The following is a 140386-nucleotide window of genomic DNA, read 5'->3' as shown; positions in this document are numbered from 1 at the left end:
CAGTCTGTAATCATCAAGTGCTCCTAAAGATCTTAGGTCTTGTCCACACTAATATGTTTTTGTTTGAAAACACATTTGTCTCCGTTTTGGCCTTTCGTCCAAATTGATGCTGCACTTTTGTCAAAGAAAACAGCTTGTTTAGTCATGTGACGCATATTGTACCAAAAGATATTTGACCTTGGACCACAAAACAGTCATAAGTGTCAATTTTTTTAAATTGAGATTTTTACATCATCAGTACGAATAAATCAGCTTTCCATTGAGGTATGGTTTGTTAGGATAGGACAATATTTGGCTCAGATACAACTATTTGAAAATCTGGAATCAAAATATTGAGAAAATCGCCTTTAAATTTGTCCAAATTAAGTTATAAGCAATGCATATTACTAATGATAATACATTTTTGGTATGTTTATGGTAGGAAATTAAAAAAATATCTTCATGAAACATGATCTTTACTTAATATCCCAATGTTTTTTGGCATAAAAGAAAAATCGATAATTTTGACCCATACAAGGTTTTTTTTTTTTTGCTACTTATGACTGCTTTTGTGCTCCAGGGTCTCATATCTGTTCTCATATCAGGTATTGTGCCTGTTATGTGCTACTTTCACAGAGTTTCTCAAGATATGTTACTTTGTACACTCTTAATCTTACAGTCCTGCAATATGGCAGAAAGTTTACTCACAGTTGCCGTCCTGCGGCAAAACATTGCGTTTTAGACCAAACATATATTAGTGAGTGAGTGCGACCTGGACGCACTTTATTTTCATGAATAAAATGATCCAGCCAGAAGAATTGTGTTAAAACGTATCACTGTTCCGTCATCTCAGTGAGCTTTTTATGAGGTTTCACACGTGCAATAAGGCGAATTGAACATTATCCGACACTTTAGAAAACACTTGTGGACAGAGAGAGTTTTGAAACGAAAACGCCATTTTCAAATGTGTCCAGATTATAGACGTAGCCTTAATGAGCTGTCAGTTGTGTTTGATCAGGGTTGCAATTGAACTTTGCAGAAATGCAGATCTCAAGGAACAGGATTAGGCAGCACTGATCTAAAGCAGTGGTTCCCAACCACGTTCTTGAAGCCCCACCCAAAAATGCTGCACACTACAATAAAATACAATGCATTATACAGAGATGCAAAGAAAATACCACGTAAACGTTTCTAAAGATAGTCAAAAATGCAAAAGTTGCATTTGGTAAATACCTGTGTAAACCTTAAACGTTTCTAAACGATATGTTTTAAGTCAGTAATTATTTCAAAAGGGGACCGAATCCAACAAAGAGTTCCTACTGTTGAGGTATCCATCATTTAATATCTCCCACGATTTTGATTTCACAATTTTTTTTTTAACAAAACTGAGACATTATACATTCATATAACTTTTCTTTGTGAATCCTACTAAATAGAAATTTTAAAACAATTTCCCTAATTTGAATCCAAACATAATCTAAACAAATTTTAATACAATCTCGCGACCAACCCTCACATCACCGTTCGATATTTGAAGCAAAAACAGCTCGCGGTTTTGATCGTTACATAAAACATCCCTGTGAAGCTTGTGGTGCAGATGCACTCTCTGCCAGCAGGTGGTGGCGCTTATGAACAGCAACAATACAGCGTCCAAACGCAGACTCTGTAGTCCTATGCATTATGTAGCATCCTACACTAAAGTCAAAAGAGAGTTCATATTTCCTACTTCAGCGATTCAATAGAAGACCCCAAAGACCCAAAAAATAACTACCAATAAACAACCATAATAAGTAAGTAAGTAAAACATAACTGTTCTGTTCCATGGATATTAAGTTCCTACCAATAAAGAACCTTTATTTTTAAGAGTGTAAGTCAAACTTAGTACTATGTGGTGTTGCAGGGGTTAATCCATAGTGGCACTGTGCTTGTTTTAGTTGTGAGTGCACATCCAAAGTCCAATTACTTGTTAATGCCACCTGAAGCGAAAGAACATCACAGCCTTTTTGTCGACTGCCAGTGTCTTCCTGCAAATTGCACTGAAAGTCCAGCTGAATGCTATTGTGTTGTGTCTTTGTCACATTACTACAAATGTCCAGTTTGAACGCCCACCCACCAACTGACAGCACCCCCACTGCGAGTGAGAATGGGGCGTCTTTCACCTGCTGTTTACCAACAAAACAACACAGCGATACACAATCCCATTCATCATTTTGCCCTCTCCCATTTCACCCAGTGCTCTCTAACCTTCAGTGCTATTAACAAGTTACTGTTAATTATGTCTTTCCTCAATAAAGGTCACCTAATAAGTATTTTTCACACACTCATACCATTTTTTTTATGCAGTTGGCTTTTAAATATCCTGAGAAGAGCTTTGCACTACCAAATGCCTCTCATAGATTGCATTTTTGGTCCCAAAGGTCCAATTTCAGGCTATCTCTTAAAACCAATTTCTTCTAAATCTAAATATGAACTTCAAATTGGCATCCGATCATCTCAGAAAAGAGGATTGGGAATTAATTTAGGACCATGAATCAAAATGCATTGGTTATTCAACCATTTGGACAGTATCCAGCCAAGGCCATTTTAAAATTCACTGCAGCAGCACGGTGCTAAAAATAACTGGACTCCAGAGCATGGGGCGAATCGTGCCATTGTCACTGTGGACAGTTCTCCTGTTGAGAAAGTTCACCGTGTACACACAACATAACAGTATGCTAACCTTTTTCAACTGCTATCACAACATCCAGATGCATGTCCTTGGAAATTGCTGCTGTGCTAAGAACTCTTAAATGAATCCACATAACCTAGGTTCATATTTCCTTCATTTCCCTTGTATTCTCTGGCATGGCACTTAACCACGTTCCGCTCCAGTGCACATTAAATCCAACCTCGTCCCCTGTTAAGACAAGAAGTCTTCACCTTGTAGGCAGGAGTCAAGCCACAAGCTTTTCAACCTTGAGAGAGAAGAACTCTCTAGACTGAATCTGTGTGACAGTGAAAGTTATATATGTGAGAGTTTATATCAGGCCAAGCCAAGCCAAGTCAGACAGGCTTCAAGTCTTAATGATGAAGTAAACGAACTTTGATTTTAGTTTGACACGTTTTGCAGCAACATCCTAAAAGCAGTTCACAACTATTTCTAGCTATTTTTATAAAACATGTTCGGATAGCACACTTTTTCCATGCATACATACATAAGAGTTTATAGTGTAGTCTTATTTTTTCACTTGTTTTGGTCTTTTAAAAGTCTAAATACGTACGGACCCAGAGGACATTAATGTGAAGATAAACCTGAAAATAATGCATAAATAATGACTGTTTTCAGACAGTGCTCCCCTTGTTTATTATTGGTTGGACAAGCACATTCTCTTCCCCAAACATTGATGCAAAAGAGCAGTGGTTTGATAGAGCCACACTTCAGAGGATATCCACCTACAAAAGGCTTACTTATAGCTGTCTCTGCATATTAAGATTACAAGAGAGAGTATTTTGACACTAAAAGTTGCATTAGCTTTAAGCTTACACACACACACACAAACAAAATAAAAATAAAATGTCAATGCTGAAAAATGAAAGGGAACTTAGATGTTCTGATTTGATCAAAGGTGGTACTTCGCCTCAAAGGATTGACAAGCATTGATTCACAACAGCTAAAACATTCCTACCTTTCAACACGATTAACCTTCAGCTAATAGAGAACAAAAGAGTCCTGGAACAAATTAACTGTCCATCTGTCTAAAGAAAGTCTGTTTCTTTCTTTCTTATTTGTTGCAGCAGAGTGTGTGTGGGAGGGTGGCTGGATTTGTAGACGATCTGGTGCGTTTGTAAAGGGGTCTGGATAACTTACCATCATTCATAAGCATAAATAAAAGTATAAATAATCGTAAGCAGTCATTTAATAGATGTCTTTATCCACAGCATACTAATCATTGTTACAGTCCCATGGGACAAACAAGAATTCTGACTTTTACTTACCTTTATGTCATTCCATATCTTTTGTGCTAGAGTACAGTACATCCAAAATACAATATCAGTGCACTGCCATAAAGCTGTAGTATGGCTTCAGAAGACTGAGAATATAGTGTAAGGAGCATTTTTGGAGCTTAACTTAAACATTTCTCTCAATGGGGAATATGGCTATGCATTGGCAACAACACTCCTTGAATGGGTTTTTCAGGGGATGAAATTGAAAAATGTGGACTTGCAAGAATCAATTGCCCACCATGAATCTAATCAAACTTGCATTTTACCACAGAAAGCACAGCAAACGCTGCATGACAGAAGAAATCAAACTGGCACCATACTAATACTCATGTCTGCTCGGGAGCTTTAATGCAAGATAAAAAACAATCATGGTCAAAAAACATATTAATCTTGGCAAAATACAATGCATAAAGTAATGATATGAACATGATGACACATTAAGCACAGCAGGTTGCTATGCAGGACAGCTTCTCCCTAAATAGGCGCAAACTGTGTCCTTTACCCCCAAACATTGAGGCAAAAGAGCAGTACCCCTGAAACATAAATTTAAATAGGCGCAAACTGTGTCCTTTACTGTCTTATCATGCCTTTGACTTTATCATCTGTTAGCCTTAATGACTGCTGTGGTGCCTGCTGTGCCGGAAGGTGAACAATGGGGTGAACCCCTGTGACATTCACTGCAAAGGTCTCACAAAATCTGGGTCATAATCCCAGAGCCATTGGTGCTTCTGGTAATTAGGTGTTTAGGTGAGATTGTAGAAGAATTTAAACGCGCTTCACAGCAGCCTACATCATCTTCTTCTTGTTGCTTAATGGCGGATTGCAGACTTATAAGTGCATTACCGCCACCTATCTCTCAAATGGACCATTGTCTATCTACAGTCTCAATTAGGAATGGTCCATTTGAGAGATAGGTGGCGGTAATGCATTTATAAGTCTGCAATCCGCCATTAAGCAAGAAGAAGAAGATGATGCCTCACGCACTTGCTGCTGGGAAGCGCATTCACAAGAGTTCTAACAGTTCGGACATTGCGTGAATCAAAGGTTAAAAAAAAACGATATAAATACTGTTCAGTTTCTTGCACAGACCGATCGTTTTGTGTCTTTATGCATCAATGTATCGTCACCAGCTGCAGGGTTTAATTTGGATTTGTCTGTGAATGTTTTTTCACTCTCATAGATTTTGTTACCATTGCCATGCATTATACGGCTGAGAGACTGCAACGACTGAAGTTAAAAATCATAATTTGTGTTCTACTGAAGAAACAAATTCACCTACATTTTGGATGCTCTGGGGGTAAGCAGATAAACATCAAATTTTAATTTTTGGGTGAACTATTTCTTTAATGATTAAAATTACATTTTACCACAGTAAAGACAGCAAATCATGGTCAAAAACGTTTTAACCTTGATAAAATCCAATGCATGATCAAGTACATCCAACCACCAAACTAGAGACGGGTTAATTTTAACTTATCTGCTTCTCTCTGGTGACTGTTTTGCTGGGATTAGCATTTGCCAGAACTAGCATAGCCAACAAAACTACCAATGCTCATTGAGTTTTATCAGAAAGACCATGCTGGTAGATATGTTTTAGCAGCCAAGTTTTACAGGTGATTAACATGGTTGATCCAGTTGTTAAAACACCAAACTATCATAAGCCAACCTAAACCCCAAAGGAATGGTGGTCTGAGCTGGTCTTTCTGTGGGGTAAATTACCTTCTTATAGTTGTAAGCCCCTAATCAAACTTGTCCCCAACATTGCATGTAAGGTTAAACCCTTAAACTTGGTTCTTGCTAACAGCTTGAGTCAGTCAGACTTCCGCAATTCAGTGGAACATCTTCAAAGGAGTTTGGCCACAAATTTATTTCTCTGCATCTTATTCTATCAGCATAAATTCAGGACAGCCTCACATCCACACATTTATGTGGGAGGTTATCATCCGTAGGCAATGGGATGCTCAGAGGGAAGGTTCATGCTGATCTGATTCGATAGTGGCATGACTTGTTCCCAGCAGTTCCTTTTGATAGTTTTTGTAGAACTGTGTGCATATACACAATGCCTAATAATCTAAAACCAACATTCCCGCTCCCCAACTGTCATGACAATTTTCTGCTTTACTATTTGCTGCACAACTACAAAAGGAACATGCAAGAAAGATACATTAAACCAAATCTTTTCTTGAGCTATCACGAAGTCACTTCAAACACTGCTCTCTAAATGCTCGAGCCATTGATCATGTAAACAACCATGTCTGTGCCCTTGTTCACTTTACATAGACACCATATAGTGCTACAGCATCACCTGGTTAAGAGATTCTAGATTTTCAAATTCAAGGATCTGATGAGGATGCTTGTCATTGGGGTTTAATTAACTTGAGCTCCATACAGCATAAATGGAGTGCTCTCAAAGCCAACTGGAAAAAAAGCCATTTGCTAATTCACTGAAGCAAAAAGCAGACCAGAAGCGTAGCGACTGCTCCAGGGATATGATTTTTAGAGGTGTATGCAGAATAATACTGTGATTGCTAGATGTTTTGGGGCTTTTTAATTTAGACTATAATTATTGACCAATATGGTTGAATATCAAATGAAAGACCATCCTATTGTCTGTTCTGAGGGAAACAAAACCCTTGCCTTTGGACCTTGTTGAAGTTTTTCTAGAACCTTTGGGATATTATCCATGTTGCCCTCTGTGATATAAACAAATTCAGTAAAATTAATCTCAAAGAACTTGGGAGGCACACACTCGTAGCTAGAAATACGAAATTGGCCTCAGTTGGATAACTTGGTTAAATTAATAAAAAACATAATTTCTAAAGTCTCTTGACAACTTTGAAATTGAATGCACAGACTGAACGGTCCAAGATGAAAACTTGGCATGCACAAAACAAGAAAGTGTATTTTTGTGTTTTAGGATAAAACCCCACCAAAAAACACTGAAATTATTGATTTTTTTTTTTTTAAGTTATACAGTTATACTTGTAAAAAAGCCATTTTAATGATTTCATCATTGTTGACAATGACACTGTAACCATGAATCAAGAAAAAATCAAACAAAAACACAAATAATAAGAGATAATATGTCCCAAAATTAAAATTGTTTCATTACTTGCTCACTCTTATATCCTTCCAAAGCTGTGTGATGCTATTTCCTCCGTGAAACACAAAAAGAAGACATTGCAGAAAGTCCGGAGAGCTATTTTTTAATAAAAGGGATCAGGGCTGATCACTATAAATGACAAAAAAAGCACCATAAAAATGTCCACATGACACAGTTGCTACATTCTAATTCTTTCATATAAGAATTGATCGACATTTTCAAGATTTTCAGCTTATAGAAATGAGAATTAATGACTTGAGGAAAATAAGACGGACAATCTGCAAATATTTTCAAATGACAGAAATTTAATTTTCAATTGAATTATCAATTTAAAATGTGTTAATTTGATTACTGTAAACTATATCAATAACTTAATACACATTTCACAAAAATTCCACAAAATTTCCATTCAAAAACAGCCTTGTCCATAGCAGGTGATATATATTTTCAGAGTCTCTCTGTGAAGATCATGTATTTAATCGTAGAACACATTTGAGTCGTAATGCCGTCTCCCATAGATCACCTCTTCTCCGCTGAACCGTGTGAGTCAATGGAGTGGAATATACAACAGCCAATAAATAAAGCTGATATGGGTGAAACCGTCAACTGAATATGTTCACATGAACACATGCTGCATCACTTTTTTTATACCACATATGTCCCAAAACATGCAACTCACATTAGCTAACAAGAGTGAAACAACTCCGGTCCTTTGTTACTGCAAGACAAGAGATACAAATAACAACAGCACTGTTTATATCCATCAGTTAAAAGTCAATGGTTTATGCAGTTCCTCATGTCAGGCAGTTTCATCAAAGAAGAACAAAACATGCTACTCCATCAAGAAATGGCACGGATTTCCATTGTGGAATTTGCTTGGGTGGAAATGCTTCGCTTTCTTGCTTTGGTGCTTTTATTTCATTCTTCAGTATTCGGTGTGGAAGTGTTAAATCCCTTCTGTTGCCGTCAGATTGTCACTGGCAGGAAGGGCTTTCCTCGTGTGGTCGAACAGACTGACGCTTTGGGCACAAAATCTTGGCGAAGGCCCGGCGAAAGCTGCTATGGCAAAGTGGGTAGAGGAAAGGGTTGATGGCCGAGTTGAGCCAAAGGAGCCAAAAAGTGACTTCGTACCAATGATGTTCCACACAGCTACCGCTGCAGGCCGCCCGTATGATCATAAGGAGAGTGTACGGTGCCCAACACACCCCAAAAACACACACTATAACTGCCAAGGACTTGGCAATCTTCTTATCTCTCGAGAGACGCGCGTGTCCTCCGCTTCTGCAAGGGGCGCGTTGATTTGATGCTTCCTGCGCTCGTATAATGCGCGTCCTTACCCAACCGCTGAACAACCCTCGCTTTTTAATGGTGGTCTTCATTGTCAAAGACACGGAGTGGGTGCTGCTGGGATCGCCGCTGGACGACGGCGAAACCTCTTCGTCGTCTTCGATCGCGTCCGAAACGGCCGGCGGCCCGCTAGACGACACCTTGCGCGTTTTGACGAAGAAGACGGACGAGTTCTGTCCGTCTATGACCCTCCAGCCGTCCTCCTTCTCGGCCTCCACGTGCGCCAAGCGGCTCCGGTTCCGCCGCTGGATGTTGAGATAGATGCTGAAGTTGAAGAAGGCCACGGAGATGAACGGAGAGAAGAACTCGAAGGTAGACGCGGAGAGCAGGAAGTACCAGGTGCAGTAGAACTCGGCGAAACATTCGTCCTCCGGAACGATGCTTTCTCCAACCATCAGTTCCCAGAAGATGATGGCCGGTCCGTAGAGGAGGAATGCCAAAACCCACACCGCCAACATCTTGACCACTGCCAGACGAGTGACGCCCTGCTGGGCCCGGTACCTCACCTGTGGAATAAGACGAAAGATTAAAGTCAAACGGGAGAGAGATACAGAAAATAGTCATAAATTGGCATGGGAGTGATCCCTGGCAGCTATCACACTCAATAAAGTCTATGCACAGTGTGACTGCCTCTTCTTCTTCTTCGTGATTTATTCAATTCACAGCCTAGGATTCTGAGCACAGTGAGTAAAAAGAATAAATCTCTGTACTGCAGAACTGATCGGTTTTACTGTGGGCTAACGATTTGGACAAATTCGATTAATGTGGCTATTATAAGTTAATCAGTGTGTCTGATTAATCTGATGACATGAAATTACAATTCACATTTAATAAAAGATCGAGACGAGTGACTGAATCACTTTACAACATGAATACCGTTTTTCCTACCCTGTTCAAATTGCGTCTGTAGCAACAACTTCCTCTGGCTCTGTTTCAAAACCTAGCAATCTGTCTTTCTGTCTACAGCCTTCATAAAAAGAGAACGGGATTTACACAAGTAGTCCCAGATTTATAACCCTGTAAATCAGAAAAAATCACATTTTTGAAATGGAACAGTTCACAGAACCTTCAGACAAAATATCTGCATACATGTTTTTATTGAGTATCATATTTGATACATCAGGCTCATATAGTATAGAGAATATGGAGGAAAAAACTGTTACATTTTGTTCAGAGGCCCAAACTGAGCAAAACTATGCAATTTGGTGCAGATGCTGATAGATGAAATTCTGAGAGCTTGTAATGTATATCAGTGATCTTTATAGCAGTATAGCAGATATTTACATAAAATTAAAATATCACTCGTCATAATATATCTTAGTAGGATGATATTTAACCCTTGTGCATCAATTTAAAAAAGTTACATAGGTCTATAGTGGACAAAAATGTAAAAAAAAAAAACTGGTTTGCCAGTACAGAGTTAAGTTTGGTCTTGTTTTAAAGAAGACCCATGGCAGATTATTGTTGATGTAAAAAAGTTAAAAAATTGAAACCAAAAAAAAGTTATAGAGGTTGAACTCTATACCTGCTAGAAAATCAAAGCCATAAATCTAAACAAGTTGTGTTCCAAATTTGAGGTTGATATCTCAAAAAAATTAGCTTTCAGTAAGATTTTGTTTGGGCGCAGTACCAAATTTTCCTCATTGGATGCCAGCAAAACTGTGGTGCACACAGTGGTTGGATTTGTGATTTGCATTAAAGTTTTTCTCTCTCAAATTTTACAAGAAAACACCATTTTTTAATGACACAAATACAAACCACACACCCACACAATTATAGCTGCATTATTTATCCAATTGGCTTTAAAATATGCAGAAGCAGAAAACAGGAATTAAGCGAGTATTTGCTTTATAGGCCAAACCTGAAAAAAATGGCACCATCTGGTAAAAAATAGTAAAACATTATATTTTAAAGCCTTGCCAACAGAATGAAAGCCTACTTACAAAAATTGCATCATTTTACAGTTAAATGGCACTGCGATTAAAAATAGCAGTTTTAATGGGTTTCAATGGAGACATTTTTGTCCTTAAGGTCCTGAGAGGAACAATTTTGTGTACCAAGTGCAAAACAGATTTATTAAAGGAAATGGAAGAAAAATACCCAAAAAAACAAAAAAAATACACAAAATTTAAAAAATTTAAAAAAACACAAACAAAACAATTAATATAATAAAAAAAATAAAAAGGACAAAATTGTCCAAAAGGTCACACAAGGGTTAAGTGCTGATCAAAACTTTTAATGCAATTCAAAACAATGATGATTGAGAGATGGACAAATAAACATTCCTCAAAACCTGATTTATCTAAAAAATGATGTCTGGATAATCAACGTGAAGCTGCTTCAGTCCAGTAAATGTTCATCTTAAATTATATCACTAACAATATCAAAGTTATTTTTACATTTACTTTATAAAAATCAGTGAAGATTTCACAGCAAGAAGCACTAGCTAAAAGTCAACGTTTGCACAATTATACCAAATGACCTTTTACTTGCTAAAAGGGTTTGAAATATCAATTAAGTTTTCCAAAGTTTCGATCATGTTGGTAATTTAGAGGCCTTTGAAATTAACTGTAAATCTTCTGAAATACAGCAGTGTATAATTGACAAGCATAATTGTCTCCGCTGACGGACAGTGCGACAATAAGACTGTCTTCGCCATCACACCTCGCTCTCTAAAGCCCCAAAACACTTTTCATTTCAGTAATTTAAAAATGACAATTGGAAAGATGACAACCAGAGAAAGCAATCATCTATTCTAGCCCTCAAGGGTGTTTTCTTGTTGTGAACTAATGCCATTTCAGATCTGATACTACAGCAAATAACAGTCTTTAGGGAGCGAGGAACATGACGGTAACAGTGCCTAAAGAAAAACATCACAGCGTTTCACACCTTCTGACACACTTGAACTGGATTCTGGGGAACTGGAGCTAGTTAATAAGTTTTGTTGACATGATGCACATTTCAGTTCCAGATTATATTTCACCCCCAAATCAACAGAATAAGTGCAAGAAAAAACAATAACACCCAAGTTAGAGCCTTCAAGAAATTATGATAACACTTTAGTTAGAGCCTTTATGTATAATTCATTATAGACATATGTATAATGTGCATTAAAATGCATTATATTTTTTCATGCTGAAATGCACAGTAATATTTGAAATTGGTTTTAATGATATATACTTTCTAAAAGTGTATTATAATGTGTTGTAAATGTGGTTACAGTTATTCATGAGGACATACAATATATTAAAAGGTGCGTCACAAGCCATATTTGATGCATTAAAAATACTTTTATAATGCATTATAAATAAAAGCTTTAAGTAAAGTGGTACCACAATTATATTTTGCCTACTTCAGATTCAAATAATCAATTAGATGTTGTTTAAACACATTTCCCACTAGTTATCATCGTCTGACTGTGTATTATTGTAATACTTTTACTGTAATACAGTACATACTTCCATAATGTATAAATACTTTATATTTAAATATTAATAATAAAAAAAAATCACATTACAGTAAAGAGAATACGTTTTTTTGTCAACAACAAAAAAAAAACACAAAAAAAAAACACCACAAAAGATCTATAAGAAAAATATATTCAAAAAATACAAAAATTTAATAAATAATAATCCATGAAGCCACGTAATAAACTGCTGAGATGTCATTGCATAATCTATTAAAAGTTACGCTTCAGATATTCAATCACAAGCAGCTAAATTACTTTTGAACACATCTGCAGACTCTCGTAAATTTGATATTGGAGCACATAATGTTTCTTGATACTATATTCTCAGCAGGAAATCAATATTTGCGTTTCATAATTTGCTCAAATGCTGTTCTGGAACGTCAAAAGGCGCTTGAAATAAGAGCTGAGAAATGGGCTTCAACGACGTCATTTATTGCTCACCGCATTCGTTTTTCACAGTAGGGCATCGTTGCCATGTTTTCTGAGCTTATTTTGCTCAACGGTTTCGGTGAATGTGAGGAGAGGTTATTTAAGGACCTCAAGAACCCAAATTCAGCATCGTTTCGCTGTTTGCAATGGAGATAAATGCACACACTGAATGGAAAAAAATACTGAACTTCCTTCCCCTTCCTTCCTTTTATGATTGCACCAGAAGAGCTGGTGTGCAGCCATGTGGTTTTTAAAGCTGACAGCCACTTCAGATCCAGCTACTTTAAAACTGTACAAGCAACTCGTGATTTAAAGTAATTAATCGATGGGCAGCTACTGCTTAAAAACCACAAACAAAAAGACAACTACATGAAAGCAATTCAAGTCCCTGGTATTTTTACAATATATATATCTTTCAGATGATAAAATGTAATCAGAGCAGTATTTATCTGGCTCAAAAACGAGAGAATTGAATGATTTAATCTCGATTAGAGTAACAGCATTAAACTTGGACAGATAAATGTACACTTAGATCCAAACGAAGCGATACACTATAACAACTTGCCAATGCTATATATGAGAGAGACAGAAGCACATAATAGCTGTCTGTAGTGTGCCATTCATAAACCTGAAATCAGTCAAGCGACTAGAACGACTAGAGACGGAAACTTAAAAAACACTTACGCAACAATACAGTGGTGCAGTGCAATACAAGACCAAAAAGAACTTCCTGTTCTTTTTACATTTGTTAGAAAAAGCCCCATCTTCTAATGAGCTGCCTTAGTGTTTTAAGGCATTGTACGTGCACTTCTTATGCAAAAGCTGTTCTAAAAGGCAAGAAGCATAATTATTCCAGCAGCAAACATTCCACAAAAGATTCTTTAGATTGATAAATTGTTCTTTGCTCTACAAAAAAAAAAAAAATGTTCTTTTAAGAACTGTTCACTGAAATGTTCTTTGGAGAACCTAAAGTGGGTCTTCTATGGCATTGCTGTGAAAACCTCCCTCTATTCTTTGAAGAGTATATATATTGTAAAACATTCCGAATTGGTCATTTATGAGGTACACTTCAGCTTGGATGTAGAAAGCAAGGCAGCTCAATTGGTTTTGGAGCAAAGCCCAAGTTTGGATTTTTAATAGCCCACTGTCTTAAGGTTGAAGTATGAATATAAATGGATGATGCTGTCCATGACTAACATAGCGCATATTTGCAGTTAATTGCACTGAAAAATTCATGACCATAGAGCAGTTGAACGCTGGATCCACAGCGGATGTGGGCTTCATCCGTCTGGTGGGCCGCTCTTATCTAAGATCTGTCACTGGGGCAGCAAGTCATTCGCTTATTATTCATCTGATTGCAATAACACTGTTTTCAGCGTCTTGTGGGTTTTGTGAACAACTCATTTGTTTCAGACAAAGGGAAACTTGCAGTGCATCATCTGAGGCACCAAGCGAAAACTTTGCATGTGTTTGTGCGAGACAACAATTGGAATATTTTATAAAAAAAAAAAAAAAAAAATTAATATTGCAATTACTTAGAAGTTTTGCTTTGTGTCTCAAATGATGCACTGCAAATTTCTCTTGGAAACAAATGAGATGTTTACAAAACAAAACAGTATTTTTGACATTTAAAAAAAATGGGACAAGACTGCGTTGAGAAAACAAACCCAATATGGTGGACGAAACAAGAAAAATGTCAACCTTTAATACATTTAATGCAATACTGAAGACTCCTGATAAAAATAGTTCAATCTAATCTAAAGTCTGGAGCTCGACAACCCGGCAGATCCCCATTCACTTTCAATTTCTGGAAAGCAGTAGCCAGTGCAGTAACCTTTTTCCTTTATGCTCCACTGAAAAAATAACATGCAGGTTTGCACTGACATTTACTGACTATTACTTTTTGTAGGCTAATTGGATGTTGATACTTACAGCTCGGGTAACGGACAGGAAGCGATCGTAGCTGATTAAGACGATATTGAAGACAGAAGCCGTGCACAATAAGTAGTCCATCACAAGCCACAGCTTGCAGAGTCCACGGCCAAGCATCCACCTCCCCGTCAAGATATAGGGCATATAGACCGGGATGCAAAAAGCTCCTGGAAAGACACACAACCACATTTTACTGTATTATACAGACCTTGACTGGTATAATAAGGCTTGTGTCAATGGACACACACTTCTCCAGGTCAGCATATAATAGGCCCTTCAGAGCACAAAATCAAAGGATCATGTCACGAAGGAGTCGCTTCACAATGTGACCGATAAACCTGAGCCATTATCAGCTGGACTGCTTTCTGAGCTCTCTACCTCCTTCTCTTGCTTTTCTGCACCTAGAAGCATCAAGAGAAAGCTTTTTCACAAAGGCGTACAAAACAGCAATCTCATCACTGCCTAATCTTTGAAGGACGCTGAGATTTCTCATCATCGCACTGTCAAATACACAGCCATGGCTCTATTATCTAGAGCTTTTGAGCTGGTTGGCATTTGAGAAGAAAAAGCAGCGCTCCTTTGGGCTCTTTATCTAAACTACAAGGGCACGTTTTCAGGTAGAGCGGCACCGCCTCTCTTTTTTCAAAGAACCTGTGAAAGCCACGAGCACTACGTCGGCTGAGCACTAATGCCTGTGAGCCGCAAATAAACACTCAAGCAGGCAGAGAGGGTTTGGTGAATAGACAGAGAGACCACGATAGGATGTCATCTCTTAATGCACTCTTAATCCAAGGCGATAATTTATGGTGCCTGTGGACCACTGAGCAGCAAACAACTAAAGGTCTCTGTCTCAGTACTGCAGATGGAAAAAACAATGTCTCAGGGAAACTAGACACATATATATATAAATAGTTCAGTCTGGAGCTTGACAACCTGGATCCCCATTCACTTCCAGTTTCTGGAAATTATAAAAATGGTTCACTGGGAAATTTGGATGTAATCATTGTAGGGTTAAATTGCCCAATACAATAGTGTTATAATGCACAAAATACAATTTAATAACAGCAAATAGGACAAACACTTATTTCACACAATATCTACAAAAAAACAAAAAAAAAAAAAAATGGACCAACAAACCAAATAACCAAAAAACAAACAAAATGAATCATATATAATAGAATAAGTTTGCATGACCGTTTCTGTGGATTTGAGAGGTTTGGCCTACTGGTTTTGTGTTTCTTGCAGGAAATAAACTTTTGCTGTTGTTGTTGTTGTTGTTGCTGTTGTTGTTGTTGGGAGTGGTCTAATCACGCTCCTGGTTTTCAAGATGAGGTCAAAGCAGACAAAACCGGAGAAATGTGGTTTACTTAATCATTCCCCCCGAATCCATTTCCTGCAAAGCAATAATGTGATAGCGACCGCAAGCCATCCGTAATCGAGATCATGAACAGACATAAGCTCTTAAAGTAAGCACAGCTACGATAATTTATGTTCAACAATTGACAACTAATGCACAAAAACCAGACCGATATATTGGCCGTTGTTGATCATTTTTGAGATTATCAACATTGAACAATATATGGATAATATAAATGTTATTTTACGTACATTTTGGGTATATATTATGCACAATCAATACAAAAATGCATTGCATATTTGATTTGCTGTTATTAAATTGCATTATGTATGTACACACCAGCCACACTGCAATCGCTCCGTTGCATATCCAATACATCTGTTTGATCGATCTGGCATTTCTCATCAGCTATACTTACGTGTTTTATCAAGTAAGGTGTAGCCTAATCTATCAAACTTTTCTTTGCACTGACTCTCATTTGGGTGTCTATCAGAGCCAATATTCCCACTGATCTCATCAGATGGGATTTACAGTATGCTTTGATCCTATAGATTAGATCAAATGGGTTCCCAATGCTCATACTCAAGTGATTTAATATTTTATATGCACATGCACAATTGCAATGCAATACACAAAAACATACGAAGCATGAGTAGGAGTTTAATAAAATGCACGTTTATACCTACCAACAAGGAAGTCGGATATAGCCAAATTAAGGAAGAAGTAATTGCATTGATTTCTGAGGCTCTTATCCACGACGAAGGCCAGAATAACCAGCGCGTTCCCGACCACCACCACGACCACCAGAATTATCATGAGGATCGCCAGAATGACCATCGTGTACCCGGGGAACGGAGCCCCATCCGAGCTGACGGTCGTGCTGTTGGCGCTAGAAGAATTGAAGCAGGTAACCATTGTCAGATCGAGGACATTTGGAGAACCAGCAACAGGTGTGAAGTCATCATGTGAACCTTTCCTCGCTGACGATGATGACAGGAGAGGTTTCGTCCCTTTAGGGTTGCGTTAACTTCAGCGCGCGGCAGAATAAGCCTCCCACTGGAGTCTCCAGACGCCTGCGGAGCGCGCGCATCTTTGAAGCGTCCAGTGCGATAACTGAAACACATGACATGTAATGACTCCTTCCTGATGGGAACTCCACGAAGCTGTCAACTCCTCGCACTGAGACTGAGCGCAGAGTTTCCAACAGAATAGCGCGTTCCCGTCAGGCGCGCACGTCACCTGTTGCGCACTCGCGCCTTATCGTTAAAAACCGCTCTGTCCTTTGACAGAAACGAGATGTACGCGGTCCACTTTGCAACTTATCTTTATAAAGATCTGATTTTTGCGTACAGTGCAATAAACATATGAATGACCCATGCATTGAGAAGCAACATAAATTTACTTAAGAAACAAAGACATTATGACTTGATTCAGATAATCTGTCTCGAATAGTATTTTTGGTTGCACTGGCAAATTTTTAAAGCGTAAATCCAGTTTGTTTTATCATCTCGTTTTAACGTTTTCAAGAGAAAATAACAGACACTCATTAATATGTTTACAGTGCCAATGATAATTCAGTATTTTTCTAGTTCACCCCCCCCCACATTTTTTTTAATCATTAATTCGTCATTGAAATCTATTCGTCTTTCTTCCACATAACAGATGATATTTTGAAAATAAATAAATAAAGTAAAAGTGTCAAGTGTTGTTTGAACCCCAGCATTCTACAAATTAATCTGCAGAACACAAAAGAAAATAAAGTGAGTCACTCCTGTGTTCTAAAAGATCTAGTTTTTGTGTTATACTAGAATCCTATGAGTAAATCCCCATTCAGATTCTTCAGGACTGGCTTTGAGTGATGACAGAAATTCCAACAGAAATCCTGTTCACATTTTTGACTTGTGTATTTGTGCTCTTGTACTGTTCAGTGGTTTCAGAACCATGGACAGCAGCTACTGCCATCCCCTTGAGGCAAAGCTTGGGCTGGTTAATTTCTTCAAAGCATTCCTTCCCTACTCAGTGGCTGTGCCTCAGCTACATACATTACATACTATGCATGATTTCCCAATTAAATAGAGAGTAAATTCCAATGTTGAAAAAAAATGTAAATGGTAATGCCTCAATCAGCCGCGTACATGACGTTAAAGGCATGACAAATAAACATCATAATTGCACTTTTAAATTGCACACCATGTACAGTACGCCTCCTCTTCCTAAACACGCTCACAAATTCTGTGTTCAAGGTTTAAAAAAAATCTTAATTACACTCGCTGTCAGACATGTGGTCTTCTTTTCCTGCGTGAGTCATTTCCCTACTGACACAAAAGACCAACTTTAGCCCTGTGAGTGCTCTCTCAGCTGTGCACCAGAGCAAGATGATAGCAGACACTTTGCCCCTGCGTTTCACACACACGTGCATGACATTGATACTGAAATAATGGTGCATCTGTGAAATCCAATTTAGCGCCACTGCATGGTGCAGCTCCTTTAACTTCCATTAGTTCCAGCAGTTGTGCAGTTAAATTCTGTCTAAAACCCTTTTAAACGTGTCATTCTACATAAATTATGAAGTGCTAATTAACCCCTGGGCTCTTAACCCGGGATTTCTTGCCTAGACCCCATAGTGATATCAATCACTTCCAAAGAGGATCGCTTGAGAGGCTGGGGAGCAATTCGATTAGCATAAGTGTGGTGTTAAAACGTGAAACAAATGCTATAAAAGCACAGTGGAATTCATTCCCGGAAGATCTCTCCACTAAACCTAGAAACTGGTTTAATGACTCAAAAGTCAACATGAAATCAAAACTGACGCTTTTTAATAGATGCATATTATTCTAAAGAATATAAACTTTAATTAAAACATAAGACCCATGTCCAACTTGTATCCTAACCCAAAGGGTTCAAAGCCTTCATAGTCTTGTTACAGGTTGCGGCGTTTTATGTTGCTAATGAGCAGGGATTTCAAGCATTTAAGCATTTAGACTAAAACCATAGAGGCAGGTGCCAGAAGAAGATAAGTGCCTTTTTTTAGCAATCAAGTTCTTTGTTGTATTTTTCTTGCATTGGAAGTAGAATTCCACGTATTCCAAAGGCCCAGAGCGAGAGCTGCAACTCATTTCAACGGGGATCTGCTCTATCACCTTCTAAAGAAGTAGGAGAGACTCTTACGAAACAAGCTTTCTTCTGCTCTCTTCTGATGTTTGATCTCCAGAGATGAAGAGGCCTGACCCTTATTTGAACAAACAACAATGGCCATCTCCCGAAGCCACTTGAGACGATAAAACAACATGAATTACCATTCTGCTCTGGTCTTCTTGCTCCTCAAGGCCTCAACGGAGGACAGCTAATGTGCTGATTTGATTTCTCCCACGATTAATATTATTCATTGATACTGTTGTCAGCCAGGATACAAAAGGCAAGGGTTCCTTATCCACTATGCAAATAAGGCAATTTCATGCAATGCTAATGGCTCTCTCTTGGTGTCTATGTTTGGAGGGATATTATCTGGTCAAGTCGAGTTGCGAAGTTCAATATTGCATTTACTCACACAGTGGGTCACATCAAATGGACAATTAGCATGGCGAGATCTGGCTTAAAATGTACCTAAACAAAAGCATGGTACGTTCTAATGAATTCTTTCCTGAGATTGTATTAGCCGTAATACGATAGAGTTGTGCTTTGGGCTGTTCTTTCTGTGGGGGAAATAAAAGACACTGTTTAGTTTGAGCACTGATAGGAAGCCAAACAATCTATGAGCAAGTTTTGTACAGTCAAATCAATAATTAGCATGTTGGAGATATGTTTTAGGCTGGCGGAACACAGCACTGCATGTTCAAGTGTACCATCCAACTATCTGTACCAAAGATAAACCGATTCTTTGGCAGAAATGAATCTTTGTGTATCCCAATAAAACGCCAAGAACTGTTTGGCCATCAAACTGGCAATTTGCATGTCACAGATTTGGCTTTAACTATTTAAAAAGTTCCAATGCACAGCATGGTATTGTCTGATGTATTGTGGAGTTATTTCTATCCAAACGTAGCACGATTCCTGGGCAAAACAGGCCCTGAGTGAGTTTTGTCCAGTCAAGATCAATGATTAGCTTGTTGGAGGTATGGTTTAGGCTGCCGGAACACAGCATCGCAAACAAATCAATTCTGAACTTTCTAGAATTTTTAACATAATCACAAAACCCATTTACATCACAACTAAAAAAAAAATTACATCCACACAAATCTCAAACTGTTACCAATATTTATATCCATGTATAGCTCAATTCCTCACCAGATGCCATCTACACTAATGTGATACTGTGGCCCAAAATAAGAGAGATCTGTTGGTTACATTTCAGATTTTTGTTCAGACTGATGGGCGGTCAAGTAGACAATTAGCATATTTGTTTGCTTAATCTAAAAACATCAATGCACAGCATTGCAATTTCTTATGTACTTATGTACAAAGTTATTTGCAGAGAAGCTTGATTCCTTGCCAGAAACCATATTAGCCAAGATTCGTCCTTTGGGAAAAGTCTTTTCACATTTGCTGCCATGATTCTGTAGACCAAATAAAAAACATCCATGTTTCAGGGCAAAGATGAGGTGCCAAACAGGCCCTGAGTAAGTTTTGCATGCAAGGCAGACTTATCCTTATAAGTAGAAAACATGTCACAGCAAAAGACCACCAAAGTGTTTAGCAATGCCCCTTGAGTTGAAGCAAGCAATTGAATCTGAAAGGGTAGGTGCTGACAGTCAAAAGGTGTGTTAATATTCATTGGAAGGAAATAGAGTGGGAACACAAGGAGAGAGAGAGAGAGAGGCAGGCATGAAAGAATAGTCCAGAGAACAGGGAATAGATGCATGCAGGGAGGATGAAAGTGAGAAGACTAGCACTGCAGAGAGAAAAGAGGCCAGAATGTCAAATACCCAATGGTATTTAATAAGGAAGACAGCAATGATATGTGTGTGCGCCTGTGAGCGGAACCAAGACAAGACGTCAAAAGCACTTAAGTTCCTTTTCTGGATGACTCATTCCCACAGAAGAATTCACCTGTTGCGAACCATTCTGAGCTCCACAGGTTGAGCAAAGACTTGAAATCATTCAGGGATGCTAGCAAACCAACGAGTTGCTTTCAAGACACGCCACCAAACTGTCACGCAAGTGCCTGCAATTCCAAACTTGTATTCAGACGGTTCTCCCGTGACCTAGCATCTGCTTATTAGAACATCGTGCGCCAAAATGATCAAGTTATTCTCACATGAGCTCATTAAGGACAATTAGCATGCGAGTCATAGCGCTGCAAACTCACCAGGTGGCAGTGGACTTTGGCCCCTGCGAAGTTTGAATGGTAAAAAATGGCATGCAATATTCAAAAGGTTAAGTATGAGTGAAAATGCATTATTGGAGAGCGATTCTCCAAGGGACTAAATAATGGACGTTTGACAATCAAACATGGAAATGACAATCTCATGCACTTTCAGGGTCTGTTTTAAGCTGACATTTGCCATAAAAAGTCTCCTCAAATGCACATTTTGGTATGATGCTCTTGGAAAAGCTCAAACTACTTTTGTCAGGCTTTATTAAATTACATTATTAGAGCATCATTTAATCGGGGAAAAAGGATTAAAGGTTGCTGATGAATGTCTGGGGTATTTATTACCCGTTTCGCACTCGTTTGTCCTTGTGACTTCAGGCAAGCCTCAAACCCTCATTTGCAAATCAATTTGTAATTCATAAAAATCTTTATTCATAAGACAAAGCACTTAGAGTGAAATAATGTGTAGTAACAATCCATTAAACTCAACTGCATACCCAAGATATTTCTGATATGTCTTTGAAGTTGTTTAACCCTCATCATAACATTGAATGCTTTGAAACCCTTTCAAATCACTATTACAGCATTTTCAGTTTATTTTATTTGTCAGCATTCCTAGTCGCCAGTCCGTCTTTATTCCAGTTCTCATCTGTCGCAGGAAGGTTTTTCACTTTGCCTTCTTGCCTTAGGTCTTTTGTTCTTCCCTCCAGCTTTGGATGTTTCCTCCTGAAAGGGAAGAATAAAAAAGGAAACATAAAAGACAAGTGATAAGACAAGGAAAGTTGAAACGAAGAAGTGTTCGGCTGTGCCATCAATAATGGCCTGAATTTGTGGAACATTCAAAATTTGAGACAAAAACCGAGATCAAGGGGAAAAAAGTATGAATGATTTGGAGCCGTGTGAGGCACTTTTTATGATGGATGGATGCACTTTTTTGGGCTTCAAAATCTCAACAGCCATTCACTCCCATTATAAAGCTCAGAAGAGCCAGGACACTTTTAAATATAACTCTGATTGGATTCGTCTGAAAAAAGAAAGTCATATACACCTAAGATGACTTGAGGGTGAGTAAATCATGGGCTAATTTTTATTTTTGAGTGAACTATCCCTTTAAACCTTTGTTGAGCTACATCACAAAGCGGAACAATATTTTTGCTATATTTAATTTTTATTTATTAGTAAATTATCTGATATTTCATTTATTTATCTTGTCATATGGGCATCAGATAAAAAAATGCCAGCGTAGATATCAAGTATCTCATTAGTTCTCATTGTTTCTGAAGCGAGTGTTGATGAATGCGAAGCCAACGTCTATTTGATTAAATATATATATATAATAAAAAAAAATAATGATATAATCAAACAATCATATTATGAATTTACTTGATTAAACTGAAGAGTCTGATATTAAAATTCGAGTGAGTTTCAGGTTAAGGAAAAACATTTCTTCACAAATGTAAAAAAGTCCATGAAAATAAACAATTCCCATCACTTCATAGTCCTGTGAACAACAGCTTTCAACGTGTACATTTGAGAACTTTATTGAAACCCAGTTTTTGCATTGCTAGCCATGCCTTAGCAATCGGAAAAGTTATAACTTCAATCGCATATTGCATATTTCCCTGATGCAATATAAAGCAACCGTGCCATAAATAATGTCACTGTCATTTTTACCACTTCACACGTCACTAGAAAGGCTTGTTAACATGCTTCTCACTGTTTTTATTATTTAGATTGTGTCTCTAAGGACCCAGTAGTGTCCAAATGAGTGCTTCGGCTTTAATTATTCCACACGTGACGTCCTCGCGCCCCGGCTACTCTGCACAGCGGTGGTCGTTATTATGCATTGTATGTTAATTACTCTTGAGCAGCAGTGGACAGAATGTGAACACAATGAGTCAGCCGGCTCAAACTGCGAAGATAACACTACATTCATCTTCACCCTGAAAGAACAGCGTGATGCATCTGAGCCTGAGACATGCACGGTGTCAGGAAATCCATACGAGCTGATGGCTCCAATCAGATGAATAAAACTACAAATACACCATTCGCTTTCTCAAGAATCTTGAAGATGCATTACTGCGTTCTGCACAAAGCCAATATGTGAACATACCGAACCTCAATATGTCTGCAATGCTAAATGGACTCGTCAGTGAGAAGGACTCTTGAGTTTCATACGGTTAGCATTGCATGGATCATCTCTTGACTAATGCATGTAGGTTCTGCGTTCACTTCGTTTTATAGTTCTGGAGTGGCATAACAAAGTAAAACTGTAATTAGCGAAATGCTCAAATTACAGTAATTACGACTTTTACAAAAGACCCACTAGTCTTAAATAGGCAGGTTGGCGTAATGGTCTCTTTAGTGGTGCGAGATATTCAAGTAAACAACTGTTGGGGCTGCAGAGTTCGCAAACAGACTCATTCGGTACATTATCAAAAGAGTTACAGAAAATCTTGAAGCGGAGGAAGAAAGCCGCTTTTAACGCCAGTCACCGTAACACTGTGTGCCACGACGGATACCAATTTCAAAACACGCCACAAACTATGATCTGAGAGCTTGAGCTCGCGCTCATGAATCATGACAGCTCCGGTCGCCGAGAGAGAGGACGGCACTGGTGTGATGAAAAAGCACATGCTGCTTTAATTGAGTCGAGCTTTCTGTAATGAATTCTAGCTAAATCTTATCACACGTGTGTAATTGTACGTCTGCGTATACGATGATGCGCCCCTATTATCCGGGTAACCATAGCAGCCCTGCAGCTGTGCACGAGGCCTAATTTTCACAGAAATGAAAGAAAACAACAAACGAATGAATCCTCGGAAGGAGTCGCATGCCGGCAAATCTCCTCACAACTTGTTTCTGTGTGACCTTATCACTGTGATTGTGGGATGAGTAAGTGGCGCACACTCGAGAGGAGAGTTTCTCTCCATAAAGATTCACAGACGTAACTTAAAAATGGAATATTGAACATTTAGTGCTCGAAACAGCAGCGAGACGAAGCTCTGAATGAACAAAACAAATGCAGGATGTAGCAGAACTATTCCCATTAAAAAAATAAAATAAAAAAAAAGACTAGAACTGAATGACTTTCATGATGTTTGGGTTTCTTAAAGATTTCTGAATGTTTGCATTAGTCTGCTGATGTGGACAGAATCGTTTAAAAAAATACTTTTAATAAATTCATATATCTTTGTTTCTCTATTAATAAATTAATTATTTTAATTCACATCAGTTTTTATTAATATTTATATTATTTATAATGTTTATATTTAGATATTTGTATATGTATTAAACTTTTACTTATGTAAATAAACATCAATTAACAATATAAACACACAATCTGTTGACATAATATTTAATAAACAAAAATTAAAATACACAAATATAAGCATTTTATTAACAGCATTTGTGTTAACATTTATTTTTGTTAACATTTATTTTAATATATATATATATATATATATATATATATTCATATATATATATATATATATATATATATATATATATTCATTTTTTATTTGTAATCACAATTTATTTGGATTACTTATAAATAGTAATTGTCTGTATGTATGTATGGTTGTATGTACTTTTTTTTACTAATACTCTTTTTTAATAATTTTTAAAAACATATTTGGTTCTACATATGTATATATTCTTATACATTTTATGTATTCATTTTTAATTAATTTAGATATCTGTATATGTATTAATCTTATTACTTATAATTACTTAAATATTAATTACCAAATAATAAATATATATATTACCATATATATAGATAGATAGATATATATATATATATATATATATATATACATACACATACATATATATATATATATATATAGATAGATAGATAGATAGATAGATAGAAATAAATGGATACAGATTCAAATGTTATATTTAAATAAATATAAAAATTTAAGCATTCTGTCCACATCAGCATCATATTTATTATTCATTTTTATAATTAATTATATATTTTTAAAGTAACATTTATTTAGATACATGTAATACATATTTAAAAATGCACATAAAAAAGCTATATTTAAATAAATATAAGCATTTTGTCCACATCAGCAGAACAAATGCAGACATTCAACAGCTTTTACCAAAACTAAGCATCATGTACACAGGTCACAGGTCTTCACTGAATATATGATATATAAACAGTTTAGGAAAAACAGTTCTTACTGAAGTGTCGGTGTAACCTCCTGGATGAGGATGTTTCTGCCGCAGCTGTTGATGTGTTTGAAGCGGTCGGGGCCCAGCGGGATCCCGCCGTACCATCGAGAGACCACCACCAGCACGTTACGCACATCCAGGATCTGCACAGAACCCAAAGAAAACAGATCTTAACATTTCTAAGGCAAACTGAGATTGCTGTTTGCCGCAGGATTATAATGTTGACGGCGTGCTGCTCACACAACCCGTCCAATATTGCATGACATTTTTCATCTCAATGTAAACCAATAGTCTTTGGCACAATTAGACGTCTGAAACATCGCATGAGATTCAATCCTGGCTTTGGCTGCGTTTATGAATTCATTTCAACAGTTAAACATTCAGTGACGCGTCACTGATTCACAAACGTTTCCTTCATGCCACATATTCCCCCAAGACACCGCACAGCCCACGAGTCGCTTCAAAGGCACAGAATAGACAAAATATGCTCTTCGTGAAGAATGACAGCTCTCAAGTGTCTTTACAGTCCTGGCTTGTTGCATATTTTCCCGCAGTACCACTGGGATGGAGCCGGAGGGGAGGGAAATCTCAGCCATCTGCACACGCCAACGCTATTAATAGCCTTTTAAACATGCCGTCACATTCACAAAACAGGAAAAAGTGGGATGAACTCCAATCGGCTAAATGAGCTCATGTGAACGACTGTTAGCTTTCATTCATGAACCCAAGAAAGAGGTCAACAAACGGGCCATATTCTAGATTCCTATAATAGCAGTTTTTCCAATCAAATCCATTTAACGTTTTAATGAGGCCATTAAGTTCATAGCCAAGGGTTACAAATTATGAAAGCATATCGATGAATCCATTTGTGCATAATGCAATAAAATACCAAAAATACCAAAGAAAAAAAAAGGCATTGCAAAAATGGAAATGAGGCGTTCATCAACTGAAGGCATGTCAAAACCATATACAGCACATTTGACATTTGAAGTAAGAACATTTGTGACCCTGGCCCACAAAACCAGTCTTAAGTGTCAATTTTTCAAAATCGAGGTTTATGCATCATCTGAAAGCTGAATAAATAATCTCTCCATTGATGTATGGTTTGTTAGGATAGAAAAATATTTGTCTGAGATACAACTATTTGAAAATCTGGAATCTGAAGGTGCAAAAAAATCTAAATATTGAGAAAATCATCTTTAAAGTTGTTCAAATGAAGTTCTTAGCGATTCATATTACTAATCAAAAATGAAGTTTTGATATATTTACGTTAGGAAACTTACAAAATATCTCCACGGAACATGATCTTTACTTAATATCCTAATGATTTTTGGCATAAAAGAAAAATAGATAATTTTGACCCATACAATGTATTTTTGGTTATTGCTACAAATATACCCCAGAGACTTAAGACTGGTTTTGTGCTCCAGGGACACATATAAGATGCTGTTTGTGTTCATCTGCTCTTTTTACATTGACTTTCTGAACTGCAGCTCAAACTATTTCAAATCCAAAAATCATTTCTCAGATTTTATTTCAAATCTAATCAGTTAAGCTACAAACTCCATCATTGAACTGCAGCTCAAACTATTTCAAATCTAATCAGTTAAGCTACAAACTCCATCATAAAAAGCACAATGTTTCCATCTAACATGTATTTTGAGCTGCAGCTCGTCATATTAATAGCGTTTCACTAGCTAGCAGTAAACCGGTTACCTCACATATGATCTAGATTTGTGTTGGATGTTATCTTTGGAATGGAAATATGGATATTTTATTTGTAAACATCATACTTTTTTCCACTTATAGTTCAGTAAATCTCATAAAACTAGTGAGTTAATCCAGTAGTAGTGCTGAAAAACCCTTAATATATCATCAGTGATCGCGTTTTAATGATCAAAATAGGCGCAATTTTAGTTATCGTTCATCTCCCTCAGAATGAAAACTTGGGTTGCAAGAAAAAACCTAAGGTCAACTTAAGGAACCTTAAGGCTGTCATTAATTATCCACCATTAATTATTTAAGTGTTCCCTTAAGTGTTGCTATAAAGTCCTTAGTAACCATTTCACCTTAATAAATTTAAGGGACCAAAACAGCTCCTTCTTAAATAATATTTCATCTACCAAATAACTATACAAAACTAACGACTCACGATTCATTTAAATGATACGCAATTATTGAGAGAGTATTGGTTTGACCAATTGGCTTTTCAAGACTCACGGTTTCTGATTCATTTAGTTTTCACATTCACTCAGATAATAATATTTCTGGAGTAACTTTGTAGCAAAACTGGAGGAGTTCATCATCTCAAGACGCTTCATAAATCACGAACCTCGTTTTAACCACAAACTAAATCACACTTAGAGAAGATCATTTGAAAAACAACATCACAGATGCTACGTTTCCTGATAAATTTAACGAATGTCACAGCGGACCGCAGGCTTATTTCCCGTCGAGGTTATTGACAGAAATGCTGTATGGGTTTATTGGTCGGGTCTAAATGAAAGTGGGTAGAGATTACAGTGTCATGTTGTATTTCACACCGGAGGGTGTTGATGCCGGCACTCTGAGGTCTTTAATCAGAGAACAGGAGATAAGAGCAAACATTATGGATGAATGACACATCGGCATGCAAATATCTGAGATAGCAAGAAAGGAATTGGGATCGGGAGAGGAGGAGGGATGATAATCCCAGCCGCATATCAACAAGATGCCTAAAGCGTGCCATTGACGTTTGATACGTGCAAAGCTTGCTTAACGCTTCAAGATCAGGTGCTTTAAACCACTGTTTAAAGACAATTATGCCTTCTGCTTTTTGAAAATAAAATCATTTACAAAATAAACCCCTTAAAAATGAGGAGCATCAATATTTTAATCTAATTAATCGCACATCAATTTAAGATGAGAAATTTCCTCCTAAAAGATCATTTTAAAGTCACTGTATTAGATGAATAAAGCTTTGAATAGACATTACAAAACAGTACCCTTAGAAATAAAAAAAATACTCAATATTGCATAAATGATAATAAATGGGTACTGATGTTTTTTAAATGCATTTTGAAATAAGAAATGATTTAAAAAAAAATGAAATCATTAAAACCGCAAGTCACTGTCTTAATGAGTGAGTCATTGAATCATTCATGCAGCTGATTCATTCCAACGGCTGTTGCATTCAGAAACGAAGCAAGAATATTTATGAAAGAATCACTGACTCACTCGCAGATTCGTTCAGTAATGAATCACTGCTGTGTGTCGTTTAGAGATGCACAACAGTTCTTCCTTTGGCTTTGACTGGAACGATTTTCCTTTGCAAAAATAAAAAAGACAACATCGACGACACTGTCTGAAACTTAACTCAATATTAACTTCAGTGTAGAAAAAAAGAGTTAACCGTAAGTGTTACTTTATATAGCTATTTCTATTTGGTTTAACTCATTAAAATTAGGTTAGTTGGTATAAATTAATGTATTTAGTTGATTCAGTGATGTTAAATAATATTTTTGATTTGAATAATTAATGCACAAATTAATGCATTAAATTGACAGCCCAAAAAATAAAATACATAATCAAATAATTAATAAAAAATATATATAGAGAGATAGATAGATAGATAGATAGATAGATATTATAGATATGTTATAGATAATAATAATAATAATAATAATATATATATATATATATATATATATATATATATATATATATATATATATATATATATATATATATATATATATATATATATATATATATATATATATGCATGTATTTTTTCCCCAGAGCAGTAGAGTTACGATTTGCTTTTTAGAGAAGCATGTTCATTCAGAAGTTCTCCAGAAGAAATTATGACAAAATATACCCAGCAGACAGAATATACAAACCTAACAGAACCCATGAACCAAATACATCATAATCACCCTCTCCTGAATATCATCCACCACCCAATATTTCCCACGAACACCTGACTCAAACGTGCATTTACCTGCAAAAGATGGAGCAGTCGGCCCCCCGCTGCGGTTTCTCCATCGTCCTCGCAGTCCCGCAGGAAAGAGTTTTCATCCTCACAGTAAATCCTGAGGAGAACACGAAGGCATTGTTAAGTAAATGTCAAAAACGAATCACAGCTCTTTGCCCGGCGGACCCTCAGGGGTCACTTTCACAGAAACAGCCCGCCGTGGAGGCAGAGACTTGCGCTCGCATTACGCCACGTTTGCGAAGCGTCTGGGGTTTTGTAGTCCAATTTTTTAGAGCAAAATTGGACGAGGATTTGGATGAGGCGTAATATCAGGCACAGGGAGGAGTGTGGGATACTGGGACGCCCCGCTGAGGCTTTTCCGTATTGAGAGCACGAGGTCCATCATTTGGGGAATAGTTGGGAATGAAAGACAGCAGCAGATGCTGGCAGCAGATGAGCACAGTGTTGACAGCCAAGAGACGCAGCGCTGCCCAAAGAGACCTTCCACCACATATGGCCCGCCGAGTGTGTCAGAGACGGGAATGACGGACATTTCAACGTGGTGTGAACAAAGTGGCCAATCGGTGTTAAATCACAAAGTTCACAGTTCAAAATTTTCATAAAAGGCGTGAAGTGTCGTGCCTAACAACGGCCCTTAGCTGTTATAAATTCACTGTAAACCACGGCTTCACGGTGTTTATTGCTTTAACTAATGTTGACTAAATGGTTTTGACATTGAATTCAACATTCAAGTCTGTAGTGCAAATAATGTGGGATGAGTTATATGCTAATGTTAGACAAGATTACGGTTTGTTCAAAAGTAGCATGCAGTTTGTTTGTATATTATTTTTTTTCATGTTTTAGAAAGAAGTCACTTGTGCTCATCCAGGCTGCATTTATTTGATGAAAAATACAGTAAAAATTGTAATATTGTGAAATATTTTTCCAATTTAAATAAGCTGTTTTCTATGTGAATATATTTTAAAATATAATTTATTCCTGTGACGTAAAGCTGTATTTTTTTTTAGCATCATTACTGCAGTCTTCAGTGTCACATGATCTTCAGAAATCATTCAGTGCTTCTCCCGAATGTTTTTGTGGAAACTGTGATGCATTGTATTTTTCAGCAATCTTTGATGAATGGAAAGTTCAAAAGAACAGCATTTATTTGAAATAGAAATCTTTTGTAACATTAGAAATGTCTTCACTGGCACCTTTGAATTTCTTTTAAAAAAGTACCTACCCCAAACTTTTTAATGGTTTTGTATCATAGTTTCCACAAAAATATTGTACAGCACAACGGTTTTCAACATTGATAATAATCAGAAATGTTTCTTGAGCATCATATTAGAATGATTTCTGAAGATCATGTGACACTGAAGACTGGCGTAATGATGCTGAAAATACAGCTGCACATCACAGAAATAAATTACAGTTTAACAGATACTCACATAGAAAACCGCTGTTTGAAATTGTAATAATATTTCACAGTATTACTAATTTTACAGTATTTTTGAACAAATAAATGCAGTCTTGGGGAGCAGAAGAGTCTTTAAAAACATTTATAAATTTAAAATATTCCAAACTTTTAACAGACAGTGTACTTTTTCACAAAGCAAATTAAGTTCAAGAAGTCTTCCGATCAAATCTCACTGCCGCAAGACATTAATAAAGAAGATTCCACTGTAATGACTGACAGCAGTCAATAAGTGATCATAACTGATCTGGTGAATTGTAATGAAAACATAAGCCTTCCTTTGAGGTTTTGTGGGGCTGTGAGGGTTGTGATTCGGCTCTTCTCATACGCCGGGGGCTTCAGGAACACGCTGAATGTCAATATCACCTGCGGTTTAATCTCAGCCACTCCACCCCTACTGTATGTCACTGATCATGTCCTGAAGAAACCCCGCTGCAGCGCTCGAGCACACACACACACACACACATAACAGTCTTCATCATGTCAATGCATAAATCTAAATGCATAAATAATTAGCTGTAAAAAAAAATAAAAACATTCCCTAGCCATTGCTGAATGCTGTACGGGGTTATTATAGTTAACTAAAATTAAAACCATTAAAAAAAAAAAAAAAAAGAATACTTGAAAAAAATGTTAACTGGATAAAATCAAATATAAAAAACGTAAACTTATTTTATTTCAGCTGGTTGTCAAGGCAGCATTTCTCATTTTCATTTAGTTTAACTTTAAGTACTAAAATAACTAAAATAAAAATAAAATAATTATTAATAAAAACAATTTGGACATATTTAAAACCAACAAAATATGCAACAAAACCATTAAAACTTCAGATGGAATTAAAATGAACATAGCAATTATTTAAATTTTTTAAATATTAATATTCAAAATATTAAACTACATAATAGTATCTCAGCGATATTAAAAAACACTCTGTAAATCTGATGTAAACTGAACTGTTGAATTTATCTTGTATTAAGATGTTTTTAGTCATAAAATCCTTTTCATGACAAGCAAAATTGCATAAGATATTAACATTTTCAGATAATTATGCTTATTTTTCTAAACATATTGGAATTCTCACACAATCTTTTAAAATAAAAAACACACACAATCAAATAACTTAAAAAAAAAACAAAATAAATATTACAATAAGGTAGAAATAAAACAAGTTATGTACAAAGGATTGAATGGAGTCTGTAAACTGGCATATTTTTTTTTCTTTTTTTTTTTTTACAAATATTACTAGTGTTTGCCTAACAAAGGCAAATCTTTGTAAATAATTAAAAACAGAAACCATGTATGCATAGATATTGTGAGTGGGACTTGCAATCATCTTGTTTTCATATAAATTATTCAGAACCCTATGAACCTGCAAGTAAATATATACATATACATGAAAATTGCCCAAAACATGGGAACATACGTGCATACCAAACCAGATACTGTTCTAACATATCTGCCATCCGAATAAAAATATATGTGAATAACTAAAACTGCTGGAAAGAGGCTGCAAGCAACAGAACATTTCACAGTGATGCAACACCGACTGCCAACACACGGACACGGACTTATTTCTCAGTCCCTGCTCGTCTTTAAAGGACTGCAGGGTGGTTTAAAAATCATCTGGAGAATGTATGTGTTAGATGGGTGTGTACGTAACATATTGACGTTAATAAAACACTCTTTCAAAAGACACGAGCAGACTTGAAGCGCAACTTATTATAACTGCGACGCCGACCAATTCCTGCCACAACAGGTCCGGCCGTAAACAACTCGTGGCTGAATCTAAGCATATGGTAGGACGATGAAATTTAGATTTAAATACAGCAACCTAAAACTCACAAACTTGAATTATATATAAATACAAGCTATAATACAGTTGAGGTCAAAAGTTTACATACACCTTGCAGAATCTGCAAAATGTCCATTTTTTTACCAAAATAACAGGGATCGTAAAAAATGCATAGTATGGACCTGAATAAGATATTTCACATTAAAGACGTTTACATATAGTCCACAAGAGAAAATAGTTGAATTTATAAAAACTCCGTTCAAACATTAACACAAACTTGATTCTTAATACTGTGTTGTTGTCTGGATGATCCACAGTTTTGTGATAGTTGTTCATGAGTGCCTTGTTTGTCCTGAACAGTTAAACTGCCTGCTGTTCTTCAGAAAAATCCTTTAGGCCCCACTAATTCTTTGGTTTTCCAGCATTTTTGTGTATTTGAACCATTTCCAGCAATGACTGTATTAGTTTGAGATCCATTTTTTCACACTGAGGACAACTGAGGGACTCAAACTCAACTATTACAGAAGGTTCAGACACTCACTGATGCTCCAGAAAGAAATAATGCATTAAGAGCCGGGGTGTGAAAACTTTTGAACAGAATGGAGATATGTGCATTTTTCTAATTTTGCTTAAATATTATATATTTTTTTCATTTAGTACTGCCCTTCAGAAGCTACAGAAGATAGTTACATGTTTCCCAGAAGACAAAAGTTACATTTACCCTGATCTTCAAATTCAAAAACTTAACACACCAAGCTCCCAACTCAACAATCATCCATCTTTAGAATCCTTCTGTAATAGTACCGTCTATAATAGTTGCGTTTGAGTCCCTCAGTGTAAAAAGATGGATCTCAAAATCATACAGTCATTGTTGGAAAGGGTTCAGATACATAAAAGATGCTGCAAAACCAAAGAATGAAGGATTTTAAAAACAACAGTATTTAGAATCAAGCTTGTGTAACAAAAAAATAAAAATCATCCAGGTAACAACAGTATTTAGAATCAAGCTTGTGTAAACTTTTGAACGGGGTCATTTTTATAAATTCAACTACTATTTTCTCTTGTGGACTATATGTAAACGTCTTTTATGTGAAATATCTTATTCAGGTCAGTACTAAATAATAAATGACATGCATTTTGTACAATCCCTCTTATTTGGGTAAAATAATTAACATTTTGCAGATTCTGCAAGGTGTATGTAAACTTTTGACCTCAACTGTATATTTATTCACATATGGGTGCAGTTGAAAGCATTTGATGAAAGGCTGTTAACTTGTTATTTTAATATTTTTATAATAATTAAAAAATTATTTATGTCCTACAAGCAAAAAGCTGATACACTGTTAAAAATTAAAAAAGTTAAAACAGCTGTAAATAAAAAGAATAGAAATTACTTTTTCAGTTTTTCTACTTCAAAATACCATGTTTAACTTAATGCATTAGTAGTTATTTTTACTGTGAAATTTACCAGCAATTTCTGAGTGAAAATCTCTTCTACACCAGTAGATGGTGTTTGTACTCAACTACTTGATCTCCAGCACTATAACTGGTTGGCCATTTGGTTTCTTTTCACCCAACCCACAGTGAAATCTGATCCAAAATCAAGCTACTCATGTATATTAAAAAACATGGATGAAGAGAGATTGATTGCAGAAAATGGGAAACATCAATTAGCACATTCAAATATACCTGGATGCAAAAATATAGCTGGAGCTATCTGGACAAATGTATATTAAAAATCATAGATCAAGGCAAACGCAATAACAAACTCAACAACAAAACTAACCACCCAGAAAATGTCACCCCCCCCCCCCATTTTTTAGAATAGGCATTAAAGTGCACTAAAACTTCAATTGTTTAGTATTTTATGAACACTTACCTAAGGTTTGGTCCTAAGGTTGGTCTCTTTTTAAAGAAGAAAATTTAGCAGATTTTGGCAAAAGTGGAATTTTTTCAAAAAATTAAAGTTTTAAAAAGTTTATAGAAGTTTAAATGTACTGTAAATAAATGCGCTATTAATTTTATTTTATTTTATTTATTATAATATTTTACATAACATGTTTTACTCTAAAATTGGTATAAAATTAAAGCCTTCTGTCTAAATAAGTTATGTTCCAAAATTTGAATTGATATGGAAAAAAAATTGAGGTTCCTGTGAGATTTTATTTAGGGCGTCATACCACAAACAGCCACCGGAGCAATCAAAACTCCTTTGAATTTTGTTTAATTAATTTTTCCCCTAGATTTCTCTCTCAATTTTACTTCAATACTCAAAATAACCCACCAAATATGGAATCCTGAGACTCAGACCTTTCCAATGATATGTTTGTTGCCAAGATTATAAAAAGTTTTTGATTCTAAAAGACTGTAATGCATTTTGTAATATGACACTTGACTCCGCCCACTAAGGGGGAGGAGACCGCCATAAGATTTTAAAATACCATTCCATTGTAACGCAATGTCTGATTTCAAAATGGTTTTCACAGGATGAATCTTGGGCTTCTAAGCTTTCAAATGATATATTTATGATGATTACTAAAAAGTTTTATAGAGAAAAAGGACAACAACAAAAAAAGAGCGCCAAGCGTCCCACAGGTGGGACGGTGACAGTTAAGGGGTAGTCTCATTAACAATAATTCAATTATATTGAAAAATTTAATTTTTTAAAAAATAATTAACTACAATCTTTCAAATTTATGTTCGCTAAAAATCTAATATTTTCCAGGAGAAACTTTTTTGAAATTGTCCATTAATGTTCCTTCTGATTAAAACAGCTGCCTAGTTTAATTTAAAGCAGGATACTCTAATACAGTGTTTACAGTCAAGGAAGACTTGAAGGCAAATCTTCTCTTTTCAATAAATATACATGGATAACTCTTGTGTGACCAATTCCACATCTCCGTCTGCAGAAGCATTTTTAGTTTTTATGTGCAAACAGTCCTGTTCTGATTGCCTGAGTTTGGCCTTCTGGTGTGAAGCAAAAATTGGAATATTGTTGCGTGTTATTAAGCCAAACCTGGGCTTTGTTTTACAGAATGCTCCCTGATCTAACGCTACACCAAACCGTGAGTTGAACAGAGAAAGGGAATTACATTTAATTCACCATAAACACTGTATGTCAACAACATTGCTTAGAAATGACTTGCATTGGACAGGTGCTTATGCAAGAAGCAACACATTCCTGATGCAATGCACTAGAAAACACACAGTGTTTACAGCTGCTTTGGGTTTTCATGGATTTACAGGCAATATCTGGCTTTGCTAAAAGAACCAGGCGAGAGCGAGGAGATATTGAGTGTAAATCTGCTTTGTACACAACACCAAGGACTTCAAATATTGCCGTAAGACCCTTGGGAAGGACTCTGCCAGTTGTTGACTTAATTGTAGCCAAAGAATGGCGGACAAATACAAGCGTCTTCTCGACTGCGATTTCATTCATGAGTCGAGAAAAACAGCAAGCTCAATTCTAATGAATATGTGAGGTGGCGCAATCCCCCAAAAGAAAAACCCGTCACGAATTGGAGCTCCCTATCAGCGCGATTCATCTGTTTTCTCTCCAGCTAATACTCTCGTCTGAACACCTGTGTCGGGCTGAGACTAATGACATATCTTTTGAATGCTGTGTGCAAATGTTGCCTTTTTATCACTGCTCATCTAAAGCAAATAGCAGGAACCACAAAGCAACGTCCTCTAAAACGTAAAACCCTGTTGATATTTCCTGGGAGGCCGCTTTAGGTTTTTTGTTGGGCTATTGTGAAAACGTCTTTGTGTGGAGCGGAAAGCTAATTAAATGTTTTGAGATCTATAGATTGTGGAGATGCCGAACAAACAGGCGCGTGTTCCCACCAGAGTCTGGCGTCTTCGTTTCATAGACAAACTCATTTACAAACTTCTGTCAGCACTAACCTTTTATGAAAATTAGAGCTCGGCCAAACTTTGAAGTTCCTGCTGATCACACAATATCAGAGATCAAAAAGCATCAAAATGGCCTCTGAGATCCCAACAGAACTACAAAGTGACTAAGAGATATGCCTGCCGATGCTTCCCCCCCCACCACCAACCCTTTCTCGTGGCCTTGTTTGTATGGAACAATTCGAAGAGTGCATCTAATGCACTCAGACAGACCCTCTCGGCTGTTTGGCTGAACTATACATATCCTATATGATATATTTTATATCAAGCTTGTCTAGCTAATTTCGGACTGATGAGGTTGTCCAGACCACATCAGGTGCTAAAACATTGTTGATTCTCAACCAAGAATCCATATGGCTCATAAGGGGGGGGGGGGGGAAACATCACAAACTAGACTTTTACATGTTCTCCCAACTGAAAAGAGTGATCTTCTGGTCTTAGATTTGGTTCGGGTTGAAAATCGTATAGCTGATCACTTAAAGGGATAGTTCAACCAAAAGTGAAAATTGCCCTGTGATTTACCCACCCTCAGACCGTCCTAGGTGTATATGACTTTCTTCTTTCAGACTTACACAATTGGAGTTATATTATTATTATTATTAAAAAATGTCTTGGCTCTTCCAAGCTTTACAATGGCAGTGAATGGCTGTTGAGATTTCGAAGCCCAAAAAAGTGCATCCATCCATCATAAAAAGTGCTCCACATGGGGAATAAAGTTGTAAATATGGATATTTTTCTTACACAAACACATCGCTTCACTTCAGATGGCGTTTATTAACCCCCCGGAACTGTGTGAGGCACTTTTAATGATGGATGGATGCACTTTTTTGGGCTTCAAAATCTCAACAGCCATTCACTGCCATTATAAAGCTTGGAAGAGCCAGGACACTTTTTAATAATAATAATATAACTCCAATTGTATTAGTCTGAAAGAAGAAGGTCATATACACCTAGGTTGGCTTGAGAGTGAGTAAATCATATTTTATCATTTAAATTTTTGGGTGAACTATCCCTTTAAGGCTGGAATACACAACATGATTTTTAAAATCTGAACGTTTAACGTTAATAATAGTTACAGAGGAAAAACCGGTCATCATACACTAAACAAACAATAAACAAACAATAACAAAACACAACCATACCCAAAACAACAAACAACAAAACAAACAGCTCAAAATCAACAACAATCATCACTCTAAATAAAAAGTAACCATGGAATCAGAGTCTGACGCTAAAAAAACTGCTCATCACACATTACGTGATTTTCTATGAAATCTGTCATCTCAAATCTGCAGTCTGGCTCTGACTTTTCTCAACTAGCACTGACTTGTCCAGACTGTAAATTGGGGCAAAAGTTGTGTAGAGTATTCCAGACTTTACTAAAGTTACGGCATGGATGAAGCTAGTTGCCAGCTGAATAACAACATCCATTCTGGAGGCCCCGAGAGGCAAAGAAGATAGAAAAAGCTAATCAGAAAAAGACGATGAAATTAAAAAAAGAAAAAATGAAGAAAAGAAAAGATAAGGGGAAAAAATATATTAATGCTCTTCCATCAGAATGGATTATAAAGAGTAAACACATCTACAGCAGATGATGTTAATCAAGCACTCGTCTGTCTGAAACATCTTCTACCATCTAATTTCACCAAAGAACTGTAATTTAATTCCTTACTTGTCTGGGGGATTTCAAACGAGTTTTTATAAAGCTCCTCATTTGCATTAGCTGTATTATACTGAAAATCATCTCAGATTCGTAACTGCAAATGCTTTAACCACACCTGTGCATGAAGACGCGGCATTAAAGAATAGAATAAGATTCAGCGCTCGCCACACAATGTGAACAAAACACAGTGTGACAGATTAACTCGATATTGAGGCATAATTACGCCTCGTGCCACTCCATTCAGCAAAAAGAGATTTCCAAGAACTTTTAGGTACTTGTCATATCTTTATTTTAAATGGGAACAGCTTCATACAATAAGTTATTCGTTGACTGATTTCCTCAAAATGTAAAAAAAAAAAATAAATAAAAGGGTTAGACAATAAAAATAATTGTTGTTTTGTGATCTAAATGCTCACATTTAGTAAGCAGAAAAGTTTGAATATTGGTAAAAAATATATTGACTAGCCCAGCTAAACAGCATTGAGGGATTGATCAGGAAACCAGTTTTAAATTATTTTTTTAATGCAAAAAGCACCTTTAAAGTTACTTTTTGGAAAAAAAGTGCTACATTCTCCACAATCTCCTTATTTATTTTTTTCAAAAAGGTTGCATTGTTACATTTGAATTAGATAATCACTGGTGTATGGTCAGGTGGGCAAATAAATTATGCTTATCTGACACCCTAATAATTGCATCGCGATATTTAAAACAAACAACCTAATAACTGCATAGCAACAGGCTTAAAACCACCCAGAACACCCTAGCAACTGCACAGGAACATGTAAAAAAACAACAACACACTATGCACTGCACAGCAACTTACTAAAAAGCATCTAGAAAGCCCTAGTAACTTTATAGCAACATGCAAAATAAAAACAAAAAAAAACAACACAACACCCTAGTAACTGCATAGCAACTCAATAATAAAACACCCTAGCAACTGCACAGTAACATGTAAAAAAACACCCTAGTAACCCCCCAGCAACGTCCTAGCATCCACCCAGAATTACAAAGTAATTCTACAAAATGTAAACACATCTAGTTCTATTTAACAGTTCAATAAACACTCCAGCACTTAATATCACCAGCTGTATGGGTTCATAAACCCACTGTGTGCTTCACAAATGCATTTGTTTTCATATAATGCTGGCGGAACGAATGAAGGACCCAAGGCAGAACACATAAATAGTCAGCGTTTGGCTTCAAACTGTCAATCACACAAAGAAAATTGGTTTATGTATGAACAAGTGGCGGAAATGTCAACGTCTTACTTAAGGGCAGAGTGTCATTCACGATGGCTGCTCTTCTGTCACGTAACATTCGCAATATCAGGCGCATTGTAACGTCCCCGGGCTGACGCACAATGCTGACACCTGTGCAGTCAGTTTCAGAAAAACGACTGCGACTGTCTCACACGAGTGTGGATGTGGAAGATAATAAAGTTTGGGGAAGAGAGGTTTATATGCAGCCTGTAATAATGCAGCAAGAGCTGTTGCGTCAGGGACAGGTGCGCGTGAGTCATACCCCATCCATCCAGCTGGGCACGGTGAGCGTCGCCGCTTCCATCACACGTCAAGTGTCTGTTTGCACCGGCACACGGGGGAGTGCGCAGGGAGGGATTCGACAAAGAGTTCCAGAAGTTAAAAAGAGCCGAGAGCGAGCACTGAGGGCACTAGAGCCCCGAGTGATTGGCGTTTCAAAAACAGTGTCAAGCGCTGATATGTGAAACAATGACAGCTGTTATTAACAGATTCCTTGATATCTTTGGCAAGAAAAATGGTTTAGTTGGCACACATAGTCTACTGTGTCTGATACAGGGAACAAGGGTAATGAGTCACACCTGTTTAGGAGTCACCACTGCGGATAAATGAGGCTGGAACGTGCTCCGTCTATCCGTGTTCAATCAGTGGCAACTCTTCATCTACAACAAAAACAAACAACAAAAGCAGTCTTTTGAATGACTGGCGAGCCACTAATGACTAATTAACTGGGATTGCTTTACACAAGATGTGCTTGTCAGCGGCACTTTGAAAGGAGTTTTAAAGTCAAAACTGACCCTATTACACTTTCTCAAAGCTCAAGTGCTTGCAAAACATCCCGCTTTTCATACTAAAAGGAGCCACGAACAATGGGTCTCATTTATTAAGCATGCATACACATAACTTGAAATCTGCACATGAACGTTTTTGCGAACAAATCATAATTCACCATTAACTTTCATACTAAAATGTATTCTGAATTTATGGAAAAACCACACGTGCACTGCAATCAAATGCAAAGAGTCCATTATATACAAAGATAATCCAATGCAATTATTAGTAATTGAGACCCAGTGTTTTTCATTAGGAGTTTCATTGGAGTGTGGAAATGAATGGCAGTATATTGGGACGTACCATCAGAAGCACTGGAGAAGAGCTGAGCTGATTGGTTGGCCAGTTTTAGCACGCTGTAGTCTGGAAGATCGTCCTCGTCGTATTCATGACCTTCTTCCTCTGTTGTCACCGTCTTCTCCATTTCTGGTCCATCTAAAAACACAGATACATGCACAGACCAATGAATAGTGGTGAAAACTAATAATTTAACAGACCATTGCACATTGCAATCAATCAACAAGTCTACAAAGGACACACAATGCAGTATGCAAATAAATAAAGAAAGGTCAGTTTCCTTAATCATCACATGTACCTGAATGCAAACAGTCCCTAACATCTCTTTTGACACCACACATAATCGCACTGCATCACCCCATAACATAATTTGAAGGATCAAAGGGCACTTCCACCAAGATTTCAAAGCAACTTAAATAAAGCATGGAAACATCCCAAAGAGCCTCATTCATGAAACACGAGTAGAATTTTTGTGCATGTTGACCTTAAATTGAATGCAACAATTCACACTCAAAAATAAAGGCTCTTTATTGGCATCTGTGGTTCAATGGAGAACTTTTAACATCCATGGAGCCTTTCCATTGGACTGAAGTTTCTTTATAGTTGAAAAAGGTTCTTTAGATTATTGATATGTTCTTCAAACTAAGAAAATTTAAGAACTGAAAAACCAAAATTCTCTAACTTAACCCATAATATTACATCAAAAAAAACACACAAAACACCAAAACCTAAGACTAAATTTTAAGAGTATATGAAAAAAGAGTTACATGCCAGTAAAACTGAAGACGACACATTCAGACTCAAATCATTAGCAGTCATTTTCCATGTCATTTGGAATCTTGAAACTAAATGAGAACTAAATGAAGTCGCAATCAGCCGTTCCAGCTGTTCTGAAGTACAGCATTAAGATTCAGAGACAAAAACAGCTTTCCCACACATTCGACCAAGGAATCTCCTTGACGTCCCCATTTCCATGGCCATAGAGGCTCAAAACCTATAAAAAAATCCCTTTTCAGATATCGCTAGGGATGATTTCATTTGTATGCCCTATCAGGTATACCAGGTCTTGGCATCAGGGGTGTCGGAACAATGGGAAAAGTGGGACGAAGACATTATGAATCTCATCAGCCTCTCTTCAGAAGCACGACATGGTTTTAAATGCCTAGTTGACGTTCACATGAGACACTTTTTGAAAGCCTAAACACTAAGTACAATGATTAGACCTAAAGCTCTGCGAATGAAAAAATAACTAAAACTTAGTTTCTTCTCATGTGTTGTTCACGTCCTATGTCCTCAAGAAGTTTGTTCAGCGCAAAAACTCTGTGCCAGATGTGGCTCGGATAATGAATATTAATTGCATTATGTGACGGTTGGCAGAGATTTCTGCTTGATCATAAAGCTGACGCTCTACATCAAACCAAATAAACCGCTTTAAAATATTTAGCTATATACCGAAATACAGGAAGGAGACCAGTTTGGGATTAAATGTCAACGTACAAATGTCAAAAACATCCTGAGATCGGAACGCATCAGTTTTCTGGGTTCCCAAGTACCTTGAAATTTCAGTGACTTTAGGGTTTTCAATGGCCATCCCAAAATTCCCTAATATGACTGTTTTCCAATAAGAAACGTTAGGAAGAACTTGGGTGGAATTGAGCCAAATTAAGCACATAACAATCAAAGCTTGTGTACTTGTGTTGATAAATTGACATACCCTGGTCAGTATGGTTAAGCACATTTTACAACCCTGCTGACCACAAAATTAACCATCTTTAAACAAACACGTGAGGGAAATCACCAGAAAATACCTCTGAAACCGCTGAGGTGCGCTTGGCTTTTCTTCCCCATTTAGTTCAGTAAATCGGAAGCAAATTATTTTGGGAATTTAATTATAGCTCGTCAAAAAATTAAACTGGTTCCAAAGCTTTAACGACCTTTGACTGCTTTCCATTTCTCCTCAACCGCCCCCACCTCTCAGTGTCAGACGTGAATATTCATGCCCTGCGGAAATATAAAAAAAAACCCCACAACCTTTTGATCTCTCTGAGGGGCCTTCACCGCACAACCTGCTGTAACTAGCATCTCATCTGCATAATTACTGTAAAAACAGAGCTGATGGTTGCCGAGTGCGAAGATAGGTGGCACTTTTTATGACAACGTCGAGTATTAGGCATGTAATCATTTAGTTGATGAGGGAAGACGCTAATTACCTTCCCTCTGAAGTTTAATATTAGATTAAGTTACTTTTTCCGAAGTGCACGAGAGCCGTGTATTGGGAGCCGAGTGTATTTAGGCCTGTTTGTTTACCAAAACGTGTGGGGGGAACAAATTAGCATCGCTAATGTAATATTCGCACCACAACAAAGAAACAACTGCACGCATACTGAGCACATCACAGCAAAACAATGGGGTTTCGGAATCGCACACGGAGTCGTCAAAGCCAAAACATTCATTTGAAAACAAAGGAAATCAAGTTCGAACGAAACAGATGTTCAAAACAGGTAATCAAGGGCTTGATTCAGCTTTGCCATTTGTGTCTTCAAAACACTGATGAATCATTCAAAAGACAGATTCTATGTAGGACACGAGCAACCTGTCAAAGTCGTGATCTCGAGTTAAACGAACGGTGTAGTAAACAACACAAGGTCGCTGTCATCAATTGCTTCCAATTTGCTTGACATGCTGAATGCAGGTTCTTTGACTAATCTTATTAAACAGGCCTATCCGCACACACTAGATACATCAGAACTTGAATTCATGGGACTTGATATCCTGCATTAAATCCCTGCCAAAAAACTCTTAAAAGTGGTTAGCTGAAGTCTAGTTAGTCATTTATGGTTTTAGAGGGATTTTAGGCACTGGTTACTCTGCAAGACAAGCTAACTCAACTTAAACATGGTGTGCATACTACAATCTGAACCATTTTGCCACCTGGGACAAATTTTGGAAACCACAGGCCAAATGTGAAGTCTTTGATCACTTTTCAAAGAGTCTTAGCCTTCAACGAAGTCTTGATGGTGGCATTGCCCTCCAGCGTAATGACTGCTACAACGGCCTAATGACGAACCAAAAGAGTGTAGAAAATAATGATACATGTGAATAACAAAAAACCCCTCATTATTTGGTAACATTATATCCTGTTTCTCCTTATGAAGTCGATCCAACTGTCCGAGAATACAAATGCCTTCAAAAACACAAAATGATGTATTTTGCATCCTTTTGCTGACAAATAAATGTGGATATCTGGGTGCAGGGGAAAGAGTACACACTGTTCATTTTCATTTACTACAGACATAGTAACAATACAAAGCTGGTTGGAAATTATCAAACTTATCTTTTAACCAACAACAACAATGAAATTGCACAGACAATGGTTTTAGACCAGCGTATACTGCTTTTATCCAGCGATTAAACTGCCTGAAGCCACACAGTTTCTGCCCTGATGGTTTCTAGTGAGCGCTTATGCAGTGGCTCACCGTCTGCACTGCACCTCGAGATTGATTTTGTCAGCGGGGATGTGGTTTGTATCCAGGTGTCCTGATAGGATTTCTCAGTGTGCAGAATGGTTACTAATGGGTGGAGGTCAGATCAGAAGGTCTGTTTAGGCCCACTAGCTCTGTGATTACATCCTGATTACAGTCGTTTAATTTTGTCATCTTGAACCGTTGACAGTAAAGCTGCCCTTCTTCTCAAGAAGAAGACATTGTGACGTCTACAAACATGCAATTTTGTTTCTATTAAAGGGGTCTAATGAAGCAAGATCTGATACGTTCGCCTGTAATTGAGTGTCCTTCGTTCTGCATCTTAACCACACTTACGAAGAACCTGTGGCAAGCGAGACTTAAAATAATTAATGGGACTTGGCTAATGAACAGGATGGCTAGTCACGCGCCCATTTCCATTTTGTCCCCTCCATTCAGTCGGAGCTCCATTTCCCTCTTGAGCGCACCATTCATGGAAACGCATCTGCATGTTAAAACCGTTGACATACATACATAATTTCAGTCGCAATTATCACAATCAGCGAAAGGCGTGGGAGAGCTGTCCTTCAAAAACAATAGCTTTTAAGGATTCGTACAGCAGTGTTTGGAAGTTAACGATCATCTGACCGTTATCCAGTGATCAGCCTAGAGTAAATTGCATACTACTCGTACTAGTATGGAACAACAAGCAACAAGTACCACTTAAAATTGATAACCAATTGATGTTATTTGTAGATTGCAAGAATTTTTGCATCTACATATCACTAGTGTGTAATTAGTTTCTATTGTAGCATGTTTCTGGTAGACAGAACTACAAATCAAAGACTTAAATGTTGCATTTACAGATTTTCTCCACCTTCTAAGAAGAGCCGAGAAAACGTGTCAAAACCCATCAGGGTCAATTCTTGGACTTGCACTGACCTCGTGGGGACTTTTAGAGCCCCGGTGGAAATGATTAACAGGTTCTGTCAAGGTAGCGCTAGTCTTTTCATTGATTACGTTTAGATCTCCCCAACGCCGAGGGAGAATCAGTGCACTTAAAAAAACCATCTACCTTCGACGCGGCAGGCTGCTGTGTTCATTTTATCCAAACAATTCGACTTTATCGAGATCGAAGGCATGGATCCAATATTTTGGCAAACATTATATTCAAAAGCAAGAGAGATTTGAGGCGGACAATAAGGTGAAAAGCGTTCAAGCGTTTTGCATCGTGTGACGATTCACATTAATTTCAATATGCAGGGGAAAAGTGTGAACGCAGAAACTTGCCATCCAGAGATTGGACTTGTGGGTACTGGATATTATCCTGTCAGGTGCGGAGGTCCTGTCAACCGACCACTCGGTATCTCAGGGTTATTTTTATAATGACTTCAGCACACTGAAGTGAACCTTCCTGTAGCTCAAACAGTGGAGTATGACGCTAACAATAACAAGGTTGTACGTTTGATTCCCAAGGAAAGCAAGAACTGATAAAATGTGTGCCTTGAATGCATTCGATAAAAGCATATGCCAAATGCAATTATAACTGTAAAAGTAACCGCAGGTTGGCACAGGTATTACCCACAACCACAGTTTACTAAGTTGTTCCAAACCGGTATGACTTTCTTTTGCGGAACACAACAGAAGCTGTTTTGAAGAATGTTGGAAACTGAATGACTTTGGACCCCATTGACTTTCATTGTATGTATGTATGTATGCAGAAAAAAAAACAACAACATTTTTCTAAAATATCTTCTTTTGTGATATGTGATAAATTGCTTGGGGCATTCCCATTTGAAAACTGATTTTGATAAAAGCGCAAGCTGTTTTGTAGAACGTTGGGAACCAAACAACTTTGGACCCCATTGGCTTTCATTGCATGGATGACATAAACGTTGCTGCAATTTTCCAAATATATTCTTTTGTGATAAGTGACAAATTGCTTAGGATATTCCCATTTGGAAGCTAACTTTGCTAAAAGGACCTTCTAGATGTTTTGTGGAACGAAACGACTTTGGACCCCATTGGCTTTCATTGCACGGATGACATAAACGTTGCTGTATTTTCCAAAATATCTTCTTCTTTGTGATAAATGATAAATTGCTTGGGATTTTCCCATTTGGAAATTCCCATTTTCAATAAAAGCGTCCAGCTAAATGAGTAAATGTTTTTTGAAATCCAATCCGAGCCATTTTTCTCTGCCACCATTCTCTGTTGACTCCATTTACAGCACGATTGTGCCCAGTTTTTATAACTTCCTTGGTTACTGAGCTACTGCTCTCCACCTACCAGTTTCGAACAATCAAAAGAGGCTGCTTTCCATGAGCTGAAGGGTCTATTACTTCTAGGTTAATGACAGGCCGTGTACCTGATTGCCAGCAGGCCCCGTGCACCTGTTTCAATAATACCTCATTAAACAACAGACTCAAATATGTCTCCTATTCTTTTCAAAGCGCTGATGAAACCACAGACTCAAACATTTGCTTGATTTCTCTACGTCGAGCACCTAAGCTTTTTTTTTCCATCTGCCTTTTCTTGGATTTGTCATGTGTAATTTCCATCTGCCGGTGGAACGCTGTGTTCCTTAAACTCCTGACTCTAATTCTGCCGCTTTACAGAGTTCACTTTATACAAAAAAGACAAAACCCACAAAAACAACACAACAAACCCTCAATTGGAACATTAACACAAATATACAAAAAAACACAACTTTAGTTGACCTCTGTCTTTAATGGGCAGATGCCTCGTACTGTCTGGAAAAACACAACTTTAGTTGACCTCTCCTGGCCTGGCTTTTAATTTTTGTAAGTGTTTGTACTTTCTACAGAATAAAAAGTTGAAAAGCTTCACTCAGCAAAGCAATTCTTCCAACATAACATGCATCTAAATCAATATTTGCTTTACCAGGCATGCAAGAACCACGTTAAAAATAAAGAAAGGTGAGGAAGATTAATGTATAATGACTTGTGTCATACAAATACATTTATGAACAGTCATGCGTATCCATAACATAAACCTATTTACAGTATACAGTCCTTAGATATGCATCAGTCTTGCATAATAAAGACATTTCAGACGAGTCTGCCCCCTACTGTACAACCTCATATCATAACAGAGTATGAAACTACAGTAAGTTATTACTTCAGAAACTCACTTTGAATACTGAGTGATCAATATTAAAAAGATATATAAACATCGGAGTTTACCAAAAGGAGTTTTTCTAATATAAAAGTAAATTATGCATATTCCCATATATATAAACTGCTTTCGATAAATGTTTTTTTAAATCCAATCCAAGCCATTTTTTTAAAGCATATCTAATTATTATTAAATTAATTTGATAATTAATAATATTATAGAAATACATATTATATATATAATTAGTATACATTTGTGTATTTGATTATTAATAATATAAAATAAAAGAACCATATTACGTTGAATGAATACCATGTTAATAATATTTAAATAATGTAAATAGTGTATTCAAATTACTACTATTAATGTTTATTTACCATTTAAATAATAAATCAACTATGATATTATTGCTGCTAAATTAAATTATTGATGTATTCTAAATAATTATATATTTGATCATTAATATTACAGACTAAAACATTATACCTAGGATGTATTTGATAATTAATTAAACAAAACGAACATTATATTGAATAAATATTTAATATTTAACATTTATTTTAATAATGTCTTCTATATATATATATATATATATATATATATATATATATATATATATATATATATACATACAGTAATACTTACTTTATAGTTTAAATGGTAACAATATTATTATTATTATTATTATTATTATTATCATTTATATGAATGTTTTATTTATTGCTATATCTATCGAACTGTGGCGATGGACATCGAAAGAACGCTAATGAGCCAAGCCCCACTGGCAGCCAATCAAAACACGGCATTTTAAAACGCCACCTATCAGCCACTAGCAGAGCGCTGCCTCATTAATTATTCATGACATGCCAGTGTTGTCCCACCTCACGCGGGCTGGCGGAGAAAAACACGCTGCGAAATAGTGAAGATCGTCACCATGGCGACAGCGATTTATCTCGAACATTATCTCGATAGTGAGTATACTTCATTAACGCTGGATTTAACGTCATTTAAAGCGTTCTGAAAGCTCCAGTTTGAGGATGTTTCGATGGATAATGTCAGATTAGCATTAGCGCCGCAGCTAACTAGCCAACAGGTTGATTAGCTTTATTTCGACCGCATGAAACTGCGTAGAATTTAATCTAATTTATCATTTCGTTTTGTTGTTTAGGTCACCATATATACCTGTACTGTAAATCCACAGCAAGGTGTAAATACAGGACAGAAAGTAGTTAGCCAGTATGCTAACAACATGCTAACTAGTAAACAAACTCATGTCTCCAGTGAGATTTTATGTGTGTGTGTGAAAATAATACATGTGTTTACTAAAAACAGACCGGTATCTGTGTGTTTTCTGCTCTGAGATAAATAGAGACTCGATCCAGAACTTTCCTCACGCAAGTAAACAGTATATTAAACCACAAATGTGTTGTTTTTATGACCCTAGGCATTGAAAACCTGCCCTGTGAGCTCCAGAGAAACTTCACACTCATGAGGGAACTCGACAACAGAGCGGAGGGTGAGGGGACACGCGGGCTGCGTCTCAAATCATAGTGTGCTGTCTACCTAGGGAGCGTTTCTGGGCATCACTGGAACATGGCCAAGAACACAGCATGGATGGATCTGCATTTACAGAGCATTGATGAATATCTGACTGTTTTTTTTCTTCCCCTTTTCTTGCAGAAAAGAAATGTGAAATCGATAAGCTTGCAGAAGAATACATTAAAAACGTCCGAAATCTGGCTCCGGATCAGAGAGTGGAGCACCTGCAAAAGATCCAGAACGGATTCAGCAAATGCAAAGAATACAGCGACGACAAAGTGCAGCTCGCCATGCAGACATACGAGATGGTCAGAAAATCATATTTAATAAAAAAAAAAATATATATATATATAAAAAATACTTTTTATTGCAAATATAATTTTCCATATTTTATACTCAGCTCTGAAATATTAAATTGCATAGAAATAGTTTTTTGTCAAAATTCATTCAATTTTTTTTATACTAAATCTAATTTTCTGTATTTATAATCAGCTCTAAAATATTTAAAATAAAAATTGCATATTTTGTCAAAACTGTCATAGAATTTTCTTTTTTTTATAATAAATCTAATTTTCTATATTTTAATCAACTCTAAAATATTGAATTGAGTAGAGAGAACTGTCAAGCATCACTAATTTTTATTTGTAAATAAATATGGTTTTCTAAATTGTATACTTGGCTCTGAAGTATTAAATCGCATAGAAATTTTTTTTTTTGTCAAAATTCATATAATTTTTTTTATACTAAATAATTTGCTGTATTTATAATCAGCTCTTAAATATTTAGTACAAACTGTCAAACATCATAATTTTTATTCTTAGTAAATATGATTTTCCATATTTATACTCAGCTCTGAAATATTGAATTGAGTAGAAATTGTTTTATTATCAAAAATCACTGAACATTTATTTGTAGTAAATATAATCTTCTATATTTTATACTCAGCTCTGAAATATTAAATTGCATTTTTGTCAAAATTCATAAAAAAATGTATACTAAATCTAATTTTCTGTATTTGTAATCAGCTCTAAAATATTTAGTAGAAACTGTCAAGCATCATATTTTTATTTTTAGTAAATATAATTTTCCATATTTTATACTTGGCTTTGAAATAATGAATTGAGTAGAAATAGTTTTTTGTCAAAATTCATATAATTTTTTTTATACTAAATAATTTGCTGTATTTATAATCAGCTCTAAAATATTTAGTACAAACTGTCAAACATCATAATCTTTATTTTTAGTAAATATAATTTTCCATATTTTATACTTGGCTCTGAAATATTGAATCACAGATTTTTTATAGTAAATATAATTTTCTTTATTTTATACGCTATAAATTATTTAATTGAGTAGAAATTATTTTATTGTCAAAAATCACAGAACTTTTTAATAATAAGTATAATTATGTATATTTTATATTCATTTGTAAAATATTTATTTGAGTAGAAACTGTTTTATGGTCAAAAATCTGATTTATTATAGTAAATATACATTTAGTGTTTTATACACAGGTCTAAAATATTGAGTAGATATGGTTTAATTATCAACAATCAGATGTTTTTTTGTAGTAAATATAACTTTCTGTATTTTATACTCAGCTCTAAAATATTTAATTGAATAGAATATGCATATATATATATATATATATATATATGTGTGTGATTTTTAGTTTAACTATTTTAAAGAGATAAAAATAAGAAAAATGAAATAAATTGACATTTATTTTGACATTAATAAAGAAATCAAAATGACATCAGACAAAAGTATTTCATACTCATAATAATCATAATAAAAATGTAAATTATACATAGAAATAAATAGTCGATCATTGCTCTTTTTGAATACTTTGATTAAACTAGTGTACATTTGTGCTGGGAATCTGCATTAATTTTGATTAAAATAACGTGAGCTTCCTCTCAAAAGTGGACAAACACATCCGAAGGCTGGATGCCGATCTCGCTCGCTTTGAGAATGAGCTGAAGGAGAAGTTGGACGTCAGCGGCTACGAAAGTCCAGAGAACAGAACGGCCAAGAGTAAGACAGAACGTGGCTTGATTAGGCCAAATATAACATATGTGATAGTCAACGTGATGTACGAGGAGAATAAAACCGAACTGCTGTCCTTCACAGAGCCGGGCCGAGGAAATCTGAAGGAGAAACGACGGTCGAAAGGAAGAGGACGCAAATCTTCAGACGACGACTCGCCGCGGAAGAAGAAAACGAAGAACAGGTGAGCGTCGCAATGCTTTAAAGACACAGTTCACCCACAAATGAAAACCTGCGGAATGTTTACTCCAAGATGGAAACGAGTTTGTTTCTTCATCAGATTTGGAGAAATGTAGCATTGCATCACTTGCTCGCCAATGCAGTGAATGGGTGCCGTCAGAATGAGAGTCTGATAAAAACATCACAAGTAATCCACAGCACTCCAGTCCATCAGTGAACATCTGGAGAAGACAAAAGATGAATTATGGACTTGTATTTTAGGAGTGGTGTGGATTATTCTGACGGCACCCATTCACTGCAGAGCATCCATTGCTGAGACACTGATGCAATGCTACATTTCCACAAACCTGATGAAGAAACAAACTCATCCTAATCTTGGATGACCTTTTTAATTCTTGGTAAACTGTTCCTTTAAAGGATATTTCACTCAAAAATGAAGTTACATTGACGTTGTTTTCTGTATTTCCACAGCCCTGAGTTCTCTGAATCCATCCTTCCAGTTCATCCGTCAGACGTCTTAGACATGCCTGTTGACCCCAACGAGCCCACGTACTGTCTGTGCCACCAAGTGTCATACGGAGAAATGATCGGATGTGACAACCCAGATGTGAGAAACGAACGCTTTAAACCGTGGATTAGCCTTTCCTCATAGTATATACTTAACAAAAATGCCTTTCTTAACAGTGTCCCATCGAGTGGTTTCACTTCGCCTGCGTTGATCTGACAACGAAACCCAAAGGGAAATGGTACGTGTGTGTTCGCCAGAAACCGTCAATATCTCTGTTTCCGACGTCAAAAAACAACGTCTCTTTTCTTTCGTCCAGGTTCTGTCCACGATGCACCCAGGACCGGAAGAAGAAATGAGCTGCACATCTGTTACGTTGAGAGATTACATTTCTATATGAATATATACGTATGCATATATATATATGTATTTTGTCTAGGTGGTGAAATATGATAATATATACTCCTTAATATGGCCGTGATGAAATATCCGAGGGTCGCGAGGAAACAAAGTTTTTATTTTTCAAAGTACTTGAAATGTTTCCATTTGTTTAAGTTTCATTCTGTGTTGTCAAAATGTCATTTTCAGACAATCTAGGATATATTGTATATGAGATATATATATTTTTTTTCTTTACTTACTGATTAGTATGTATTTTCATTTTTTATAAAGCTTCAAGCAACTATTATGTCATTGTGCTTTGCTCATTAAATGTTTTGCGAACTTTTAAAAAATGCTGAATTCGGCAGCCGCTCTTGCACTTAAAATATAACGCGACTACTTTTTTCCGCAACTATCAATTTGCAAAGCGAAACTTTGAAGTGCAAGTGATATGTTTTATTGTTACTAATTATATAATTTCAGGCGATAACCTAAAATCTCATGAAGCTCATAAAAGCCGTCGTTTATGTTAATTTCTTCCTGCGCAAATTCTGTTTTAATCTTCGCTGTGTTTTACGAAGAATATTTAGCAGAACTCGAGGTGGTTAACTACTGTGGAAGCTTGTTTCTAACGATTCTGATTTTTCTCGCAATTCTGACATTTTTCTTTGTAATTTTTTTTTTCACAACTTCAGGTTTAGATCTCACAGTTCTTAAAATGTCGCAATTATGCCTTTTTTTCATCAGTATTGCGAGAAACAAAGTCTGAATTGTGAGATAAAAAAAACGCAATTACTTTGTTTATTCCGTGGCAGAAAAAAAAACAACAGAATTGATGTTTTTCTTGGAACAGAAACGTAATTGACTTTGCATCTCTCGATTCTTTAGTTTATATCTCGTAATTGTGTTTTTTGTTTCCGCCATGGAATAAAAAATAAAAAAAGTAATTGCGGCTTTTTATCTTTTGACTTTATATCTCGCAATTCTGAGATCCTTTGTCACAATTGTGAGTTTATATCTCGCAGTTCTTTAGTTTTTTATTTAGTTTATAAAAAGTCACAATTACTTTATTCTGTGGCAAAAACAAAAAAAAATTGCGATCCTGAGTTTATATCTCATAATTGTCTTTTTTTCTGCTACGATATAAAAAGTAAAAAAAGATGATTGCGACTTTTTTAATCTCATAATTCTGAGTTTGTCTCACAATTCTGACTTTTTTTCTCGCAACTGCAAGTTTAAAACTTACAATTCTTTAGTTTATATTTCGTAACTGTTTTTTGTTTCCGCCATGGATTAAAAAATAAAAAAAAGTAATTACGGCTTTTTATCTTTTGACTTTATATCTCGCAATTCTGAGATCCTTTAGATCCTTTTCGCGCAATGCGAGTTTGATATCCAGTTCTTCTCGGAATTGTGAGGTTATATCTCGCAGTTCTTTCAGTTTTTATTTAGTTTATAAAAAAGCCACAACTACTTCAAAAACAAAAAAAAACAAAACAAAACCTAGCTAATTATTACACAATATTTCACAATCGTCTTTTTTTTTTGTTTCTGCTACGGTATAAAAAGTAAAAAAGATAATTGCAACTTTTCTTATCTCATAATTCTGAGTTTGTCTCACAATTCTGACTTTTTTTCTCGCAACTGCAAGTTTATAACTTACAATTCTTTAGTTTATATCTCGTAATTGTGTTTTTTGTATCCACCACGGAATTTAAAAAAAAATAAGTAATTGTGGCTTTTTATCTTTTGACTTTATATCCCGCGATTCTGAGATACTTTGTCGCAATTGCGTTTTTTTATATATTGCAATTCTTCTCAAAATTGTGAGGTTATATCTCGCAGTTCTTTCAGTTTTTATTTAGTTTATAAAAAGCCACAATTACTTTATTCTGTGGCAAAGCCGAAAAAATCTTGCGATTCTGAGTTTATATCTAATAATTGTCTTTATATCTCATAAACCAACGAGTTTATTTCTCATAATTGTCTATTTTTCTGCTAATATAAAAAGTAAAAAAAGATGATTGCGACTTTTTATCTCACAATTCTGACTTTTTTTCTCGCAACTGCAAGTTTATAGCTAACAGTTCTTTAGTTTAGTCTCGTAATTGTGTTTTTTGTATCCACCATGGAATAAAAAAAAAAAAGTAATTGCGTCTTTTTATCTTTTGACTTTATATCTCGCAATTCTGAAATTCTTTGTCGCAGTTGCGAGTTTTATATATTGCAATTCTTCTCGGAATAATTGCAATCTCAAAACCAACATTACAACATACAATACCTTAGATTATATATTAAATTATATAAAAAAAAAGTTTATAACTTACAGTTCTTTAGTTTATATCTTAGATTATATATTAATTTATTTTAATAAAAAGCAGCAATTACCTTTTTTTATTCTGTGGCACAAAAAAATAGAATTGCGAGATAAAATTATTTTGTTTATATCTCACAATTGTTTTTTTTTTTACTTCTGTCATGGAATAAAAAATAGTGTAATTGCGACTTTCTGTCTCGTAATTGAGTTAATATCTCACAATTTTTTTTTTTCTCAAAATTGCGAGTTTAAATCTCATAATTCTTTCGTTTCTATCTCACAGTTCTTCCTTTTTACTCAGAATTGTGAGATATAAACTCACAGTTGCAAGGAACAAAGTCTAAATTGTGAGATAAAAAGTCGCAGTTAACATTTTTATGTTTCATAAACCGCCGTGTTTCGTCTTGCTCCGGTTCTGAATGTTTTGAGCGTGTGGTTTCGGCAGTATCTGCTGTCTTTTCTCCAGCAGCTTTGATGCACTTTTAACTCGACCGGATTCTGCACTTATGGCCAGAACGCTTTCAGATTCAGTGCCGCTTTTATGGCTCTAAACCATCCGTCCGAGAATCAACCAAAGCGAGATAAAGCGGTGTTAACGCTGCTCTCGTGTCATTTTATCATTCTATATGTGATCCAAATATAAAACATGAAACATAACTTCTATCATATTGACGTGAGGTGAACACGCGTACCTGTATTTGTATCGTGTCATCAGTAGTGGGTAGAAGCCACAAGGTTGAAAGTGTGACAATCAAGTAGCGTTTTATTTTTTCATGTTTCAATATCCCTGAAAAATATGGACTCGATGTTCTGTACAGCTTTTCATAAAAACAAATAAATATTTACCATTAAAACTCATCTGTCGTTTGAAATGCATTCAGAAGTATTGTGTTTTAATAAAGCAGTGTCATTTTAGTACCATTGCTATATTAGCTCAGTATTTATTCATATTTTGGATGTATTTATTTATTTAGAATTTCCCTCTTCATTTTAATTTTTAAAGCTGTGGTTTTTTTATATATTTACTATCTTATTATTTGTTAATATTTTGAATTTTTTTTTTTTTTAGTTTTAGTTTTAAAGTTTTTGTCTTTTTGAATTGTCTACTCTCTTAGTATTTATTAATATTTTTAATTAAATTTATTTTTTATTTTAGTTGTAAAGTTTTAAAATAAGTAGTTTTTTAAATGCATCTTCTAATCTTTGTTTATTATAATTTTTAATATACATGCATGTTATTTTTTCGGTCTGAATCAGGAGAGATATTTTAATTTTAGTTTTAAAGTTTTAGTAATTTCTATTTGTTTTGTTAAAAACCTAAATTAAAAAAAAATTTTAAACCATTCCAAATTCAACTGCAACAACTAAAATAACAAAAATAAATTAATTTTACTGCATCAACTAAAATAATAAAAATAAATTTTAAGCATATATATGCAGTTAAATTACTTTAAATTTTTATTATTAAAAAATAAGTTTTGGTATGACTAAAAATAGCTATTTAAAAAATGCTAATATTTAAAGAACAAAGTGTAAAAAAAAATGTTTAGCCTTGGGGTTTACATTTTTTTATATTTATTAAATTAAATATTCGATTATTTTCAATATTATCCATGCTGTTTTATTTAAAAGAAGAAAGGATAAGACTTAAAATAAAAAATTAAATCACACGAGTACCATAGAAGACAACATGTAGCAGCAAATGCATAGATTTAATGTTCATCATCATCACACTTCAACAGAAGCCCCATGATGCACCAGTTCTCCACGTGTTTTTATTCTGAATCAGTCCGTTCCAGTGTTTCCGATCCTCTAAACCTCCTCATCGGACTGCCCTTCATCCCAGCTGCACGTCTCTCGCACGAACAGCTCGTCCATCTGGGCCTTCCTGCGCTCCAGCTCTTCATCGCTCACTTTATTCAGGTCCTCCTTGGAAAAATGTAGCATTGCATCACTTGCTCACCAACACGGTGAATGGGTGCCGTCAGAATGAAAGCATCAGAATAATCACAAATCCAGCATTAAGACGTAAAATACGAGTCTATGTCTATAATCCATAATAAAATACACTTCCTCCAGTGAAAAAGTGTTCTGGTGTGAATCAGGAGATAAATCTGCACATATCAAACAATGTATAAAAAACTCTAAACATAGTTAAAAACGTCTTAATGCTGGATTTGTTTCAGCTGTAGTTTTCTCCAGATGTTAATTGATGGACTGGAGTGCTGTGCAATAATTCTTTTGTCTTCTCCAGATGTGAACTGAGTGCTGTGGATTATTCTGATGTTTTCATTCTGACGGCACCCATTCACTAAGTTGGTGAGCAAGTGATGCAACGCTACATTTCTCCGAATCTGACGAAGAAAACTGAATGGTACTTTGTTTAAAAAAAAACTATTTTCCGTCCGTCATTAAATAAATTAATTTTATAAAAAATAAAAACTGAATGGTACTTTGTTTAAAAAAAGACTATTTTGTGTCCGTCTGTTATTACAGTATTTTATTTTATAATATATATATGTGTGTGTGTGTGTGTGTGTGCAATTTTGATAAATGCAATTATTATGCTACGATGATCCTAAAAATCACCTTAATATTATTAATGCAAAATATAATTTCTTATTTTAAAAAATCCCATTTATTATTGTTATTATTTTATAGAAATAATTAACCAGTGTCTTAAGACAATTATTGTTAATTTATTCTGACATTATTTCCATGAGAATTGATCGTAACGTAATAATAAAATATAATTTCTTGTTAATTTTTATTGTCATGATGATTAAATATAAAACTGCGGAAATGATTAAAAAAAAAGTTTATTATATTTCACCGTTAATATTCATTTAGTTATCTTCATCCTGATATATATATATATATATATATATATATATATATATATATATATATATATATATATATATATTTATTTATATATATATATATATAATTAAAATATATATGTGTGTGCGCAAGTATTCAATTCCAAACGATCAAATATATATAAAATATAAATCTTTAAAAAAGTTATAATCCTTCATATTAATGCATTAATGTTTATATAATAAATACAGTTAATAATATATACTTCTTAAAAGCACTATATGACTTACATTATATTAGTAACTATAAGTAACTTGTTAATAGCAAATTGAATTCGCCAGACTTTTATTTTGTCGGTCGTTTCCCCAGCATCCCGTCGCACCGGAAGCAGTCGCTGGCTGTTCGCTGCAAGCGAGGGCAGACAGAGACGCTGCTGGGCGCCTCCCCTTCCTCAAACCAGCACAAAAACCCCCCAAACGCAGCGCTAGCGGCGCAGAAACCTTCCTCCTCCCGGACACAGCGGCTGAAGTCTGCGGTGAGTTTCACAGGTGAGCCGCGACACAACCCGAGACCCCCGGCCGCGTCCCGAAACCTAGTGTGCTGCCTACCTAGACAGCAGCCGCGAGCGCTTGAGTGCTGTCCGTCACGCTGGCTGTGTAGGGCGCTCACTAGGGCTCGTCTGTGTGCTTGTAGCAGCTTTGAGCTTTCTCTGTGTGTGTAGAAGACCGAAACAACAGAAACGCGTCACTAAAATAATAATTAACCGCTGACCATTAATTAAGAGGAAATCTGTCCCTGGATTGTAATTAAAGAGTTAATTATTAGGGGTTGAAAATATATTCTGCGTAAATTAAGTGAAATAAACTATTATTTATTATTATCATAGTAGTTTTAAGGTCATTTTATTTTTAGGACAATTATTATTAATTTATTCTGACATTATTTTAAGATGATTAAGCATAAGATTGTTATGATGGTCGTAAAATCATCTGAATATCCTTTATGCAAAATATAATTATTTTTAAAAAATTCCCATTACTGTTAATTTATTATTTAATTGTAATAGTTTTTATTCTTTATTTTATGATAATTTTTATTACCTTATTCTGACACTTTTTCGCGATGATTAAGCATAAAAATCCTAAAAATCACCTTAATATTATTAATACAAAATATAATTTCTTATTTAAAAAAAATCACATTTATTATTGTTATTATTATTATTATTTTAAAGTAATAATTAACTAGTATCTTAGGACAATTATTGTTAATTTTTTCTGACATTATTTCCATGAGAATTGATCGTAACGTAATAATAAAATATAATTTCTTGCCAAATATAATTTCTTATTAATTTTTATTGTCATGATAAATATAAAACTGCGGAAAGTAAAAAAAAAATATATATATTTTTTTTACCATTAATGTTCATTCAGTTATCTTCATTCTGATTAAATATAAAATTGCAATTATGCAAAATATAAAGTTTTGGGTTTTATTTATTTTATTTATTTGTCATCATTCACTGAAACCCAAACTAAACTAAAACCATTAAAAAAAAATCTTGGTATAAAATAAATGTAAAAAAAACATATTTTGTATTTAACTGCAATGTTATACTTGATTATCACAATAATTATAATGTGCATAATTGCAGTTTCACACAGAATTATGATGAAGAGTAACTAAACTGAGGAGTAGAGTCGAGAGCCTGCTGCAGATGTGTTTGTGTTTGTTGCTGATGCTGTTCGTCTCCGTTCTGCTTCCCTTCTGCTCCTGCAGCTCTAACTCCTCCTTTTCTTTATCTCCTCCTGCAAACCCACTCCTCCTTTCTGTCCTTTCTCCTCGTCCCGGACCATGTGTGATAATGGGGATCTGGAGGACAAGCCGCCCGCGCCCCCCGTCAGGATGAGCAGCACCATCTTCAGCAGCGGGAAGGACACGCTGGCTGTCAATCACAGCTCCAAGCCCCTCCCCTCGGTGCCTGAGGAGCGCAAGCGCAACAAGATCATCTCCATCTTCTCCGGAGCCGAGAAGAGTACGTACACACTTACACACACACACACACACACACACACACACACACACACACACACACACTCACACACAAACACACACTCTCTCACACACACAAATTACACACTCACACACACACACACACACACACACACACACACACACACTCACGCGCTCACACACACACACACACACACTCACGCACTCACACACACACACACACTACACACACAACACACACCCCCCCACAAAAAAACACACACACTCACACTCTCACACACGCTCTCACACACACACACTCACACACACACACACACACACACACAAACTCTCACTCACACACACAGACACACACACTCAGACACACACAGCATCACACACACACACACACACACACTCACACACACACACACACACACACACACTCACACACACACACACACACACACACACACACACACACACACACAGACACACTGACACACACACTCACACACGCACACACACACACACACACACTCTCACAAACACAAACACACACACACTCTCACACACACACACACACACACACACACACACACACTCACTCACACTCACACACACACACACACACACACACACACACTTACACACACACTCACACTCACACAAACACAAACACACACACACACACACACACACTCACATAAACATACAATAACTAACAAACACTCTCACACACACACACACACACACACACACACACACACACACACACACACACTCACACACACACACACACACACACAAGCCGTCAGAAAGCAGCTGGTCAGCTCCGGCGAGAGCCGTATGAGAAAAGAACTCAGTCGCTAGAAAGTGACAAACTCGAGAATTCATCTGACGATGATCTGTGTGCAGACGTGTGTTTGAGACGCCGGAGTGTATAGTTATTGTTTTGTCATGTGTATCTTAATTTGTTTATTATTTTATTGGTTTTATGGACAGGGTTGTTAACTAAAACTAAAGTAAAAGTTACAAAATAATTTTCATTGCTTGAAATAAAATGAACATTAACTGAATTAAAATTCAAATAATACTATTTTAATATTTTGTAATTTCAAATAATATTTTATAGTATTATTTTAATTCAGCGAATTGCCAAAGTGACATTTTTGTTTAAAGCGAAGTACTAAATTTAAAAAATTTATATAAAATATATAGATGTATTTATAAAAAGTAATAAAAATGACAAATAGTGACTCCTTAATAAAATTTAAAACAAAATATACAAAATATAAAAAATATTAAATATTAATTAAATGTGAATAAAAGTATAATAGTATATTGATCATACTAAAATAACACTGATTTTATATTTATTATATTAAATATATTTGTTACTTGAAATAAAATAAAAAAAAAAATATATATCTGAAACAAAAAAAAAAATAAATGTAAAAATAAACAAATTAAAAAACATAATAAAAATTATTTTTTTAAATAACTGAATAAAATGCTATTAAAAGTAAAACGAAATATAAAAATAAAAAAATAGAAAAAAAAAAAAAAAATAAAAAAAATGAAAAAACCACAAAATATAAAAAACTTTAAATATAAACAATGACAAAGTATTTATATACAAATTTAAAACAGAATAAAAACAAAAAATACATACATTTCAAAAATAATAATATTTAAATGATGCTAAGATCAAATAATTTAAATGTGTCCTACACCAATGTTCATTTAGATTTAATTAGTTTAATTTATTTAGATTATTTTATTTACATTTATTTTAATACATGATTTATTTTTATTTTCTAAATTTTCCAATTATTAATCTTACAACAATTATTATTAATTTATTACTTTTTTTTTCAGATAATTAAGTATAAAACGGTCATGATGGTCCTAAAATCATCTGAATATCCTTTAATCAAAATACAATTAAACTAAAAAAATGACAATTAAGCATAAAACAGCTATAAAACAGCCAAAAAAAAAAAAAAAAAAAAAATCACTTTAATAACTTAAATACAAAATAAAACAGCTATATTGGTGCCAAAAAAAAAAATCACTTTAATATTTTAAATGCAAAATAATTAATAAGATTAATTTAGATTTTTTTTAAATATTATTTTAATATGTTATTTAATTTTTTACAAACATTTTCCACATAGTTGTTCCTGATTTTCACTGCTTTTTTTAAACAATTAATTTAGTTTTGCATTGATCCTCTAGCACTAAATAAACAGTTATGTGGCTATATAAAGTATTTTACATGCATTATTTCACAATCTATTTTTATTAATAATATTATGTATTTCTGAAAATGTAATTGTCGCACTGCAGGAGCTAAAATTAAAAAAAGATTAAAAATGCACCTAATGTGCACCTAAATGCATCGTCATTTGGACGTAAAGAGTTGATTCTGTGAAGAAGTTATTTGACGTTTCCTGTCGGAGCCCCGATGGTTTGGTTTTGACTGCTCTGTGTTTGGTGTGTGACTGATGCATCACCTCGTTTCACACTCGGCTGTCAGCGCCGCCTAATTAACTACAGACGACACCGGCATACTTAGATCACACCACCAACACACCATTAGCCTGTGTGTGTCGTGTGGCAGGCGGCCGAAGGAAGGACCGAGATAAAGAGCGTCCGGAGATCTCTCCGCCGTCAGACTTCGAGCACACCATTCACGTGGGGTTTGACGCCGTTACCGGAGAGTTCACCGTAAGACTGACTCCCTTATATTACTATCTAAGTATTTTTATTATATATGTATACATATTTATACACTACCGGTCAAAAGTAATGGAAACAGAACGATTTTTAAAGTTTTTTATAGGATCGTCAAAGCTGCATTTGTTTGATCAAAAATACAGGAAAAAATTTAATATTGTGAAATATTATTATTATGATGTTAAATAACGTTTTTCTATTTTGATTTACATTAAAATGTGTTTATCTTCAGTGTCACATGATTCTGTGATGTGCAGCTGTATTTTCAGCATCATTACTCCAGTCTTCAGTGTCACATGATCTTCAGAAATCATAATAATATGCTGATTTATTAGAATTGTGCTCATTTATATTTTTTTGGAACCTGTGATACTTTTTTTTCAGGATTCTTTGATGAATAAAAAGTTACAAATAAGAGTAAAAAATAATACTTTTATTCAGCGAGGATGTGTTAAATTGTTAAGAAGTGATAGCTAAGATTTATATTGTTAGAAAAGATTTATATTTTGAATAAATGCTGTTATTTTTAACTTTTTATTCATCAAAGAATCCTGAAAAAAGCATCACAGTTTCGAAACAATACTTGGTTGATACATTAATAATTCTAATAATAAATCATCATATTAGAATGATTTCTGAAGATCATGTGACTCTTTATACTGGAGTAATGATGATGGAAATTCAGCTTTGCATCACAGAAATAAATTATATTTTAAAGGATATTAAAATAGAAACCATTGTTTTATATCCTAATAACATTTTGCAAGATTACTGTTTTTTTCTGTATTTTTAATCAAATATATGCAGCCTTGAGATGCATATATTGTTGTTTTTTATTTATTTATTTTTTTGCTTTAATGCTGTGCAGTTTCATTCAGAAATTTTTACAGTTCTCAGGTATTTCAAATATTAAACTGAAAGGTTTTAATGTTTCATTCTATTTATTTATTTTATTGTAGTTTCTGTTATTATTTGCACTTTACCAATAAATATTTCAAATAATGTAACCCATATAAAAGCAATTAAAATGTTTAGGTTTCAGTGTGGAAAAAATGTTCGAATTGCTTTCAAATATTAAAACTGAAGGATTTTATATATTTTTACTGTAATGCTATAAGATGTTTTTATTGTATATTTTGTAGCTTATACTTCGATGTGCATGTTAACAATTAATATTTCAAATATAGTAACCAATATAAACGATCTAAAGTTACTAGAAAATATTACATTTTATTTCTGCTGGATATTAAACTGAAGGATTTTGTGTAGTTGTTATTGTAATGTCGTACTTTTTTACTGTAAATTGCACTTATGCACGTCTACAAATATTTAAAATAATGGAAACCTATTTTATTTTGAAAGTCCTGTGAAAAATCAAACCGAAAGATTTCACTTTGTTGTTACTGTAATGTTGTACGAAGTTTATTTGTATATCGCTTTTATTTTTAGTTCAATATTCTCTTTAAAACTGATGCATCATAAATAAATAAACAAATATAACATTACAGTATTTACTCGCATTCAGCAAACATTTAAAAGGAGATGTTTGTTATTTTACCAAATATCATAACTTACACAAAGTACAACATAAACATTATTAACAAATAAAATAATTATTTAATGTACAGCAGAAATATTATTCAGAAATTAAATTCCTCATTCATTCACGCTGCAAAAATGCTTTTCTTAGTTTGTCTTATTTCAAGTAAAAATATCTAAAGATGAATTTCTATATAAGAAAAATGACACAAGAAGTATATTCTTGTTTCCTGGGGAACAAATTTTTTTTTTATTTTGCATAAAACCAGTAAAATTATCAGACAATATTTGTTTGAGATGCAACTATTTATAAATCTGGAATCTGAGGGTGCAAAACAATCCAAATATTGAGAAAATCGCCTTTAAAGTTGTCCAAATTAAGTTCTTAGCAATGCATATTACTAAAATAAAATTAAGTTTTGATATATTTACAGTAGGAAATGTACTAAATATCTTCAAGGAACATGATCTTTACTTAATATCCTAATGATTTTTAGCATAAAAGAAAAATCTATTATTTTGACCCATACAATGTATCGTTGTCTATTGCTACAAATATCCCCCAGAGACTCAAGACTTGTTTCTCTGCTGTGTCTCAGGGGATGCCGGAGCAGTGGGCGCGGTTGCTGCAGACCTCCAACATCACCAAATCAGAGCAGAAGAAGAACCCGCAGGCCGTCCTCGACGTGCTCAAGTTCTACGACTCGACGGGAAACGGCCGGCAGAAGTACCTCAGCTTCTCCTCAGGTCTGCTGGACGACTCGCGCTTTCATGCTGACGTTAGCAGAACTGTCACGTACTGACCGCTTTTCTCCATTTGTTTGTGTGTATAGAGAAGGACGGATTAATCTCTGGTGAACAATCGGTATGTGTGAATAAATCATTTATATAGCACAATAAAACACTGTATAAATGCATCATTCATTCATTCATTCATTCATTCAAATCAGTGCTGTTTAAGTATTGTTACTATTACTATTACACTTGTACAATGAGTTTGTATTTTGGTATTTTCCAATTTCAATTCAAAGTTTTAGTAACTTTGTGCATTTTTTGATATTTTAATGAGTTATTTTACCCGATTATGATATTTTAATTTTTCTAAGTTTTATTAGTTTTGTTTTTGTTCTGTATAAAACTAAATTTAAAGTATAAATGTAGTTTTAGCAAAATAAAATAAATAAAAAAATATTATAAATATCTGTAATCAATTTAATAATAAAATTTTAATTTTTTAATTTTTTTTTAATTTTTATAATATTTAAATATTTTAAATAATTTAAATTTTTTAAACACGTCAGTGTAGGTTTTATTTTTTATTTTTATTCAACCTTTAGTTATTATTAATATTTTAATTAATTTTTAGCTTTTGTATTTTTTCATTTAAATTTTTTAAAATCATTTTAATAGTTTTTAATCATTTTGTTTTGTGTTTTTGTAATTGGTATTAGTTTTCGTTTTCGTTTTAAATTGTCTATATTAAAATGTAATAAATTCTATTTTAGATAAATTTTAGTTATTTTTTAAAAATGTTGCTGGCACAATAATTAAAAAAAAAAAGAGTTTACGTTTTATATTCATTTTAACAAAAATGACGACTAAACCAGTTCTAAAAAAAAATACACCTCTTCTCCTACCTCTAATAATAATTACACTGCTTTGCTTCCCTAAAACCAAAGCCTGTGAAAAAAACACCAGAGCCCTCGTCTCCGATCAAAACGGTGGATGATGATGAAGACGATGACGATGAGGAGACGCCTCCACCGGTTTTCACAACACCACCATAAAACACCAAAATCTTATTGTAGTAGTAAAGAAATAGTTCACCTAAAAATAAATATAGTGTATACAAAAAAAAAAAACTATTTGGTTATTTACAGTGTTAATTTGGTAAGTAGTAGTAAAAAAAAAAATTTGATTTATATATTACATTTTTGGAGTTTTTTTTTTTTATTTTTTTTGTAGTAGTAGTAAAAAAAAAAATTTGATTTATATATTACATTTTTGGAGTTTTTTTTTTTTTTTTTTCTAGTTGATCACTAGCATAGTAATGTGAATTTTGACACATTGCATCAAAAAAAGTTTGAGCTGCCAGTATTGAGATTTTTTTTTTTTTAAGGGGGGTTGTAGTTTTGGGTTGTCGCATATATTAAAAAAAAAAAATCGCAAAGTTAAAATGTCAATTAAAATCCATGTAAAAAAACAAAACTTTTGAACTGGTAGTATTGAGATACTATAGGTTTCATTATTTATTTATTTTTTACAAATCTTTAGTAATCTCGTTTTTTTTTTTTAATCTTTAGTAATTTTTGTTCTTTTAAAATGTGCATGTATTTTTTTTTTACAACTTCCGTTTTTGTTACTTTAGTACAACTAAACGAAAATTAGAAATGTTGCCTTGCCAAGTAGCTGAAATAAAAAAAAAAAAAATGTTTAAAAAAAAAAGGTGTATTTTATTTCAAGTAACAAAAATGCATTTTTATAGCTTTGGTTTCAGTTAACCATAATGACCCTGGTTATTTCAGGTATATACTCGACCGTCGGTCATCGACCCCATCCCTGCTCCAGTGACGTCTCCGGACAGCGAGGTCGCATCGAAGGCCACCGATCGACAGAGACCCAAAAAGGGCAAGATGACGGATGATGAGATCATGGACAAGCTCCGTACGTCACTCGCCGCGTAAGAAGTTCTTTGCACAGTTTCGCTGCTTTGTGAGATTCAAACCACACGTCCTCTCCTTCATATCCAACAGGAACCATAGTCAGCATTGGAGATCCAAAAAAGAAATATACGCGATACGAGAAGATCGGACAAGGGTAGGTCCCATAATTTTGCGCAACATATTATTCTTCCATTCATGGATGGAGATCAATAAATGCGTCTTTCCACAGAGCTTCGGGAACCGTGTTCACCGCCATCGACGTCGCTACTGGACAGGAGGTAATGCAAAGGAGCGAAACGGAGTCGTTGTTGTTTGTTCTTCCACAGTTTCGTCATCTCAACACGTTTCTGTCTCTCAGGTGGCCATCAAACAGATCAACCTGCAGAAGCAGCCCAAGAAAGAGCTAATCATCAACGAAATTCTCGTCATGAAGGAGCTGAAGAATCCCAACATTGTCAACTTCTTAGACAGGTAAATGCTTTTTAAGAAAGAACATTGCTTGTCAGTTTTGTGAGCTTGACCTTCTCTTTCAGGTCAGGAAGTTCCAAGTCAACCTTAATAATTGGATACTACTTAGCATTTTTAGGCGAATTTTGGGATATTGCATAAAAAATAAAACGCTGGATGGAAACGCCAAGATGGGCTTAAACTCTGTGTTAAACTTTTGAGATTGGATATTTTCTATCCTATAAGAAGACATGCACAGAAACAATGATGTAAACGCATTTACAGAATACATTCGCAAACAAAAATGTTTCGTGACGTTGCCTCAACAGATCGTGTGATTGGATAACTTCAATGACTAGCGCACAAATCTCATCGCACAATATCAAGAAGGTTGTTTTAGTCATTCTGAAATGTCCAAATGCAAGTAAACACAACAGCGTTTGTTATTGTGTTTCATCCGTAATTTAATTTTCGAATTTTTAATTTCGTAAGTAGTTGATTATGGTTAAAAAAGAGACTAAGTGGTTTGTGGCAACTTCCATTTTTATTATTGACACTTTGTACCAGTTTCCCAAGAAGTGACAAATTTGTTCTCTTAAACACATGGAATGGAAACGTTGCTTTATTTGCAAATGTTTTATACGATATTCCAATTTTTAGCACATGTTAACTTTGGTTGGAAAAATAGCTATTGATGACATGAAGGTTTACGAGTGTTAATTGTGCAAAGTTTTAAGCGATATTCCAATTTTCGTTAAATTCGTAACTTTGGTTAGAAACATAGCTAATGATGACATGAAGATTTAAGAGTGTTAATTGTGCAAAGTTTTAAGCGATATTCCAATTTTCGTTAAATTCGTAACTTTGGTTGGAAACATAGCTAATGATACCATGAAGGTTTACGAGTGTTAATCGTGCAAAGTGTATTCCAATTTTCGTTAAATTCGTAACTTTGGTTAGAAACATAGCTAATGATGACATGAAGATTTAAGAGTGTTAATTGTGCAAAGTTTTAAGCGATATTCCAATTTTCGTTAAATTCGTAACTTTGGTTGGAAACATAGCTAATGATACCATGAAGGTTTTAGGAGTGTTAATTGTGCAAAGTTTTTAAGCGATATTCCAATTTTCGTTAAATTCGTAACTTTGGTTGGAAACATAGCTAATGATACCATGAAGGTTTACGAGTGTTAATCGTGCAAAGTTTTAAGCAATATTCCAATTTTCGTTAAATTCGTAACTTTGGTTAGAAACATAGCTAATTATACCGTGAAGGTTTACAAGTGTTAATTGTGTGGATGTTTTATATCACAATTTTTTCGCCTAACTTAAATTTGGAACTGTACACGTTTAAAAGTGTTAACTGTGAAGTTGCTTTATGAGATATTCCAGTTTTCGCACAAGCTAAAATTGTAACTTTTGGTTGGAAACAAAAGCTAATGAAATTTGAGTCTTAACTGTGCAAATGTTTTACGCAATTTTCCAATTTTTCACATAACTTTAATTTTGAACTGGTTGGAAACATAGCTAATGATGCCATGAATGAGTGTTAATTGTGCAAATGTTTTATGTGATATTCCAGTTTTCGCACAAGATAAATTCGTAGTTTTGGATGGAAACATAGCTTATCGTGCCATTTAAGGTTAATGAGTGTTAATTGTGAAAATGATTCATGCAATATTCCAGTTTTTCACACAAGTTTAATTCATAGCTTTTAATGGAAACAGCTAATGATGCCATGAAGGTTTAAAAGTGTTTACTGTGCCTCTGCTACAGTTTTCTGGTAGGTGAGGAGCTGTTCGTCGTGATGGAGTACTTGGCCGGCGGTTCGCTCACAGATGTCGTAACCGAGACATGCATGGACGAGGCACAGATTGCCGCCGTGTGCCGAGAGGTTGGTTGAAGTCAAAACGTTATCCTGTCGAACTCATTGCTTGCTGAATTACCAGCTTTGGTTTGGGGTAGAAACTCTGACGAAAAATGCACAATTGAACTCTGTTCTATATCAGGCCTAGTATGTGTTAACAGGAAGTAACCCTGTCGCTTAACTAATAAACTTCCCCTTGTCTGTTATCTCACAGTGTTTGCAAGCGCTGGAGTTTTTGCACGCTAATCAGGTCATTCATCGAGACATCAAGAGTGACAATGTACTTCTGGGAATGGACGGTTCTGTCAAGCTCAGTACGTTCTTGCTTCTGCATGCAAATGCTCTGGTTTTTACGAGTGGAAACGGACTGAATAGTGAAGTTCAGTTAGATCGCAGCACAAAGATGTTGATCGTGACTAGACGCAAACTCTCTGAAAGGTGCTTTCACACCTGGTACTCTTGAGACGCAGAAAGCGTCATGTTTGGTTTGGTTTAGCTGCTCGTTCTAAACAGTTGAGTTCTTGTTAGCCAGAACTTGACGACTGTAAAGAAACTGCAAATAAACTGTTCGGATATTATTCAAGTAGACATTGGTTTTCACCCGAGCATTTAAAACACATTTAATTAGTATTTTGATGTACGCTGATAGCGTCTAGTGAACACTGGTTATCACAGCCAACATATTTTTTATCTCAACATTTCTTCAGAAGTATTGCACCCTGGACATGCTGTGAAAAAAAATTAGCCCACAATAAAAACTGATGATTGACTTTAGACAGGGTAGATGCCATATTTAATTAGACTCTATGGAAAACAAGGGCCTTATTCATGTGAAATGTCAAAACAAACTGTGTAAATCGATTATGAAACAATACTTTTGTATACTCTATCATTCAATTTACTTAACTGAACAATTTGGTGATGTTTCATAAATGGGGGCCCATTACGTCTTGGGTTACATTTAGTTTTTCATGTCCTCTGGAATGGTTTTAGAACGATGTATTTGTTTGCCTTTCGCCATCTTCTTGAACCACACCAAAGTACACAACCATATGTGACCCTGGAGCACAAAACCAGTCTTAAGTCTCTGGCGTATATTTGTAGCAATAGCGAACAATACATTGTATGGGTCAAAATGATTGATTTTTAATTTTTTTATATCAAAAGTCATTAGGATATTAAGTAAAGATCATGTTCCATTCAGATATTTTGCAAATTTCCTACTGTAAATATATTAAAACTTAATTTTTGATTAGTAATACGCATTGCTAAGAATTCATTTGAACAACTTTAAAGATGATTTTTTCTCAGTATTTAGATTTTTTTTTGCACCCTCAGATTCCAGATTTTCAAATAGTTGTATCTCAACCAAATATTGTCCTCCTAACAAACCATACATCAATGGAAAGCTCATTAATTCAGCTTTCAGATGATGTACAAATCTCAATTTTGAAAAATTGACACTTAAGACTTGTTTTGTTGTCCAGGGTCTCATATGACCCAGTGGTCTACAATTCTTACATTCTGATTGTTATTGGCGTTAAAAATGGCATGTAACAAGACTAAGGTGTATAAATTCCATAAAAGTTGTTAATGAAATAAAACAAACCAGGAAATGACTCTAAACCGTCTTTTTCATCTCCTACTCTGCAGCCGACTTTGGATTCTGTGCCCAGATCACTCCTGAACAGAGTAAGAGGAGCACCATGGTGGGAACGCCATATTGGATGGCTCCGGAAGTCGTGACGCGCAAAGCCTACGGACCCAAAGTCGACATCTGGTCCTTGGGCATCATGGCTATCGAGATGGTGGAGGGAGAACCGCCGTACCTCAATGAGAATCCACTGAGGGTACCACTTGGTTCTCCAAAAAGTTAGCGATGTGGTGACTTCCAGGCACTAAACTCCCGAACTCTTTCTCCCTCAGGCGCTCTACCTGATTGCCACCAACGGGACTCCAGAGTTGCAGAGCCCTGAAAAGTTGTCGCCCATCTTCCGAGACTTCTTGAGCCGCTGTCTGGAGATGGACGTGGAGAAGAGGGGTGGAAGCAAGGAGCTTTTGCAGGTAAACCAGCCTGGCGGCTAGTTCTAGCGATTAAGGAATAATAGCGTAACTTGTTCACTGATCAATCCTTCTTTCTCCTTCAGCATCCCTTCCTGAAGTTGGCCAAGCCTCTCTCGAGTCTCACTCCTCTGATTTTGGCCGCCAAGGACGCCATGAAGAACAACCGCTAGCTGTGGCCGCGAGCGCAGCGGACTGCTGAACACTCAAAATCTGTGCCAGGTGTTTTTATACCAGTGTGTCAACAACACATCAGTGTTGCCATTTGGGTCCTGCTTTTAAACCTGTATTGACTGCCGTGGTGTTGGGGGACATTAGATGTTCTCCTCGTCAGATTCTTGTGGGACTTTGTCTGTTTTTATGTATGAACTCTTCCATCCTTTGGCTTCTGTAGACCTCATCTGCTCCATAATTGGTGATCAGAATCAATTATGGTGATTTCAAATCAAGCTGGAGACCTTTTGTTAGTCTATCTGTAGCCAGAACCATGACTGAAAACTGTGTAGCCTACTCCTGTTCTTGACCCAAAGGGAAGAGCACCTTACCAACACACGCCAACTGCGAGCAGTGAATGAGTTTTGGTCACTTGTGCCTTTGTTGTTATTCCAGCAAACATCTTTATACTCTGTCTGAAGGGGCAGGTTTTTGCCATTGAACTTCCTCTAACCTGAGACGAAACTTTCATGTGATGAAATGTGTATATGACGTACTTCGAAGAAGCGTAGCATTTCAGTTGATGTAGTTAGCCAAAAGCAGGATGCGTAGATTAGGTAGATGTATGTTTGTGTACATGAACACTTTTCTTGTTGTTTTAGTAACTAACCGTTTATTACGAAGTGAATGCATTTGTCGAGATGACACGATGTAAGAACTGATAACTATTTTTATGCATTTCAGTCACTTGTTTTGCAAGAAGACGCCGGATTCCTGCAAATTCTGTGAACAATACAGTCATTGCAACATTGTCTCTTGTTCTTCATTAAAAGAGGACTTGAAACTTGAGATTAGAATAAACACTCTCTAGGGGGACTTTTATAGTCTGTTTAAACCTTCTCATGAGTCAATGGAGTCATTCCTGTTGTGTGGTGATATTTGAGCTCTTTAACTTGCATTACGACACATATTTGTTCATGTTTGCGTTTTACCATCAATACTGATTCCACTTGCTGGTGGTTGATATTATTAAGGTCCTTTTGTTAGTTGCAAACTCACTTAATTGTGATTTAAAAAAAAAAAAAAAAAAGATTTCCATGTTTGCAGATAGTTAAATATTTATAGTCAAATTTATAGAAATATTACAGGTACATGAAAAAGTACTGCTTAGTTCAAATGACACAATAATTAATTTTAATGCTAACAATCCATTCCATTATTCAATAGGGAAGGACTTCTATTACTGGTTTAACTGGGTCTGAATTTGTCACGTGTTAAGACGTGAGGAGTTTCATTGTTTTTATATCTTTTTTACACTTGCCAAAAAAAATACAAATAAGACACGTATTATTAAATACAACACTGTAATTTATTTTGTCATATAACTGTTTTTTTTTTTTTTATTTGATGTTAAGGTGATATAATTCAAAGAATAATGTTATAAATTTACATAATTAAAAAAAAATACAATTATGAAAAACTTTTGAGGATTTACGATGTTGATGACCGTTAAACGCGTCATCACAGTCTTGTGAAAAGGGTCCATTTCTTTCCCGCCACTAAAATTTCAAACCGTAACGTCGCGCAGTGAGGACCGCGAGAATCACCACAGGATGGCGAAGCTGTTAACTATCGATTATTTGTGTATAAAGATGTCCATTCTTATTTCGAATACACCCCTGAACGAAATTCTAACACGATTAAAGTTGTTTGGCGTCGAAATCAGCGTTTGGGTGGACACGAAGGATATCTGAAGATTATGAGCAGCTCCATCTTGTTGGTGAGTATCTCAAATGTTGTACATTTGGTCGAAAACTGAACTAAAGTAGGTTTTCTTATTAGTTTAAACGGGATCTGTTAAACAAAGGTTTTCTTCCATAAGCTTTTCAGCTCAATGTTTATAAAATCATTATTAATTCAATGTAGTCTCGAGCGATGATGCGAAGGCTAAGAGACGTGACGTCTGTTTATTATCATAAGTGTAACGATCTAGTACTTTCTCTTCTTGTAATAAAGACACGATTCTCTAATGTTCACTTAATGTAAATAATATTTATTTTTCGTATTCTTGTGACTCTACTCGCCAAATCAGATTTCATATCTACTTGTTTAGCACTAATTAAGATTGTTTTTAGTGAAGCGTGAACTCACAATTAAGGTAAGTTCTCAAATTAGGCTCACTTTTCTAAATTAAACGCATTTTTTTCTATGCATTTGCTCATGTGAACTGGTGAGGTTTTTAACTTGTGTCGGTATAATTTCAAGACTGTTAGGTTTGAAGCGCACTTTAATGACAAGACCAAACACCTTTCAACATAAACTTCATGTAAATTGTATTTCTTCGAGAAAAATAAAATGGTGTGCTTTTTATTTGTTAATTACAGCAGGTTTTCTCTGGTTATTGACAGTATTTACGGTCAACAACTTGAGCCGTCAACTCAAATCCTTGCTCTGTTTGTGAAAACTATTGATATTGAGTTAAAATAAAATCTGTTTTTTATTTTTTATTAAAGGTTTAATTATGTGCAATCAAAGTGAAAACTACCTTTTATCTGACAGAATAAGCATTAGAAGTATGGCATAAAAATGTTTGGTATTAAGCGCCACCTAGTGGTTGGTTCATAACAAAGCCTTCAGTCCAAAAAACGTTGCTCTCAAAAAATAACTTCACTTTTTCACTTTTAATAATTGTTTGTAGTTCTGGCGCTCTAGTGTTTAGAGTCTGTAGACTTTTTAGGCTGTACCAGTTGAGCTTTATAAGTCAGTTGTTCACTCATTTGTTCATGTATTTTTTTATTCTTCATATAGGAGCGGTAGACTGTTGGGACGTTGCGAGGTCTTTTGAAAGTGAGTATTTTTAGGGCAAGTCCACTTTATAAATGGTTGACGCTTTAAGTTTAATGCATTTAATGCAGTACTGATGTAAGTTAAGTGCGTTGTTTAATGCACTACGGATGGCTGTTACAATACAAAATGTGGCACGCCAGGGGTAGGGATATGTGAGCATTGGTGGTTCAGTGGTAGAATTCTCGCCTGCCACGCGGGAGGCCCGGGTTCGATTCCCGGCCAATGCAGCAGCTTCTTTTGAAGATCTTTTGCATACTTAAACATCAATGCTTGTATTATTAAGTGACTTACAAACAGGGTCCAACATTTTTTAGGTAAAATCTTCTGCTTGTTTGTTTATTCATTCACAAAACACATCACTGTAAGAGACTCTTTATTAACATCCCATTACATTTATGGTTATTTCATAAATTTGTTGTCCAACAACACATTTTACTAAATTGCATGGTTTACACTGTGCTAATTTCTTTGCTTGTTGGTTGTTATTTTCAGACCCTGCTTAGCACTTCGGCGTTAGAGATTCATCAGGAGACCAAAGTGGTAACATCAAGGTAAGATTTGAGTTTTTAAAAAGTGTTGTTGTTACGGTGACACTACAAAACCTGGGTCCCGTTCTTCGTACCTCGCTTAATACATCTGAGATGATTTGAAAGATGCCAGATCTTCTAATCGTGATAACTGATCTCTGGCTAATTTGCGTCTTACAATTAATCTAATTTTATCTGTGCGGCATGTGTGTAAGACCCGAATGCAATTATAAAGTAATTATTTTATAATTCGAATAAATCTTTCATTGAGTAAATCTCTTGTGCTCACCAAGGCTGCATTTATTTGATCCAAAGTACAGCAAAAACAGTAACTTTTTGAAATGATTTTTACTATTTAAAAATGTTTTCTATTTGAATAGAATTTTAAAATGTAATTTATTCCTGTTATTATTTATTCTGTGTAATTTTCAGCATCATTACTCCAGTGTCACATTATGCTTCAGAAATCATTCTAATATGCTGATTTGCTGATTATCAATATTTAAAACAGTTGAGTAGTTGTTATTATTTTTCAGAATTCTTTAATGAAAGAAGATCAGCATTTATCTGAAATAAAAAGCTTTTGTTACAGTATACACTATACCATTCAAAAGCTTGGAGTCAGTATAAGTTTAATAATTTTTTCGGGAAATTATAGAAATTAATACTTTTATTTAGCAAGGATGCTTAAAATTGATCAAAAGTAATGATAAATGCATTTATAATGTTACAAAAGATTTCTATTTCAATAAAATCAGATTATCGACCAAAATTAAGGAATATATCGTGATATTAATTTTGGCCATATCGTCCAGCCCTAATTTTAGAAATGATTATCCCTGGATTATTAGGGTACTCTTGTAATAAAGTAGCAGTGGCTGTGATAGATTTTAAATACCAGTTCCACTTAAAAAGATGTAATCTAATCCTGTTTACATGAAATAAGCTGCTCCTAAGCAGGTTTAAGTTTACCAGGATGAGCTTAGAAGAACTAAACATCAAGTCAAATCCAGCTAAGTGAGTTAGCGACGTACGAAGAACAGGCCCCTGTCTTGCCTCTTGTTTTTGATAATAAAAGCAGCTCTGAATCTGAATGGAGTGAACTGAGTGTAGCACCAAAACAGGGTGATAAAAGCTGTGTACTCACTCCTCGTTAGTATAGTGGTAAGTATCCCCGCCTGTCACGCGGGAGACCGGGGTTCGATTCCCCGACGGGGAGGACACTTGTTTTTTTCTCCATGTGCGTTCACTGGAAAAATCATTTATAGACTCCCATTTTAAGATCTAACGATCACGTGGGAATTACTTAATTGTTTTATTTTAAAATAAGAGAAAGCATCTTATTAGTAGATCGATATACTTAGCGAAAGGTAGAGAAGAGACGCAACTCTTCTAAACTAGACTTGTTTTCGTTGGATTTTGCATGTTTTGCATCTTTTTGATTTATCACTGACTTTGAAGTGAAATATCTACACATTTTTCCAGAACAGCTTGTGAATCAGTGGTTAAAGCAGCGCTGCTGTGTTGTTTTTGAAGACTGATTTTTGAGGCTGGGCACCAGGGCCGGTTAGCTCAGTTGGTTAGAGCGTGGTGCTAATAACGCCAAGGTCGCGGGTTCGATCCCCGTACGGGCCAATGTTTTGCTTCTGCAACTGTTTGATTTATATTTTAGCTTTTACATTTTCTGTATAATAATAAGAAGAAGAAAGAATTCAGCAGGTCGTGTGATTTTGCTGATTTAAAGCGTAGTTAATTTAAGTTCTTGGTTGTTACCAATAAATAATATATTAGCTAACATAAATAATAATATTTTTTTTGCAGAATTCAAAAATATTCCTCAATGTTGGTTGATAAAAAAATATAGTTTACAAAAAGGCCTCATTTGTTATTGCATAAGTTAATGCAGTCTTTGTTAATCTAAAAACAATCAAAATTTTAATGTTTGTTCACAGCACTTTAGCTAATGTTAGCAGATACAACTTGTGATTTTAAAAATGTATTAGTAAATCTTGAAATTAAGAAGATTAATAAATCATGCACAAGTCCTGTTTATTGTTAGTTAACATTAGTGTGCAGATGTCGTTAGCTAATGTTTACAAATGTGATCGTATTGTAAAGTGTTACTGAATTTTCAGTCATTTATTCTCCGCCAAACTGATATTAACTAATATAATTTTTATAACTGAAAAGGAGAAGAAGATAATTTGAAAACTTGATATTTTTGGGTGAACTAACTCTTTATTATTGCCACTGGATAGTGAATTTCAATTACTAATATTAATGTTATTAATATGCTTAATTTTATTTTTATTTTAAATAAATTTAATATTTTTTTTATATTATAGTTATAATATAATGTTATAAATCATTTGATGATTTTAATTATTTTAGCTTTTATAGAATTTTTTTTAAATAATTTAATTTTTTTGTCATTTTTATTAGTATTACTGCTATAGTTTTTATTAATGTTTTGAATTATTTTATTTTTATATTTTCCAGTTTAATTTTAATTTTAGTTAGTTTCAACAAGGTTAGTTTTCTATCCTTTTTATTTTTATGTTACTGTACAGGCAGAGCAGCTCTGTTTATAGAAATATATATTTATTAGAATACAAGATAACAGAGATCAAAAACAACAATAAAGGCAACTATTTTACTATTTTGTGGCAGGGCCAGTAATAATTTGAAAAATAAGTAGAAAAAATCCCTTACCCTTACTATTATTGTTTTTATTAATGTTTTGAACATTTTATTTTTATATTCCATTTTCATTTTAATTTTGTAGATTAAATATGTTTCTTGTTAATTATATTAGTTTTAAAAGTCTTTTTTATGAATTAAGGTTTAGTTACTTTAGTGCTTAAACTGAACAAAAATGAGAAATAAAATAACTAACTAAAAATAAAATAATACAATAATATTAATATAATAATAATATAAAATAATTACATTTCAAAATAATAACAAAATATTTTTAATTGTTGCAGTTAATGGTAATAACGTTGACAAAACTCCCACCAGATGGCAGTGTTTCCAATAGACCTGATATTAAACAATGCTAACGGCTCACTGCTTACAGAAAAAAGTGTGACTAGTGCTAAAATAACTTTCAACAAATTAAAACAACAAACAACATCCCTGAATGTCATTGCTCTAGCAAAACTAAAACATTTGCCCCGTGTGAGGCTCGAACTCACGACCTTCAGATTATGAGACTGACGCGCTGCCTACTGCGCCAACGAGGCCTGAAGGTGGAGTGTGCAGAACCTCCTCATGTTCCTGCAGGAACGCTTCGGGTTAGTCACTTCAGTTCTTTACTTGATCTTGCTTTTCAGTTCTCTACTTTGATATGTCTGTGTGCACATCTACTACAATCCCAAAAGAGAGTCTGTACAAAGAGGATTGAGGAACAAAAGAGCAGTTTAACCGATGAGATCCAGCCTCGTCCACTAGAGGGAGTCAGAGTGAACAGACACTTCAAAGATTGTAGATTTAAAATGCATAAATAACATAAAAACTTAACATTTCAAATGCATATGTTAAAAAAGGATTTTGCATTTAAAATGCATATAATAAATAACAACTGTAGAATTAAAATACACACATTAATATATAAAATATATTATAAGGCATATATTAAATAAAGATTGTAGATTTGAAATGACTATATTAAACTAAAAACTGTACGTTTTAAATGGATAAATAATGGTTACCTATTTAACATGCATATATTAAAAATTGTAGATTTAAAATGCATATAATAAAAATATTGTTTTAAAATGTATTTAATGACGGCTGTAAATTTTAAAGTGCGTATTTTAAATAATTGTAGATTGAAAGTGTGTATAATAAATAAAATGTGATGATTTAAAATACATATATTAAATAATGATTGTAGACAGTTGCGTTTAAACCTGTTGTAGGGGACTCCAACACAATATTAAAAAAACATAAAAAAAATTTGACCTGCTCTTCAAAATGCATGTTAAATTGAAAATTGTACATCTCAAATGCAAATATTAAATAACTGTATGTTTAAAATACATATATTCGATAAGCATTTAAAATGCACATAAAAATGTAAATTTAAAATGCATACATTAAATTAAAAATGTTAAATTTTAAATGCACATATTAAATAGCATTGTAGATTTAAAATGCATATATTAAATGAAATTTGTAAATATAAAATGCATATATTAAAAACATTTCAAATGCATATATAGAATATATTTGTACAAAGATGATTTGAGCATCAGTAGCCCAGTTTAAACAATGACATCCAGCCTCATCCACTAGAGGGAGTCAAAGCAAACAGCCTTTTTTCAAAGTGGCCTTGAATAGGTCAGTGTGTTTTTCCGGCCTAAAGTGTGTCTAAAATCCCCTTTGATAAGAGCACGGCATGTCCGTGTGCCACGTTATCACATGCTGTGAGCAAATACAGCGTGGTGAGCTCAGATCTTTCTTTCTGTCCAGCACAGCCATCTGAACGCCAGCATGTCAGGCCTTAATGCTTCACTAGGCTACTTTTTAGGCATAGTTGGCGTGAGCGCGGTCGGACGGGTGCTGGTCACGCGCTGGCGGCCGAGATGGACGTTTCTGACGGAGTTCATTGCCGCCTTCGCTCTCTCCGCCTCCAGAATACAGGAGGACAACACCACCGACGACGTCCACCAGTCCGCCGCTCCTCTTCCCCCCGACGTTGCCATCACTATGCTTTTCATATCCATCACCGTCCACGGCATTATCATGCAGGGCGTGAGTGGAAACCCGTCGGTGACGCTCATGGGACTCCTGCAGAAAGACACGGGCGCCGTGGCCGCTGTCCTCAGCGTGGCGGCGCAGTTACTCGGTGCTTACGTTGCGCTCCTAGTCACCGGTAAGTACTGGCAGATGGAGCTGACCGACATGCACATGATCAAGAACATGATGATGTCTGAGTGCAGCACATCACTGAAGGTCCCGCCGCTGCAGGGAGTCTTCGCTGAAGCCCTCGGGGCCCTGACCTTTCACATGGTTTACCTCGTCCTGAAGAGCAGGTCACAGCTGCTGAGGATTCCCATATTCGCCGTGCTGCTGACGCTCATTGCTTATGCAGGTGATTACTTTTAAAATGCATGTTAAATAATGATTGTTGATTTAAAATGCATGGATTAAATTTAACACTAGATTTCAAACACATATATTAAATAAGGATTATACGTTTAAAATGCGTATCATAAATAACATTTTACATTTAAAATACATATTTTAAATAATAAATTAGTTCTAGTAAAAAAACATATATTAAATAAATGTAGATTTAAGATTTATACATAAAACTAGATTCAAAATGCATGAATTAAATGTATTAAATAAAGTGCATATATTAAAAAATATAGGTTAAAATGTATACAAGTAAGGATTGTGCATTTAAAATGCATGTTAATTTAAAAATTGTAGATTTCAAATGCATGTATCAAATTAGGATTGTTTATTTAAAATACATTAAAAACACAATAAAAATTGTAAAAAACATTAGCTATTTAAAATGCATGTAATACATTAAAAAATTGTAGATTTAAAATGCATATATTAAATGCATACATTAAGGATTTTGCATTTAAAATGCATACATTAATTTAAAATTCAAATATTTAAAATTGTAGATTTTAAATGCATATTAAATTAAAAATTGTAGATAAGAATTGCATGTTGAAATGCATATAAAAAATTAAATATTGTAGATTTCAAGTGCATATATTAATGATTTTGAATTAAAAATTTATAAATTAAATAAAATTGTTATTGTTAAATTTATAATTTATTGATTGATTTAAATTTAAATAAAATTGTAGATTTCAAATGCATATTTTAAATAATTTATTACATTAAAAAAATATTTAAATTCATAATAAATTAGAATTGCGAATGCATATTAAATTAAAAATTGCAGATTTCAAATATTAAAGATCATAGATGCATATATTAAATTAGGTTTGCACATTTAAAATACGCATATTAAAAACAAATTGTAGATATACAGATATGCATATATTAAATAAAGGTTGAAAATTTAAAATGCATATTAAATAAAGATTGTACATTTCAAATGCATACATTAATATTTGTAGGTTTAAAATGTATATATTAAAGCTGTTCAATAACATGAAGTTTGATTAGAAAATCAACTGCACTTTTATACAAATACTAGAGTAGTGTCTAGAGCTGTTTTTCACTCAGGAGAACCTCTTGACTGTTCAGTGGTGAAGTGTTTGAACTCCTCACAAATGTCTCTGTCACACCAGGAAATAACTACACGTCTGGATATGTGAATCCATCTCTGGCTTATGCCATGACATTCACCTGTCCGGGACACACTCTCCTAGCGTATTCTCTCGTCTACTGGCTCGGGCCTCTGATCGGTGAGTCCTTGTCAGAAATGTTCTTTAATACCAAGAAAAATATTAAAATAGTAATTGAACAGTTCAAACCATCAATCCAAGAATGGTTGCTGGTCTTCCTGAGATGTGTTGTAAACTGTGTATTTTTTTAGGCATGACTCTTGCGCTGTTCCTGTCTTTGGGAAATATTCCACTGCTGTTCAGCAGGAATCTGCTTTACTCCAAGAAGGCACGCTTCCGGGTTCCCAAAGGGAAAACTTCTGAAGACAAGACCAGCTGAAGAGAAAAACAGCACTGATATGGTCACTTCATAAACCGTATTTCATAGTCACAAAACACATTAGTATCGAACTATAAATCTGGTTACATTTCTGTTCGGTTGCTCTGCAGCCAGTTTCAGCAAACCCTCGTCTTATGTGAAATTACTACTAAAGAACATTTTATTTAATACACAGCAAAAATATAAAGAAAAATATTTAATAAGGGGGAAAAGGAAAAAGCATACAAAAGTACAAGTAAATTGTGATAGGTTGTCTATAAATGCCACTTTGATAAAATATTCAAAGTATGCCACAATGTAATAAAATCATTTGTACGTATTTTTAGTCTTTCATAATTGCTGTTCTTTTTTATTCCGGGCCGGTTTAGAAAATACAGAATAAACATTTTTTTTTTTTTTTTACATGATATTGTAGAAAAAAGGTAATAGGATGCATGCACTCTTGATGTGCTGGTCTACATTTATTCGAGCAACAGTAGCCTATTTATGACCCTGGAGCACAAAAGCAGTCATAAGCAGCACAGGTATATTTGTAGCAATAGACAACAATATATTGTATTGGTCAATATTATTGATTTTTCTTTTATGCCAAAAATCATTAGGATATTAAGTAAAGATCATGTTCCATGAAGATATTTTGTAGATTTCCTACCGTAAATATATCAAAACTTAATTTTTGATTAATAATATGCATTGCTGAGAACTTCATCTGGACAACTTTAAAGATGATTTTCTCAATATTTAGATTTTTTTGCACCCTCAGATTCCAGATTTTTAAATAGTTGTATCTCGGCCAAATATTGTCCTCCTAACAAACCATACATCAATGGAGAGATTATTTATATAGCTTTCAAAACAATTATAAAAAAAAAAAAATTACACATACAACCAAAACTTGCACATATAAACACATATTTGTTTTGAGTGCAGCAGAACAACAAAAATAGCAAAACACACACACACACATATATGTTTGTGTGTGTGTTTCATCTATTGTTAGGTTTATTTTTGGTCTTTGTAAAAACAAAAACCATCAGATTACTTGAAATCTATTGCAGACTTGTTAGATCTACAGTCAGTGACTTATTCTCACCAGCAGAGGTCACTGTCTTCGAAGATCAGCGTGAAAACAAGTGAAAAATTAGAAATGATTTTTAAAACTTTTTAATAAATTAACATATCTGTACTATTTATGTACCAATTTACAGGTTAAAACGGCATATACATTTTTGTGTATGGTTTCTCGTGGCTTTTTTCATTTCCATTTTCGATTCAATTTCGATTCATGAACAAATGACTCTTTTGAATAGAATCTTTTATGGAATCGTTTAAAGAGACTCATGAGCGAAGGCAGTGGTTCTCAACTGCAGAATGTGCAGTATTGGGGGTCATCCAGGAACGTGGTTGAGAACCACTGATTGGTTTGAATCATCTTAACCAATCTTTCACAAGTTATTGTTACATTCTGGATTAACCTGGTTGTTTCTTCGAGTAGACATGTTGGTGTTGTAGCCGATATAAAGACGTCACAACAGGCATGAGGTTTCTGTAGTATTACACCGACCTGAATAGATACAAATGCATTGAAACGCTGTTCATCTATCGTGCTTATGTGGAGCCGGAGTTGTTTTTGAGGGCAGTAAACTGGGGCCTGAACTCAGTGCATGTGGTTAGTTCTGCTGGGTATGTAGGTGGGGTGATTTTTTTATTTTCTCACATCCGCAGAAGAACTTAATGAGATTGCAAAACTGACTTAAGAGCCAGACTGAAAGTGCAACTTAAGTAATCCAATAACAACTCAGGATGATTTTCACTCTTCTGTTTACGCTTATCTTCTTCGTCCTTTCAGGTGAGTCACTAAAAAAATATAATCGATTGGTAGTTTTATCAGATGATTTTGTGTTTAATGAAACGTGCAGTAAAAGACTAATCTGTGTTGAGACCTGTTCACACCAAGGACGAAAACTGTAATGATTCACAGGAATCATAAGATTATTTTATTTTATTTTTTTAAGATGATCAACGATAAAAACATCAACCGCCCCAAAACAACCTGCAAAGAGCTCGAGCTTTCAAAGCGTCAGACCACAAAGCTGCATAATAAGCAGAAAGTGCAAAGGCTTACAAAGTTATCGTTCTTGGTGTGAACGGGTCTTCACACATTTTTAAAGCGTCACTGTTAAAAGTGAATGATCTTTATGATACGAGTCTGAATACTCTCTATATGATCTCCAGGTGTGTTTGGTGCTGATAATCGTAATGAAATAAAATCTATATCAGTGATGAAGGGAGATTCTGTCACTTTACACACCGATGTTACTGAAGTACAGAGAGATGATCTGATACTGTGGACGTTTGGATCCCAAGACAATCTGATCGCTGAAATCCACAAGCAGTTCATGTATTTATTTGACAGTAAAGAGAGTTTCAGAAACAGCTTACAGATGGAACAAAAGACTGGATCTCTGACCGTTGCAAACATGCGACCTGAACACTCAGGACTTTATCAACTAACCGCCATCATCCGCGGGAGAACCTCGTACAAGACATTCAACGTTACAGTCAGTGGTGAGCTACTGATTACTCCAGTGTTTTAGCTTTTTGCATTAAAGGTTTTATTTAACAAATTTAAAATATCGGTTTCTACAGATAATTTGGAAATCAGTGTCACTCGTCTGCCGGTTCCCGTCATCAGCAGTAACCCTTCACAGTGTTCATCATCATCATCATCATTATCACAGCAGAATTGTTCATTGGTGTGTTCAGTGTTGAATGTTAGTCATGTGACTCTCTCCTGGTACAAAGGAAACAGTTTATTGTCCAGCATCAGTGTGTCTGATCTCAGCATCAGTCTCTCTCTACCTCTAGAGGTGGAATATCAGGATAAAAACAGCTACAGCTGTGTGCTCAACAATCCCATCAGCAACCAGACTCAACATCTGGACATCAGTCGACTCTGTTATACATGTGCAGGTAACATTAGTGCACTTTAGAGAACTGAAGGTGTTAAAGTGCATTAATAACTAACAATAACCATATCAACTTCTACACCAATAGACAATAACGAGAACGATATTTATATTAATGTCCACAAATGCAGACAATAGCCGCGTTTCCATCCAAAGTTGCGAAATATCGCATAAAACATTTGCGAATAAGCACCGTTTCCATCCAACGAGTCAGAGAACAAAATCATCACTTCCTGGTAAAACGGGTGCTTGACTATATATCGCTATGAAACGTAGGAGATAATACTGAATATAATAATTTTCATAGGCCTATATTAATAACTTGTGTCTCAGAGGGAGCAGACGAAACAGTAAATGCGGTCATTGCTTTCGGAGGTGGATGCTGCTGTTTGGGGAACGCAGTAATGTGTAATAATTCTGGGATGCAGTTATATAGAAATACGTTGACAGACTTGGCTCGGACATTTCAGAATGACCATAACATTTCAGATGCTGAGGAACGAGATCGGTCCACTGGTGAGGTTTTGCCGTCCTGTAGCGCAGTCACATGACCTTTTTGTCACATCTCCTTTTTTTTTTGCATAATCCCTTTTTCGCACAAGTCAAAAACCACCTCAAGCGAGTGTAAAAAAATGTGCCATTTCCATCACTTGTTACTGATGCGATACTTCAAAATATAACTTCAAATCATAGCTAATGACTATGAAAACTATATTAGCATCCACAACAATAACGCTAACTATATTGCATAGTTAATGCAAGTTGTTTTTTTCTAAGCGCACTGCATTTTTTTCATTTGCTGCTTTAAAGCTCTTTAATACGGAAGAGGATTAGGGCCAAGCATTAATAAAAAAATAAAACCATCTCGAGATTAAAGTCATTATATTGCGAGATTAAACTCATTAAATTTCGAGAAAAAAAGTCGAAATACAATCTTGAGAATAAACCCATGAAATATCGAGAATAAAGTCGTTGTGTTTCGAGAAAAAAAAAACTCGTTAAATTTCGAGAAAAAAAAAAGTCGAAATACAATCTTGAGAATAAACTCATTAAATTTCGAGAATAAAGTCGTTGTGTTTCGAGAAAAAAAGTCGAAATGAAATGTAGAGAATAAAGCATTAGATCAGTGTTCATTGCATAGCCTATAGAGGACATGGCAGAGTTGGATCACTTAGTCAAGCTATATTTTAGACTTTCTTTCAGTAACAAAGAAATACTATCAACTTTAGCTAATTATGACACAATAATAATTAGCACACGAACTTTAAAGAGAATTTGCAAGCGGCTAGGTCTTTTTAGAAGAAAAAAATCAGTCCAATTTGCGCGATGTAGGCTACTCGCTTTTGTCCAACATGAAAGGTTATCGCTGGCTTCACCCAAATGCACTCTGGCACTTGGACAGCTATGATAAATTAAAACCCTACGGCATTGCCATTAATGGCGTGTAATGTAATGAGTTTATTCTCAAGATTGTATTTCGACTTTTTTTCTCGAAATTTAACGAGTTTTTTCTCGAAATACAACGAGTTTATTCTGGATATTTAATGAGTTTATTCTCAAGATTGTATTTCGACTTTTTTTCCTCGAAATTTAACGAGTTTAATCTCGAAACACAACGACTTTATTCTCGATATTTAATGAGTTTATTCTCAAGATTGTATTTCAACTTTTTTTCTCGAAATTTAATGAGTTTAATCTCGAAACACAACGACTTTATTCTCGATATTTAAGGAGTTTATTCTCAAGATTGTATTTCGACTTTTTTTTCTCGAAATTTAATGAGTTTAATCTCGCAATATAATGACTTTAATCTCGAGATGGTTTTATTTTTTTTATTATTGCTTGGCCCTAATCCTCTTCCGTACTTTAAAGTCGGATGGATTTTGATCGACTGGATATTTTTTATTGTTCATCAGCTGTAAAGAAAAACACTCTGAAAGTTGATTTTCCACCGATACTCCTCTTTGTCATTATAGTTTAGAGTTTAAAATTTTTTCTGGTTATAGTTATGGTGAAAAAAGGGCGTTTCAGTGTTCTTCTGTTTCTTCCCTCAGACTCGGTGCACTGCTGTGGTTCTACTGAAGCTGCGATCCGATTGGTCGTCTCTGCTCTGGTGGGCGTGGCTACTGTCGCTGCAGTGGTTTATGATATCAGATCTGAATGAGTTAGAATGTCCTAAGCCCTTGATCACTTGAAATCTGCTATGGAGTTTATTTAATATTTACATGTTTCCCTTACAAATTACTTTGATGGCAGGGGTGAATTAAACTTTATCTGTGGTATGTGTTTGTGGTACGGAGCTGAATGAAGTGTCGAGGGTCTCCCCCGAAGGGAAGCACTTGTGAGTGTGTATAAAAGCGGAGTAGAACGCAGCCCGGGAGGTTTCTAATCTAACCTCAGATCAGAAGATCAGTGATTTCAAATCACTGTCAAATGCTATGTGTGTGTCATTGTGGCTGCTGAGTAAAATCCCCTAAATTATGACCTAACGTATTTTACTAAAGTGATAGATTAGCAGGTGAGACTGAACTGGTTGCTTTTCCTACAAACTGAACCCCTCAAAGGGCAAATGTGTTGGAATGAACTGTGTAAGTAAAACTTTTCTGCCCCCTTGTGGTCCATATCAAACATCTATTAGTCATTTGGGCTGACTTTTCAGTTTGCTCTGTTGAATTAATTTGGTTTTGCATATTTTGTTTTCCAATGGTAAGCATTAATAGAGCTGAAGTATAAATATAATTAAAGTAGTTTTTGATTTTTATGTCATTGGTCTCATCAATGTTAAAACCACTGTGGGGAAAAGTACTTCAAGGGTCCAGACGAGGAAAATGCTGTTCAGAGGTGCACATATGATTTTTCTAAGTTAAAAAGTTATTTCATTTACCTTAGTTACATTTTTTTTTTTTTCATAAAAAGAAACATTTTAATCACTCACATATTTTGTGAAATGCTGTTGACGCTATTTTAGAAATGGAATCTTTTTTGAGATTGTCATGAAGTTTTCCAACAATGATTATTTAACACTTTTTTCACTTATTTAACTTTCACTCACGTAAACTGCTAATTTTGTGAATGGAATAGGCTTTTCGATCATGTTTTTTAATTTATGTATTTGACGAAGTACTACTTTATTTCTCAATACATTTGAGTACTAAATAGAGTACTTTTGGATTTAAGTAAAAGCTCTGGTACTTTGAAAACGGAAAGGTTTACTACAGTGTTCCATAGAAACCCTTACGAAAATGAACCATGGTTTACTACGAATAAAACTGAAAAATCATGGTTACCATAGTTAAAACATGGTTGCTACAAATAAACCATGGTTTCCCTACACTGAACATAGTTTGACTATGGTATTTATAGTAAAACTGTGGATATGCAAATGGTGATCAATACATTCGTAATCCGTACATCAACATGAGCACTACAGTTTTACTATAATAAATCAACGGTTCACTTTCGTTAGAGAAATTTCACAAATGAAGTACAGAATTGTACTCCTTTTTCAAAATGTATAATCAGCAACACATTACACATTAAACATTGAAAATGGACAAAGCTGTTAATAATATAGCTTTATTCAGTGTATCTTCATTAGCTAAATACATAAAAAAATAACTAGATGTGTATGCAAGATAAAAATACAGCCATTTCATACAGCCATTATTTTTTCGCATTTCCCATTCATTTCCTATATTTGTCATTTTTGACCACAAAGGAGCCAAGTTTTTTTTTTTGTTTTTTTTTGACATATCCGAATCATTTCCATGATTTTTGTGTGTGTGTTCACATAGCTAATGTGACAAACATCACCAAGTGTCATCTCATTCCGATGAAGCCATGAATTTAAAAATTTCAAAATATATATATATATTATTTTTTTTTTTGGTCAAAAATGGCCGAAGAGGCCCAGAGGGTTAATTAATCTACTGCATCCCATATTTGAGAACTAGAAGTTCCTCCTCCCAACATACTTCCCAGACCTTTAATTCCAAGATATTTTTCTGCTGATCTCACTATTATCTTGATTTTCTCAGTTTTCTTCTCAGTTTGCGCTGTACAGTTGATCATATCTACAATAAACAAGATAAAATCTTTTTTGCCTGCTATCTTCCTTTATCTTGGCACAAGCATCACATGCACTCTTTGTGATACCTTGTGTTTCCTTCTCTTTTGGTCTTTTTGACTGAACCCATACTCTTTTCACTGCTTCTGCGTATGAGATCCCTTGAGATGTTGTCACTTTGTGAACTTCTGCTTTCTTACTGACTAAACATCCTCAGTATGCTGAACTATGTTCACCTCCACAATTACAGCATTTCAGCTTTGCTGCTTCTGCACACCTTCCACATTTTTGAGTTTCTTTGCTCTGTCACATGTTTTGGCTGCTTATGACAGATGAATACAAAATATTATTTTTTATTGGTCAGTGCATTTTTGTACATTATACATTACGCAATTTCTGTGTAAATACGTGTACATGAGCAGACCTAAACAGTCAGTGTAAATAAACATAAATGCCATGTTAGATGCAGCTACTTTACTTTGCAGTGTAAAAATGGCTTTTGTTGATGTTGAAAAAAATTTGATTGGTAACAGACTATAGTATTGTGATCAACTGAAGTAACTGGTTAAATCTGAAACAAAAAACAACAAAGATACATTTAATAAGGTAGTTATAAAATTACCCTCAAAAAAATATATATAAAAACTTATTAAAATATAAAAAACAAACAAACAAAAACAAACAAACAAATAAATATTCATACATACATATGTACATATATACATACACATACATACATATATACATACATATATATATATAAAATTGGCAAAACCAATACATCTGTCGACCTCTAATTACATGTGTACTCAGTAATGCTCCCAACACCCTGGGTACACCTTTGGGTAGGATAAAAAAAATAGGAAAGATAATACTTTTCTATAAAGCAGGATTCCTCAATAGGCAGCCGCGAGAGAAAAATGTTTGGCCCGCACTAATTTAAAATAATGTGGCATTAAAATTCAAATGCAGCATCAGAAAGCGACATTAACTTATATTGTGTCTACACCAATGCTATCTCACGACCTCACTCGTACGATTTTATACGATTTGTCTAGACCCCAGTGACGGGTAGGTTTAGGGGCGGGGTTAGGTGTAGGTCTTTCGTACAAATTCATATGAATTGTGCAACTCATAAAATATGTACGATTTTTGCCAAATTTTTGAGTGTGGTCGTATGAATTCGTACGAAGTAGCCACCTCGTAAAATATGTACGAATTGCCGTGAGATCGGGCTGTCTACACTGGACGCGAGCAGCGCAACAAAATACAATAGAACTTATTATAATCAGTGAAGCCGTCTACACTGGATGCGGTGCGACAAATCCCAGACAGAAAACTGCTGAATCGTTCTATTTATGACGTGCTGACACAAAGTTTAAATGATTTGCAATGCTTAGTCGCATCCAGTGCGAATCTGCAATTAGGGAAAGTGAAGAGAAGAGATCCACTCTGGAGATGAGCAGGAACAGTTGATTTGCATGGAAGACATGGAGATCCAGATTTTTTGTTTTTAATATTCAACAGGCAAAGCTCTTCTGTATCTAAATGCAAAAATGTTCATAATAATTTGAATAAACTAATGGGAAATTTTTCTTGAATATTTATCTTGTGACCATATTTTCATTATTTTAACAAAAGCAACTATAATATAATATTTGTAATAATACTAATTTATATATATATTAGATCAGTGGCCCTTGGCTTGGTATTGTTGGCAGAATTCAGCCCTTGGCGAATACTAATTGAGGAACCCTGCTATAAAGAAACAGAATTTTTTTTTTTTGTCTCTTAGTGGATGCATAAGATTCCCTGAATTATCATCATTGATATAGTTATCGCAATAAATACCAGAAATTATCGTGATAAATTTTAAATGCCTCGCTCAGAGACAGATTCTTCTGATTTTTTTTATTCTTGTAAGAAGGTCAGACAGCAGTAAGCTCTGCAATATGTGTGACAAAAATAAGTGAACATGCTTCTCTGCTTTTATACTCTTTTGGCCTATTGTTTTTAATAGCTGTCTCCCAATATTACCAAATATAGCATAAGAAAGCATGTTTTTCCCCAAAGCAAGCGAGAACAAGCAGTGTGACAGCTTCCCATATTCAGACTGAAGTAGGCCTTATTCTTAAATACTCATACAACACTTCATAATAAGAAAGGAATAATATGGACGATATTGCAGATTATATGAAGTAAATATGAATAAAATAAGATTAAGATTAATTGAAATTTCCCCTATACTAGTAACCTGCTACTTAAAAAGTTTTTTTATTGAATACATAATTAAATAAATCAAACAAAAAAAAAAAAGTTTAAGAATAAAAAAAAAAAAAATGTAATACTGCTTTAAATTGTTGTAGTTTTCCCCCCCAAAAATACAAAAAAGTTTTCTGTTTTATTCAATTGCAATTTTGTTTTTGTTTTTCTGAGCAAAAAATAAATATCATACATCTTCCCCTGATTTACAGAATAGTAACAGTTCAGTGTTACTTTTCATTCATTCATTGTTACAGTTCAGTGTAACAATCTTGTCAGGCATATTTACAACAAAAATCAATTTATGACATATTAAAAGACTAATTACTTTCACCCCAAATACTAGGAGTTGTAATTTTACATTTTTAACATCTGCCACTATCCTAGGTTTTGCCCATTTGTCAGTAAGAATTTTTTACTAATTTAAAACACAATAAAATTTAGTATGCTCCATTATTCTTTTAGATATATTAATATGCACACGTCAGAATAAGCATGTTGTTTGAATTTTTGCATAAATATTGTGTTACACTGAATGACAATGTAACATTATTTCAACCAAATTTTGACATTTTATTCTCCAAAAACTTCTTTGAAACCTTAAAAGTAGACATTTTATTTACATTTAATGTGCTTTCTATGGACACAAAATCACTTTTGTACATTTCTTTTGATGCGGACATCTTAACGTCTTTGACCCAAATATAAAGATTATTACTTTCACTTCAGCAATTATTTCTAATCACTGGAGTACAGTCTTTGGTTACTCTACTCAACTCTGCCGTGATTGACTTTTCAACCTTTCAGCCATGAAAATCTCTTTCTACATAAAGAACAATAATGTGGTTTCTCCTTTGAATAAACGTTCAGGTGCTTCTTCAGGAAGCCCTCAAAAAAAATTCCACATTGATCACTTGTTAGGTTTCTCTCCAGTGTGGATCCTCTCATGTGATTTCAGATTTGCTGATTGTGTGAATCTCTTGTCGCAGTGAAAACACTTGTAAGGTTTCTCTCCGGTGTGGATCCTCTGGTGCTGTTTCAATTCTTTAACTGTAATAAAAGTCTTTTCACACTCAAAGCACATATATTCTTTCACACCAGTATGTGTTTTCTGATGAACTTTTAAATACTGCACTTGTGAAAATCTCTTTCCACACAAAGAACATGAATATGGTTTCTCCTTCGTATGAATTTTCAGGTGTTTCTTCAGGTTTGAAGAACACAAAAATGTTTTTCCACACAGATCACATGAGTACAGCTTTTCTTGAGTGTGGATGTTCATGTGCCCCTTAAGGTTTACTTGTTGTGTGAAACCCTTCCCGCATTGGTCACATGTGAACGGTTTCTCTCCAGTGTGGATGTACTTGTGATTCTTAAGGATTGCTGCTTGTGCAAAACTCTTCCCACATTGGTCACATGTGAACGGTTTCTCTCCAGTGTGGATGTACTTGTGATTCTTAAGGATTGCTGCTTGTGCAAAACTCTTCCCACATTGATCACATGTGAATGGTTTCTCTCCAGTGTGGATGTTCTTGTGATTCTTAAGGAATGCTGCTTGTGCAAAACTCTTCCCACATTGATCACATGTGAACGGTTTCTCCTCCATATGAACAGTCAGATGAGCAGTAAGTTGTCCTTTTCGTGCAAAACACTTCCCACATTGATCACAAGCATAAGGTTTTTCTCCAGTGTGAATCCTCTCGTGTACTTTCAGGGTTTCTAACCGACTGAATCTCTTGTCGCAGTGTGAACACTTGTAAGGTTTCTCTCCGGTGTGGATTCGCTCATGTTTTTTTAGGGTTCCTGACAGAGTGAATCTCTTGTCGCAGTGTGAACACATGTATGGTTTCTCTCCGGTGTGGATCCTCTGGTGCTGTTTCAATTGTTCAGCTGTAATAAAAGTCTTCTCACACTCAAAGCACATATATTCTCTCACACCAGTGTGTATCTTCTGATGTAGTTTCAAACTATGCAGCAGTGAAAAACTCTTTCCACATAAAGAACATGAATATGGTTTCTCCTTTGTATGAACTGTCAGGTGCTGCTTCAGGTGTGAAGCCCTCAAAAATGTTTTTCCACACTGATCACATGCATGCAGCTTCTCTTTGGTGTGGATTTTCATGTGTTGCTTTAGGTATGAAGAATGTTTGAAACTCTTCCCGCACTGATCACATGTGAATGGTTTCTCTCTTGTATGAACTCTCATGTGCACCCGCAGTTTTTGTTTTTGTGGGAAACTCTTCCCACACTGATCACACGTGTACGGTTTCTCTCCAGTGTGAATCCTCATGTGAATAGTAAGACTCATTTTGCTTGTCAAACTCTTTCCACATTGAGTGCAGGTGAAAGATTTACTGTCTCTTCTATTCTTTAAATCTTTCTGTTTGGTTTGAGAGCGACTCAAAGGTTTTTCTCCAGTTCTGACATGATGTTTCTCCTTTTCATTCAGTTCTTCATTCTCCTCGTTTTCGTCAATCAACTCTAAAATTAAAGTTTTCAGTAAATCACAGAGAGAAATGTGAAAAGAAAGGACATAAAAGTTAACCGTGATGTAACAGTGGAAAGTAGACATTTGCTTTACAAAAATTTCATCATATTGATGCATTTTTATTAATTTAAATGTCTCTGAGGGTGTGTTCAAACTTGTCATGTTGGGTTCGATTAAAACGAACTCTGGTGCGATTGCTCTGTTAGTACTGTTAGTTTGAGTAAGTGTGAATGCTGCCATCCGAAACCTGGTGCACACCAAACAAGTGAACTGAGACCACTAAAAAGATGGGTCTCAGTCCGTTTTCCAAACGAATTCTGGCGCGGTTCGAATGAAATATGAACACAACATGGACCAAATACTTCTACGCTCAACTCAGAGGACTGTAAGAGACTGTTGTGTTTTTGTGTTCACGGAAACATGGCTCAGCAACAGCGTTCCAGACTGCGCTATTAAGCTCGATCTGCTGACATGCTATCGAGCGGACAGAGCTCTCGTCGCTGGAGGTAAAACCCGTGGTGATGGGCTTTGTGTTTACATCAATGACGTGTGGTGCCGCGATGCTGTTGTGGTCTGCAAACACTGCTCACCCCTGGTGGAGTTTATGATTATTAAGTGCCAGCCGTTACATCTAACGAGGGAATATTCAGCCATACTGCTCGTTGCTGTATACATTCCCCCCAGCTCGAACATCAACAATAGGAGTGAGGCACTAAATTAACTGTACCAGCACATCAGTGAGCAGCAGACAGTCCAGCACCATCACACTGAACACTGGGGCCCCCCAAGGATGTGTGCTGAGCCCCCTCCTCTTCACTCTGCTGACCCACGACTGCACACCGTCACACAACTCCAACCTCTTTATTAAGTTTGCGGATGACACGACTGTGGTGGGTCTCATTAACAACAAAGATGAGACAAACTACAGGAGCGAGGTGAGCCGCCTGGCCGGGTGGTGCAGTGACAACAATCTCTCTCTGAACGTGGAGAAGACGAAGGAGATTGTTGTTGACTTCAGGAGAGCGCACACTCAGCATGCTTCTCTGACCATCAATGGTGCGACTGTGAAGAGAGTGAGCAGCACCAAGTTCCTGGGTGTGCACAATAAAGAGGACCTCTCCTGAACCGACAACACTGCAGCACTGGCCAAGAAATCACAGCAGCGTCTCTACTTCCTCCGCAAACTGAGGAGAGCCAGAGCCCCACCCCCCATCATGTACACCTTCTACAGAGGCACCATCGAGAGCATTCTGACTAGCTGCATCACTCTGTGGTATTGTGCCTGCAACGCATCCTGCCGGAAGACCCTTCAATGCATAGTGAGAGCAGCTGAGAAGATCATTGGTGTCTCTCTCCCCTCCCTCCAGGACATTTATGGAACCCGTCTCACCCGTGCCCAGGAGCGTCTGCATCACAGGTGATCCCAGAGACGCGCCGTCACACAGCGTCTTCAGTCTTTTGCCATCAGGGAGGAGACTGCGGAGTCTCCAGGCCAGGACCAGCAGACTGAAGGACAGCTTCATTCATCAGGCTGTCAGGAAGCTAACACACTGGGACCTGCACCAGACACTTTGTACAGCACTGGTCTGCTCAATACCTCATTCAGCATTTAACTGACCTCATTCAACTACCTCTTCTGTCAGTTTAAATAAAGAACTGCTCTGAGATTTTTGACACTTTAATCAGACTGAATAAGCTCTTTTGCACTACAATCATTATATCTGCACTGTTTACTTCACTGGTTTGCACTCTATCTGCCATGTGCCTTGTGCTGCTTTACTTATCTTCCTTAACATGACCTATTTGTATATTTGTATGGTTTTATTATCTGTACTTAATGTTCTACTGTTAGTGTTATCTGTATCACCAAGGGTCTGAGAGTAACGCAATATCAATTCTCTGTATGTACTGTACATGTGGAAGAATTGACAATAATGCAGACTTGACTTGATATTGCAAAAACAGCACTATCATGCAGATCCTTCCTAACAGAGCATGCAACAAAGCTTCTCATTCAGGCCCTTGTCATTTTTAATTTCATTAGTAACATTAGTGCTACTAATGACATAGTAAATGTGCACATTATTGTACTATTTAAAGACACCATAAACATGAAATTAAGTATATCATATAAAGTGTATGTTAACAATTATAATAGATTTGAAATGAACTATTTACACTACATTACAAATACATTTTGTATATATTCATTTTATATTTTAAATAATTAAATATATTTTTAGGTATGATGTTGATGAGTATGTTTAAAAGTGGAGGCTAAATACAAAGAAAATTAGTTAAAAGCACATTTTAGTTCATATTCACGGTGTCCCAAAATAGCACAGTTCAGTACACTTAGGCTAGATGTTCTTTTAAAGTGACGTGACATGTGGCCAAGTATGGTAACCCATACTCGGAATTTGTGCTCTGCATTTATCCCATCCAAAGTGCACACACACAGCAGTGAACACACACACGGAGCAGATTAATTTTACGATTATTTTAAGAAGCACTAAAGAATTTTTTTAGTATATCGATTACAAAATTAGTGTGTGAAAAAGCACTTTAAGTACATTATGGAAGTGTACTGAAATATAGTGTATTTTACTGCACTTTTTTCATCTGGGTGATGAATTAAGAACAAACACCAACCTTGTTCTTCACTGCGTTTCATCCTGCAGGGTTCTGGATCTGTCATGTTCTCATGTGGAAAATTTCTAAATCTGTAATTAAATGTGAAACTGAGAATAAAAAAACCTTCTTTTTGATCCTTTAATTCTTGCAAGAATGGTCAATCTAACACGCTAGAGACGCTCTGTAGTGAGGAAGACACGAGGCAAATCAGTAGAGTCTCTTTTACTGTGAAAGGCTGTGCAAGATCTACTTTGACCTTCAGCTTTATCTCTTCAAATTAGTTCTAACCGGTTCCCTTGTTGGAGAAATGCTAACAGAAGATTTAGCCACATACACAGAGAAAATACTGAAGGCCAATTCCTGTGCAAAAAGAACATATAATAAAATAAAGAATATACATTATGGAAGATAAGAAGTAAATAAAGCTATAGAAATTTCCATCAGACTGTCCACACAAATGTAAAAATTAGTTTAAGAAAGAAGTAATCTACTAACTGACTAACAAATATTTTGTGATTTACATGAAACATGGTTTGTGACAGAGCATTATGATAGTAGATGTCACATTATTGTGTCGTTTAAGTCTGTTGACACAATAAAATGAGCTCAATGCGCTGCAACTTTAGAAAATACATGCAAATAGAAAAAGCACCAAAAAATTAAGAAAGCATCTTCATTAGTTTGACAGCACATGTGCTCCAAATACTCACAACATTACCAAATACAGAAAAGCTTTGAAAATAGAACACACCACAATGTAAATGTTTCCAAGGGACCCTAACAACCCTTATGAAAATTAACCACGGTTTTGCTAATCAGTTGTATAAATACCATGGTATGTGTAGCAAAACCATGGTTAATTTTTGGTTACCATGGTAAGGGAAGTTGTACAAGTAAGATTTACATAATGTTTTACAGTAATTGTGTATTTCATCATCTTATTTTACATTTACTCGGAGCGATTATTAAATGCTCAGAGCGCAGAGGGAAAATTGTTTTAAAAATTATTAAATGTTGAAATTAACACTAACTAGATGGCCTTCTTTAAATATCTAAAGGCCACAGCATTGAAATTACGTACATATAGAGATTTGTATGTTTGCTCTCACACTTCAATTGCTTCTATTCTAAAACACTTGATTATCTAACCAAAATAACAAAATGAATTGCATTAGATTAAGTACACGATATTGCCTAACTTGTTGGTGAACTAAGGCTCTGTGTATTAAATGCCGCTCCATCTGAAAGCAGGTGATGGCGATTTACTACCAATCACGGAACCGGCTTTAGTGATGAGATGCGCTTGATAATCGCATGCGATTAATTGCACAGCCCTAGTTCTGGCAATCAACTATCGGTGCCGATTAATCAGCAAAACTGATACATCGGTCGACCTCTAATCAAAAACGCACCAAATACTGTTTACCTTACTGATGTGGACAGAAAACCACCTTATTCAATCTCAGTCAGATGTGTGGTGACATACAGTTTAAGCATTTCAAAACTTTATCAGGAAAATTAAAACATGGAAAGCCCAAAAAAGCAATTAAAAATTTCATGCCGTTTTAATATAACAAAAATGATAAAATAATTTATTATCGATGCAAGTAGAATCAGCAGATAAAATGGACAATTTAAAAAAAAAAAAAAAAAAAAAAGTTTAATCCACGATTACTTGAAAATGAATGAGATTCGATCTCTGTCTTTGGTTTACAAGCAAGCCAGAGCATCTCAACAAAAGAAAAGAAGCAAAGAAATGCCCTGGTGCAAAGCTACATTATTAAACATGTCAGCATTGACGTTCAACATTCAATGACGCTAACATTATCACTTTAAAAGCTTAAAAAAAAACGTCTGCATGACTTTAGTTTCCTACAGAACAGGCGCATATTTAGTGTTTTACCAGATACTACCAATTTACAAATAACCTCGTAGAATGTTGATTTAACAAACTGTGTAAAAGTTTTTTTTTGTTTGTTTGTTTAGGATGTGTAAATAAGCGGAATATCTGAACTGCTCGACTCACCACAGAAGACGCAACAAAACACTGACTTGCTTAGAAAACTAGACGGTGATGCCTTTTCCTCTTTTCTTTTTTTAATGGCGCAAACACACTTAAAAGGCGCATTCCCGCCACCTACTGGACTGGAGTGTGGAGCATGCGGTATATTTGACAGCGTATCAAAAAAAAAAAAAAACCTTTAGGAAACCTTTTGTCCAAAAGGGTATTACACAAGGATACAATTATTTTATGTACTTCATTATGTTATCTTTAAATTATATTTATTAAACCTATTGCTTTCAAAAAATAATTGCATTATAGACTTTATACTGTGCTGGAGCGTTCGCTAGGATTGTCTTAATTGTTATACTTTCAATATTCATCAAACATAATTCTTCTATTAATCGCATTATTTCTCTTCCATATGCTTCACAATGTAATAGGATATGTTCCACAGTCTCTGGTATACCACATTTATTGAAATGACCTGATTCATGTTTAACAATAATAAATAATGATTGATTAAGAGCTGTGTGACCAAAACGTAGTGTAGATATTGGGTCCTCCTTCCTACTTCCAAAGTTTTTCCTTTTCATTTACAACTTGTTTTTTTAATGTTGTAGGCCTATAGATGCCGACCCTTTACCTCCCTGTCCCACATCTTTTATAGTTTATAGCTTTTAGCTCAGACTTCATAACTCAATTTAACTCAACAATTGCAAGTTTGTCAATTCCGAGGGGAAAAAAGGACAGAAGTGTGGGTTTATAATCTCATGATTCTGATCTGAGGGGAAAAGAGAGAATAACGAGTTGATTTTTCTTATCAGAATTGTGAAATTTAATCTCGGAATTGCGAGAAAAAAAGTCAGAATTTTGAATTACAAACTCAAAGTTACCTTTTTAATTATTTTTATTCCATGGCTTCCATAGACTGCTACTTAATTTTACTGCCACCAGATAGACTCCGCCCACAAAAAAACATCATCAGTTTGCAAACACCAAATTGGTCAATTATCAAAAATCACCCTGCATCCCAATGTTCATACTTCATGGCTTTTAGATGCCACTAAAATTATGGAATCTATTATTCTTGATGCTAGCAGAAGCAGAAAATAAAAATAGACGATAAAAGCTGTTTATAGAATTATTTATAAGTTTTTAATTCTTTGTGAAGCAAACAAAAAAGTGAGTAAAAGTAGAAACAAATGAGACAGATTCTCTCTTTATTAACTTACAAGCTCTTGTAGAAAGTCTACTCTTTACCTAAAAAAAAAAAAAAAAAAACTCTTGAGTCAAGTTGTTCCAGAAGCCAAAATCAGATTTCACTGGTGTAGTAAAGAAAAGTCTTCTCAGTCTTGTAGAAATAACGCTCAGCTGCTCAGAGTTCCAGAAGTCAAAATCAGATGTTTTAAAGACAACCAAAAAAACAACAAAATACAGCAGCCAACACATCACACATTCTCACAAACATCACACACAACCTCACAAAAATCAAATACAAAATGCAGGCAGTGAACACATTATTCATTCTTGCACCCTCCATAAACCATGAGGCTTTTAAAATGCATCTGACTGTCATAATATTAAAACAACTTCTGCAATTCACAAAACTTCACAAAATGCGGTTTACATAGACAACACAATATTCTCAGAAACATGCCAAGTTTAATGAGTTTCTGATGCTCAGGTGACTAACAGTGTATTTTTTAAATCATCCAAGGCTGTAATACTAATGTTGTCCATTAAAGGGTTGAACAGGATAACACATCCTTTTAAGTCTCTGTTTAAAATTTAAATCATACAATACTTGTATTAAAAGATGCAGAAAGTTTATTATGGTTTCATAAGATATTAAATCTAAGTATAATCAGTCTGTACATTAATCTGTGATATCAAAAATAACATTAATTTTTATATATCCTAATGATAATGAAAATGTCAAGTTGCAAAAAACTTGCTGTCTAATTAAAATGAAAAAAATAAAAAACACTGATTAAGTTTGCTGCTTATGCTGATTAAGACTTACACATAAAATATTTAATAGCTCAATTCAGAGGTGTAACTTCTGGCTATGCATGTGTTTATGGGCCCGGGCATATTGGGGTCCCATCGAGGGGAATATTTTAATTAAAACGAGGGAAGGAATTCTTAATTTGTGGCCACGATAAATTATTATTATTTTGTCTGCATGTAATATGCAGGGGTCCGTAATTTCCTGCGTGCATTTGTATATTGCTGCCATAGAACTGCATTCTTTTAACTTTGTGCAAACTCTTCATCACCACGGCCAAATAAAATATTAAAATAATAGTTTAAAATAATAGTTAAAATAGTAATTTTTTTTTCTTTTTGCATTTCTTTTTTACGAGAATAAAGTCATGTCATATAGCATGGATAACCTTAATTAACATTGGACTTGAAAATGTTCAATATTATTTCCAAGCATTTATACCATCAATCAAACAGCTTGTGAATAGTCACGTAACGTTATTTGCATCCGAAAAGACAAGAATAGATTACGTTTACCGAGTTTGAGCATGTTAACCAATAACTTTTTTTTGCATATGGGCCCAGGGTGCTACACCACTGGTGTTATTGTGCCACATTTGGTGAAAATGCAGCGTCAGACCTGAAAGTGCTGGGTCTGTAGATGATCTACTTACAGTGAATATTTTTTGTATGTGTGTGTAAAGAAGATAATTGAGTGAAACACTTCCCGCATGCAGTGCAGTAATAAGGTTTCTCTCCAGTGTGGATCCTCTCATGTTTTTTCAGGTCTCCTGACCGACTGAATCTCTTGTCGCAGTGTGAACACATGTATGGTTTCTCTCCGGTGTGGATCCTCTTGTGCAGTTTTAAACTTTCAGCTTTAATGAAAGTCTTCCCACACTCAAAGCACATATGATCTCTCACACCAGTGTGCATCTTCTGATGTTCTTTTAAACTTTGCGGCAGCGAAAAACACTTTCCACACAAAGAACATGAATATGGTTTTTCCTTCGTATGAATTCTCAGGTGCTCCTTGAGGTTTGAAGCCCACAAAAATGTTTTTCCGCACTGATCACATGCATGCAGCTTCTCTCTAGTGTGGATGTTCATGTGCTCCTTAAGTTTTGATGCTTGTGTACAACTCTTCCCGCACTGATCGCATGTGTACGGTTTCTCTCCAGTGTGAATCCTCTCATGTGATTTCAGATTTCCAATCTGACTGAATGTCTTCCCGCACTGATCACATGTGTATGGTTTCTCTCCCATATGAACTCTCATGTGAATCTCAAGACTCTGTTTGCTTGTCAAACTCTTTCCACATTGAGTGCAAGTGAAAGATTTCTCATCTCTTCTTTTCTTTAAACCTTTCTGTTTGGTTTTAGGGCGACTCAGAGGTTTTTCTCCAGTTTTGACATGACTTTTCTCCTCCTTTTTATTCAGTTCTTTATCATTCTCTGCGTTTTCTTTAATCAACTCTGAAATTAAAGTAAAATGTTTAATTTTCTGAAACTTCTCATGAATGAGGAACAATGATCTTCTAGTTTTTCATTACAGGCACAAATCCCATGTTTTTATAGTAAAAACTATTAAATATATTAAATCAAATCCACAATTGTCTAACATAATTTTGCTGAAAAAAATGCACCCACTTTATAGAAAGCATCCTTATTATTTGCTGCTTCAACTAAATTGTTTCACAGCTTTATATATTTTTTTCCTATTACAACAAATCTAAATCAAACTGCTTGAAGCTTAATATTCTTATTGTTCTTCAGCCTCATTAATGAAGAATTAAGAATAAACACCAACCTGTTTGTTCTTCACTGTGTTTCATCCTGCAGGGTTCTGGATCGGTCATGTTCTCACATAAAAAAATTCTAAATCTGTAATTAAATGTAAAAATGAGAATGAAAACCTTTTTGATCCTTTAATTCTTGCAAGAATGGTCAATCTAACACGCTAGAGACGCTCTGTAGTGAGGAAGACACGAGGCAAATCAATAGAGTCTCTATTTTACTGTGAAAGGCTGTGCAAGGTCTACTTTGACCTTCAGCTTTATCTCTTCAAATTAGTTCTAACCGGTTCCCTTGTTGGAGGAATGCTAACAGAAGATTTAGCCACATACACAGAGAAAATACTGAAGGCCAAATCCTCTGCAAATAGAACATATGGAAAACAAAGAAGAATATACATGAATGAAAATAGGAAGTAAAGAAAAATATAGAAATTTCCATCAGACTGTCCACACAAATGTAAAAATCAGTTTTAGAAACAAATAATCTGCTAATGGACTTTGACATAAATATTTTATATGAAACATGGTTTGTCACAGATTAATGAATAAAGTTTTTGTAGATGTCAGTAGAAGTTTTCTGTGTATTTAGAGAGTTTCTGTATTTGGTTGCATTGTATTTGCATCGCATATGTTGTCAAACTGATTATATTTTCTTAATTTGCTGGTGTTTTCTAATGCTAATTTTCGTAAGGGAACATGAAACTACGAGAGAATATAAGATGCGTTGGTGGTGGTGAAATTATTTTCGACATTAAAACATGTTATTAACAGCAACAGCCAAAAAAGTTTGGCGGTACTGTAAATATGTCAGCATTTATGTTCAAAGCACGACGATCACAGACCAAGCATTGACGTTCAACATTCAATGACACTCTAAAATTTAACAGGCAAGCTTTAAAAAAACAAAAACAAAAAACGGAAAATCGTTCATGTCTGCATGACTTTAGTTTCCTCTGACGTTCCTTTCCTGTTCAACTAAATCAGTCTGCAGACGCCAGAACAGGCGAATATATAATGTTTTATCAGAAGAAAACAATTCAGAAAAAAACTTGTAAGAAGTTGATTAAAGAAACTGTGTAAAGTGTTTTTTAAAAATGTGTAAATAAGCGAAATATCTGCACTGCTCGACTCACCTCAGAAGACACAGCAAACGCGCTGACTGACTGAGGAAGGAAACTAGTGGTGACGTCACGACGGCGCTGTGTGAATAACGGTAGTTCATCAAAATGCATAGACCCATTTTAAAGTACAATTTGGAGTAGACGTCACAGTAAGATCACTTGCAGCTGCACATGCATTTTGGTGGCAGAATTCCCAGATAACTGGGAACAAGTTGAGGGAAATGGGTAAAATCTAGGGCGGTTCTTGACAGCTATATAAGGGTGGGCTTGCAGATATCCTGGTGGGGGGTTGTGTGTTACTATTATGTATTAACTATTAACTAATGTATTAACTACATTAACTATAGGCTGTTATATGTACACTGAAAAAAAAAAAGCTTTCATGGGCAGCCTAGAATATCATGCACTTTCACAACAAAAATAAACTTCCTTTCTTTAATAAAAAAGTGAAAGTCGTGAAATTTGCCAAGTTTAGTAACCCATGCTCAGAATTGGTGCTCTGCATTTAACCCATCCAAGTGCACACACACAGCAGTGAAAGGTGAACACACCGTGAACACACACCCGGCAGTGGGCAGCTATATATCCAGCGCCCGGGGAGCAACTGGGGGTTCAGTGCCTTGCTCAAGGACACTTCAGCCATGGGTATTGAGTAGGGATGGGCGATATCTTATTGTTTGCGATATTCCATTGAAAATGATAAAAATTTGTCTCCTCACGATAATAACGATAAGTCTAGTTGATGATGACGTAGTTTTGTGCACGCCCGATTCACTATTCACGTGCGGATGGATGAAAACAAGAATGGCGGACGCGATGCTGAAGAGGAGCTTGTTGTTAAGCGAGGACCTACCTCCACAATTTGGAACTGGTTTGGTTACAGAAAATCAGATGAGGAGCAAACTACCGTAATATGCAAAGTTTGCAGAAAAACGGTCGTTACAAAGAGTGGAAACACATCTAAAATTGCCAGCACATTTGCTAATTGCGTCCCTTATGATAAGCAAAGTAAACGATGGAACGAACTGACGGAAGCAGTCGCATTTTGTTTGACAAAAGATATGTTGCCATTCCAAATGGTTGAAAAAGAAGGATTCAAGCGAATGATCCATAAACTGGACCCAAGATACAACATGCCCTCAAGGAAGTACTTTTCCAAAACAGCCCTGCCAGCGATGTATGAGGAGTGCAAACATAGGGTACAACGTAGGGTACAAAAACAAAAATCAAACTCAACATCATAATTCTACAACTCAACACAAGACAAGTAGAATAACAAAACAGACTTACACTTAAACCTAACCTTACACTAAAAAAAAAAAACGAGTGACCGGAGTTTGAACAGCTGTTGCATCCAGACAAGTTTTTTCCGAGATGACCACACAGGTGAAAACATCGCGAGTGGCTTGAAGCAGTTTCTTCAAGAATGGAATTTACATAAGGAGAAACAAGTGTGCCTGACAACAGACAGCGGGGCCAATATAGTAAAAGCAGCCACTCTAAACATGTGGACAAGACTGTCTTGCTTTGGCCATTGTCTACACATTGCTATTGGTAAGTTTTTACTCTTTCTCTCTTGTGTCAGTGTCAGTATATTCAGTACTGTCCTGAGTAAGATATTGTACATAAAATATGTTTACATTAAGTCCACAAGACAAACTATTAAAAAAGGTTCAAACATTCACTGATGCTCCAGAAGGAAACAAGATGCATAAAGAGTTGGGGGGTGAAAACTTTTGAACACGATGAAGATGGCCAAATTTTTCTTATTTTGTTGAAATATATTTTTTTTTCCATTTAGTTCTGCCCTTCGTAAGCAACAGGAGATACTTGTATGTTTCCCGGAACACAAATTAAGTACAATTTACCTTGATCTTCAAATTCCAATAGTTTTCACCCCCAGCTCTTAATGCATCTTGTTTCCTTCTGGAGCATCAGTGAATGTTTGAACCTTTTTTAATAGTCGTGTTTGAGTTCTTCAATTGTCCTCGGTGTGAAAAAATGGATCTCAAAATCATACAGTCACAGCTGGAAAGGGATCAAATATGCAAAAATGCAGGAAAACTGAAGAATCTGCAGGACCTTAAAATTTTTTCTGAAGAACAGATCTCAGTTTAACTTTTCAGAACAAACAAGGGACTCATGAACAATCATCACAAAACAGAAAGACAGTCGTGGATCATCAGGTAACAGCACACAGTATTAAGAACCAAGGGTTCCCAAACTTTTGAATGGGGTTATTTTAATAATTTCAGCAGGTTTTTTTTGTCTTGTGGACTAAATGTAAACATCTTTTATGTACAATATCTTACTCAGGACAGTACTAAATAAAAAATAACATGCATTTAGTTAGGGCTGGACAATATATCGAACGATATGACCATGCGCATCTCGTCAGTAAGATGCTACGCTATATCGAGTTCATTATTGAAGATGAATCGCCTTTGATAATGAACTCGATATAGCGTAGCTCTCTCTTATTTACGGCTCTGTGTATTAACTGCAGCTCCATTTGAAAGCAGGTGATTGGGATTTACCGCTAATCATGGAACCGGCTTTACTGACGAGATGCGCATGGTCATATCGTTCGATATATTGTCCAGCCCTACATTTAGTATGATCTCTCTTATTTTTTGAAAATGATTCACATTTTCACAGATTCTGCAAGGGGTGCCCAAACTTTCGAGCCCCACTGTATGTACCTGATTGTCAGGTAATTAAAGTATTATCACTACCATTTAAAAGTCTGGAATAATTAAGACTTTTTTGTTATCATTTTTAAGGAAGTTCCTTGTGCTCCCAAAGACAGCATTTATTCGATAAAAATACAGTAAGAACAGTTATATTGTGAAATATTATTAAAATTTCAAATAACTGTTTTCTATGTGCACATATTGTAAAATGTAATTTATTCCTGTGAACCAAAGATGAATTTTCACCATCATTACTCCATTCTAATGTGCTGATTTGCTGATCAACATTTCTTAATATCGCTTTCTTTCAACAACAACAACAAAAATTACTGAACCCAAACTTGTGTTTTCTACACACACCTCTTAGAAAGTCTTGGTTGCTGAAGATAAAAAGCTTATTGCGACAACACAGTGTGATGTTTTTTCTTATGACTCAGCAGCTGATTTGATTGGTTGAAACTCTTCCCACATGCAGTGCAGTGATATGGTTTCTCTCCAGTGAGAATCCTCGCATGCGCTTTTAGGGTTCCTCCCCACACGCAGCGCAAACACTCGTATGGTTTCTCTCCAGTGTGACTCCGCTGGTGCATTTTCAAGTGTGTGGCTGATATAAATCCATTCCCACACTCGAAGCACACGTGAGTTCTCACACCGGTGTGTATCTTCTGATGCTCTTTAAAACCATCCAGTCGTGCGAAACTCTGTCCACACAGAGAACACAAGTATGGTTTCTCCTCTTGCCACATTGGTCGCACATGAACGGTTTATCTCTGGTATGAACTCTTATGAGATCCATAAGGTTCTTTTTACACCAGAAACTCTTCTCACATTTAGAGCAAGTGAATGGTTTCTCGCTGGCATGAATTGGCATGTGGAGCTCAAGGCCGATTTTTTGTGTAAAACTCTTTGCGCACTGAGGGCAGATGAAAACGTTTTTGCCTCTTTTTTGGTTCTTTTTTTGTGATTGATTATTATTATTATCAGTCAGTGAACAGCTCAAAGATTTTTCTCCAAGTATGACATTATGATGATTCTCCTCAACTTCATTCAGTTGTTGTCTTTCCTCTTTCACTTCCATCAGGTCTAAATGAACATAGGATTTTAAATCATTAAAAGAGTCCCAAAACCAAAGCTTTGCTCTAGATGTAGGACACTCTCAAAGCTGCTATGGTTTTCTAACTTCAACTCAAAATCTGGTATTATTTGCTGGTTTAATTATGTTGTTTTAAAGCTCTTTTGATTTTTCTAACTACTACAACCAAATCTGATGAACTGCCTGCATCATTTAATGAAGAATTTAGAATAAACACAGACCTATTTGTTCTTCAGTGTGTTTGATTCTGCAGGGTTCTGGATCTCTCATGTTCTCACTGTCCTTCAATAAACTCTGTCCTTGCAGATTCGCTTCTTCGTGATGCTATGATGCTCACCTTTAAAGTCCAGCATTTATTGGTGATGTGTTTTAGGTGGAGCTTCACTGAAGATGTGATTGCTGCCCAAAAATAAATCAGTTCATGTATTTATCTTTGTTCGTATGATCAGTATATCTATAATAAACCAGTGGGCAATTGATGTTGAAAAGACATCAGATTGACATCAAAAATGACAAAAAAAACAAACAAACAAAAAAACAATGACAACAACAACAAAAACAAACAAACAAAACAGGTCAAACATGCAAATCAAACTGATGTCAAAAACTTGTCATGATATTTAATTTGATGCTAATTGAAAGTTAAACACATTGGCCTACACATTAAACCAATTTTAGTGTGGGATTAACTTCCTATTTTTACCCAAACCACTCGAAGAAAGAGCTGTCCAAACTGAGTTTAAAATGGTCACAGCATCTTGATGAAGTCTTGACTAATATTTGACGTCTGGAAATTATGTATACACATTGTATTTTTACATTTATCTGCATTCCAATTAACACACACACACACACACACACACACACACACACACACACACACACACAAATTGCGTTCAAAAATTGCCGAACTCGCGAATTATCCATGGAATCAGTCTGACGAATGAACTCATATTGAATCAATCAAAGCGATCGTGTTATCTTAACTTTCATTAACGTACATCTCAGAACGAGGTAAAATTATGTACTTGAGGTACGAGAAATTGTATCGTTATTATTGGTTGCGACCGTTACCGCGCTCAAACTCGGAAGCCCGCGAAACGTCAAAACGGAATTACCTCAACAAAATGATCTTCGTATTAAAATAATTTGTATTTGTGTTAGCTCTCACTAGCTCACTAGTACTTTTGGAAATGTCATAAGTATTATTTCTGTTAATAACTTTTCCAAATATGTATCGTTTTATTAATTTAGCATATTGCCCACCCCGACATATAACCAACAAACAACCGTTTGTGTGCATTAAACGTTAAAATAAATGTTTTTACATGTTTTCCATATAGAAAAAAAATCTTCTAGTCTTTTTTATAATGATACAAATAAAATAAATATTGCGCTGGCAGCATCTTTGTTTAATCTGCAACCTGACACCAATAAAACATCACTTAAAAGAGAAAATTAAAACGAAACCTACTTCTTTACAGCTGCTCCAGCATCATCTTCTTCTACGTTTCATGGCGGTACACAAAACAGTTGATGGTACATTCCCGCCACCTACTGGATTACAAAACACAGCGCAGGAGATGCAGGGAACTTTATAAAGAATTTATTCTGCAGTGCTATCAGAAAAGTGTACCTGACATCTAATTATATTTTAAATAAAAGACACGTAAAATCTATTTCAATGTTTTGGTTTCCATTTGTGAACAGCTAAGATTTTCCTCCACTCTCGCAAACTTTTATGCTTTTGAATAGTGCTTTATGTCATTATAATAAAAGTACATGTATATCCATAAACCAATTTAACAGTAATAATAAAAAAATATATAATTCATTCAACTTCAACTGCTTCACGATGCCATAGAAAAACCTTTTTGGCTAAATGGTTCCACAAAGAACCTTTAACATCTGAAGAACCTTTCTGTTTCACAAAATGTTCTTTGTTGTGAGGTTTTTTTCAGATTATAAAAAGGTAAGAAAGAGATAGTTCTTTAAAGAACCTTTGACTGAATGGTCAGAATGGCTCTTCTATGGCATTGCTGTGAAGAACCTTTTGAAGCATCTTTATTTTTAAGAGTGTATCCCTGAAAATGGCATAATACTCCTAATTTATTTCACGATTGAAAACAGCAGGGTTTAATGAAGTCAAGAACACTTAGTATCTTATTATAAATGGTTTATTTGCAGAATTCAGATGGAGTGTTGAAACAAATAGATTTGATTTAAACAAAAATGTCACTCATTTTGGGATACAAGTCCCTAGCCCATGGATATCTATGACGGAATATAGATCGCTGCTGATTTTTGTTCTTAAAACATTGTTAACAACATCGCTATAAATTGTCGCGGACAATATTCATGTTAATTATCAAATTAATGACCGCTAATGTAGTTATTAACAATACTGTTCTCAACGTTACCGTTACTAAACAGTTACGTGACGCACGCTATATCGAGTTCTTTACGTTTTGCGAACTGTCAGTTTAAGCGATATCCGTTCCAGTTAATGCGGCCGCGATAGACCGTAAAATATTATGCGTTCCGAATGCATATCATGATTAAAACAAATACCATATTTCTATACGACTAACAGCAGAGGCTGACCGGTCCGGAAGAAAAGCGTTTCAAAAGCCACGCCCATTCTTACGCACAAGGGCTGCGTTCCATTCGCTCTGCTCTCTCCTGCTTGTTGATCATTTATTAAGTGTCTAAATTGTTTCTCATCTCAGAGTTTCTCTAAAAGCTTTATGTTGCAGGAACAGATCACCTGCTATGACAAAGTGTTCTCTGATATTTTCATATGATTCATATTCATATGAAAATACAAGCATATTAATCGTTATTGAATATTGAAATAGGACACACTGCTGTAATCATATTAAATGTTTATTATAGAATAGAATAAAATAGAATAGAACATCTAGAGTGGATATGAACATAAAACACCTTAATGTAGAGATTCAAATTAAGATTCAAACTAACAAACAAAGTTCAGATTAAATATTTAAAGGGGTGGTTGATTGGATTTCACTTTTCAATGCACTGTTCAATGCAAACAGAAATATCACCTTTTAAAATTCTGGCAGTTTAATGCCTACAAAAACGGCCAGTAAGGGACTACAACGAGTTACTTCCCAAGTCCAATACATCACAGACCCAGATAAACCTCTGCCCCCGGGAACACGCAACAAATGGGGTGAGGCCATGTTGTGCTGCTTTAGAGAAGAGGAAGAGAAAACTGGTGCATGTTAAAATCTATTCATAAATCGCGATTGTATCTTCTAATGGATTCTAAAGTTTCAAAATCAATGTTCTAAAGCAGCGGCTCTTAATACTGTTCCTTGCGTCGCTCTGCACATGCTCTGCATCTCTCTCTCTAGCCCCTTTCACACTGCACGTTGGTCCCGGAAAATCACCGGATCGCCTTCTGTGTGAACGCAAACACGCCCCAGGATTGATTCTGGGATCGATCCCTGGTTGGGGATCTAGTAACATTGTCGGGTTCAGTCCTGGAACTAGCTCTGTGTGAACAAAAGCCAGAACCAATGCCGTAAAGGGTGTGTCGTAGTGATGACATAGTTATCTTGCGACTCATTTACCGGGTGTTTTGAAGGCAGATCAACGTCTGCGACGAAAAAATATGTGCAAACTGTAATGAAGCAGAGATCAGTTAACTCCTCACTATCTGTGCTGAAGCTGAGATCAGCCAGCTTAAGTAAAAGTTAACGTGCCTAGTGTTTTTTGACTAATGTCACGTGTCATTACGGGACCTTTACGGGTTGTGTGTGAACGCACGCACAGATTCCGGGAAATCACTGGCAGTGTGAATGAATCAAAATCTAACGATCCGGGAACAATTGCCGGGACACATTACCTGTGTATTATCCGGAATCTCAGTGTGAAAGGGGTTTCTCTCTCATTCAGATCATCAGATCAGCTCAAACAAACTGTTCCAATTATATACATAGTTTATACAGTTTTCACATAGCAATGAGAGGCGTCATACAAGGATGCACGTGCAGTTGCTGTGTTGTATTAAAGCTTTAATCAGAATAAAATGTGTATTAAAAGCTAACAGAAGCAGTAGCATTTGCAAACAAAAGCATATCTAAAAGTATGAGACAACAATAAACAAACATATCATTAAGAGCCGTGCTTGCACAGGTTCTGTGCGATCTTCTTCATTGATATTCTCTGCGTCTCAATCGGGCTCACATTGATAAGCAATATAGACAATAGCATTGTTTACAATACAACCGCAGCACATGCTGCTGAGGAGAGGGGCGAGAAGTTCAGACGCGCTCTAGAGGCGGTTTAGCCAATCACAACACACTTGGCCAGCTGACCAATCTCAGCCCATTTCTGAGGGAAGGGCTTCATAAAAACAGGAAATAATCAAAGCATTTGTGAAAGAAGGCACAGAGTGGTGTGGAATAAAATTAAATTATGTGAAAAATAATGTGTTTTTTTTTTATAAAACAAGCATGAACACGTTAGACTGCACTCCATAAACACAAGCAAGCCTAGAAAAAAAGAAAAAAAAAAAAGTCAACCTCCCCTTTAAGTAAAAGGAATATAGAAAGACTAAAAACCAGTAATCAAAAATCCTGTTCATGTCTCCTGGATCTGATGTCATAAACCAGAACAACAACAGCAGCGGCAGCAGCCACGCCCACCAGAGCAGTGACGACCAATCGGATCACAGCTTCAGTAGAACCACAACCGCGGACAGAGTCTGAGGAATAAAACATGAGTTCAGTTCAGTCAATAATTATAGGTTACAGCAGTTTTATTTGTCAAGTAGCTTGAATAAAGCATTGTATCATTTAGATTTAATTTTATTCTTAAAACAATAAATCATTCTAACATTTATTACATCCAGAATTATTTTTACTCTCTATAACTCTCTAGCTATATCTTTTTATGACTTTGTATATCATATTTCAAAAAGCTTGAATTTATAAAGTTGATTGGGATATATATGGAGCGCAATTTTTCCCCCCGTTAATGAACATTAGAATAATTTTAGGGGAACATTAGGATGTTAGTTAGAAAAAAGTTCTACAAACCAAAAATGTTCTATTTCCATTAAGAAAACTTTCATCTTTCACCTTTTTACGGTTATCATTGTGTTTATTATTACTCAGAAGTAAGTCTTTGAGAAATAACTTAAAAATTACACAAAAATCCTCACAGAATTAATATTTAGCATCCAATAAACAGATCCATTTGAATCATCCCTTACATAAAATTTTGTAAATAAAAAACAAACAAACATGGTTTTGTGTGCATTACAGTCAAACTTGAAATCTTAATTCATTCAAAATGTTCAGGTATGTATGTCCTCTTGGTGCATTTACGCGAGTTCATGATCTGATTGTTGAAGAAATTGTTATTTTGAGTCAATCTTTTCAATGAATCATTTGTTTTGGTTTATAAAACCAGTGTAAATGATTTATTCATGATTCGGATAGATCAGATTGTTAAGTTTGACTCAGTGACTCAGTTGTGGCGGTAGCACATCGATACGGAGACGATTATCAGTTAATTAAACACTTATCAGTGAGTTAATCACAAGTTTGGTCTGTAGTATTACTTGGAGAACTGTGCAAGTTGTTTGGGCTGGGTTTATGATAACTTTTTTTTATTTGTTTTGAAGCTTAACAACTTTGAATCCCATTCATTGTAACTGCAATATAATATAAAACATTCTTCAAAGTTTTTTTTTTTCTGTAATTCCTAAAGACCACATGTCCTGCCACTAAAACAAGTGTTTTCAAGTCTGATTTTCACAAAATACTGAAGAGGATGCTTGCTGCAACAGGAATACTTAGTTCAGCCAAAATGACATTTGTCATGATGACTTTCTTCTTTGAAATGCAAAAAGAGAATGGGTTGTCATTGTCATTAGGATATGTCCCCAAAACCTTCAAACTGGCTGTTATTAAGCCTCTCATCAAAAAACCTCAACTTGACCCCAAAGAACTAGTTAATTATAGACCGATCTCGAATCTCCCTTTTCTGTCCAACATACTAGAAAAAGTAGTATCCTCACAATTATATTCCTTCTTAAGAAAAAAATGGTATCTTTGAGGATTTCCAGTCAGGATTTAGACCGTATCATAGTACTGAGACTGCTCTCCTTAGAGATACAAATGACCTGCTCTTATCATCTGATCATGGTTGTATCTCTCTATTAGTGCTATTGGATCTTAGCGCTGCATTCGACACTATTGACCACAACATTCTTTTGCATAGACTAGAAAACTTGCCATTAATGGAAGTGCATTAGCATGGTTTAAATCGTACTTATATGACCGCTATCAATTCGTAGCAGTGAATGAAGAGGTATCATATCGATCACAAGTGCAGTATGGAGTACCTCAAGGCTCAGTACTAGGGCCGTTACTCTTGACGCTTTAGTTAATACCGTTGGGAGATATCATCAGGAAACACGGTGTTAGATTGGGTGGTTGTTTCTGCACGCTTAGTAAACAAACTCCAGCTAGTCCAAAATACAGCAGCTGGAGTTCTTACTAGAACCAGGAAGTATGACCATATTAGCCCGGTTCTGTCAACACTGCACTGGCTCCCTATTAAACATTGTATAGATTTTAAAATCTTGCTTAATACTTATAAAGCCCTGAATGGTTTAGCACCTCAGTATTTGAACGAGCTCTTATTGCATTATAGTCCTCCACATCCGCTGCGTTCTCAAAACTGAATTTGATAATACCTAGAATTTCAAAGTCAACTGCGGGCGGCAGATCCTTCTCCTATTTAGCGCCCAAACTCTGGAATAACCTACCCAACATTGTTCAGGAGGCAGACACACTCTTGCAGTTTAAATCTAGATTAAAGACCTATCTCTTTAACCTGGCTTACACATAACATACTAATACACTTCTAATATCCAAATCTGTTAAGGATTTTTAGGCTGCATTAATTAGGTTAAACCGGAACCGAGAACACTTCCCATAACACCCGATGTACTTGCTACATCGTTAGAAGAAATGGCATCTCACGCTAATATTAGTCTGTTTCTCTCTTATTCCAAGCTCACAATACCCAACAAAAACATAACGTATACAGCACAGATGGTGGATCAGCACCTAGAAAGGACCTCTATAGCCCTGAAAGACAGCGGAGACAGGACTAGAGCCCCAGAGACAGATCCCCTGTAAAGACCTTGTCTCAGATGACCACCGGGACAAGACCATAGGAAACAGATGATTCTTCTGCACAATCTGACTTTGCTGCAGCCTGGAATTGAACTACTGGTTTCGTCTGGTCAGAGGAGAACTGGCCCCCGACTGAACCTGGTTTCTCCCAAGGTTTTTTTCACCATTCTGTCACCGATGGAGTTTGGTTCCTTGCCGCCTTCACCTCTGGCTTGCTTAGTTGGGGACACTTCATTTCCAGCGATATTATTGACTTGATTGCACAGATACTATTTAAACTGAACTGAGCTGGATGATGCCATCACTGAATTCAATGATGAACTGCCTTTAACTGAAAAATGAGTGTTTACTATTGTGATTTTGCATTATTGATACACTATTTTCCTAATTAATGTTGTTCAGTTGCTTTGACACGATCTGTATTGTTAAAAGCTCTATATAAATAAAGACCCTGATGAAGGCCAATGGGCCGATACGTGTTGGTGTTTTAATGCTTTAGCCCAACTATTAAAGGCTTTTTAACTTTTGCATCCTATTGAGTGCCTGGACTTGGATTTTTTTTCAAAAATCTTTTTCTACATTTAACCCTTCCAAGAGCACCAGAGGATACAAGGGATTACTACATAAATACAATTCAATATAAATTAAAAATAAAGGTGACTTGACTTGGTTGAATCTTACAGATTAAGGGGTGTCCATCATTCACTTTAATTGAGACTTGATTAATTGCAGTGATGGTGAATGGAGCTGTCATTATTATGTTGCTGTTTACTAAAATTTGGGAAACCTGTGTGAATGACATGCATATTCTTATATTGCATTAAATAACAATTATTGGTCTTAATTACAGTTAATATTGAATTTGTTTTGATTGGGGTTTTTTTTTTTAAGAGATTGTCTGATATTTTCTTCTAGAACAAAATATGTAACCTTTTTTTTTAAAGCATGTATTGTAATCAGTTAAATGCATTTTAAAAGTAACCTTACCAACCCTGCTAATGACCAAATGAAAGACAATATAAAAAAAGAAAAATAAAGTGTATCAATGAATGTTTATGTGATCTTCAATTGACTACATGGTTTGTTTCATAAATGTAAAACAATTATTTTTTCAAAATTATTATGAAGACCGGTGGCACAAATGACACTGTAATTGTGACTCACCAGAGACAGTAACATTGAATCTGTATATGATCTTTCTCCTGCTCCTGATGGTTACTAGATAAAGTCCAGAGTGTGTGGTTCTGGTGTTTGTGATGGTCAGAGATCCAGTCTGATGATCCAGCTTTAGTCTGTCTCTGAATCTCCCATCAAGAACATCATATGTGGAGAATCTTCCAGTGTCTTTATTGAGCTGAGCTATATACGAGTCTCTGAAAGTCCAAATGTCCATGTTATCAGATCCTCTTTCTGTAGTTCAGTGTTAGTCTGTAGAGAGAATGAATCTCCCTCCAGCACTGACACTGACTTCACTGCATCTGAATCAGCAAACACATCTGAAGAACAAACAGAATTTATTTTTAAAGTTCATGACTTTTTACTTAAGTAAATAGTTAAATGTTCAAATATCATTCACAAATAGTATCAAATAAAAAATTGTGATAGTTTCAAAACTGAACTGAAGTTGATTAGACGCTCCTCACAACATCAAAACACGTTTACTTCAGATGAAAATCACACAACAATTAAAATTAATGTTGACTGAGCTTCAGTATTTTTATAAGGACTGGGGAAAATATTCTGTTTATTTCTGCGATTAACATTTGTTGTATAAGGTGTTCAAATGATTAAAGCTGAATTATTTAACCTTTGGTCCTCTAGTGGTTAAAAGTAAACCTATGTGCATTTTGCAGAAGAACACTGGGTCTCATTCACTAAGCATGTGTACGCAAAAATTTGTGCATGAAATCCACAAAAACATTTTTAATTAACAAATCATGATTCACCAAAAACATTCGTAGGAACAACTGAAGAAAAAAAAAAACTCTTTAATGGCCTTATCAGCACGTTAAGAAGCTGTATTTCATCTTAACATGGTAATTATGATATGATAGATCTAATTTATTTTATATTTAAGATGAAATTTATATTGTGTTTTTCAATGGATATTTGTCTTCAAGAGATACGAGGATGTCTAGAATTTATATAAAGTAATAAAAAAAAGAGTTAACCTACCCTACTCTCTTGTGGGCTTTCATCTTCATGACGAGTCTGTCATAGAGCTGTTGCTCCAGGAGGTGTGTGGTTGTTTGTCACATTCACTGGCACTACAGTATTTAGATTTACAGTAAGCTAATATTATCCCAGAATGCACTGAAAATCTACATACTGTATAGAGCGTATACAGTAGGAAACTACTGAGAATACAGTAATCATACTGTGAAAACAACAAAATTCACAGTTACATACTGTCCCTTACGAAAATTAACCATGGTTTTACTACAAATAAAACCAAAAAACCATGGGTACTATAGTTATTACCATGGTAACCACAAATTAACAATGGATTTTGCAACACTAACCATAGTTTAACCATGGTATTTGTAGTAAAATTGTAGTTATACAAATGGTAATTAATGGAAACTGGGGTTCCTCTATGGAGACAGATTAGTCTCAAATATAATTCACGCAAAAAACACGATTCACACATGCGTAGACAATTTCACATGCATGAAACCTAATTCAGGTACACACAAAAAAAATTCACTGGTGCGTGAAAAAAATATATTTCACAAAAAGCATATTCACATGCGCAAAATAAAATTATATATTCATAAAATACATTTCACAAATGCAAAACACAATTCGGTAGATATACAACTGTGCACAAAAACCTTTGAATGTTTAAAATGTACGAGTGTCTGAATGTACAAATCGTCATTTACTACGAATCCACTCGGATTTGTGTGTGTGTGTGTTTGAGACTTTCCTGGCAGAGCTCTCTTCCCACGTGGGTCTGTCGTACTCTTTAGCCAATCAGATGCGAGCTTACCATTCAAACCAATCATATCATAAGCCACCGAGAGTGCATTCAGAAGCTCGCAGGCAATCGGGGAGACGTCAAGAGAGAAGCCCATAGAAGCCCTGGCGTTACATTTTAAAAACTACTACATACAAATAATTAATCAGAATACTTACTCCTGCTCTCACTCACGCCAAAGAACTTCCCGCTCAAGCTCGCCGTCTCTGCAAGATTAACGATGGCAGTTTGCATGCACAGCTACTAGAAGAGTTACATCTGTCAACGACAGGTTGCTGACGTCATCAAGCTTAGTTTGAGTCTGCGCGTCAGAAACGGAAGTGCTAAAAATCGCTAAAAATGGGCTTCAGTTGTCTCAATTGAGTTCCAATTGGGTCGCTGTGTCCATTTCTTTTACTGTCTATGGGATTACTGATGTAAAGGCTTAATTTCCGTTCTAATTAATCCATATTGCGCAAAAGGTGCGCAGAATCGTGCTCCTTGAATGCACTCTCAGTGGCTTATGATATGATTGGTTGAATGGTAAGCTCGCATCTGATTGGCTAAAGAGTACGACAGACCCACGTGGGAAGAGAGCTCTGCCAGGAAAGTCTCAAAAACACACACACACAAATCCGAGTGGATTCGTAGTAAATGACGATTTGTACATTCAGACACTCGTACATTTTAAACATTCAAAGGTTTTTTGTGCACAGTTGTATATCTACGAATTGTGTTTTGCATTTGTGAAATGTATTTTATGAATATATATTTTTTATTTTGCGCATGTGAATTGCTTTTTGTGAATATATATTTTTTTTTTTCACGCACGTGAATTTTTTTTGTGTGTACGTGAATTAGGTTTCATGCATGTGAAATTGTCTACGCATGTGTGAATCGTGTTTTTTGCGTGAATTATATTGGAGACTAATCTGTCTCCATATTCCTCAGGTTTGCATTACACAAGATCATGAAGATCAGACCCTTCCTAACAGAGCATGCAACCGTTGTCATTTCTAGGCTGGACTATAGCAAAGCTCTTCTGGTTGGACTTGAACATGTGCAATCAGACCTCTGCAAAAGATTCAAAATGCAGCAGCATGTCTTGTTTTCAATGAGCCCAAGAGAGCTCATGTCACACCACTTCTCATCTCTATACACTGGCTACCAATCGCAGCTTGCATGAAGTTCAAGTCATTGGTGCTTGCCTACAGAACAGCCACGGGCTCTGCACCCTCCTACCTCTGCTCTCTCCAAAGCGTCTACATCCCCTCCAGAAGCCTGTTGTCGGTAAATGAGCGCCGACTCGTCGTCCCATTGCAGTTAGGCACAAAATCACTCTCCAGGACATTTTCTTCCACCGTACCCTATTGGTGGAATGACCTATCAAACTCCATCCAGACAGCCGAATCCATCACAATCTTCAAGAAACAACTGAAAACTCATCTCTTCTGTGAGCATCTAACCGACTTCTCGTAAATAAATAAATAAATAAAAATATTATAGGCCTTCACTTTTTCTATTCTCTTATTACCTTTTATCCCTTCCTGTAGGGCTGGGCGATGTATCGCATGCAATTGTCACGCGCATTTCGTCAGTAAAGCCGTAAATGTAAATGTAAATGTAAATGTCTTCAGCTCATTTGGTGTTCATTTCTTATCAAATGTCTCAGTTGTTTCTTCTCTCAGACTGATTTCAGAGCGTCTCTAATGGCTTTATGGATCAGGAACAGATCACCTGCTAGAACTGTGTGTAGAAAAGCATTCTCTGATAAACACAATCAATGAATACAAACATATCAATATCTGTGCAAGAACAGGAAACTGCTGCAGTCATATCAAATGTTTATTATAGAATAGAATAAAATAAAATAGAATAGAACATCATCTGCGAAACATGTTGAGATTCAGACTAACAACTAAAGTTTCAAATTAAAATTTTAACTGACAAAAAAAATTCACATTTAAGTATTTGAGGAATAGAAGAGGAAGATAGAAATATATTAAAAATCAGTAGGCTATCAATCATCCTATTCATCTCTCCTGGATCTGATGTCATGAACCAGAACAACAACAGCAGCGGCAGCAGCCACGCCCACCAGAGCAGTGACGACCAATCGGATCACAGCTTCAGTAGAACCACAACCGCAGACAGAGTCTGAGGAATAAAAACATCAAACATGAGTTCAGTTCAGTCCAGTCAGTAACTCTTAATATCAGTTACAGCTGTTTTATTTGTCATAGGTTTAAAATATATCAACTAAATAAACTCAATTAACACTTAAAAAAACGATTAAATAATTATTACATTCCAGACTTATTTTTAACTTTCTGTATCAGATGAGCAAACACTCCCCTGACAGCACACATACATCACAGAGACGTCAGATGAAAAAAAAAGAGGAATTTAAAACACTTCAGCCGATCCCCTGACAGCGACACAACATCTCTTAAAGACATAAATGTCTATTTGACATCTGATAGGACAGAGACGTATGCAGATGAGCTATTTGACGTCTGCCTCTGCAAGATGTATTTTTTAGAGTTTGCTCATCTGCAATACGTCTACAGGATGTTTCCTATCAGATGTCAAATAGACGATTATTAGATGTCTTTAAAATGTTTTTGTTTGTAAAACTATCAGATGTTTGTACACAGCAGATGCTTTCCAGATGAAGTGATCTTCAACAGACATCTTGCAGACGTACCTGTGCTATCTGGGTCTGAAAAATACATCTGAAAGATGTAAATGCAGACGTCAAATAGACATCTCAGTGATGTACGTGTGCTATCAGGGATGACATTGAATATTAGGAAATACTTGAATGTAGCGTTTGGCCAATCAGAATCAAGTATTCCACAAAGCGGTGTAATAATGCTAATATCAGCTCTGCTGTACCTGAACATGTGTGACAGAGTTGAGTGATGTCCAGATGTTGAGTCTGGTTGCTGATGGGATTGTTGAGCACACAGCTGTAGGTGTTTTTATCCTGATTTTCCACCTCCAGAGGTAGAGAGAGACTGATGCTGAGACCAGACACACTGATGCTGGACAATAAACTGTTTCCTTTGTACCAGGAGAGAGTCACATGACTCACATTCACAGCTGAACACACCAATGAACAATTCTGCTGTGATGATGATGATGAAAAGATTCTTCTGAACACAGGAACAGGCAGACTAGCTGAAAACATGACAGAATATGTCAGTAAGTGTTTAATATAGATTCTGTTTGTCTTCATCTTAATTATTTTCTCAAACCCCCAAAATTGTAATTTTGCATCTGAAATGTGCCACACCATTGACCTGAGCAAATACGTTCATTCATCGAGGACATGCATTTATTGCATTGAATGATAAAGTTTGTCCTTTTTAACTGAATGTACAAAGCCAAATCTTTGCTGAATTAACTACAACATTAAGGACAGCAACTCTGAAATAAGAGCACATGGTTTATCTGTCAATCAGATGCACGTGAGACGAAAAGAGTCAGCTGAAGATCTATCGTAACGCAGAGGTGTGCTATAAAATATTCAGTATAAATAAATATAGCTGATGCAGTGAAGGCACCATCAGCCAGAAAAAGATAAAAAACATTAAACCATTCAACTAATAAAAGAAAAAAAATCATAAAATCATAAGAAATTATAAAATTCTAGGGTAGTCCATCTCTTACACACAGTGTGGGATGTCATACAATAATGAGCAATTGAAATGCTGTTTAAAAAAGGCAAAGAATTTACATGCATCAATAAATGTGTATGTGATATTAAATGACTAGGCTGTTTATTTATGTTTGTAATAATTATTATGAAGACTAGCAGCACAAATGACACTGTAACTGTGACTCACCAAAGACAGTAACATTGAATTTGTATGTGGTGTTTCTGCTCCTGCTGCTGCTGGTGATTATTTGATAAAGTCCAGAGTGTGTGGTTCTGGTGTTTGTGATGGTCAGAGATCCAGTCTGATTATTCACCTTCAGCCTGTTTCTGAATCTCCCATCAGGATCATGTGTGATTACGATTCTAGTTTCTTTTTGTAATTGAGCTAGAAAAACCGCTGAAGGTCCAAATGCCCACGTTATCTGATCCTCTGTCTGTAGTTCAGTGTTAGTCTGTAGAGAGACTGAATCTCCCTCCATCACTGACACTGACTTCACTGCATCTGAATCAGCAAACACACCTGAAGAAGTAAATGATTTGAAATTTACATTTTGAAATTACTAATATCCAAACAAAACTGATTATTAACTGCATCTCTGTGGTGATTCCCAATAAACTCTTTTCCACTGATGCAGGAGCTTTGAGCTCCACAACATCACACACAGAAAACACTTTAACTTCAGATGAGAATCACGTCACGACTGAAACTAAAACAGTTTGAGCTCCTGTGATTTTACATGAAGGACATTAACACATTTCAAACTCACCAACTAGACGCCACAAACACAAACAGAACCAAAATCTGTGAAACATCTTCAACCCTTTCAGTCTTCAGATATGAAGAGACAAACTCTTCAGAACTGTTTTCGTAATGAAATGATGTGAAGCAGCTCTGTAGTAAAGGGAAGTGGAAATTAGTGTAAAATAGTGTAATGTGTCTGAACGTCTGGCATTTTTTGTGCTTATTTCATGTTAGCTTGACCGCTTTGAGCTCCAATAGACCACAGCTTCCTCTTTTGGTCAGTGGCATCATTTTCAACAGATGTAAACTGAATCATACATGATTACTTACTAGAGATGGCAAAAGTGTCTTAAAGCAGCCATTTGATCATGAGATCCTGAGAGTGTTTGGCCCTGTCCTCAACTCGCTTGTTTTTCTTAAATGTTTCTCCTCTCAGAATGATTTCAGAGTTTCTTTAATGCCTTTATGTTGTGGGATCAGATCATCCACTATAACTGCGTGTAGAAAAGTGTTCGCTTATATTTTAAATTGTATTAATTTTCATACAAACACAATCAATGAATACAAACATGCCAGGATATTGAATATCTGTGCCAGAAATAGGAAACACTGCTGTAATCATGTGTTTATTATAGAATAAAAAGTAAAATAAAATAAAATAAAATAAAATAGAACATCTTCGAAAGTGGATATGAACATTTACATTTATATTTATCAGACGATTTATCCAAAGCGACTTACAGTGTATTCAGGCTATACATTTTTTTTACCTAACATGAACATTTTTAACCTGAACATTAATCATCTTAATGTTGAGATTCAAACTAACAAAGTTCAGTATTTGAGGAAGAGGAATATAGAAAGATTTTAAAAACCAGTAATCAAAAGTTCTTTCCATCTCTCCTGGATCTGATGTCATAAACCAGAACAACAACAGCAGCGGCAGCAGCCACGCCCACCAGAGCAGTAACGACCAATCGGATCACATCTTCAGTAGAGTCACAACCGCGGACAGAATCTGAGGAATAAAAACATCAAACATGAGTTCAGTTCAGTCAATAATGTTAAATATCAGTAAAATCGGTTTTGTTTGTCATTGTATTAAAGTAGCTCAAATTAAGTAAAAGGGCAGAAAAAAGTGCATGAATGAATGTCAATGTGATCAAATGTTTTCTAAAAATGTAAGTGTTTTCTAAAAATATTAAATCATTTTTTAGTGTAAAATTATTATGAAGACTGACACCAAATATGAAACCGTAATTGTGACTCACTATAGACAGTAACATTGAATCTGTATATGGACTTTCTGCTCCTGATGAGGATTATTTGATAAAGTCCAGAGTGTGTGGTTCTGGTGTTTGTGATGGTCAGGGATCCAGTCTGATGATCCACCTTCAGTCTGTCTCTGAATCTCCCATCAAGAACATCATATTCTTACAATCTCCCAATTTATTTAATCAATACAACTATACGAATCTCCAAATGTCCAAATAACCAAATTAACTATATTTAGTTCATTTATATCATTTATAATATATAGAGAGATTGAATCTCCCTCCAGCACTGACACTGACTTCACTGCATCTGAATCAGCAAACACACCTGAAGAACAAACAGAAACACAGACTTTGTCACAGACAGTGTGCAATTTTTTTTTTCCAGTTTCACTTTTGCTTCCCCCATCAGCATTGCAATAGCAGCAAAAACCATGTGCCTGTAAAATGGGTCCCAGCAAAGTGGGTTCCCTGTGATGCCCAGTGATGAAGGGGTGGACAGGAAGATCTGATGATTCACAGTGTAAAAAGCAGCAGATAGATCCAACAGAATGAGAACTGATGATTTGGAATCAGCTGTCGCAATCTGCAAGGCATCCTTGTCTGACAGTAGTCAGTTGTTCTACGCTAAATTTCACAGTAGAAAAAAAAATAACAGACAACAACAGCAAAATAGTAGAAACTGCAACAACAACTGATGCATGCATTGGCAAGCGCTTGTGCGAGAGAGTTATAAGATAGCTGGAACTTTAGTTTAAAAGAGTACAAAGACATTTTTGTCATTCATAACTTCTGGAGAAAAATAGAGCAGTCTGGACAAAGATGAAGGTCTCTAGAGTGCATGTGTCGACTGGCTGCGTTCTTGCATGGTATCAAATGAAGTATACTTTGAAAGGCGACTGTATGCATATGCCAGTGTTTCTCTGTTTCTACAAACAGTGATTATTCCCCTGGGGGTGTCTCTCATGTGAGTGCCTTGTGGCCAGGTCTATGTCCATGGGGCCAGGCTGGGCTCAGCCCGAAACCATGATGTGGAGCCGCTCTTCGGTGGGCTCAATCACCTGCCGGAGGTTTTTTTTTTGTAGGGAGCTGGTGCATTATAATTTGGGTGATGGTGGATCGGGGCTGAACCCCCCAATCCTCAATCCTCAGGAGCCAACTCTGGTTTTTGGGACTTGGAATGTCACCTCACTGGTGGGGATGGAGCCTGAGCTGGTACAGGAGGTTGAGAGATACCATCTAGATATAGTCTGGCTCACTTCCACACACAGCTTGGATTCTTGAACCACTCTTCTCGACCAAGAGTGGACTATCCACTATTCTGGCGTTGTCCAGCGTGAGAGGTGGCGGACTTGTGTGGGCTCATTAGTAGCCACCCAGTTCAGCCGCCATGTGTTGGAGTCCACCTCGGTGAATAAGAGTGCTTATGCATTTAACGGCAGTGTAGAGTACCCAGCCTTTTTAGAGTCCCTGGGGGGCGGGCTAGAAAGTGCTCACACTGGGAAACTCTGAGGGGCGTTCTATTGGGCGGATTGGTCTTCAATCTGAAACTGCTCACGTGAATTGAACAACAGTGACCCAGTTTGTCCATAACGAACACCATGTTCAAGCATAAGGGTGTCTATTAGTGCACATGGCACCAGGACACCCTACAGGTACATCTCAATAAATTAGAATGTCTCCTTGTGAAGGGTGTCAATGATTGTCTTCTGGACAACTGTCAGATCAGCAATCTTCCCAATGTTTGGGTAGCGTAGTGAACCAAACTGAGAGACCATTTTGAAGGCTCAGGAAACATTTGCAGGTGTTTTGAGTTGATTAGCTGGTTGGCATGTCACCATATTCTAATTTGTTGAGTGGGTTTTTGTTAGATGTGAGACAAAATCATCACAATTAAAAGAATCAAAGACTTAAACTACTTCAGTCTGTGTGCATTGAATTTATTTAATACACAAGTTTCACAATGTGAGTTGAATTACTGAAATAAATGAACTTTTCCATGACATTCTAATTTATTGAGATGCAACTGTAGGTCGGAGGTCGATGATCAACTTTGTAGTTGTTTTTTCTGATCTTCAGCCATATGTCTTGGAAACTCGGGTAAAGAGAGGGGCTGAGCTGTCAACTAATCACCACCTGGTGGTGAGTTGGATTTGATGGCGGGGGAAAAGGCTGGACAGACTTGGCAGGCCCAAATGCATAATGAGTGTCTTTTGGGAATGTTTGGCAGAGGCTCTTGTCAGAGAGGTCTTCAACTCCTACCTCTGACAGAGCTTCAGCCAGATCCCGAGGGAGACTGGGGACATTGAGTCTGGACTATCTTCCACACCTCCATTGTTGGGGCGGCAGTTCGGAGCTGTGGCCGTAAAGTCTCTGGCGCCTGACGCGGCAGCAATCCCCGAACACTGTGGTGGACACCTGAGGTAAGGGATGCTGTCAAGCTGAAGGAGGAGTTCTACTGGGTCTGGCTAACCCATGGGACTCCTGAAGCAGATGACTGATACCAGCACGCCAAGCAAAATGTGGCTCTGGCAGGCGCCATGGTAAAAACTCGGGTCTGGGAAGAGTTTGGTGAGGCAAAGGAGGAAGAATTTTGGTCGGCCTCAAAGAGATTCTGGCAAACTGATCAGCAGCTCAGAAGCGTTGCTGACACAACTGGGAAACTGAGGCTGGGGACGCGGGGGGCTCGTCCAGATCTCCTCAATCCCTCTGACACACCTTCCGTAAAGGAAACTGAGGCTGGGGACGCGGGGGGCTCGTCCATTACCCTGGCTGAAGTTGCTGAGATAGTCAAAAAGCTCCTCGATGGCAAGGCTCCGGGGGTGGATGAGATCCGATCTGAGTTTCTCAAGTCTCTGGATGTTGTAGGGCCGTATTGGCTGACAAGCCTCTGCAGCATTGCGTGGAGTTTGGGAACAGTGCCTCTGGACTAGCAGACCGGGTTGGTGGTCCCTCTTTTTAAGAAAGGGGACCAGAGAGTGTATTCCAACTATAGAGGCATCACACTCCTCACCCTCCCTGGGAAAGTCTATACCAGAGTACTGGAGAGGAGAATCTGACCAATAGTCGAACCTCAGCTTCAGGAGGAACAATGCGGTTTTCACCCTGGCCGTGGAACACTGGACCAGCTCTATACCCTTACTAGGGTGTTGGAGGATTCATGGGAGTTTGCCCAACCAGTCCATGTGTGTTTTGTGGACCCGGAGAAGACATTCGACCGTATCCCTTGTGGCATCCTGCGGAAGGTACTTCAGGATCATGGGGTTCAAGGCTCATTGCTACGGGCTAGGGTGTCTATTTTGGTGGCCGCAGGATATCATCCCTGCTATATGTGGTCCTGTTGGCTTCATCAAATTAAGACTTACAGTGTGCATTGGAGAGGTTTGCAACCAGAGAGGAGAGGCATTGAAAGCGTTTTTGTCTCTGCACTGAGCACTTTTGTCATTTTTATGGCTTCTGAATAAATGTTTTTAAAGATATTTTTCACACAATGGACATTGTGTGTAAGCTTTTCTGCTTTGTTGATTTTAATTCATTGTAATGCAGGTTCGCCAATCTTGCTTGACTCTCACTCAAAGAATAAAATCACCGGAGAAGCCACTCGTGAATAGTTGTCTTTACTCACTCATGTTCAGTGCTGAGAGAAACAACACAACAATTCATCATTCAGCCAGTCAGAAAGCACACAGATGAACTCTTTAGTAAATCCAATTTTAGAAAAGGAACACAGATACCAACTGGTGTTGATAAATATTTAACTTACAACCATGAAAAGACTTAAAATTATTAAAGACCATCAGCACAAATGTCACTGTGACTCACCAGACACAGTAACATTGAATCTGTATGTTTTCTCTTTCCTGCCACTGATGGTTACTTGATAAAGTCCAGAGTGTGTGGTTCTGGTGTTTGTGATGGTCAGAGATCCAGTCTGATGATCCAGCTTCAGTCTGTCTCTGAATCTCCCATCAGGACCATCATATGTGGAGAAGATTCCAGCCTCTTTAATGATCTGAGCGATATGAATCTCTGAAAGTCCAAATGTCCATGTAATCAGATCCTCTGCCAGCAGTTTGGTGTTAGTCTGTAGAGAGACAAAATCCCCCCACAACACACACACACACCACACCACATCAAAAACAAAAAACACACGAATAAAAAACAGAAATAGTCAGATTAAGACTTTAAAATTACTTTATGATGGTTTACTAAAGTAAAATACACATTTGAAATTAATTATATCCATTATAGCTTTGAGCTCCACAACATTAAACACAGAAAACACTTTGACTTCAGATCAGAATCAAGTTGTAACACCTAACTTTTTGATGCCACATAAAGATTGAGGGACTACAGAGACTGATTCATTTGAGTGAGCCATGTATATTAAAGACATGCTGTGAGTCACACATTCACATCAACAAGTCCAAACATTAGCATATAAAGTCTTCCAGAGTTGAGGAAACATCAAGTACATCTGTTCATAGATGACCATAAGTAACATTATGTCACAGTGAAATCAGTCTTTAAAGTGGAAAATGAGACCAGCAGTCCTTAAATGAAACAAGGAAGAATCTCAATCAGCAAACAATTAATCCGTTTGTTGATCATAGAATAAGATGAGTAGATGGTTGGATGAAGGCAATTAGCCCTTTTTTGTCTAGGTCCTGTATATATCCGTGCTGTTTCCTCTCTCATACAAGAACCCTCTGCATTTAAACAAACATACAGTCAATAAGTTTTTAGTGTTAACCCCTAACAGAAAGCATATATACAAACTCTACATTTGAGATCAAATCAGGGCACCAGCAAAGAAGAAAACAATCCATGTGCTTAGCACACTACTTCCTGCCTAATGCTACTTCTTTACTCCCTTTTTGGCAAACAAGCAACTCAGAATACAGAGCGCCCCCTAATGATAGGTATAGTTATCCACCTTTTTCTTCAATGTGGAAGTAAGCCTATGGGTGAGACTTCCCGTTCATTAGCCGCTATAGGTAAATAGCGAGGAGAATAACAACGTGCAGTAAACGGTAAAACTTTGCTCTACAAACCAGTGTGTTCATAATTAAGATAATACATTAAAATAATATGATAAGACACACCAACTTTCAATGTCAAGCAGCAAAACAAACTGTTTTGTTTAGCTAAAAATAGCTGGACGGAGTTGACGCAGATGAGACCGGAAGCCAGACTCATAGAACCCAAAATTACCACATTTTTACGACAAGAAAAAGGTGGATAACATGCAAAAAGAACTACTTTGAACAAATGTGACAGTAAAACTGTTACAACGTCACGAATGAAACTAAAGCTGCTGCTATTTGAGCTTCAGTGTTTTTACATAAAGGACATTAACACATTTCAAACTCACCAACCAGACGCCACAAGTACAAACAGAACCAAAATCTGTATAACATCTCCTACGGTTTCAGTCCACAAATATGAAAAGACAAACTCTTCAGACTGATGAGCTGATGTGAGTCTGATCTGTAATAAAGTGATATGAAACTCCACCGTCAGCTAAATAACTGCTTATTTATTCAGTGTTGATGTGTGCGACCGTCCAGCTCTTTTGAGCTAGAGTAGGCCACAGCTTCCTGTAGATCATTGGTGTCATTTTCAACAGAAATAAACATGTTAAAAGTGTTAAAGCAGTGGTTTCATCATGAGTTCCTGAGAGTGTTTGGCTCTGGTCTTCAGCTCGTTTGTTCATTTCTTATCAATTGTTTCTCTTCTCAGACTTGTTTTCTCTAATGGCTTTACGGATCAGAAACAGATCACCTGCTAAAACTGTGTAGAAAATTGTTCCCTGATATTTCCATATGATGTTTTGTTTGGCTCATATAAGCAGGAGAGAAAATTAAGCCTGCTGACACACACACTGACCGCAATCATCTAATAAAAGACGCTAATGCCGAAGCTGTTTGTCAGACTAACAGAAGAGAGGTTTGACTTGGACTCACAAACCAAGCTGGTCACAATACATTCAGTGAATGACATTAACTCTTTACTACAGTGAATGTTTATGAGAAGAGTAGTCTGTAAACATTTACAAATTACGTTTAACATAATGTAAAGCTTTATATGTGGCGCTCTGCTGAACTCATTAATATATACTTCGTTTGTATTCCTTCAGGAGGCGCTCTACATAATAAACGTAATAAAACACGGAGGCCCTTGAAGCCCAGAGTGTGAAAACTTTATTGATAAAAACGTAAGCAAATACATATGGCAAATAAACAGAGGTCAAGATCTGTGTGCCTTATCTGAAGAAAATAGAAACAATAAAGCCTTTCAGACTGGATTAAAATATTAGATTATAAAAAAAATCACAAACAATGAAAGCAAGCAATATTTAGTAAATTCAGTATTTATCATGACAAACACTCGCATTTTGAGCATTAATGAGAGAATATGTTATGGTTTGTATTCAAATCATCTTCTAGGGTGGAAATGAGCCACCTATAAATGAACATAAATACCAGCATATGAAGACATATAAAGGCATTAGAAACAAATGAAGAACAATTAATTATTTTTAAAAAGAGTTATATGATAAATGATCACAATTACACACCTGATGTGTGAATCTGTGCTTGATCTTGTTCAGCTCTTCTGGATCTGATGATGTCATAAACCAGAATAATGACAGTAGCCACGCCCACCAGAGCAGAGAGGACCAATCGGATCACAGCTTCAGTAGAACCATAGCAGTGGACAGAGTCTGAGGAATAAAAACACCAAACTGAGATCAGATCAGCCAATAAACATTAATATCAGCACCGACATCAACTAATATCAGCTCGTTGAGTCTGGTTGCTGATCACATTGTTAAAGAGTTGACTGATGTCCAGATGTTGAGTCTGGTTGCTGATGGGATTGTTGAGCACACAGCTGTAGCTGTTTTTATCCTGATATTCCACCTCCAGAGGTAGAGAGAGACTGATGCTGAGATCAGACACACTGATGCTGGACAATAAACTGTTTCCTTTGTACCAGGAGAGAGTCACATGACTCACATTCAACACTGAACACAGCAGTGAACATGATGATGATGATGAAGATGATGATGAAGAACAGTCTCTGCTGATGACAGGAACAGGCAGACGAGCTGGAAACATGAGAGAATAAATGAACAGCAAGTAACTAGGAGGCTGTTTCATTTGAATGTTTTGAGTGAAATATTAGTCTACATCTTAATTATTTTCTCAAAATGTATAATAGATTCACATGTACCAGGTTCATACTGTCAAACTGAAAAATGTCATAGACTAATTAAAAAACAAAAGAAAAATAAAAAAAACATATGAACAATATATTAACTAAAAGATATAATTAAAGTATGTTATCTAAAATTACTAATTGATTTGTTTCATAATTATTAATGATTTGTATAAAATTATTTGAAATCCGGCAGCACAAATGACACTGTAACTGTGACTCACTATAGACAGTAACATTGAATCTGTGTGTGGTCAGTGTCAGGCCATCGATTATTTGATAAAGTCCAGAGTCTGTGGTTCTGGTGTTTGTGATGGTCAGAGATCCAGTCTGATGATCCACCTTCAGTCTATCTCTGAATCTTCTATCAGGACCATCATATGTAGAAAAGATTCCAGCTTCTTTAATGATTTGAGCTACACGAGTCTCTGGACGTCCAAATGTCCATATTAACAGATCATGTGTCTGTATTTCAGTAACACCAGATTCAAGAGAGACTGAATCTCCCTCCGTCACCATCTTCTCTGGATCTGGATCAGCAAACACACCTGAAGAACAAACAGAAACAGGGTTTGTCACAAAAGTAAATGATTTGAAATATACATTTTAAAATTATAATATCCAAACAAAAGTCTTTGTGATGATTTTGAATAAAACTCATTTACTGATGCAGGAACTGAAGTCATCATCAAACACAGAATTTTTTTTTACTGCAAATGCTGCGTCCCAATTCGCCTACTTATACTATGCCCTAAAAGTATATACTCTTTTTGTGAAGAAAAAGTAGGCTACATACTTTAGAGCCATAGGTGGAGTTTCACTTTTATGCTTGGGGTGGGGGGTAAATCTTTGCACTACAAACCAGTGTGTTCATACATGCTCAGAGTAATGGTCAGACGGAGAGGGCCAGTCAAGATTTAGAATGAGTGTTGCAATGTTTGGCTTCTCAGAACCCCTCCTCTTGGAGCCAGCAGCTCTCATTGGTTGAGTACGCACATAACTCGTTACCAGTCTCAGCTACGGGCCTATCGCCTTTTGAGTGTAGTTATGGGTACCAGCCACCACTTTTTCCGAGTATTGAGTCCGAAGTCGCGGTTCCATCTGCCCACGCATTTGTCCAGAGGTGCCGACGCACCTGGACCAGGGAAAGATTGACCCTTCTCCAGGTGGGGGCGCGCACCAAGGTTCAGGCCAATCGCCACCGGTCGAAGCCTCCCGTCTACGAAAGTGTGGCTTTCATCTAAAAATATTCCTCTCCGATCCGTCAGTAATAAGCTTGCTCCCAAATTTATTGGCCCATTCACTGTCACCAAGATTATTAGTCCGGTGGTAGTCCGCCGCAAACTCCCTCCGGCGTACAGGAGAATTCATCCGGTGTTTCATGTATCCAAATTAAAGCCCGTTTTTCATTCACCCAATAATCCGCCGGAAGAGCGTGAAAAAAAAAGAGCGTGAAAAAAACACATTATTGTAATAGCCTATATTGTTTGTATTTTGCTATAAAACTGACAAATTTTGAAATCTGAGACTCCCAATCTGGGACATTTGCATGTGCAAAACGCTAGAATATACTCTCAAAATATTTATTCTCGAAACATTTAGACTTTATTCTTGTAGTATTTCGACTTTATTCTCGAAATATTATGACTTTATTCTCAAAACATGAATAGATCGATGTCGCTGCACACGGCTGCTTCAGTGCTTGGCTCTCCAGTGTTTGTACTGTTTTTGTTCGTTTTTCCTGTTTTTTTTTTCCACCAGGGATGAACTGCTGAACATCCAGCAGAACACACCACAAAATCTTTTACCGGATTTCAATTATTCAGACGTTTTACTGAACGTTGTTGTCGGTGGAGCAGTGGCGCTGATCAAACGCTTCAAGAAGCGCAGACGGGGGAAGCGAGCAGGTGCGCTCGTTAGACTCAGGAAACGCGAATTTCGAACGCCGTAGTCTAGCATCCATCTGGCAAACCTCTGCTCTCTACCCAACAAAACAGCAGAAATCATTCTGCTCTCCTGGACAAATAAGGATCTCTTACACTCTGCTGCTCTGTGTTTCACGGAAACCTGGCTGAATGACACCATCCCAGACAGCGCGCTCCATCTGCCGGACTTTCAGCTGTTTAGAGCAGATCGCGATGCAGAATCAATGGGGAAATCGCGCAGGGGCATGCTTTTACATCAATGAACGGTGGTGCACAGATGTAACTGTGTTAAAGAAGATGTGCTGTTCAGATCTAGAAGTGCTTTTTGTTAACTGCAAGCCATTCTATTCGCCGTGGGAGTTTCACTCGTTTTTATTCTGGTGAGTGTTTACATCCCTCCACAAGCGCACGTATGCTTGGCTTTACATTAAGTCTCTGATCAGATCACAGACACAGAACAACAACACCCGGACTCTGTTTTAATCATTCTTGGGGACTTTAATTAAGCAAATCTCTCCTGTGAACTGCCAAAATACAGACAGCATGTTACATGTCCCACCAGAGACAGTAATATAATGGATCACTGTTACACCACAATAAAGGATGCATATCACTCTGTTCCACGGGCAGCTTTAGGACTCTCTGATCACTGTTTGGTTCATCTTATACCGACCTAGAAGCAGAAACTTAAATCTGCTAAACCTGTAGTAAAGACTGTAAAGAGATGGACCAACGAAACAGAGCAGGATTTACAAGCTTGTTTTGACCTCACTGATTGGAGTGTTGATAAAGCTGCTACCACCGATCTGGACAAGCTCACAGAGACCGTAACATCCTATATTAGTTTTTGTGAGGATATATGTATTCCTACCAGGACTTATTTAACATACAACAATGATAAGCCATGGTTTACAGCAAAACTCAGACATCTTCGTCAGGCCAAAGAGGATGCCTACAGAAATGGGGACAGAGTCTTGTTTAATCAGGCCAGGAACAAACTGAACAAAGAGATTAGAGCGGCTAAAAGGACCTACGCTAAAAAGTTGGAAGACCAGTTTACTTCCAACGACTCAACTTCAGTATGGAGAGGACTGAGAGCCATCACCAACTACAAGACACCATCCCCCTGCACTGAGGCAAATCAACGACTTGCTAATGACCTGAATGAGTTTTATTGTAGATTTGGAACACCCCACACCCATTCTGACCAGCTCCCTACACAACCATTAACACCTCCTGCAATCCCCCTCTCCCCTCCTCCTGCACTTCAAATCAGTGAAAACGATGTGCGCCAGGTCTTCAGGAAGAACAAAAGAACCAACTACAAGCACCATGCCCAGATGGCGTTACACCAGCCTGTCTGAAAACCTGTGCTGACCAGCTGGCCCACATCTTTTCACAGATCTTTAACAGATCTCTGGAGTTGTGTGAAGTGCCTTCCTGCTTCAAAAGCACCATCATCCCCGTTCCAAAGAAACCCAAGATAACAGGACTTAACGACTACAGACCTGTGGCTCTAACGTCTGTCGTCTTGTAGTCATTTGAAAAACTGGTTCTGGCTTATCTGAAGGACATCACTGGACCCTTACTGGACCCCCTGCAGTTTGCTTACCGAGCAAAGAGGTCCGTGGATGATGCAATCAACATGGGATTGCACTTCATCCTGCAACATCTGGATTATGTAGGGACTTATGTGAGGATCCTGTTTGTGGGACTTTAGTTCAGCTTTCAACACCATCATCCCAACAGCCCTCCAGACCAAACTGACCCAGCTCTCTGTTCCTAGCTCTATCTGTCAGTGGATCACCAGCTTTCTGACAGATTGGGGAACAGCTAATCAGATTGGGGAATTTCAGGTCAAACAGCCGCTCCACCAACACTGTTGCCCCTCAGGGATGTGTTCTCTCCCCACTGCTCTTCTCCCTGTACACCAGCGACTGCACCTCTAAAGACCCCTCTGTCAAGCTCCTGAAGTTTGCAGACGACACTACAGACATTTCAGAATGGTGTCGAGTCTGCTTATAGACAAGAGGTTGAGCAGCTGGCTGTCTGGTGCAGTCTTAACAACCTGGAGCTGAACACGCTCAAAACAGTGGAGATAATCATGGACTTCAGGAGAAACCCCCCTGCACTCCCCCCACTCACCATCATGAACAGCACTGTAGCTGCAGTGGAGTCATTCAGATTGGACCTGAGGAGTGGGACAATCACATTGACTCCATTGTTAAAAAGGCCCAACAAAGGTTGTACTTCCTTTGCCAGCTGAGGAAGTTTAACCTGCTACAGGAGCTGCTGAAAACACAGTTCTACTCATCCGTCATCCACTCCCCCCCATTCAATAAAATAACTGTCTGGTTTGGTTCAGCTACAAAATCAGACATGAGAAGACTACAGAGAACGGTTCGGACTGCTGAAAGGATTATTGGTGCTCCACTGCCCACCCTTCAAGAACTGTACACATCCAGAGTGAGGAAAAGGGCTCAGAAAATCACTCTGGATCCCTCTCATCCAAGTTAGCTGGGGGTTCGGTGCATTGCTCAAGGGCACCTCAGTCGTGGTATTGCCGGCCCGAGACTCGAACCCACAACCTTAGGATCTGGAGTTAAACTCTCTAACCGTTAGGCCACAACTTCCCCACAGGTAAGAGTAATACATCATTCTAAACTATAAAGGGTCTAGTTTTATTTGTGTGCACTCACAATATCAATAAAATGTTGTGCTTTTATAAAATAAAGGAAACAAACGCAGTCTCGGTCTTAAACAGGAGAGCTTCACAATAATGAACCTAAACTCAGTGAATTGCCTCACAGATATGCTAATATATATACAAATATATATATATATATATATATATATATATATATATATATATATATATATATATATATATACATATACATATATATATATATACATACATATATATATATATATATATATATATATATATATATATATATATATATATATATATATATATATATATATATATATATATATATATATATATATATATATATATATATATAGAAAGCTTTACTACTTTAAAACAAAATACGTCAAATCGAAAATAGAAACTCTTTCATTATGTAATGCATGCATTTCTCTCTAAAGGCACATCCAATGAGAAGATAGCGAGTCATTTTTTTCATCACCATAATTGATGGATGTCTTATATAAAAATAAGGAAAAACTTAAAACAGGCCCGATTATGATTTGTGTTTTATTTTATAATTCTGTACAATAAAAAAGGCATATAGCCTTTGCTCTACATAAACTTATATATAAACTTTGCCCTATAATTGTATAGCTGCTTATATTTTCTGGTTTTTATGTTGCTCTGTTATGAATACCTTAAAATTTAAAGGATTTGCTGTGCAATTTTGTCTGATATGTGAATTATTTATTCTACTTTATTTCAGTATCAATACTTTCGTTACTCACATTAGTATCGATATCCGTACAACAGGATCCATACATCCACCCCTACTGTTGTTTCCATTATTGTATCAAAGCATGTCTCGAGACCTTTGTGTTCTGTGCTGCGCTTTTTAAAAAATACATTCCTGAGCACTACCTCCCCTGTTTTTAGACGCAAAGACGTGTTCTGTGTGAATGGCCCCAAATGCTGTTTTTGAGCTTCTGTCTTTTAACAAAAAGGACATTTAGAGATAACAAACACTAAATTGGAAGAAAGTACAGTCGTAAAAACATATTTCAAACTCACCAACCAGACGCCACAAACACAAACAGAACCAAAATCTGTCAAACATCTTCAACGGGTTTTAGTCCACAAATATGAAGAGACAAACAGTTTCAGCAATAAAATGACAGATGATGTGAGGCTGCTCTAGTAAAGTGATGTGAAACTCATCTCGGCTAAAATAACTGCCTGTTTATTCTGTGTTGATGAGTGTGAACGTTTACCCATTTTTTGCTCATTTCACAACATGCAAACTTTACCTGCTTTGAGCTCCAGTACACTTCCTGCCGATCTGTTCAGTGGCATCATATAAATAAATTGACCCATGACATGGTTCCTGGGTAGAGAAGTTAAGAGTGTCTGAAAGCAGCGTTTGATCATGAGATACTGAGAGTGTTTGGCTCTGGTCCTTCTTTTTAAACATCTCAAATGTTTCTCCTCTCAGTCTAATTTCAGTTTCACTAATGTCTTTGTGTCACAGTAACAAATCACCAGCTAGAACTGTGTGTAGAAATGTGTTCTCATATTATTTTCATATTATTAATATTCATATAAACAAAATCAGTCAATACAAACATACCAGGATATTGAATATCTGTGCCAGAAACCGGAAACACTGATGTAATCATATCAAGTGTTTATTATATAGAATAAAATAAATAGAAGAGAAACTTCTAAGAGTGGATATGAACATCAAACATCTTAATGTTGAGATTCAAACTAAATTAAGATTTAGGCTACGTCCACACGAAGCCAGTACTTGTGTATCCAATCTTTTTTTTCCCCTCGTCTCAAGAAATATCTGCGTCCACACAAAACGATGTAGTATACATGCCAGAGCAGAATGTGGCGCTGTAATTCTGCCACAGAGATACACTAAAAACGAAGAAGACTTGGACTATGCACATAAACCTTGCGCGCTGTATATAAACAAACATGGAACAATATATTTATTAATCTGTGTTAATGTTAGTTAATAAAAAGACAATCGTTCAGTGTTTGTTCATGTTTTTGTTGCTGTTACGTGACGTAGCGGTGTCTGATTAGGGCCGAGACGTGGGCTGATGACGTTATCATTTCAGAAAATATACGGATTCGCTGTCCACACGAAAACGCAAGGGCGGTGTTTTCAAATTTATCCACTCTGGGACCCGGTTTCAAAAAATATCGGTTTCACTCTCCCAAAACCCTGGATCCGTGTGGACGAAACGCCCTATATGATACAAAATTTATGCGTATACAGCGAAACGTGTCTCCGTGTGTATGGGGCCTTAAACTAACAAACAAAGTTCAGATTAAGTATTTAAGGAAGAGGACTATAGAAAGACTTTAAAAACCAGTAATCATAAATCCTGTTCATCTCTCCTGGATCTGATGTCATAAACCAGAACAACAACAGCTGCGGCAGCAGCCACGCCCACCAGAGCAGTGACGACCAATCGGATCACAGCTTCAGTAGAGTCACAACCGCAGACAGAGTTTGAGGAATAAAAACATCAAACATGAGTTCAGTTCAGTCAATAATGTTAAATATCAGTTACAGCTGTTTTATTTGTCATAGGTTTAAAGTAGCTGAACTAAGTAAACTGTAGTAACATTTCAATTTATCATTTCATTGCCAATCATGGCAATTTATTCTTAAAAAGGATTAATTCATTATTGCGTTTCAGACTTATTTTTAACTTTCTATATAAGATTGTTTGTAAAATGCTGTAAATTTGACCATTCTTGGTTCCTGTTGAGATTTCTTTAAATTTCAATAGTTTTGAAAAGAGGAACTTATAAATCCCTTCAGCCATTGAAACCCGAATGCGGATCATAATTTAAAATGTTCATATAAAAACTTATATCAAACGACCAAAAAACCCACTTACACCAAATGTACATCACACATATGATAGAAAACGTCCTATAGACACGTATTGCAGATGAGCAAACACTCCCCTGACAGCACATGTACATCACAGAGACGTCTATTTGACGTCTGCATTACATCTGCAAGATGTATATTTTAGAGTGTTTGCTCATCTGCAATACGTCTACAGGATGTTTCCTATCAGATGTCATACAGACGTTTAAATGACCTTAAACACACACATCATACATACACGTGTGCTATCAGGGAATCAGATGTTTGTACACAGCAGATGCTTTCCAGATGAAATGATCTTTAACAGACATCTCGGGGATGTACGTGTGCTATCAGGGAAAGTGTTGCTGTGGATGACATCAAATATTAGGAAATACTTGAATGAAGTGATTGACCAATCAGAATCGAGTATACCACAAAGTGGCGTAATAAACGCTAATATCAGCGCTTCCGTACCTGAACATGTGTGACAGAGTTGAGTGATGTCCAGATGTTGAGTCTGGTTGCTGATGGGATTGTTGAACACACAGCTGTAGGTGTTTTTATCCTGATATTCCACCTCCAGAGGTAGAGAGAGACTGATGCTGAGATCAGACACACTGATGCTGGACAATAAACTGTTTCCTTTGTACCAGGAGAGAGTCACATGACCCACATTCACAGCTGAACACAGCAGTGAACAATTCTGCTGTGATGATGATGATGAAGAAAAGATTCTGCTGAAGACAGGAACAGGCAGACGAGCTGAAAACATGAGAGAATATGTCAGTAAGTGTTTAATATAGATTCTGTTAGTCTTCATGTTAATTATTTTCTCAAACCCCCAAAATTGTAATTTTGGCTGCATCTGAAATGGGTCGCACCACTGACCTGAGCAAATACGTTCATTCATCAAGCACAAATGCTCATTCATCGAGGACATGCATTTATTGCACTGAATAAACTGAATGTACAAAGTCAAATATTTGCTGAATTAACTACAACATTAAGGACAGAAACTCTGAAATAAGAGCGCACGGTTTATCTGTTAATCAGATGCACGTGAGACGAAAAGAGTCAGCTGAAGATCTATCGTAACGCAGAGGTGTGCTATAAAATATTCAGTATAAATAAATATAGCTGATGCAGTGAAGGCACCATCAGCCAGAAAAAGATAATAAACATGAAAGGTTTTTCACTATTCAGGGAAGAAAAGTTAGATAAGCATTAGTTGGGATGAAATTCTAGGGTAGTCCATGTCTTGGGAACAGTGTGGGAAAGGAAAATATTATACAGTAATGAGCAAATGAAATACTGTTTAAAAAAGGCAAAAAATGAACGTGCATCAGTAAATGTGTATGTGATATTAAATGACTAGTTTGTTTAATTATTTGTTTATAATTATTATGAAGACTAGCAGCACAAATGACACTGTAACTGTATATGATCTTTCTCCTGCTGCTGATGGTTACTTGATAAAGTCCAGAGTCTGTGGTTCTGGTGTTTGTGATGGTCAGAGATCCAGTCTGATGATCCAGCTTCAGTCTGTCTCTGAATCTCCCATCAGGATCATCATCATATGTGGAGAAGATTCCAGCCTCTTTAATGATTTGAGCTATACAAGTCTCTGGACGTCCAAACGTCCATGTTATCAGATCCTCTGTCTGTAGTTCAGTGTTAGTCTGTAGAGCACTGACACTGACTGACACTGACTTCACTTCATCTGAATCAGCAAACACACCTGAAGAACAAACAGAAACAGATTAAGACTTCATGGTTTACTTACATAAACAGTTTGAAATTTACATTCAAAAATGAATAATATCCAAACAACAAAACTGATTATTAACTGCATCTTTGTGGTGATTTTAAATAAAACTCTTTTTTTTTCACTGATGCTTTGAGCTCCACAACATCACTTGAAGAAAGAACTTAAACCACAAAAAAAAAACAACTCAAAACAAAAAATAAAAAATACAAAAAAAGAACAAAAAACATAAAAAATAAAAACACGTCAAACTTACCAGCTAGATCTAAAATCTGCAAAACATCTTCCACTCTTCTATGTAATGAATTGTCAGATGAACTGATGTGAAGCTGGTCTGTTCTAAAGTGATGTGAAACTGTACTGTTAGCTAAAAACTGTATTCAGTATTGATGTATGTGTGTGACCATCTAGCTTCTATATAATTTTTTTAATGTTTCTTTTTTTATTAATTTATTTATTTTTTACAACATGTTAACTTTACGGCTCTTGGTTCTTTAATATTTAAGTTATGTTATGAGTGTACTTTTAAATTCTCATGTTTAAACGGTTCACTATGTATTTAACGGTGTATAACGCATTAGATTAAAAAAAATAATATTTTTTTGAGCTGTATATGTGCTCCAGAAATTCTTGCGAATATACAAAAAATATCAATTTAATAACAATTTAAAATAAAAATAAAATAAAAACACTGTTTTTAAAAGTAAGATATGTGGCACTCTGCTGAACTCATTAAAATATATTTTGTTTGTATTCCTCCAGGGGGCACTCTACATCAGGTGGCACTCTGGTCATATAATTAGAATATTCATCCAGGGGGCACTTACATAATAAACATTCAAACTAATTCCATTCAAAAAGTGAAAAACTTTATGTATGTTATATATCAGATTACAGAAGTCAAGATTGTGTGCCTTATCTGAAGAAAATATTTCAATAAAGCCTTTCAGATGGATGAGAAGATTAGATTATTGAATTAAAAATGAAAGCATTTATAACTGGGGTCATAATGCGAAAATTTTCCCAAATTCAGTGTCTCAGCTCTTAATTAGAATATGTAAAGTTGCAAAGACTAATACAAAGAAAGGACTTTATAGAAGTCTCTGGCCAACTGAAAAGTATGAACATGAAAATGTATGATTTTGCATGTACAGCACTCAATAGAAGGCTGTTGGTGCACCATTTCATGGAGAAGTGCTGTTTGGCTTGAATTACTGTTTGGCCTCAGCAGGATGCGGCTTCATCATGCCTGGAGTTGATCAGTGCTGGGGCACTGCTCAGGTGTTATGAGGAGCCCAGGTTGCTCTGATAGTGGCCTTCAGCTCTTCTGCATTCTTGGGTCTGGCATATATCGCATCTTCCTCTCACACAATACCCCATAGATTTTCTGGGGGGTTAAGGTCAGGCGAGTTTGCTGGCCCATTAAGAACAGGGATACCATGGTCCTTAAACCAGGTACTGGAAGCTTTGGCACTGTGTGCAGGTGCCAAGTCCTGTTGGAAAATGAAGTCTGCATCTCCATAAAGTTGGTCACCAGCAGGAAGCATGAAGTGCTCTAAAACTTCCTGGTATACGGCTTGCATTGACCTTGGACCTCAGAAAACACAGTGGGCCAACACCAGAAGATGACATGGCAACCCAAACCATCACTGACTGTGGAAACTTTACACTGGACCTCAAGCAACGTGGATTGTGTGCCTCTCCCCTCTTCCTCCAGACTCTGGGACCCTGTTTTCCAAAGAAAATGCAAAATTTACTTTCATCAGAGAACATAACTTTGGACCAGCAGTCCAGTCCTTTTTGAAGTGAGATGCTTCTGACGCTGTCTGTTGTTCAAGAGTGGCTTGACACAAGGAATGCTCAGCTGAAACCCATGTCCTGCATACGTCTGTGCGTAGTGGTTCTTGAAGCACTGACTCAAGCTGCAGTCCACTCTTTTGTGAATCTCCCCCACATTTTTGAATGGGTTTGTTTCACAATCCTCTCCAGGGTGCGGTTATCCCTATTGTTTGGTCTTTTCTTTCCCTTCGCCTCTCTATTAATGTGCTTGGACACAGAGCTCTGTGAACAGCCAGCCTCTTTTGCAATGACCTTTTGTGTCTTGCCCTCCTTGTGCAAGGTGTCAATGGTCGTCTTTTGGACAACTGTCAAGTCAGCAGTCTTCCCCTTGATTGTGTAGCCTACAGAACTAGACTGAGAGACCATTTAAAGGCCTTTGCAGGTGTTTTGAGTTAATAAACTGATTGGAGTGTGGCACCAGGTGTCTTCAATATTGAACCTTTTCACAATATTCTAATTTTCTGAGATACTGAATTTGGAATTTTCCTTAGTTGTCAGTTCTAATCATCAAAATTAAAAGAAATAAACATTTGAAATATATCAGTCTGTGTGTAATGAATGAATATAAAATACAAGTTTCACTTTTTGAATGGAATGAGTGAAATAAATCAACTTTTTGATGATATTTCAAATAGTGAAAACTCTACAGTATGTGGCACTCTGCTGAACTCATTAAAATATATTTTGTTTGTATTCCTCCAGGGGGCACTCTACATAATAAATGTAATAAAACACAGAGAGACCCTTGGAGCTCAGAGTGTGAAAACTTTATTGATAAACGTAAGCAAATACATATGGCAAATATACAGAAGTCAAGATCTGTGTGCCTTATCTGAAGAAAATAGAAACAATAAAGCCTTTCAGACTGCATGAGAAGATTAGATTATAAAATATAATTAAAAATGAAAGCATGTTATATTAAAGTGGTCATATGATGCGATTTCAATTTTTCCTTTCTCTT

The 140386-nt window shown here is 36.0% G+C and overlaps 6 protein-coding genes, 4 non-coding genes and 2 pseudogenes across 10 annotated transcripts; 7 read left to right on the top strand and 5 right to left on the bottom strand.

Annotated features, from left to right (window-relative positions):
* Positions 1 to 7207: 7207 nt before the first annotated feature.
* Positions 7208 to 16775, bottom strand: LOC109066375 (histamine H3 receptor-like). Its single transcript, XM_019083403.2, has 3 exons — positions 16287 to 16775; positions 14244 to 14410; positions 7208 to 8919 (listed from the first exon to the last, which is right to left on the bottom strand). Exons 1-3 carry the CDS (start codon positions 16513 to 16515, stop codon positions 8041 to 8043), a joined length of 1275 nt encoding a protein of 424 aa, XP_018938948.2. The 5' UTR covers positions 16516 to 16775; the 3' UTR covers positions 7208 to 8040.
* A 4285-nt stretch (positions 16776 to 21060) lies between these two features.
* On the bottom strand, positions 21061 to 41879 carry LOC122134947 (annotated as a pseudogene).
* A 5834-nt stretch (positions 41880 to 47713) lies between these two features.
* LOC109047695 (inhibitor of growth protein 5-like) lies at positions 47714 to 52373 on the top strand. Its single transcript, XM_042711627.1, has 8 exons — positions 47714 to 47858; positions 48332 to 48403; positions 48568 to 48734; positions 50352 to 50463; positions 50560 to 50659; positions 51127 to 51262; positions 51340 to 51401; positions 51480 to 52373. The coding sequence occupies exons 1-8, from the start codon at positions 47822 to 47824 to the stop codon at positions 51517 to 51519; spliced, it is 726 nt and encodes a 241-aa protein (XP_042567561.1). The 5' UTR covers positions 47714 to 47821; the 3' UTR covers positions 51520 to 52373.
* Positions 52374 to 57050: 4677 nt separating this feature from the next.
* On the top strand, positions 57051 to 71047 carry LOC109047470 (annotated as a pseudogene).
* A 2104-nt stretch (positions 71048 to 73151) lies between these two features.
* Positions 73152 to 73222, top strand: trnag-gcc. Its single transcript has one exon. It is a non-coding gene; the product is annotated as a tRNA-Gly (tRNA).
* A 1447-nt stretch (positions 73223 to 74669) lies between these two features.
* trnad-guc lies at positions 74670 to 74741 on the top strand. Its single transcript has one exon. It is a non-coding gene; the product is annotated as a tRNA-Asp (tRNA).
* Positions 74742 to 75083: 342 nt separating this feature from the next.
* trnai-aau lies at positions 75084 to 75157 on the top strand. The gene has a single exon. It is a non-coding gene; the product is annotated as a tRNA-Ile (tRNA).
* A 1537-nt stretch (positions 75158 to 76694) lies between these two features.
* Positions 76695 to 76767, bottom strand: trnam-cau. The gene has a single exon. It is a non-coding gene; the product is annotated as a tRNA-Met (tRNA).
* A 1141-nt stretch (positions 76768 to 77908) lies between these two features.
* On the top strand, positions 77909 to 80504 carry LOC109059993 (aquaporin-12). Its single transcript, XM_019077150.2, has 3 exons — positions 77909 to 78620; positions 79810 to 79926; positions 80058 to 80504. The coding sequence occupies exons 1-3, from the start codon at positions 78020 to 78022 to the stop codon at positions 80183 to 80185; spliced, it is 846 nt and encodes a 281-aa protein (XP_018932695.2). The 5' UTR covers positions 77909 to 78019; the 3' UTR covers positions 80186 to 80504.
* A 926-nt stretch (positions 80505 to 81430) lies between these two features.
* On the top strand, positions 81431 to 85796 carry LOC122134839. The gene is made up of 4 exons (XM_042711626.1): positions 81431 to 82034; positions 82421 to 82753; positions 82835 to 83158; positions 85209 to 85796. Exons 1-4 carry the CDS (start codon positions 81989 to 81991, stop codon positions 85316 to 85318), a joined length of 813 nt encoding a protein of 270 aa, XP_042567560.1. The 5' UTR covers positions 81431 to 81988; the 3' UTR covers positions 85319 to 85796.
* A 4263-nt stretch (positions 85797 to 90059) lies between these two features.
* On the bottom strand, positions 90060 to 102714 carry LOC109059991 (oocyte zinc finger protein XlCOF6-like). The gene is made up of 4 exons (XM_042712279.1): positions 100405 to 102714; positions 99266 to 100070; positions 94623 to 94693; positions 90060 to 91963 (listed from the first exon to the last, which is right to left on the bottom strand). Exons 1-4 carry the CDS (start codon positions 100451 to 100453, stop codon positions 90393 to 90395), a joined length of 2496 nt encoding a protein of 831 aa, XP_042568213.1. The 5' UTR covers positions 100454 to 102714; the 3' UTR covers positions 90060 to 90392.
* A 14844-nt stretch (positions 102715 to 117558) lies between these two features.
* Positions 117559 to 119695, bottom strand: LOC109059994 (SLAM family member 5-like). Its single transcript, XM_042712278.1, has 4 exons — positions 119691 to 119695; positions 119289 to 119617; positions 118349 to 118620; positions 117559 to 117594 (listed from the first exon to the last, which is right to left on the bottom strand). The coding sequence occupies exons 1-4, from the start codon at positions 119693 to 119695 to the stop codon at positions 117559 to 117561; spliced, it is 642 nt and encodes a 213-aa protein (XP_042568212.1).
* Between the last annotated feature and the right edge of the window lie 20691 nt (positions 119696 to 140386).

The sequence above is a fragment of the Cyprinus carpio genome, chromosome A22, assembly GCF_018340385.1.
Source record: "Cyprinus carpio isolate SPL01 chromosome A22, ASM1834038v1, whole genome shotgun sequence".
NCBI lineage: Eukaryota > Metazoa > Chordata > Actinopteri > Cypriniformes > Cyprinidae > Cyprinus > Cyprinus carpio.
This window is presented reverse-complemented; position numbering and strand designations above follow the sequence as displayed.

Excerpts from the sequence above, each read along its gene's own strand:
- LOC109066375 (XM_019083403.2), bottom strand. The coding sequence starts at position 16,515 with ATGGTTACCTGCTTCAATTCTTCTAGCGCCAACAGCACGACCGTCAGC. Across the intron at positions 14,411-16,286 it reads TATATCCGACTTCCTTGTTG|GAGCTTTTTGCATCCCGGTC; the intron begins GTAGGTATAAAC and ends GTGTCTTTCCAG. Across the intron at positions 8,920-14,243 it reads TCCTGTCCGTTACCCGAGCT|GTGAGGTACCGGGCCCAGCA; the intron begins GTAAGTATCAAC and ends CTTATTCCACAG.
- LOC109047695 (XM_042711627.1), top strand. The coding sequence starts at position 47,822 with ATGGCGACAGCGATTTATCTCGAACATTATCTCGATA. Across the intron at positions 48,404-48,567 it reads ACTCGACAACAGAGCGGAGG|AAAAGAAATGTGAAATCGAT; the intron begins GTGAGGGGACAC and ends CTTTTCTTGCAG. Across the intron at positions 48,735-50,351 it reads CCATGCAGACATACGAGATG|GTGGACAAACACATCCGAAG; the intron begins GTCAGAAAATCA and ends TTCCTCTCAAAA.
- LOC109059993 (XM_019077150.2), top strand. The coding sequence starts at position 78,020 with ATGTCAGGCCTTAATGCTTCACTAGGCTACTTTTTAGGCATAGTTGGC. Across the intron at positions 78,621-79,809 it reads GACGCTCATTGCTTATGCAG|GAAATAACTACACGTCTGGA; the intron begins GTGATTACTTTT and ends CTGTCACACCAG. Across the intron at positions 79,927-80,057 it reads CTGGCTCGGGCCTCTGATCG|GCATGACTCTTGCGCTGTTC; the intron begins GTGAGTCCTTGT and ends GTATTTTTTTAG.
- LOC122134839 (XM_042711626.1), top strand. The coding sequence starts at position 81,989 with ATGATTTTCACTCTTCTGTTTACGCTTATCTTCTTCGTCCTTTCAG. Across the intron at positions 82,035-82,420 it reads TATCTTCTTCGTCCTTTCAG|GTGTGTTTGGTGCTGATAAT; the intron begins GTGAGTCACTAA and ends TATGATCTCCAG. Across the intron at positions 82,754-82,834 it reads ATTCAACGTTACAGTCAGTG|ATAATTTGGAAATCAGTGTC; the intron begins GTGAGCTACTGA and ends CGGTTTCTACAG.
- LOC109059991 (XM_042712279.1), bottom strand. The coding sequence starts at position 100,453 with ATGACCGATCCAGAACCCTGCAGGATGAAACACAGTGAAGAACAAACA. Across the intron at positions 94,694-99,265 it reads ACAAAAAATATTCACTGTAA|ATTTAGAAATTTTCCACATG; the intron begins GTAGATCATCTA and ends ATTTAATTACAG. Across the intron at positions 91,964-94,622 it reads GAAACGCAGTGAAGAACAAG|AGTTGATTGACGAAAACGAG; the intron begins GTTGGTGTTTGT and ends CTTTAATTTTAG.
- LOC109059994 (XM_042712278.1), bottom strand. Across the intron at positions 118,621-119,288 it reads ATTCAATGTTACTGTCTTTG|CTAGTCTGCCTGTTCCTGTG; the intron begins GTGAGTCACAGT and ends TCATGTTTTCAG. Across the intron at positions 117,595-118,348 it reads TGGACATCACTCAACTCTGT|ACTCTGTCTGCGGTTGTGGT; the intron begins CACACATGTTCA and ends TTTATTCCTCAG.